This window comes from Anguilla anguilla, chromosome 14 (genome assembly GCF_013347855.1).
Source record: "Anguilla anguilla isolate fAngAng1 chromosome 14, fAngAng1.pri, whole genome shotgun sequence".
NCBI classification, from domain to species: domain Eukaryota; kingdom Metazoa; phylum Chordata; class Actinopteri; order Anguilliformes; family Anguillidae; genus Anguilla; species Anguilla anguilla.
Genome location: NC_049214.1, coordinates 26,968,753 through 27,112,931, shown reverse-complemented (window position 1 = coordinate 27,112,931; position 144,179 = coordinate 26,968,753). Strand labels below are relative to the sequence as shown.

At 40.2% G+C, this 144,179-nt stretch overlaps 1 protein-coding gene across 7 annotated transcripts; it reads left to right on the top strand.

Moving 5' to 3' along the window:
- Nucleotides 1–38,986: 38,986 nt before the first annotated feature.
- Nucleotides 38,987–112,683, top strand: LOC118213133 (ephrin type-A receptor 5). Of its 7 annotated transcripts, none has more exons than XM_035391843.1 (17): nucleotides 38,992–39,307; nucleotides 47,657–47,721; nucleotides 54,119–54,782; nucleotides 76,184–76,339; nucleotides 77,305–77,640; nucleotides 86,377–86,501; nucleotides 87,293–87,452; nucleotides 90,510–90,612; nucleotides 95,501–95,568; nucleotides 95,964–96,089; nucleotides 96,596–96,781; nucleotides 98,346–98,407; nucleotides 99,048–99,257; nucleotides 100,103–100,252; nucleotides 103,874–104,067; nucleotides 104,279–104,434; nucleotides 105,015–112,683. In XM_035391843.1, the coding sequence occupies exons 1-17, from the start codon at nucleotides 39,199–39,201 to the stop codon at nucleotides 105,151–105,153; spliced, it is 3,009 nt and encodes a 1,002-aa protein (XP_035247734.1). In that variant the 5' UTR covers nucleotides 38,992–39,198; the 3' UTR covers nucleotides 105,154–112,683. The 7 variants fall into 7 exon arrangements, 6 of the variants coding, with proteins under 6 accessions (XP_035247737.1, XP_035247734.1, XP_035247735.1 ...); XM_035391844.1 differs by having other exon boundaries at nucleotides 90,507–90,612; nucleotides 105,019–112,683; XM_035391842.1 differs by having other exon boundaries at nucleotides 90,507–90,612.
- Nucleotides 112,684–144,179: the final 31,496 nt, after the last annotated feature.

Here is a 144,179-nt window from a genome sequence, read left to right as displayed (position 1 = left end):
TTTATATTAACCAGTTATTCTTCAAAACTACATTTATTGCATATTGTTTTTTATTAAAACTATTTCCTATGGTGAGTACAGCAGGTGACCACTGTGTTACTTGCACATTTTAAAAACTGATACTTATGTTTATAATAGTGAATGAAAATATACAAATGAATCATACTGTATATGTATTCCCTCTGAAAACATAATACCCATAATGCCATGGTTCAAGCAGCTTTGAAGGCTTTTACTGAAACTCGTATAGTTGCACCTGCTGGCGAGATGTTTCATTAATGGCAGGCCTGTTTGTGGAGCCAAGCAGGAGGCTGATTGGGGAGATGCATGGTATAAACGCACAGATGTGTCCCAAAATTTGTTTAGGTAAATAATAGGGGGACAGAACTGCGTCTTTTGAGCACTACATTTTTGCCGTATTATTGCTAGACCAGCCTCACATTCAAAATAATAAAACAAAATGTTTTGGTGTTAATTCTGGATGGGGGAGTCATCCTGTCACTATGTGCTGTTGCTATGTCCACCTGTGGCTTTGACCCTCCCCCCACCCCCCAACACCAGAAAAGAACAGCATTGTTGTCTGCACTTTCACAAACTATATGGAGTGTAAATGGGTCAGAAAGTGCTAACAGAACTGATTAGTGTAATCATTTCAAAGGTCCGCCCCCCCCCCCCCCCCGCCCCCACCACCCAACTTGGGTGGAGCAAGTACCAATTATGCATAGCCCTGAGAGTCTGCTGCCCACAGTCAGCACTGGCACAGTCTGGACTCCATACCAGTCCAAGGGGTTCATTCACGCTCTGAAACAGTGCCTTAATGGATGAACCCCCCAGTCATCTATTTCTTTCTGACTTAAAATTGAAGCGATATCTATAATTTGGTTATAATATGACAGACAGTAATCTCGCTAAACAGGAAACATAAAGCGTCCACCTTGCTCTCCGATTCTCATATCTTTTTTCAGCAAGAAGAAAACGCGTTGAATAGTCTTTAATTAAAAGAAGAGATGCTTATAGTCCTAATTTATATTATTTAATGTCTCTCTCGGGGACATTTAGCAGACTGGCTGGGACTGACAGGCAAAGAATGAGTCTCTTTGTGCCTCTCCAATCTGTAAACATAATCCTAAATTGATTAAACCCTTATAGAACAGTGACAAATGAAAATTTAATTAGATTAGTTTCAGTTCTGAAGTGCGCTCTGCGCAGTATGTACATTTGATCCCCACTTTCCGCGGAATTAAGGCCAACTAATTGCTTGCTTTTAAAGGGTAGCTGATGTCACAGGATCAGTGAGCGATGCTCAGTCAATGTGGTACTCAATAATGTATGACATTTGTACAGCGTTAAATCAGACAAACTGAGCAAGATGGCTTCTGGGAGACAGAGGTCAAATTAGCCTCTGCAGGGTGGTCCGGGAAATATAGGGTGCTGTCAAAAAATCTGAAGGTTCTGCTAGTAGTTTTGTAGCAGATAAACTAGGGAATAAAACTACACCAGATGAACAATCAAATTTACGTTTTGTTACTTATATAGCACAAATTCTTTGGATATGAACGATAATAGCAATGAACTGGGAACAATTGCTTAAAGTTTTGCTGTACAGTGTTTTTCATGGTATTGCACATTAGTAGTGTGCTGTTACTCAATTTGTACCTGACCCTCATAATAAACTGTAGTGCTTTCTTTTGGGACTCAAAGTGGATAGAACTGGTGTGCTGCTTCGAGCTGCATTGCCAAGCTCTTCCTGTTTTGTTCTAAATTTAGAGTCCAAATTAAATCTTGAGAGTGGCAGGCAGTGCGCGAGTAAAGCCTGACTAGAAGAATTCTGAAGAGATATTATTCCAAAAACTTCATAGACACTGAGCCACACCCTTTTACATTTCTAAATCTGATTGTGATGCTCAAACTATAAAATTATGAAAATAATGAGCCATTTATGTGTGTGGAATTTGCACTTTCAATTGTGTAGCATTTGCATTTGGAGTCTGTTACTGTTATCTTTCAACATGAGGACCACTGAAGTGCCAATGCCAGTAAAGCAGTATATAGCAATTATTTGTCCAATTACTGATTTTTGTATCCCCTTAAAATGGTGTAAAAACTATGTATAAAATGGTTATTAAAACTATGTATGATTAGGGCTGAAATTCCTACAAGGTTCACCCAGAATAGAACACCGACAAATTAAACTTTAGACTATGGTTTAATGTGCTGGAGAACAGACTGAAAACAACAAAAATTGTGTCACTGTCCAAATACTGTACTGTAATACTTTATTTATACATAGAGCAGTACGCAAAACAAAATAACATGGTGATGGTCAAATGCTGAAATACCAGTTACGGCAATTTGAGTCATATCATGCATCATCGCTGCACTGCTGCGTTCACTGATTAAATAGTTGATGGTTCTTCAGTAATGTTATGTGGTTCTAGTGCTTCTGACGCTGTTTTCTGCATCCCCCCCCCCCCCCTCTCTCTCTCTCACTCTCACTCCTCTCTCTCTCTCCCTGCCTGTTCTTCCCTCTGCAGGTCCTCAGTCTTTGGCCAAGGTGCTGATTAGCTGATTGGATGCAGCTGCGTGGCCGAGTTTAAATAGGCCTCTATTTCGGCAGTTTGAGAGAGGCTGTTTTTTTTTTATTCTTGCTCCCGTGCCTCTCACTCGGCACTTTCATTACCTCGGATTTGTTATTTTTATTTTTGTCTGTCCACTCATGTAAAATTGCTCTGGTAGTAGAATCTTCTTTGGGCTTTCACGTTAGTTTGTTTTTTGTTATTGTTTCGAGATGGACGTTGACTGAGAGTGGAAGCTTAGGATCCGGAAAACCTTTTTGTTTTATTTTGGGAAAAAATTTGATCCATTTTTCCCCTTAAGAATAGACGATACCAAGCTTTCAGTGTCCTAGTGTACTTGTTTATTTATTTATTTGCTTGTTTGTGAAAAATAAATGTATTTATTATTTTTCTAAATTCGGCTATCTTTCCTGTAGGGCAGTGGTCGCTGTCAGTCCTGTACGGCTGCCCTCCGAGTCAGTACTGGGCCCAATGGGGTGTGGTGGGATGTAACAGAAAATATTATTTAGTGAAGATGGCTAATGTTAACAAGTAATTGTCATGTTTAAGCTTCCATACATCAACCCAGAAATTTAGAGACTGAGACACTGATCAGAAAGCATTAGTCCTCCAACTGAATCTTGATACCATACCATTTCCCTTCCGAATTCCATGTAATGTATACCTGCAGCCATGGCAGTGATTACATTTGCTAGACTCTGGAGGCCAAAATTAGTTGAGTACTTGTTTTGACTGAACTGTAATTAGAAGTGGGGCCTTGCTCTATTGGGCCGTCACTGCCTTCTGAAATTTTTCTGACTGCAAGTACAGCCTTCATCTAGCTTCCAATAACAACTTTTTATGAATTTTATGACATGATTATATGATCTGAAATGGAAAGGATGCATGTCCATTTAGTTCGTTTTATTTGGCGTTCATTTCCAAGTTAAAAAACTGACTATAAGTAATACCTACGCGAAACTTGGCCAACAGTAAATGGAAATTCAAACCGAGTCTGAGTTATTTTCTTACAAACTATATTGCATATCCAAAGAAGATACAGAGAAAATGCGAGGAAGGAATATACTATAGAAATCTGACACACCACTCTAGTATTCCCCTACAGCAGGCACAGCATTTCAACAATATTTTAAATCTCTCTAGCTGGCTTCTGTGAAGTATTCATTTTCCTTAATTTGCTACATGACTGTAATATGAAATAATTTCACCCCAAATGAAGCTGGCTCTTTTTTTCATTTTATGCTTTGTCTAATTTCGTTGTTGGTTCATTAGCTGATTTTATATTGTATATAAAGAATATCTTGATTTGAAAAATCTGTAAGAATGTTTTTGCTACATAATAAACATACTTGTATTAAAATGACAAAATTTAACAGCAAAAGCAATTACATGAAATAGCTGTTGTGCTCTGCCAAAGATCCCTGGTCTATATATTATTTTTAAACATGATGTGATGAGTTAGATGTTTTACAGTAGACAAAGAGCTTTCATTCTGGACATAAAAACTAAATTATGGTCTACAGCTCAGTGACATTACCGTAGCACCGAAAGACTGAATGAGATGGAATATCTTGCAACAATGCTCTTCTTTGCATTACCAACCTTGTCTGAGGGTGGGATTTCTACAATGCACATTTTGACAGCCCTCGTCATTTGCCTTTGGTGGGAGAGCAGAGCACAGGATATATGTACAAGTGCAGAAATGTGGGATGATAGGCCTGTAGAGCCACTATGGTACTGCTATTACTGAAAGGATGTGAAGAAATTATCTTTTCTCTCAGGTTTTGGTGAATACTAGCGGGGGAAGCGAAAATGAGCGATTGGGACGCAGGCAACATGCGGTATGGTAACACTTCCTCCATTTTGATTCGGTGTGACTAAAGCTAATAAAAATAACTCTGCACATAACACTCAGGTGGAATAATGCAACGGTAATTAGCGTTCACTGTAGATGTCACCTTTCATGTGTTAACACATGTGTTGAAGTTTATGCGTTCCCCGCAAGAATATAAAACGTGAGCTGCTACAGTTATTTCCTGTGTTAGCTTCCACAACTGTTAGTTAAATATGTTATGGAAATCTGGTTTTACGTCTTTTAGCATAAAATACATTTATTTTTTTGAAGAAAAAAAACAAACAACAAATAAAATAAAAACATTCAAAAGTGCATGCTATTTATTATAACAAGCCCAGATACCGTCTTTATGAAATATTAAGAATCTCTGTTTTCCCAATACAAGGCAGATGCCCTCAGCCAGAAAGACTGAGAATGGTGCACACAAAATGAGGCCAATTATAACAACTTGGAAAGCAGTTGTACCCACACACACACGCACACACACACACACACACACACACAGAACCGCAATGCACCCCAGCAGCGTGCAGCCCCTCAGCACTGAATAATGAGTTTCGGAGTCCCTCCTTCACCCAGGGTTTGCGTTTCACGCCTCGTTCATCCCTGTCACGCGTTCTCCTCGTCTAGGGCAAACTCCGGTCGAGGACAAAGTGGCGCTGCTTCAGTGTTTAAACCAAACAGCTTGCGCGGAGGGGTGAGAGCCCCCCCCCCCCCACCACCCCCCTTCTGAGCCCGAATGAATGCACGGTAACTTGTGGGGGGTCAGTAGCGCCGATGAGCCTGATTCCGCCGCTCCTTTTCTCCCGCTGCAGCTGTTTCGGTTCAGCTCATTAGCCAAGGCCTATTGGTCAAGGCTTATGACAGCTATGCATAATGGAGATGTGGGTTGACAGATTGCAACTGGCAAGCATGGTGCCCTAAATTTAACAGATGATGGGGCCTGGGCACCCCGAAGGCAACAGGAGGAACACACCCGTACCACCAAACTTAATCGCGCAGTTTTGAATGGATCATTTTGGAGACACAATCGTGCGGCAGCTTTCATTGAACTCCCAAGAAAGTGTATTAACAAGAGGAGGGAATTGGGCTCGGTTAGCCTCATGAAGAGTAGTCATTTTTAAGCATGGCGTGGTTCGTGTTAAGACTCTGATCTAGAATGCACAATATAGACCCTGTGTCCCATGACCATATTCCTAGTACTTTTTGGTATGGCAGCCCCAGGCTTTGAAGAGGAGAATATCTTTTGGACTGTATTATATTCCCTGTGCTATTGAAATATGAATTTTACTAACAAGCACACTTGTTATATATATAGATGAAATTTATTGTTAACAAAGCTTGGTGGTCAGGTTTGTTTAAAGTAACTTTTTTTCAGACTGACTGAACATCTCCATAGTAAGTCGCTAGCTGACAGAATCATTTACTGTATTACACTGGCTGGCATATCAATCACTTCAGACACAATCCAGGAATTGTTTCCTAAATGCATTGACTTTATTTAGGTTACATAAGTACACTAAATCACAAGCTATGCGATCATTTTAGCTATTCAAAACTGTACAGGTCTGGAAAAACACAAACTATTAATTAATTTTCAAATCAATTGTCTGAATGGGAAGATCTAATGTAGCGGAAACCCTAAGAACCTTGATTTCTCAAACCCTCCAAACTCCTCATGGTACTGTACAAGGCCAATTGTGTTCGATTACTGCACCCAGGCATAATTAGCCAATGGCTGCACTGGCTTGTAGCCTGTAGGCTAGAGGATCAAGCAAGCGCCTTTTATGAAGTGCTAAAAAGTGTACTCACTTTCAATGTATACTTACGCACATTCTAATTATCCTACTTTTTTCCCATGAGTTCATTCGTCATCACTGAACAAACAGTCATTTTTCCCAAAATGCAATGTGTAATATCAGCCCAGATTACATTTCTCTAGTAATGTTTGCATTAATGTTTACACATGTTTCACAGTTACCTACTCTTAATAGATAAAGTCCTTTGAGCAAGCTCAAATTTTGAATGCGAGCACTCTACAACGAGGTGAAACTAATCAAAAATTTAATTCCGCGGGTCGCCTCGGGAGGCTTGGTTCCTTTTACCTGAATGTGCATGACAATTGTTATTCCAGACCTTGCATGCACTTCCACTTAAGTGGGTCTAATCTTGCAGGAGAATGGCATTTTCTCAATGTGAACGATATGGCGAATAGGATCGCTGTACCCTTAATGTGCAAATGGTTTGTTCATTTCATTCAGTTCAGTGATCGTCTACTTTTCCCTGGTTTCATCTTAGTGATTAATTGGCAGCCGCCACCCCAGACAAGGAGGTCAGTAAAGACAGGCATCACCATAAATTACACAGAATTGCTATAAAGTTTTTAATTTCATCCATGTTGGCCCAGCAGTTCTTACCTACGCCCTAGCCAATATATACAGGCAATTTTTTCCTCAAAAGAAATAATTGTTCCCTTAAATATGTCCACAATTATAAAGGCACTATGCTCTTAGAAACCTGAATAACCTTAACATGAATGAATCTTGAGGTTTTTAAGATCAGGCCACAAGATCTCCTTACGTGCTAGTGTACATTTTACATTAAATTAAGCAAAGAACATAGTTTTAAAGTATTCAGTAAAATCAATGCCACCTCTCTGAATAATCAGCATCCATGCTGCATCCCGGGCTGTAGTTGATATTTTTTATAAGTAGTCGTTTTGCCTTTCTAATCAAGCTAATTTAATGTGATCTCTGTCAGGTTTCCTTTGTCACATAGTTAATCCAAGATGTTGCCTGTGCATAATTGCTTAGTTATTGATGCATTTCTGGACTGAAGTCTCGTTGAGAGAGGCATTTTCCTGCTGACAGAAGCGTTTCATTATTGCTGAGCAAGGCTTCATTTTCTGAAGAGGGATTATAATAGTGCTATAAATGCAGACTTAAATTAATCAAATCAGTTAATCTATACATTTGTGGATTTTCATGAAAAACACATTGAAATGCGTGTCTTCTTATTAAACACTTGAATAAATATTTCAAGTCTGGACATCATATTTAAACCGAGTAAACACATTTAAAAATTATTTGTTAATTTATTTCATTCATATATTTAATGAAAAAAAGGTTATCAAACACCCATATCATCGTGTGAAAAGGTAATTGCCATCGTTAATTACTCAATCAACCAATCAAACCAAATTTAACTGATGATTAGATTTGCATTGAACACAGCCAGGCTTGATTGCAGCCAGCCCTGTTGAATCTAAACCTCACCCATATTGAAACTTACCATCAGAGTGAAGTAGTTGCCACAAAGCTTCTGCAAGCACACAGTCAGTGGAAATTCCAGAAGGTAAGGGTGTTTAATAATTTTTAATTAAATAAATGAAATAATATTTTTTTAAGAAAATGTGTTCTGCTTTCACTGTATATATAAAGTATATAGATACATGTATTATATATTAATTTAAGCCAAACTGAAAAAATGTTGTCACACTTATGGTGGTTGTAGAAGTGGCTCAGTGTGACAGATGCCTTCAGGCTCAGGGCTTTATCTGAACTGCCAGTGCGCTTACAGTTTGAAATACCAACAGCGTCCATCTTACTACCTGCCAGACAGTGGAATTCTCAGTTAGAATATCTTCCCTGTTTTTGGTCATTTGTTTCCCTTGCAATACATTTCTATTTCCTTCTGTACTGAAATGCAGAGCATCCATCGATGCCAATTTCTGCTGGCAGTACAATGAGAGGAAATATGTTTATTTATATATTCCTACCGCTCTGAAGGGCTTGCGGGTGGCAAACAATGGGGAACAATATAATGAGGTCCAATATAAACCTCTATTGGAGGAGATTTCTCTACAGATATTTGCTGGGTGGTGAGATGGAGGGCTACAGTACACACACACACACACATACTGTATATATACAGTACAGGCCAAATGTATTAGGCAAAAGAAGAATTAAGTTAATATATGCATAATTGTGGAATAACAAACCAGTTCTAACTACAGTGGAACAGCAACTATGATCTGCAAGTCTAAAATGATGTGCATCTGCCTTTTCCCAATCTTTTCAGTCCAGAGTTGATGGTGCTTGGTCCGCTCTCTCTGTCGCTGCATTGAGTTCTGCAATTGCGGTGTAGTTTTACAATGGTTTCTCTTGCTAGACAACAAAAGATATTTGTCTACTGCCTCTTGGTCTTCCACCCACAAGATGCTGTTTTTTCTGCCAAGATAACTTGAAAGGAACAAAGTTAGTTTTATATTTAGTCTTTATGTAAATAAATTATGCCATCTACCGCAATAGGGAAAAAGATGTATGTTAAAAAAACGATCCATACCGTGTTTTGTTGTTTAATACCTGTGTAATACCATCAATGTCCAAATCAACCTCTCCTGCATGGGTCTATATATAAATCCATCTTTAATGCAATAGCTTGCTAAATGTAGGCTTTGGAGAACTCCTAGACAGCAAAAAAAAAATAAAAATACTGTTTAAAAAAATTAAAATAAAAGATTTAAATTAAAAAAGAATCCAGGTTGCAAAGGCATTACACCAGCCTTTCAGCAGTTATGTGCACTTGAATTGAAGCGTGTGCTGGAACATAGACTGTGTGTGTGTGCGTGCGAGCGCGCGTTCGGAGGGGGGCGGCTGATGGAAATGTACGCCCTTGACACACAGCCCGAGTGTCCTCTGAGATACAGAGTGCGGGGGAAGATCTCCATTAGCTTATTTTGATGTTTTTATCTTTTCGTGATTGGGCCACCGTTCTTGACAACCAAAACAGACACATTTCCGAAGGTGCCGAGCGAGTTTTCAGATCTCCCGCGAGGGGCCGCGTTTCAATAAAACATTAGCCTGCCGTCGCCGAGCGGCCCGAGCGATGTAAGATCTCCAGCGGCTCGCGGCGCTCGCTTCGAGGTTCACGCTCCCGCGAACATCGGCTGCGCAAGCTCAGCGCTGCTCTAAGCGAAGGTTCGCACGCAAACATGGCCTCCTCGAAAGTTACCTCGGGCTGAAGCGGCTTCCTTCCGTCGCGGTCAAAATTAAACATCGCGCCACGTCCCGAGCGCCGAATCCGATTCGACCGCGGCGCGTGTTCTTTTTTTTTTTTTAATGAGGCGAGATCGTCCCTTCATATCCGGACGTCCTCAGCAGGTGGGCCTGTCACATTCACTAAAGACAAATGGGCAAAAAAAAAAAAAACAACAGAAGTGGGCATTGGGAGGATTGTTGCTCTGACTCAATGTTTATGTTAGAGAGTCATGCAAATGAAAAACTCTGCCCTAAAATGTTTGGACATTTGTAAAACATAAATGCTTAATATTTTAAACCACAAAGTTTGAAACTTTTATTCTCTGTGACTCTGTGTTCTTCTGGAATACCAGCCATGTTTGGCTGCAATGACCCTGTCCTTTCTGTTCATTTCAATGATAGATATAATTTGACAGGCGTACACAATTAGAATTGTTTAATATGCTAGTCTGCCTGGTATCAGGGATAATTTCTTCATAGGAAACCACATGGAAGTTCATATGATTGTTGAACACATCACTTGCCATTACTACTATGCAATACAAAACTTTGCCTTTCACACCATAACTATTGAAGGCCTATAATTTACATTGTGTTAATGATTTTTGGATGTACAATATTGATATACAGTACCAGCAAACAATGAGAGGTTTTCAATAGTGGACAAGTGGGAATGACCACTCTACACAAGTTTGTATTACATGCATGCACGCAAGTCAGACTTTGCTTTTGTTATTAAAAACCGTAGATGCATCAGTTACAACATTGTATATAATTAGCCTGCTTTCTTACATTATTAGGCAACAGTGTAGTATAGTTCCCAAGTTGGACACTGCCGCTCTACCCTTGAGCAAGGTACTTAACCTGGATTGCTCCAGTATGCATCCGTTTATACAGCTAGATACAATGTAAATGTGAAAAGTTGTGTAAGTCACTCTGGATAAGAATGTCTGCTAAATGCCTGTAATGTAATGCAACGGTTTGCTTCAGTATATGGACAAAGCCTGATCAGCAGGTAGACTGAACGTCCACCCATGACCTTTTATCAGCTAAACCTGGCTCTCCTGGTTACTTTCATTTCAGGCATTTTATTCATTCAAACAGTCTGCATATGACATAAATTACCTGTCAGTTAGGAAACAGTAAGGCTGCAGATGCAGTTTCCAGAAAATTGATAAGAACAAGAGCCAAGAGAAGGAGCTGTCTACATAACATTTAATCAGATTTTATTCGTTTGTGCTTACTCTGCAGAATGTTAACAACTGGTTACCCCAGTCACGAAGGATCTGCAAGTACACACATTCAGGCTAAATCTGTCAGCCAATGCATTTTAGATTGATGATAAATTAATGTTCATAGACAGATAAAATTGCTATGCAAATGGCTTATTTATGAGGCTTTAGCTTATTCCTTCACAAAGCACAAATAAACTGAAAGACATCAGAAGTAATATTTGTAGGTGCTTTTTTCCGAACTACTCTTACCTAAACCTATTTGTGAATATTTACATTTAAAATATTTTATCAGTTTATTTATTTATTACTATTTTTTTTAACATTTTTAGTTTCAGTTGTAATAATTGATTATTTACATTTAAATAACTGTAAGGCTAACTATTAACATTTAATTAACTATAATTTATGGCAGTAATGAAAAGTATTTGTGTACCTTACATCAATAATGCATACAACTTAATCATGTCAATCGTCAATCATTTCCTGTCAATTGTCCAATGGGGTCATTTGGTGGTTTTGGGAAACAGGCAGTTTAGAGATCTTCAGGAAGTCTCTGAGTATGTATGTTCATACTTATGCTGGATAAAAAATAATAGAAAACCATACAATTTTTACTAAAATTGGGAGCTTTTGTAAAATTGTTTAAATAACGATTGTGAGACTAAAGAAATCGTTATAAAATAATAAATATGACAATACATAACAGGAGAGGATAGGCTGGCTTATTTTCAGTGTGTGAATATAATTTGTATGTGAATATACAACTGTGTTGTTAACTGCTGGGTGAATGAGAATATCAGCCTCATCCCACTGACCTGAATCACAAGTTAACAAACCGCAGAGAAAGAAATAAAAAATAAAAAAGATAAAATGTTGCTGCAGATGTCACATTATATATTCTGCAGTATGTATGAAAAACAATCAAGCAATCACCAACCAACCAGTGCTATACATGGTAAAACATCTACTATTTCTTGATTTAAATAAGGAACAATCATCATCATCACATTTTATGAAAATGAGACCTATTAAAAGCCGATACATTTGATGGAGTGAAATAAATTGCTTTGATTTTGTTGTCACAGAAGTGCTTCAGTATCATTGGTGCCGGTTATATCGGGCTTTGTTTGAGAGCAAACTCTTTCAGTTGATTTAACAATGTTCTTACAGACAATTTATAATCGAGAGCATTCCTGTCAAAACAGATAATGTCATATGTTATACCACTCGAATTCACGTCTTTCGTTTCAATGTCTGTCCCCAACATGCCAGAGATTGTCAGACTGAAAACCTTGTCAGTATGATTTGGCATTTCCTTTAAAAAAATAATAAAATAAAATAGAAAGATGAGAGCCCAACTCAAAAAAAAAAAAAAAAACATGCAAGTATAAGTATAAGCAGTATAAGCAACATCGTTCCTTTACAGCCCTTTATTGTGGGCATACAGTACAAGACAAACAAGTTTCACCCCCATCTTCAGTGTCTCAATGCTCACTGCTGAACCTCTCAGAATTTCTTTTTTTTTTTTTTAATCGTCACAGGACATTTAAAATAAAATGGCAGAACAAAGCAAGCGACATCGTACTGTAAATGATAAATTGGTTTCACAACTCACATTGTCAATTCAACAATTATTCTATTATCAATGTTCACATAATAGCAATTTAACAATTTTGACATTTACAATTTAACAATTATAGACATTCACACAATAGCTTATAGTCAAGCTGTAGTAAGCAGCACCTAAAGTATGTTATTAAAATTAAAAATCTGAACATGTTGTAAATTAAATAAAATATATTTTTTTTAAATATGCAAAAAAAGAAAGATAAAAAATGAAAAAATGACCCGTATGTATTTTAATCAAGGAACTTTTCAAAATTTGCATCAAAATGTACTCATCTTCACTATGTAACTACAGAAATTATGATCATTCAAAATGTTCATTCATTCCCAAAGATTTGGTGTCAAGAGTGAATTGCCTATAGGTTAGTTTGGACTTTATCTATCCATATGCATCTCATTGTTTGTATTGCAAGTCTGATATCATGTGTGCCCAGGTATCAATACTAGCAGCCATTCCGGGGAGCAGATATTCTGTTCAAGGATATCCGTCTTAAGATTGACGGACGGAAATTATTCCTCCTTACAGGAAGATTCATTCAATGGTGCTCCCATGTAATTTCTTTCTCCTATGCTATAAGTAGACAATTTCACTGTCTCGAGACAAATATTTTGACGTATTTTTGGTATTTTAGGTCTATTATTTATGCCAAAGTAAAATTATTCCCTTGCCAAATGGCAATGAAGTTTGCAGGGAATGTTGTTGAGTAAATGCTTGCTCAATTTTAAAATAAGTTTCCCACACCCATGTTTGTTTTTGTGTTGTGTTGTTTTTTATTTATTTTTTATTGTAATTATTTTAATTGTGTTTAGGCAACTGAGGTGAGGCTCCGCCTCTGATGTAAACTTATGTCACAGAGATTAACTGTATGAAGGCAGACCCGATGAACCCGATGTTTCACAACCAAAAATGTAACGTTGTACAGTGCGTTTAGGCTAGTTTCATGCTCCTCTAAGACCTGTTTGTTTTAGTGGGTCAGTTAGCTGCTTCAGCCTTGAATTATGTTCCAAGGTTGTGAAAATTGTTTTTTCCCCTTCCTTTACACGCAAACAGAAATGCAGATATTTTACCCAAATGACGCAAACAGTGGAGAGAATATGTAGAGCACGTAGAAGTAGGTAGAAGCTTTCGCTATTCTATATTGCGATCCTCGGTTTTGCACACAGCTGATCTTCCCCATAAGTACAACACTATGAAATATTCAGGGTTGAGTTATCGCAGCAGATGTTATAAAAGTTTAAACAGCCTTGTCAACTGGAAGTATTAACAGCCTTCCAGAGAAGGAAGACAACCGCCTTTAAACTGCGGAGGAAATTTATGACAACGACATTGTCATTATTATCAACTTCACATATACTGCACCTGGGGGCTTTGTCACCTTCCATGTTTATTTTTAGGTCCCAAGATATTTACAGTGGGGAAAACCTCCGGTATAAATTGTGAGTACAGATAAACAGAGCTTTCTCACTTGGCGTAGGCAACAGAAATGCCAAATTTGGTAACTGCCCGAGACCATCAAAAAGACATTGATATTTAAGCTAAAAATAATAATGTTAATATTTTCAACAATAAGCCATGATGGAAAAGGTAAATAATGGCATCATAATTATTAGAAGCAGTGTTTGAATGGCAAAATGTAAACTTGTACAGTATTGACAGCTGGTCAAATCTATCCTGCTGCTTCCTGTGGTAGCAAATTGGGGGGGGGGGGTAAATGCTGCTGCAACATTTTACACACACCTTACATAAAAACAGGTGCCAGCCAATTTATTGTTCTCTGTGGTTTTTTCACATTCAGGCATTTCATAAGCAATCACTTTGCACTAACTATAAAATCATTACATGTTTTCTTTTTGCAGTTCAAAGGTTGCTCCTCTCTCATTTGATTTGCATTTAGAACACACTTAAACTGTATCTTTAAGGGATTTTTCGAGAGCATCCTAGCTCAAAGAAAATTAAACTCACAATGTCAGGACCCCAAAAAGATAAGACCCGAATAAACCAGGAACACCCACCAATTAGCACAATTACCGTGAACAGGTCATGGTGCTAAACACCATCTCAACTAACCGAAAAATGGGCTTGAGCTTTCTTTTCTCATAACAGTTTTCTGGATGCCCTTGCATATGTATGAATACAAACAAAGGGATTTACATGCGATGAAACACTTCATATAGATTTTGAAGGGTACCATTCAAAGCTAATAAATAGGGAGTGGGTGGGCGAACAGATGCAGTTGTTTTTTTCCAGTTTTGAATCGAATACCACCGTCTGACCGCCGCCCCCCCACCCCCCCCCCCCCCCCCCCCCCCACCAGTCAGCAAAAACATAGAATTTTTGGGTCTGACTGGTACAGTGAGAGAGGGAGAGGGCAGGAGGAGACGATTTGTAATTCCATCCACTCCCCAGTTTGCTAAAATCAGACGCAACATTCAACCGGTGGCATTTAGCGGCTGGAGGCTTGCTATCCGTCAGTCATCCCATACGGTCAGCTCGCCATTGAGCTTTCAGGCTTCGGCTGCCAATCCCACCCGTTCTGTCCTCTCGGACTGCAGCTGTCAATCAAGGTCACGACGGGCAGATGGGAAAGGCAAAATGGCTTCCAAATGGTTTTTTTTCCTTTCTCTCTCTCTCTCTCTTGCCTGTTGGCCTGGCCTCCATTCAGAACGGAGAGGCCAGGCCCACAGGAACGCTGACCCCAATAAGTGAATGTCACCCTCTGCGAAAGCCGCGTTGAGCGAGGCAGCAGAGGAAGCATCGGCGGCTTTACCAGCTGGAGCCAGTCTGCGGCCCAACGCTTCCTTCTATTGTGGGGCTGTGGAGAGAGAGAGAGAGAGAGAAAAAGCCTTGATATAACCCAAAGCCCAGAGGAATGCTTACTTCATTATCAGTCATTCCAAGATGTAGCTGAGATAGAGCAGCGCTGCACAGCTGAGATGGGAGAGAGAGAGAGAGAGAGAGAAAATAATCTTATCTCCCCCGTCTCCCACAAAGAAATGTTTCACAGCTTTGAATGTTGCGGCTACATTTGCCGCTCATTTAAATTTACATGCCATTTTATCTTGGCGGTATCTGAAATTCTATATAGCCTACTGCTGTTTCCCCATTCATAACAATCGCTCTGTTATGTGGACAATAATAAGAATTGCAATTTAAACACTTGTACTGCAATCGAGGGAAGAATCTTGAGTGGACTCTAAATTGCCGTCACTTCTTTATAGCTTATATTATTCCATTTAATTAAGTCTTAGTTACATGTTTTATTTGACGTGAGGAGATGTGAAGGTTATTTCACCAAATTTAAGCGAATCGTATAAAAATACTGATAAAAATACAGGCGTGAAATATAATTGCTTGAGAATGTTCTTTTTTTCTTTACTAGTGGATAGAGTTAACAGCTTATTTTGTAATAAGGTAAATAAATAGTGTTTTTAAATGAAAAAATGAGCTAAGAGTTTGTGGTTTCTTTTTTATACCCTAGTTGTGGAATTGGCAGTGATGTATTACACTAAATTCTGTTTATCACATAACATTGATTTTATTATTCGTAGTCATAAATGCATTTAAAACAAGTTGTTAATGGCTTAAAAAAAGAGGTTAGTGAAGCTTACAGTATAAATTTAAATTAAAGAATTAAAGATAAAATCAGACAAACACGGATCACAAACACAACCGCAAAGTTTAACGTACAGGTTCACCAGATTAAATCACAGGTATGCAAATACTTTTTACAAGAATTAATATCATTTTTAATGGAGTTTCTTACAACAGATACATGGAGTTGCACTGGAGTGGCATTTATGTCTAAACCACATAGGCCACACTTCATCTGGAGTCAAAAGAAATACAGCCAAGTGTACTCTGATGCGTGCACATCAATTGCTAATGCACTGGAGGTGGGAAAGAAGAGAAGAGAGGAGGAACATTTACTGTGTTTACTGTTTTTAAACGTGATCAGTCTGAGAGCTCGAGGGGGCATACGATGGGTTTGGCTGGGAAAGTCTTGATACCTTCGATGTGCACTGTCAAAATAACCGAGGCTTCATCCATCAGCTTATGATCAGTTCATCAAAAGCTGGGTCAACAAGGACATTTTTGGTTGCAACCTAAAATGCATTCCACATGATTTTACGCCTCTAAGAAACGCCTCTTCCACCTACACAGAAAGCTGTGTGTTGCAATAACGCCTTTTGATATTGGAGCTTAGAGTTCGATACAGTCTTGGAAAGAACAATGACTGTGGTCGCCTTTTCACTAACATACTGTATTTCTAAGTGCCTGTACTATAAGCACTGCCTTTGCTGCTGTTTTAATATCATGAATATATCTTGTGCCATATGAACAGTCATATTCCCTTTTAACAATAATTTCTGTGCTCACACATCTCACTGTTGCATTGTGCTGTGCCAGTGCTTTAAAAGCAGAGCTTGATTGTAGAAGTAACTTCAGTGGAGCAGTGCTTTTATTTCTTTGATTAATTTCATGGGTGAATACAGTGCTCACATCACGCACATGGAATCATATCTGCTTGCTTGTAGACTCTACTGTCAAAGTAAGATCTCAACACTACATCTAGACATCATTTGACCATGTTGTGCATTGGTAACTTTATTTTAGAGTTGAAAATGGAGTTAGTCCAGCCTGTCGCAAGGAGGGTTTTTTTTCCATGTATTTTTTATGAAAAAACGCCTCTTCCACCTACAAAATTTTTTTTTTTTAATTCAGTGAGCTGGCAAGTACTGTATGTCTTCCTCACCTAGGAAGGACTAGTTTGACTCATTATTAAAGAGAAAATCCTGTGGGTTTACATTCCTCAGATCTATAATTACCCCAATAATTAGTAATGCCTCACAAAATATACACAGGCATAAAAATTCCTTGTTTGAAGCGCACCCTCAGAATTACCTAATAGGAAATGACAAAAAGGCAATCTGTTCACTCAGAGCACGGGTCCAGCATATTTACCTTCTCAGAGCGGGTGTTCTTTAAAACCGAAGGTCAGCAATTATAGATCACAGCGCAACAGAGCTTCTTCTCAAGCAGCGGAAATTAATAAACCAGAGCGATTAACTTTCTGTGGGTAAACATACTTTGTAACCTACACTTAACATTCCTCTGTAGGATCAATAATTCATCATTGAGAATGATTCATTCATGAGACTGCACATTATTCATGATGGTCTGCGAAAAGTAGGACACGTATAGAGGGCTGCCACAAACGCCTTATGGAGATTGCTTATGATTTGAAGGTTTGTGAGTGGAGAGGGGGCGCGATGTTTGACAGAAATTCAGATTAACATGCACAGCAAGGCGGTTTTTTTCCTTTTTTTCTCCCCCGTAACGGTTAAACAAAGTGCGGCCAGGATGACCCGAAAGCACCTTGATGTCCCAGTTTCGTATTTGAAGGAGAGGGAGAACACAGAGCAGCTCTGGAATTAAGGCATAAGCAGCCATGGATAAGGGTTCAGCAGTCTTTTTGTTCGCTGTTTTTTTTTTTTTTTTTAGCTTGAGGGCAAAATATTTTCTCTACAGTAACAGCTCACTGCGTAGCAGGCGGCTGGGGAACCGCGGAGCTGAGCAAATGCGTGTGATACATTGCGATGCCCGTGGTTTTTTCTTTTTCTTTTTTTTTTTTTCTTTTTGCAGGCGTCGGAAATAATCTCAGTCTGCAGAGCTGGCACAAGCCGTGGCTGCATACAAATGATGAGATGTATATAAAAGTAAAAATAAATCTTAATGTGCACACTTAACGCTCACGGACGGGCTCGTTTAATTAGTGAACCAGGCTTCGGCTGCCTCGTGCCACCAGCGAGATATCGGGACATAATGACCTGGATTCATTCTTCCTCAGCTCTGGCTGGCAAATAAATAGAAATGTGTCTGTTCGTTGCAGACCAAGTTTCTTTTTTTAAATTAAAAATTAATTTGGATGGCTGAACTCACCAAGCTGTGTCTTAAAAAAAGAAGCACTCGCATTTCGTTGTAAGTCAAAGTTAGAGACCGTCGACGTCATTAACGGGGCAATTTACATTTAAAAAATGTTCACCAATCAGTGGTGCTGAAAAACCGGCTCATTACACATTATGCAAATGTGCCTGCTTTTTCAGTTTACCAGCACTGACTGCACCATACCGAACCCAGTTCCCTACCCATAATACTACACTGTCGCCCCACAGCAATGTGCTTTTAATAAGGTTGCTAACAGAACTGTAGGCAGAAGAAGGTATTCCTTCAGGGCGGAAGCTGAAAAAGATAAAAAAACATCCATGGGAGAGCGCAGGCTTCCACTCCTGACAGGAACGATGAATCCACCTCACAGCAAAGTAGCTGGTCTGAGACATCACCGTGGTTACAGTGCTCCAGACTGCAAAAAGTGCATTAGGGGCAATGATGGCAATAATGGCTTAAGCTTGCAGAGCGCTCCTACAGTGTTAGAATGCCAGCAGGTAGTGCATGAATACAGCCGAAAACATAGTTCTACATTGTCAGAATGCTTTTTCCAATTGATGTTTGTGATGCATTTAGCTTGCCCGTGCTTCATTACAGCAAATAAACTGTCTATCATGGGTTCTTATAATGCAATTCCATGCACACTGAACACATCAGCTACTAAAATAAACAAACCATCTATGAAATAATATCTCAGCATATTTTTTGGTTGAAACTTTTGTCAGTAGTTTATAGGGTAAACAATGTTTCCAGAGTTGCTTGGCAGTTCTATTGCATTTATGCCATATTTTTACATTTAGTTGAACAGTAATTTTTAAATAAAATCTGCTCATATTCATTTTTATACAGATTAGGTACAACTATATAGTTATACTTAAGAATTTATCACATAATCACACTATACAACAAGTTAATTTACAGATTTTTTTCAGTAATTTATTTTGTTGGAACAGATCTGAGAAATTATAATTTGCTCTACACTTCTAAGTGTGTTTCTTCTGCTTGAGTCTATTGTGCCTTTACATGTTCTAGGTTTGACTTCAGTGATCTTTCAATGAGTGCAACTGGGGGCATGATGCAGAGGTGAGGCATTAAAATGAACAACTCACACAACCTGCTTCTCATGCAGATCACAAGTGGCAGCACTAAAAAGATTTTAATTACCGGAAGCGGCTCTCCATCCTCTTCCCATCAGAGTTGCATTTTTATGTAAATTACACAAGATCTGCAGTAGTTTAACTTTGATTTGGATTTGGTTTATTGTAATAACAGGGATTAAACTGTTATGTAACAACAATGCATTTAAATGAAACTCTTATAATATTGCTATTAGCTGTTTTAAAGTAGGTCCTTAAATTTTTGTAAAACTAAATTTAAAATGAAAAACGAATATTTTTGAATTGGATCTACAATACAATAGCAGTTTTACTTAATATCCTACATATTCCAGTGCTCAAACTAACTAACTATTTACTACCAGTAAATATGACCTTTAGTTAGAGAGGATAAGTCAAGGATGGTTGTAAACTGAGTGGGTTGTAAAAATCCAAACCTTCAGCAGATAAAAGGACATGCAGAATTTCCCTGAAGAGCAAGGTGACTCTAAATATCCAGACGATAACAGCAAGAGGGCAGCCTATCCCGAACACGGTGAGCAGTTTCTGTCTCTTCCAGCCCCCCCCCCCCCCCCCCCCCCCCCCCAGAGGTTACACAACAGCAGAAGTGCTACGGTCCCAGGGGGGCCACAGCCGGGTCTGCGCGCCAGGAGAAACAAACTGGCGAGCCGGGAGGAGGCGACATGTTTCACAGGTGGGAAAACACAAATGATAAATCTGTTTGCATGTTGGGAATAAACAAGGTTCCCACATTTCCTCCGAAGAGGGTCACAGTGTTATGTGGCAGCTTCTATTCTTAGGACCTGGGACACTGTTCACTTTGCAGTTTTTTTTCCTCCCCTGTCCTGATTCCTAGAGTTCACAGTTAATAGTTTTTCCGGGTCAGGGCCTTCCAACCCACATAGGGGTTTACATCTTTATGGGAGCAGGTTGTTGAGTTGAAATGTACCAAACAGTACTTATCAATATAATACTGCACACACTCACACAGACACACACATGCATGATCAATGCATAAACTTTGGCTGCAAGAAAATCACAATAGTATAAGTTTATTGCTTATTATTATTATTATTACTATTATTATTATTGTTGTTGTTGTTATTACTATTATTGTTATTATTATCATTAATAATAATAATAATAATAATAATAATAATAATAATAATAATAACTAGACAATTCCTGCAGAAATTGTGAAGTGTGATTGCTGCCAATGCAAAGTCGACTTTGTGCTGAACAGAGCATTATACAGTATGTAAACCTTATTCTAGCCTAAGTATTCAGTATTACTATTTTGGAAGAAGACGACGTATTTCAGGTTTCGTATGCTAGGTAGTTGATATGGTGTTCTAGGCAGTTGCAAGGGCATTTTAGGTGGTTGCTAGGGTGTTGATAGGTGGTTGATATGGAGTTCTAGGTGGTTGCTAGGGTGTTGCTAGGTAGTTGATATGGTGTTCTAGGCAGTTGCTAGGGTGTTTTAGGTGGTTGCTAGGGTGTTGCCAGGTGGTTGCTATGAAAATCTAGGTGGTTGCTAGGGTGTTCTAGGTGGTTGCTAGGGTGTTACTAGGTGATTGCTGTGGAGTTCTAGGCAGTCGCAAGGGTGTTGGGTTGTTAGGGTGTCAATGGGTGGTTGCTGTGGTATTCTATGAGGTTGCTATGGTGTTCTATGTGGTTGCTAGAGTGTTGTATGCGGTTGCTAGGGTGTTCTAGGATGTTGCTACAGCTAGAGCTAGGGTTAGGGTTACAGTTAGGGTAAGGGTGAGGGTTAGGGTAACACCTAGGGTTAGGGTAAGGGTTACAGCTAGGGTTAGGGTTAGGGTTACAGCTAGGGTTAGAGTTAGGGTTAGGGTTACAGATAGGGTTAGAGTTAGGGTTACAGCTAGGGTTAAGGTTAGGGTTACAGCTAGGGTTAGAGTTAGGGTTTGGGTTCCAACTAGGGTTAGGGTTAGAACTAGGGTTACAGTTACGGTTTAGGTTTTGGGTTACAGCTAGGGTTAGAGTTAGGGTTACAGCTAGGGTTAGGGTTCCAACTAAGGTTAGGGTTAGGGTTACAGCTAAGGTTAGGGTTTGGGTTACCACTAGGTTTAGGGTTACAGCTAGTGTTAGGGTTAGGGTACAGCTAGGGTTAGTGTTAGGGTTACAGCTAGGATTAGGCTTAGGGTTAGGGTTACAGCTAGGGTTTGGGTTAGGTTTACAGCTATGGTTATGGTTATGCTTACAGCTAAGATTAGGGTTTGGGTTACAGCTAGGGTTAGGGTTAGTGTTTGTATTACAGCTAGGGTTAGGGTTTTAACTAGGCTTAGGGTAAGGGTTAGGGTTACTGCTTGGGTTATGGTTATGGTTTCTGTTCGGGTTAGGGTTAGAGCTAGGGTTTGTTTTTGGTTTCTTCACCAATGAACAAAGGACACTTTACCAAGTCCAATGCAGCATCCCACAACTCTCTATGACAATAATTTCAAAATGAAATAATAAACATTGGAAATTGATATGAATGGCGGAATGTTCACCCTCGTGATGTCACAATGTCTTCAGCTGCTAGTGGGCATTCTCTATGGGGCAAAATTGACCACAAAAAGTTGAATTTTTCAGAAACCGTGCACCGAAACTTTCCACAAAGTAATTGCACACCACTCCCGATGAAGCCACTTGATTTGACATATTGCACATGTATGTGCTGCAAAAACTCTGGGGGGAGTACCGTTCCAAAAAATTGGTGGAATTAAGAAAAATAATATGTGAGATAATAGTAGTGTGATTGCCAAAGGCAACCGCACTAATAATAATGATACTAATAATAATAGCTGTTAAGCAGAAATGATGTGGTTCCAGGCACACATCACAGAAATATGCAGAGAAAACATTACGGAATACATGCAAGATAGACAGGCAGATAAATAAACACATTTCACAAAGACTGGACAGGCAGTTGGTAAGTAATGGCTAACTATGTGTTGGACCATGACCTTTTAACACATTTATGAATTGAGAACATTAGAAATCAACTTTTTTTCCAGAAGCTTTGCTTTGCAATCAGTTATTAATTACTGTATCTAAGATATGTCAAAAAAGGATACCTTCACAATCAACAGGGTATCCTTTTTGTGAACTCTGCTTCATCCAGTGAAAATAAAATAGTGTGAAGCCTCCAGCTTTGCATGGTTAACACAATCATTCTCTCTGAGCAGATTTATATATACAGCCTTTGGGGCATAAAACGACTGGCTCTAAACCTCTGAGACTGATATGAAATATTGTGGTTTTCACTTGACCATGACCAGGAGAGACGATTCAAGATTATGTATAGCCATTTATTATGACTACTCTTTAGACCTCTTAAAATCTGTTGACTTGATATTGTTATTTCTTGATTATTTGGGATGTAACAGAGTTTTGTCTCTGTGGTCCTCGACTGAAAACATGCCCCATATCATATAGTTCACCTCAGACATCAAGGTTAAAAAAATACCATTAGAGTCCAGTAATTTTAAATAGTTTGGATTACACCATAATGGACTTTTCTTGTTCTTCATATATTATTGCTGATGCGTTCTACTTTTTAGTTCGAGCTCTGTCTTGCATAGTGTTGACTGCAGTCATTTTGCAGAATTACAGCGGTGTCTGCTTACAAAACTCTTAATCTGATATTTTTCACATTACAAGGATATGTGGCATTCGTGTGACGTAGATGCACTTAGACTCACGAGATAAAAATGATCACTCGGAAAAGGCAGGCAAAAAGCCGTAATTCGTCATGATCAAATTATTTTGATTGCTATTAACAAATGCTGATAACAATCGTCTCCAGGACTGTGAGCAGAGAGAAGGCCTAGTGGTCTGGAGCGGCTCATTATGGGTAATAATTACCTTCAGTGAGATCATTAGGATCACGCGATACACCGGCTCTCCAGCCGTACTTTGTCCTCAGCGGGTTTTCTGCCAGACACTCGCTGTGTTTTGGTCGTTACTTTCTCCACCGCCACCTGGAAGGGACTTGATCCCATACTCTTCACGTGTTCTGGTCCTTTGTCCTCCATGTCAGCATCTCCCTCTCCACCTGTGATCTACCTGCTCCATCTCTGCTGACTGCTGCAACAGCACGTGCCCACCCCCACCTCCCACCCCGCATGTTCAGTACTACCCCTCTACCATATGTCAGGGTGATTGTCCACCTCAGCACAGTAAAATGTCCAGTGATAACTCAACACTTAGAGTACATCTGAGCCCAACTGGGACCGTATGTGCTCTGTAAGAGTTGAATATTGAATATTTAAAAAATTTTCAAAAACACTGAATATTTTACTGTGCGGGCCCTGTTGTGCTAAAGGCACCTTACAGTTTTCATTCAAACTTCATTCAGTCCAGTTTGTGAGTGCTGTCTTCAAATGGTCACAGTCACTGAAGACGTGCCTGTGCACTTAAGGAGGTATACGGCAGTGGAGGCAGTGTAGCATAGTGGGTAAGGAACTGGGCTTGTAACCGAAAGGCCATAGGTTTGATTCCTGGGTAGGACACTGTACCCTTGAGCAAGGTACTTAACCTGCATTGCTTCAGTATATATCCAGCTGTATTAATGGATGTAATGTAAATGCTGTGTAAAAAGTTGCATAATTCTCTGGATAAGAGCGTCTGCTAAATGCCTGTAATGTAATGTACACGCTCGCACGGCTGATATATCTATTGGGAAATTAACTGGTGTAATGGTTAGGGTGCCGGGCTCCAAGGTTATAGGACTGATTTCCTGGTAGGGCACTGCTGTTGTATCCTTGAGCAACCTACTTAACCTGGATTGCTTCATTAAATGTCCAGCTATATACATGGATTGCATGCTAAAAGGCTGGGTAAATAGCTCTGGCTAAGACCGTCTGCTAAATGGCTAAAATGTTAGCATAAAGGAAGGCGCACATGTTCTCCTGGCCATGCTTGCACCTTCCGTAATGGGATTTATAAATCCTCAATCGACTTGGATAATTAGTTTGTTTTTCAATATATTTCTGCACGAAACACAAATGGATACCCTTCTGTACAAATGCAAGACGCCAAGAATGTTGGCAATGACAAATTATATTTATAGTTGAGGCGAGAAAAAAAAAAACCCAACTCTGAGAAAAGTTTGGCTGAATTAAACGAGTCCCCGGTCCATCATGTTTGCAGCCAACTCGTAGCGTGTTTGCCGATGACTTCGCATTTGCAGATTGGTACAAAGATCCATAAGGAATGGACAATGTCATCTGGATTTGCAAAGAATGATTGAACAGAATTTGTGAGTTGTGTCGCATGTTTGCGTATCTAGGAAATTTTTTGTCAATTGTTACGGCCACAACAAAAAAACATTTGGCTCAACCTTGTGACCAGCAACATGTAAAGAGGACACCACACCAGAGGATTAGTTTCAAAGCAAAAAGGTTTTATTTACAACAAGTTGCCATAAATTAACCAAAACTATGGGAGTCTGGAGGCCTGGCCAAACAAAACAAAAGGATGGGAAAGTCTGGGCCAACCACACAATGGGCTGTCGGACCCAGAACTTCCCCCAGACTGCCACAACAGTGTATAAGTAAACTAGCAAATAAAGCCACGAAACCTGACCTACAAGACCTCCATCCTAAAAAGGAAATAAACACAAAGTAAGGAGTGAAAGAAACAAAAACACTAAGGTTGTCAGGAAGGCTGTTTCGTCTGGGAGAAAGAGCTCCTTCTCCTCCAGCCTCCCTTATATAAGGGGCAGGGCCACTCGCTAATCGCCAGATCAGGAGCACCTGAGAGAAAAGAAGAGAGGAGAGAGAAAAGAACACAAAAGGGGGGAGCGCATAACATGAATCATTAAATTAATTTTCAAATTGTGGCTTACAGTTGCAAAACATTGTTTTTTTGCAAACTGTGCTGCATGCTTTCAAATAATGTTTCATATATTTTCTGATGGTATCTGATGTTTGCAAATAGTGTTTAATATTTCTGAAAGTTTCAGCATGTTTTCACATTTTGTGTGAATTGTTTCTTTTGTGAAATTTACACTGCAGTGCCATCTAAAATTACAGGAAGGACAGAGCAGAGTTAGTTTTGCTCAAGGCATTTCAGTTTGAAATCATGAACATGAGACGAAAGTACAGACGATCAGGTTTTATTTAATGGTGTTCATATGCATATATATGTATTATTGTTTTTCATCATCCATTTTAGTGTTGAACCCTCCCCCCCCCCCCCCCCGCCCATTTTCAGCCGTGTAAAATAAGTTAACAGATGATTGACAGGTGTTAACTGTCGCTCCAGTGTTTTTTTTTTGCGTGGGGTTTTCATACATAGAAGAGCAGTGAGTGTCTAGTCTCTGCTTTAGCCTTTGTTTTCATGTGTGGAGATTACATCTGGAGTCAGAAGGCATACACCATCAAGAAGCCTTGCGGACTAACTATGGCTGAAAAACAACTAATCTGTAAGATGAAAGGCCAGAATAACTCACTACGAAGGATAGCACAGAAACTGAGTAAATAAAGTGTAGCAGTTTGTAAAAGAAAAAAAAAACTCTGGTGGACTTACGGTAGAAATAAACACTGTACCGGTTGGCCAAGGAAGGCAACTGCAGTTGATGACAGACAGATCTTAAGAGCTGTGAAGAAAAATCCTAAAACAACAGTCTGTGACATCACCAGCAGTCTCCAGAGGGCGGGAGTGAAAATATCACAAGCCACTGCATGCAAAAGACTTTGAGAGCGGTATCACAGAGGCTATACTGCAAAATGCAAACCTCTCATCAGCAATAAGAATCGAAAGGACAGATGCCAAATGCCAAAAAAATACAGAGACAAGCCAGAAGAGGTCTGCCACATTTATGGATAGATGTACTGAGAAAAACCTTTCCCAAAGCGATGGAAGGCTGAAAGTGGAGAAAGGAACAGCCCATTACCCACAGCACCCCCCTCCCCCCAACCATCTGGGAGGTGGTATTGTCATGGCTTGGGCATGTACGGCTGCTTCTGGAACTTGCTCAATCATCTTTTTATAACATATCACATAGGATGGAGCAGTAGCATGAATTTGGGAGTGTACAGACAGACCTGGTTGTCTTAGAATTCTTTCAACCTCATCGACCGACACTTAATCCAGACAAGACAGTCGCGTGATTTAAATTCAATCAAGCATGCATTTGACTTGCTGAAGAGGAGACTAGGAACAGAAACCACCTGAACCAAAGAGCAACAAAAAGCAGCTGCAGTGAAGGCCTGGAAAGGCATTTTTGAAAAAGATACCAAATGTTTGCTGAGTCAATGTCTCATAGACTTGATACAGTTATTACATGTAAGGCCTATGTATCCAAATATGAGGCTTATTGCTTTGATTTAGTTTTAAGTTCATCTGCTAACATAATTTTGCACAGGTGAATATAGGGGATGGGCGGCAGTGGCTAGCACTGTCGCCTCACGGTAAGAAGGTCCAGGGTTCAGATCCGGCCTGTGTAGAGTTTGCATGTTCTCCCCGTGTCCAAGTGGGTTTCCTCTGGGTAACTCCAGTTTCCTCCCACAATCCAGAGACATGCAGGTAGGCTAATTGGAAGGCTCTGAATTACCCACAGGTATGAGTGTGTGAGTGAATGGTGTGTGGGCAATAGATTGGCGGCCTGTCCAGGGTGTATTCCTGCCTCTCTCCCCATTCACACTGGAATAGGCTCCAGCACCCCTGCGACCCTGACCAGGATAAACGGGTATAGATAATGCATGGATGAATAGATGGGTAAATATGGGGGGATTCAATGCAAAAACATCAGTTTCTGTAAAATGTTAAAAGATAAACGTATTTTAAAGCTGTCTCATATTCATCTTTTGATCTCAAATCCAATTGCCTTACGTATATTGGGGAAAAAAAGAAAAGAAATTCCTCTACCATTCCAATGCTTTTAACTGGCACTGTATTTATTTGCAAATAATATTGCCACAGTTGTAAGTCGATACATCCCGTAATGGAGAGTGCAGACTATCATGAGTGTGCTCTGGCGCAGATGCAACCAGCTGTCCCTTCCTTGTTTTGCCCTGCAGTCTGTGAGCTGTGCTGCACAGCCATCATTTCTGCACCTAGACAAGTTCCGCACTTTTAGCATTGCCATGTAGGTTCGGTACAGGTGCCTGAGTGGACCCTAAGAGTTACGAGTGCACAGAGAAGTGGGGTACACCTGCTCAGTGGTGGCCGCTGGCTATCCACAAGGTTGATGCACACTGCGTACCTCAAATTCTTAAACATTTCGAAATTCAACTGCTAACAAACATTTTAAAAATTCTGCATAACGGTGTGTAAGAATTGGAATATATTTAATGGGTGAGGCATAATCGATGCTGCATTTATCGTTACTTGATGTTCTGCAAATCCAGCCCCCCCCCCCCCCGTACCGGTTATGCTCTTAAGCTCCACCTCCGTAACCAATGGTGTAGTACAGCCAATGATGCACTGCCCCACAGGGCCACCAACCACAGCTGGTGCTGTCACAGTGAAGATTCGATTCTAGAGTGTGAGGCGACTCGTCGTACTGAGGTCAATTTCACCCCCCAACAGCCCCCATTAAATTATTTTGCTTACTCTTGCTGAAGATGGGTCTTTTTGGGTAAAGAGAGAAAAGGATATATAGGATATGTATATATATATACAGTTTTTCAAATAGTATATAAAATAGTATAATTGTATATCAAATAGTGTTCCAATACTTCTACAAATTAACATTTAGGATTATGTATTGAGATTTTTTTCAATGCCTATATTTCAAAACTATACAAAGTATAACATTATGGAGATATTAATTTTTCTGTGTCAAGATCAAAGACATAGTCACAGGTCACAATAAAGACCATCAATTATCACTTTCTCACTGCTGAAACTTTAGAGGTCTGGGAGCCCTTGAACAGAAGTATGTCCCATTTAAAATCAATATACTGTGTGCTAAATGGATGTGGTAAGGATGAAGTTATCTCCTATTCAGGGGATTTCTAAGATATTCGCCTCACGTCTACGCAAGATAAGAAGTCCTCAGGCTCATTAACACAAATTCTTGAGAAGTATGTAAACTGCTGAGGCGTGTAGACTCAGGTATATCAGCAATGATAGGCAATCACTGGAAAGCAATCCAGTCTTTGCCTTTTTAATTCTGACCTTGTTCTCTGATCTGATCTGAATGTTTAAGAACTCTATTCACAGTTGGAGCATGCACTTTTTAGCATGACACTGACTTATTGTAATATTTAGTCACGAAGTGGGTTCCAAAAAGGGTTTATTTTTGGAATCTGGGACAAATGAACAGACTACTGTGACCAAAAACGCTTTTGGTGTTGTTGTTTAATAACCTTGTACAAAAAAACAGCTTTTTTTCCCCCCTTGATAACAAAATTAATGTTGTTCGGTGCAAAGGCAAAACTTTGCTAGTTTAATTTGTGGAAATTGCAATCACTGAAACAAATCCTTGAGAACCTACAACTGACAATACATTTGTGCACATTGTTTATAGACACCATATAAACAAGAAAACATTTTTTTAAATGGCTAGGTGGGGAACGAACAGACTGCAGACTCTAAACAGCCCCCTGACAGCTTACCCTGCCACAAAACCATCATGGAAAAATAAGATAATACATAATGGAGCCAGGTAGGCAGAAAACAGCACTGTTTTTCAGGACTGAGCCAAACCAAATGGCTTGGATGAAGCCCGAGTCAATCTACCCGGTGGATGTTAGCCTTGGGTGTTAGCCAGGGAAAAGACCTTGGCAATTCTGAGCCAGATTATAATACATTTCTGAACAGCTCTGGATTGGGGATGGGTCTGTAACTAAGTGGGTGTAAGGGGCTTGAAACTGGATATTTCTTTGGTGTTTCATAGTTTGTTTAATGTCTTTGACATGCGTATGCGGTGTCTTGTGCTACTGTTAGCCTAGCTTCCGTAATGATAACTGATCACTTTGCTGGAGAGAATTACAGTGCTAAGGAGGTGTAAACCAAGTGTATGATGCCATTAAAGTCAGTTCAGATGTGTGGGCATTACCAGTTCAGAGTAGATAAAACTCAGTTGGGTATAAAGTCAAATTGTAATTCTGTTCCACAGCGTGAGTTTGTAATGTAAGCTACTGAAGTAAATTAAATTTAGACAAAGAATGTTCCTGTGGGCCTGTACGATCTTGACACTTTCAAATGTTCTGTTGTACAGAGGCTCAAGAATGACAACAACAACAACAACAACAACTGTGTGTTTCCTGAAGCCCTATGTTGAGTGGTCTTTGGCCTGATGACATTACCGTGCAGCATATGGATTTTTATAAGCATAGCATAAGAACAGCAAACAGAAACCCATTTTGAATGCAATTAAAACATGCAGAAAATAGTGCTGCTTTCCTGTATTTAAAAATGCAAAATTTTGATGGTGAAAGAATATCTGGAACTCCCAGATAGATGCTGTCCAATGTGTTATGCTTGGTGGGTAAAGTTGCAGATGAGACTGCAGGGAGGGGGTGCTTGGATAACCTATGCGGCAATGGCAGCACTTAGAAACTCCGTATTTAACTTAGATGTCCTGTATCAAATAAAGCTAAAATACAGAACTTGTTGTCTCCATTTATAGTTTGATTGCAGGAGCACTGAATGTCTGAGTTTAGAAATTTTGTGACACCAGCATTCTGGCTGCTAGGGGTTACATCGCACCACCCCGTATTTGGTGGGTTTATATGGATTAATTCAGTTTTTTTTGGGTGAAATTTCAGTCAATCTGGTCACACGATATACCGATTGAAAGTGTTAAAACTCATGGTTCGTGCCATCTGGGTAGTAGCGGTAAAAGCACTCACCTACCACCGCAGAGACCTGGGTTCAATCCCCAGCAGCAGTACTTCCGGCTTGGTCAGACGTTCCTACGAACACAATTGGCAGTGTTCGCGGGTGGGAAGCCGGTGAGGGTATGAGTCCTAATCGTTGCATTAGCGACTCCTACTGGTTGGTCGGGGCGCCTGTTCAGCAGGGAGGGGATCTGGGGGAGATAGCGTGAACCGCTGCATGCGTTACGCTCTCCTAGTGAAACTCGCTGTCAGGTGAAAATAAGCGGCTGGTGACTCCACATGTATCGGAGAAGACATGTGGTAGTCTACACCCTCCCCAGACCAACAGAAGGATTGCACATCGACCAGGACCGTGACACAGGGGGAATTGGTATAACGACTAAATTTGGGAGAAAATGGAAGAAAAATGGCAAAAAAAATGGTTCAATCTCCATAAACTATTTTATGATGCCATTATTTCAGCAACAGCGGTTCCTTATTTTGTAACGTGGGGTGGCAAAACAAGTTTGGGGGTCCTCACCTTCTAAGTGTTTTGAAAATATACACATGGTACGGTGTGCTTCAAATTATTTGAACTGCTCCCGCTTTTGTTTATACTGTGCAGTATAATCCATCTACAATTGGGGGAAAAAGCTTAAGATTAAGCATTGCAATTACATTAGCAAGATTGACTTGCTACAAAAGCCATTATAAATCTGTCTTTAGCTAACATTCATCAAGAAAATATTTTTCTATATTGCGGTGTCTGAAGATACCAAGTCCAAATGACGACTGTTTTCCTGACCCTGACCCCACCACTGAATAAGAATTGGCTGGCTCAGCTTCTGACCATTTACAATGGTAATCGTCGACGACAACAGTTATTTTTCAAATAATGAGGCCGATAGCATTTAGTAGTAGTTAGTGACTGCTTTCGCCCTAACATTAGCAGTTAAAGAACACCCCACCTCGTTCATCTAATGCATTATTTAGTTTTAATAGGAAATTTGTTCTTAAACCTCCAGCAGCTGCTCGTCATAACCTTTTACGGGCTTAATCAGTGCCCCGCGAGGCGGAACGGGCAGCGGTGGATTGGCTTTGCGCGTCCTTTGTCGCCGAGGCCGGCCGAAATCGCGCCTCCGCAGTTCTACGGGGGGGGGCCCGGTCGGAAAATACGGCGAGCGCGCGGCAACCGAAGCCCTCCCGTTTTAAATAAAGCTGTCAGCGATGACAACCCTGCTCGGGGGCCGGCGGGTACCCCATGCGCGCGCCCCCCCCACCCCCCCCCCCCCCCCCCCCACTTCCCCCGACAGGACGAGCGGGGATTATGCAGATGAAGGCCGGCATTGTGTGGCGCGGGGGAAACATTGTCTTTACCGCATTTAGCGGTCTGCGGCCCCTCCACGGCTTCTGAATGCCCGCGGTGACGAGCTGTCGCGGCAGGATAAACACCTAACTAAGCTGTGCGGCTGAACTGGTAAATAAATGTGGCAGCCTTTTTGCGGAACGTAGAACCCGGCCATCTTTATTTTTCCTTTGAAGTTCAAATTTTCCTTCCTCGCCCCCGCTCCTGCAAAAGGGTCTGTCAAGCAATATGGCTGCATCTTTTATTAAGAGAGTTGTTCAGTGCGCCCGTTCTAAATCTTTATTCGGATTTGGAATAAATTGGCCCGTAAGCTGTTTTATGGCTCAATCGCCCCCGATTTAACTGATTCTGGTTCATATTTTGTGTAGTGGCATGGCAAACAAACACGCAGGTGCATGAAAAATGGATTTTTAATATGGAAACAAGTACCCTGTCCTGCTAAAGTATTCTCAGTGTATTGCCATGCCTCCATGGTACAGAATGTAATCTTGATGAAAGGTTGATGGTAAGGACAATTCATTGCCACTGAGGGGAACTAATTGCGCAAGAACGACAAGTACAACAATTGTGCACGTGTCATCTCCAGCACAATGACTGCACAGCTCAGTTAGTGAACTATGGAGTGAAATATGGCAGCTATATTTCTTGTTATATGGTTCCTAAATTATTGGCTATACTGAGAAATCTGATGTCTTGGAAACCCCATCATGAATAATAAAACCCCAATATAACCCTTAGATATTCAAGATCAGTGCCTCCCCCAAAAACAATTGCACAGCAAAAGAAAAAAAAACCATAGACTTTCCAGGGACAGTGCCATTATTGCTTCTGATGACCACTGGCTTTATTTGGCTGGATTATTCATAACTTAGTCATTCACTCAATCTAAGGTTTATATCTGCCAGAAAAAGAGTGGCCTGGTAGAAATGACTACAGTTGTGGAGGCATAGGATTTCAAAAAAATCATTTCTTGGTGTATCATCTCACTTTCAAAGAAATAGCCTCTACTGTATTACTGCTATTTCCAAAAAAAAAAAAAAAAAAAAGTAATACAGCTGTATTTGGAATTTCTCGGCAAGGATTCTCTCTAGCCATGACTGAGACTCTTACATTTGCATCCATATTGCTTTTCTGATCAATATCGCAGAGTTGAAAGCAGGAGAAAGAATGTCATCTTATAAAATTATGATTCACAAAATTAGATGTACTTAAGAGACTCCATTTGCTTGGCGTCCCTTCATTTCCCATCTAGGCAGGACATTGTTATCCTGCGTTTCATTTGTTTTCTAGTTTCTCCCACGATGGGCTGGTGAGGATTTGGAGTTTGGTTTTAGTCAGACTGCGTGTCTGTGAAGCTCACTCAGGGGGAATCTCAGAGTTGTTTGTTTGTTTTGCTTGTTTCTGCTCTGCTTGAATTGTACCCTCCTGGCTCTGCTGCAGTGGGGAAGGAGGGAGACGGGAGAATAATGTGGGATGTCCTTGCAGGGACGTGTTGTTAATGACAGACACAGATATGCGCAGCGACAGTTGTTTCTGTGTGTGTGTGTGTGTGTGTGTGTGTGTGTGTGTGCGTGTGTCTTTCTGTCAGTGCATGTGTGTGTGTGTGTGTGAGAAAGAGAGAGAGAGAGAGAGACTTTGCTTTATTTATTTATTCGTTTTTTTGTTTGCTTTTTGTGCCTTTCAGTTTTGTTTTATGCTGGGGAGAGTGATGGAGGAAACAATGCTTGAACTGAGAGGTGCTATAGATGCCAACAGTGTGGTAAATAGGCAGACAGATGTGCATGTTTGATTGTTCACATTGTCTGACACCACCATGCATGTGGTAAACTCTCATACAAAATAAGGTCATGAATGTGAGCTGAATGAGTGTACAGTTGTGTAAGTGGTGCAAGGAGATGGGTGATCTCTGGAGATGCATCACCAGGCACTTCTTGCTACATTGACTGGCCAGCCAAGTTAACAATGACTGCTCTTGAAATAACCAAGTTGCTGAAAAAAAAATAAAAATAATGAAATAAAATTTACACACACACATATATATATATATATATATATATATATATATATATATATATATATATATATATATATATATATATATATATAATTGCTCAAGCTGTGAATTGACAAGTTGTGTTGATTGGTACCATTGGGTAGAGGATTAATTATACGGACACCATTTGATAATGATTATTTTTTTATTGGTCTTCTTTTCATGTATGGACAGGTTGGTGAATAAATTATGCAGCAAGTGTGCTCTTTGTAGGAACAAGTCCACAGTTCTTACAGTTGGAAGGTGGGTTGTGTAAGTCCATTAACCACGCAACAGCACCCAACTGTCTCTTCGTCTCTTGTGTTTTAGGTGTCAATTTAATGGTTTAATGGAGTGAAATTGTGTGCATTAGCGCAGGAATTGGGGATCTTTCACCGCTGTTCCACCACCACTACAAAAAAAAAAAAAAAAAAAAAGATATATATATATATATATATATATTATTTGTAATAATTTGGTATCCTTGTGCTTATTAGCTCCTGTTAACTTTTGGATATTTCTAGAGATAAAGTGGTAACATTTAGGCTAAAATTTTCTCCTAAAAGTCCAGTATCTTTAATTAATGGGAATATTGTTATTGTGGAAAATTCACAGGGGAAAGCTTCACTTTTGCATTGACCTGCTACATACAAGCTTTCAATCAAACATCAATATGCAACACATTTATTTTTTTTTATTTTATCAGTTATCATTTTGTCATTTGTCACAATTAATGTTTTGTCCTCCAATATAAGCGAAGACTTTTATCCCATGAAAGTATATAAAATTTTATAAGAAATAGATATCTGTCTGAAAATGGAGGCCCTTTATCACTGAACACTTAGCCTCTCTGATAGCTGTATCAGGAAAGAATAAGCTCATTTAAATGTGCATGGTCTAATGTGAAAATCATTGTAGACAGCAGGTAAATGTAGCTTCCCACTGCAGTTATAACATAATACCGTATCTTGATTTGAATATTTACTTTGAAATTGTTTATTTCCATGCACTGACATTACTAGATGAACAGACGCCTAAATGCGACACAATAAAATCAGCATAAATAAGAAAAATAAACAAGTTTTTTGACAGAAAAATTATGGGATGACAGCTTACATTACCTGCATTGATTTACGCCATTTTCCTCTTGAGTGTGAGGCATGATCATGTGATTTCACAGGCTCACATGATTAATTTGCAAACGGAACTGCGAGTGCGTTGTGTAATGAGGCGTAACCTTGCTGCTCAGCAGCAGAATTCCCTCTCTGTCTGAGTTAACAGGTTGCATGAAACACCGCCAGGGTGGAAAATAGATGGGTCAGAAGCACAGAGCTGGATTAAGTGTTCATATTTTGTTTTGGAAGATTCATCAAAACCTTTGTAGGATGAAATTAACTGAATGGATTCAACATTTTCATTGTCCGTATCCTAAAATGTTGTCTTACTAATGTTTTTTTGGGAGTATAAGTGGCATGGATATATGCAAGTGAAGTCTGTACTAGTGAAGCCTGATATATTAAAACAGGCAATGAAAACAAAGAGTATTTTTTCAGGGAGCCTATGAATGTGTGATTACTGTGTCTGGTGTGCAGATAAATAAATAACAGACACTAGCATTCATAAGCCAAAGACCACCTTCTACCTCTTAATAAAGGGTCCAATACCAAAAATAGATCAGAAAGTAAATAAATAAATACATAAATGTACAACCAAGCTTTGTACATTTCTCACTGTCAGTTCGTTGGTTGGTTCACAAAAGTGTCCGACCCCGTAGCGGCCACAGTTTTCGCCCCAGGAGGCTGAAAATTGGCATGGACGTTGGTCATGACTGAAGGTAGAGCTGAGTGACTTTCAGGCCGATTGACCAAGAGGGGGCGTGGCGATGGGCATGGCCTATCATAAAAAGGCGCATAACTCCCGAATGGATTCACAGATTTGCACAAGATTTTGTGGAAAGGTTGGTCATGAGCCAAAGAAGAGGTCACGTGCTTGTGTGAGGGTGTGTGCGTGGATGCATGCGCATGTGCAGTCACAGCTATTGCGGATTCGCGCTTGTTTGGGCTAAACACCAATAATCCTCAGCTGTGTAGATGTAGGTTAGCAACTGCTGTACGGGGTCCTGAGGCTGTACAGGGTCTCTTGTGTTGTTGATGATGTAAACATCTTACAGCAAGTCTGGATATCATTCAATATTTTTTTATTGTTCTGGTTTCAGTTCCCTACTGTACATTGTTAGCAATGTATTGGCAGAATAAGCAAACCTTTTCACAAGGAATTATTTTTCAGAATAATGAGCGTGTTTGACCTTTCTGCCTTTACCGACAAAGGACTTTTCACACTTGAATTTGTCAACACTTCAAGATGGTCAGTACTCTTAAGAAACTACATTTCAGCACCCAGCCCTTATTTTGAGCTCATGAGAACTACAAGCAAATGTGGAAATACAGGTATACGCACAGCTGAGGCTAAGGCAATTCAGCCAGAAACTGTCCAAAAGTGCTGAGGGACCCGGTTTAGTTCAACCATTGGTTCACGCAGTATAGAAACATGGTAAACCTAGCGCTCTAGATTAAACGTGCGCCCCAAGGTAGACCCACGTTTGTTTTGTTATAGCCCTGGTTTCACATAAAAATGACTCAGGTCCCAAGCTATGGCCATACTATGGCCATAATCAAATAATTTACAATCACCGCCTATGGGAGCACTGTACCACAGCATGCTCACGCATTTTTCTCTCTCTCAGGTGAAGCACCAAACCAATATTCGCTGTCCACACAGTCACTGTCTCCAATCTCTTTTTAAAACAGCCACTTTAAAATTTTAAATAGTTCACCTTTGTTTCTGACTGAATAAAACATTTCTCACTCTGAACCACACTCAGGAAAGTAGCAGATTGTGGTGTCGTTGTCACCTTGAAAATACATTTCTCATTCCACCATGCAATTTTTTAACAAATATTATCAGTTTATTGATCAATGGCTTATTGTTCAGTTTATTGATGATGGTGATGTATTTGATAATGTCTTTTTGGCATAACCTAATGTACTCGTAAAACACCGTAATTCACAAGTGCAACAATAGCATACAGAGTTCCGGTAAGCCTGGTTCACAGCTTCTAGTGCCGTATGACTGAATGATATTTGATGAGATGGTCTCCCATACTCTCAGTGTGCTTGGATCATTCTACTTACTTTTCGCCTTTTAGAGAGATGACAAAGCACCTCAATTTCTGTCTCTGTTTGGGCAGTCCCTGAGTAGTTACCCCAGCTGTGCCCCAAAGATTTTAATCTTATATTTCAATAAGGAGTTTCATTTTTCCCTGCACATGACTGATTCATATCGGAGGCCTCCTGGTGATAATGGCTTCCAAATCGTTTTGGCTGCTTTGTGAAAGTTTTCCCGGAGTTATTTTCCATTCTGCACAATATATTAATTATATGCTTTTCTTCATGCGGCATCTTCAATGGTTTACTAGTTCTGTTCCAGAGGTAGACATAGCATGAAAGTTTGAGGGGCATTTCTTTTGCAGATATATTAGATCTACACTTTAAAGACATTTTGTAATTCTCATTCTGTCATATTTAATCACTGAATTATGGAGCAGGATTGTATAAAGTAGCTTGAAGCTATTATATATAAAATATTTTGGAGAATTTGTTCAGTTGTGGACTCTCTGGCTGGTTCCAACCTTTTGGCCAGGGGTGTCCAATCCTATCTGAAAATGGCCCATATGGGGGCAGGTTTTTGTATTAGCCCAGCACTAAGACACCTGATTCTGCTTATTAAGGTCTTGATTGAAGACCATGATTATTTAAATAGTTAAATCAGGTATTGTAGTGCTGGGCTAAAACAAAAACCTGCACCCATGCTGGCCCTTTTCCGATAAGACCAGACACCCCTGCTCTTGGCACTCTGCGCCAAAGGTGCGGAGTGAAGAATGTTATTGTACTTTAGCAAATGTGATGATCCATATTGATAAAATCTCAGTAGTTATTTTCCTGATTTTTCTTTTTTTTTTTTTACTGTCTTTGTAGTCTTGAATGTTATTTGTGTTTTATGATGAAGTGTGCCGAATATCAAGGAAACTAATTCAAATTGTCAGCTCTGCATCAAATTAACACAGTAATTTAGGGGCTGCTGGGGGACTCATCATGTTAAGGCACTGCACTATTGTGTGGATACATACGCAGATAGCAAGCAACTACGGGCCAGATCTGCGCCAAGTCTGGCTCAACGGCAGCACTGCCTGGTCGAAATCATGCAGATCTAGCTCTGCAACACAGATCTGGCCCGTAATTTCTTGCTATCTGGACCAGTATATTGTGTGTATATAAAAACTGGACAAATGCCTGCTTCCAACAAGCTCTTGGAAAGCCTAATGTAAAATACAACATGACTTGTTTGCCAGTTGAATGATGCAAATGTGGGTGAAGGTTAAGTTGTGTACACAACCATAAATGTGTGAAATAAGAACAATCAATGTTGTGTGGGTTACGTAAGGACGCTAAGGACACTGAGTGTATGACAGTTTATCCAAATACATTTTTGAAATCGAAGACTGTAACTGTAAATATTGATTAAAATATTTACTAAATCAGTTACTTTCATTTTAAACAATAAAAAATGAATTCCTGTAATTCCTAACCATGGAAATATTCATAAATATTATTTTTGTAATTAAAATATTTTAAGCTTTTAGAAAAAAAAGTCAAATGGTGATCAACACATGCCAGTTGGAGCTTTCTTTCAAGTGTGCATTAACATATGCATTATGGGTTTATGAATAGTGCAAAACCTTAGCACTTTAGTATTGTTATAATTAAACATATAACATAATAATAATAATAATAATAATAATAATAATAATTAATAATCTTAATCATAAACACAATAACTGTCATAACCATCACCACATCCACGAACACCACCGCAACCATCATCATCATCATTATCAGCATACTCTTCATGCAAACCACAATATACATGTTCAATTATTGCAATACAATGTTCATTATTGACTTAGTTAATGGGATTTTATGAAATATTATCTAGGCCCATATGTCTGATTTACAAAGGTTTACAAATAATAATAATAATAGAGCCATGAATGCAGTATTTTAGAGCTACTGTAGATTTACTCATTTTAAAATTATGCTGGTTCAGTCCTCACATAGTTTATGGATGTGTAATGGCTAGCCTATAACTAAAACAATGGGTTGAAAAATCATACAAATGCGTCTCATTGACTGAATTACAGTTCCAAAGCGTCTTTGCTGCGTGTTTGACAGCAATACATTAAAAATGTATATATAATCCTAAATCGTAGTTATGACATTAGAGATCATTTCGGGCTATTAGAATCAGTGTCTATTGGAGTGGGCGCTAGTGGTTCACTCCGCCCCTGCGCGCGCCGTGTTGGTGGCGACTGATCTGCTCCTCTAATCCAAGTACATTCCACTCATGCACATTGTGGCTGCACGCGGACAGCGCGTTTCACCGTGCGGGCATACATCCACAAAGCCAAGCCGAGTCACTCATGTCTTCGTTTCCCCTCCCGGAAGGTTTCAGTTTTGAGTTGATCCATTCTGTTATCGTTGCTTGACGGTTAAAGGAGGGCAAAAAATACATCAATATGTTTTCGCAGTGGAGTTATGTAAGACGGCGCCTTTTTTGCACTAACGTGTGGACCTGCTTCCTTTGCCTGGTTATACTCAGGACATTTGGCATTCCCGATAATGAAGGTAAGGCGCATGTTACTTTTAACTACCTGCTTGGCTTCGTCATTTGGAAACGTTGTATAGGACGTGTTGTCAAATGATTTTTACTTGATGCAATGGAGCGCATAATTCAACAGTTTATAAACCTTTGTATTAATCTAGTATAATGTCATTGTCGATAGCGGACTGAGAACACACGTGCGTTAGATAATTTTCACCTTACAAATCTACTGTCTAACATGGACTGTGAAATGTACTTTACGTGAAATACCTCGTATCAGCATTTCCTTTGTTGTAAAACATTAGCAAGTTGCTGTATGTAAGAAATTTTGACAGACCGTATTGGTTCAGTTTGTGACTGTAAGGGCTGGTGCGGCACTACGAGAGACAGTGATATTGATGATGTGTAAACTTTATCCGACAGGACTGTTCATAATTAAAAATCTTAAGCGTTATTATGCGTTTCCAAAAAATATACCCCGAAATTAAATGTCATCGCCATAGTTGTATACGATATTAATCGCCTAATAGTTGGGGGCGTGAGCTGACCAAAAAGACGTTTGTCAGAATAGCAAGCTCCAGATGCACTGTGGAAATGCGACGTTTTCATGATTCATACGATATACTGCTGTACATAGACATGAACTTGGAATAGTCCATGAACGAAAAGTGCCTGTTCAGGTGAGCTTTCTGTTATTTGCACAGCGATGTCTGCAAGCGGACTGTCTGTCCTTGTCTGTGTAGTCAGTATTATTGGGAGAAGAAACTGCATTTTCAAACAAGATAATATTTCCTTTTCAAAGCTGCACCCATGGCAGGGTTCTCACTAGACTTTTTAATCCTTTCGTAAAGTTACATCCTTAATCAGACTGTTTCAGTTTCTCGAATGTGACATACAGTAACAAAGGACTGTCAGGTGGGACAGTGATGCAGAATGCTTGAGAAACTTAACGCTGATTTCCTTTTAAATAATAATAATAGAAATATTATTATTATTATTATTATTATTATTATTATTATTATTATTATGTATTTTAATGTGTAAATACAATATGTTTGAAATAATCTTTGCCATTCTGGATAAGTAGTCTAATGAATCCAACAAGGTAAAAAATAATAATAATAATATTTTGAACAACATTAGCAAAAACACCTTTCAAGTTTAATTTCAAAAGTATCGCTGGTTTTGCTGCGCACATATCAAAGAAACAATGATTTGTGCAATCACATACTGTGTAAGCAAATATGTTTGTGAGCATAACATATACTTGTGTAATCCCTCCAATATATCTGGGCTGCATTTAGTCCAAATCGACATGTCTGAAATGCAATTTGTGAAATATGGATATATAAACACACTATTTTGCCAAGTTAAAATGTTTTTTTTAATTTTTTCAGTTGCATACTCATAGATTCCTAGGGGCTCTCTGGGTCATAGTTTGGGAAACCCAGCCCCTAATTACATACATAGTGTATACTGTATGTATACATATATAGTATACACAGTATGTATATATATATATATATATATATATATACCAAAATGAAATGTAGAAATGTATTTTATGATATGAACATGGCAGAATGACTCCTTTTTACAAACTCATCCATACTAGTCATCATCCATAAAATGAAATGTAATTGACTGAGAAATTTTCACATTCATGATGGCAGATGATATTAACTTTGACAGTGAGTTTCTACGGTACCAGACAACATACAAAAAACATTTCCCGTTGCTACTACATTATGGTGCAGTTTTCTTACAGATGAAAGCAAAGTGCCCATTTTCTGCCATTATCCAAAGCCACTCATTATCAAAGAGTGACAGCTAACTGCTAAAAATCTCTCCTTGACCTGCATATATATATATATATATATATGAACTTGCCTGAATGGCCTGTGTGAATGGCCCAAAGCATTTAAAAAGGCACAACCAAAATCCATCCAATGACTGAATCATTTGTTTCATCATGTTTTCAGTATGTTGCAACATTATTTGACACACTTTCACTCTGCGTTTCTAAAATTTCCTATTTATTCTGGGGTGCCATTTATATCACACAACTGGGAAGGACTCTTAAAATATACCTAAAATTGTCTCATTTCATGTTGGTTTGTATTTATTTTGGACCACTAAAGCTATATGAATGTCTTTCTTATCTATGTGAGCTCTTGTCTCACAGATTTGGTAACACTCAACCACTTTGTCTGTTTTTGCATTGTTTGAAGGACAACGGCTTTCTAGTACATCGGCTCACCGGACCACTATTGCTTTATCTCTATTTTTACCTGAAAAGATATTAATGAGAGTAATATGCGTTGTTAAAATACTCTAAAATACTGCACGGAGAAACACAACCACAACTGGTTCTTGTATGGAACATTTCATTTTGTATAACTATTATTATGTTTTATTTATTCCTTTGCCTAATTGGTGTTTTTATTTTGGACCTGGCTTTGCATCATCACGTCCAATGCGGACACAAAGGAGAAAAGAACAGCACTGCCACAAATATGCTTAAAAAATAATGAAGATATCACCTCATTTTACTTTTACCAGCACTTCTATTGGGATGGGAGGACTGTTTTCCTCTGGTCTCTTTATCTGACCTCTCAGGGTCTGTTATCACAGTGCATGAAGATTACATCATGAACCATACATACGTGGTGCCACCACTGCATATAGGACTCCATGTTAAACGGTGATGTAATTATGCCTTCACCATGATTGGAGCATGTATCTGTCAATCATCTAGCTAACGCAGCCAAAGCAGGGGCTGAGCCCCAATGGAGACGCACTGTACAGGGGAAAAGTATCCATTTTAATTAGTTCCCTTTCAAAGTTCCCAGACTACTCTTGAAAACTGCATTTGTTCCTTGGTACTCCCAGAAAAAAAGATGCTATCGATTTAGCAACAACAGTTAAACATCTCATTTCAGATTCCAATCAGGATTTTGTGTATGTCACTCACAGAAAAAATAAAGCAATGAATGCAAATGGTGTATATAGCAAAGGTGAATACAGCAAATATTTTGCTTCACTTGGGTCACTTTTCAGAAACGTTGAAAACTGCTATTTTCATTTAAAAAGATAATCAAGGAAAGAGGAGAAAGGATTTCCTAAGGTAGCTAGACATGATGAGTCATAAACCCAACCTTGCATATTTTTGTATATGTGCAACATTTGTTTCTGTATCCTAATTTGTAACACCAAATTGCATTTGTAGGCCCATTGCTAGAATATTCTCTTAACTCAGTCCAGTGCAGACAGCACTGCAGTGTGCTGTTGCTGTGTCAGATGAGTACGCTTCATGAGAGGTGATGTTGGCACGCATGCTGCAGGCACGCTGCCTGCATACGGCATCCACAATGCATGCACACTGAAAACATGCTGCATGCTTCCTGCATGCACGCTGCAAACTCTCTGCATGCACACTGCATACTCTCTGCATGCATGCTGCAAGCACGCTGCATGCACACTGAAAACTCTCTCCATGCACGCTGCATACTCACTGCACGCACACTGCATACTCTCTGCATGCATGCTGCAAGCACGCTGCATGCACACTGAAAACTCTCTCCATGCACGCTGCATACTCACTGCACGCACGCTGCATACTCTCTGCATGCATGCTGCTTGCACGCTGTATGCTTCTGAGCCAAGATACACTTGTGTGATGAGAATGGGACAAGCCTGCCTACTGAAACCCTCCCTTCATGGACGACAGTATGGCCATTTGCGCACCAACCTGTACGGTTAACTGTCAGAGCACTGGCATGGATGGGGTTTGATATCAGACTGTGGGGTTTGATCCTACGCTGGCACTGTTTCGCAGGACAAGCCCCCTGATGGCCCCCAGCATGCCTGTTTAAAAACAACAGACGCTGTATTGGACACCCAAACAATTTGTGTACGCTTGATTTTGAATTGACTATGCCCATTTTAAAGAATAGACAAAATAATTATCACTTCCGATATGCTAATGTCATTACAATAGGGATAGAGCAGGATGGCTAATTTTGCATGACTGACTGACAGTTAGTGAACAGAAATGGAAATGCCTGTGCGAACGAGGGACATCCAGTAAATGCTAATTAGCCGCTGCCGCTCAGGTGTGGCTTATCCATTAATTAAGCCAGGAGCATTTAATGCACAGCCCAGCGTGCTCAAGGTCACGTCTAAAAATTCAGGACAAACCTCCGCGCTGGTAATCATGCTCAGCGTCCTGACACTTCCTGCAGTGACTTTGAAAGAGCGCTGATTGATGGGAAAGGCTTTTGGAGTGGCCTTCAGTGACCAGTGCAGTCCAACAACATTCTGCTCTTTTGAAAGCAACAGTGTCTAAGGTGATGCCAACGTGAAACTCTGAGGGAAAGACGACATCTGGAAAGTGCAATGGTGGGGCTGCACTCATCATAAAGGGCAGAGGGGCCGGTGCACTAATTCAAAGAGCGGTGAAAAACAGGCAGAAATGGTGGTGGTCCAGCAGCACCATATAAAATAACTTGGACTAGACTGGACTGCATTTTTTAAATATAGAACTAGAATTTGAGGTGAAACAAAGTTGCTTGTTGCACCAATAGCAAAACATTCTCAGAATGGATGCAAATAAACAAATTTTGACTTTTTTGACATCAAGACATTTGAACATTTTGAGCTACAGACTGCATTAAGTTCTGTATTAATAATCTATTAAAAAAATGAATCTGTGTTTCAAACTACTTATAAAGGGAATGCGGAGAAGGAAAAAGCTATTTTTCCCATTTACAAGAATACAGACTGTGTTATGCTATGCGATTCAAGGATTCTAATGGTTAAGGGCATCAAATCTAGTAGATTATATTGTTTTTCTTAATGGAAAATTTGAACATTGTTGATTAATATTACACTGTCTGGCATACCTGTGACTGATACTGGAGTTTTATTGGATATTATACAGACCTGTGAAGCTGCTTTGCTGAATGTTGGGAATGATGAATAATTAACCACTTAACAAATAATGGTTTGATAGCATATCTGTCCACATGGAATCTTGTGATATCATTTCATAACTCATAATAAATATGTCATTCCATCATAGAAAAGCTCCTATCAACAGTCTGTTTATAGAAAATGCCCGTCAATCGTTATGGTTCACTGGACAGGCATTCCACAAACTGCCAGATGAAATTTAAGATGACATTCAGTTCCTAGGGTTTACAGGTGAACTGGAACATTTAAGGTTTTCAGTTCAAAAGAAGCCAGATGACAAAGTGTACCTGTGTGTTTGTGTGTGTGAGTTGCATGTGTGTGAGCTGTGTGCATGTATGTGTGTGTGTTTATGCGTGTGTGTGTGTGTGTATCTGTGTGCATGTGTGTGTTTGTGTGTGTGAGATGTGTGTGCTCTGCGCGTGTGTGTGCCTATACGTGTACGTGTTTGTGTGTGTGTGTGTGTGTTTGTGTGTGTGAGATGTGTGTGCTCTGTGCGTGTGTGTGCCTATACGTGTGTGTGTGTGTGCGTGCGTGTGTCTGTATGCATGTGTATGTTTGTGTGTGTGCGGGTATGTGTGTGTGTGTGTTTGTGTGTGTGAGATGTGTGTGCTCGGTGCGTGTGTGTGCCTATGTGTGTGTGTGCACAGTGGGGCTATGGGGCCATATTAAAATAGACCGTGACCGGGTGCTGTGATTAGGCCCAAAGGCATAGCCGAGGGGACACTTACAACCCCAAAGTAATTTATTTTCATACAGCGCCACGGGCTGAGTGGTTTATCCCACTTATACCATGGATACATGCCACACAAATAACACAGAAGAGAGGTTTTTACTAGACTCATTTATTGTCTGCTACATTTGATGAAAAACCATTTTAACCCCATTTAATGTACTATTTTTTAAATTAAGTTCATAGTTTTGGGCCTGCCATGTCACTGCCTTGGCAGTAGTGCAGGAGATGCAGGAGGACGCAGACAAGCATGCTAAATGCGCGCATTCCTCGCATGGCTTCTCTTCATCCCGCGGTCCGCCAGCTGAGCTGCGCAGCCATCGTGCTGAGGATCGCGGCGACTGCGTGAGGGGGGGGAGGGCCGTGGCCCACATCGCTATACCCCCCCCCACCCCCCCACTTCAGGTGCTGCGATACCGAAATGGGCGAACAAAAGTCCGCTAAAGGACGTTAGCCGCCGTGCAGCGCGACGCCCAGAAGCGTAGCGTGACGGTCGAAGAGGAGGCTTCGCATCCCGGAGGTCGCGGGGTCGCCTCGCCAGCTGGGGCGCCGCCCGCTCGCCCTTGAGCCGTCGTTTGGAGGGCGCTCGGCCCGTGCTGCCTCGGCGAGACGTCCGGCTGTGTGTGCGCGCCGTGTGTAAAACGAGTGTGAGCTGTGTGAGTCACTCTGGATACGGGCATCCGCTGGCTACCCTCCCTCCCTCCCTCCCTCCCTCCCCATGTGACACTGCAGTGAGGAGCGTATCGCCTCGTGGGGCCCTGACTGCAGTCCGCACCGGCACTGTAAGGCCACACCGAAGCCTGAAACTATTACTAGTAGCAGTTTAAATTTCAGAAACTGGAATTATATGTATGTATGTTTTTTTGTTGTTGACATTTCCTATTGATTACTACTCAGACAATAATATATTGATGTCAGTGTGACATGTTGGCCGAATATGTCACTCCTAATCCTTTCAGATGGCTGTCTACACATCTCCCTTTGCAGGAGTTTGCTAAAGTAGCCTCAGTGTGTTTTGTTTACTGCCTGTGTGTACAATTAAGTCCGTACACAGAAAAATCTTCCGTTTTAATTCAACTCTAACAGTGTTAATTCAACACTAACAGATAACATTTGGACATTTTACTGTGAACCTCTTACCCTTAACCACCCTTAAAAGTCACCTTATTGAACACCCAGTTCAAGTTAAACAAACTCCGTATCTGGTATGAGATCAGATCCACGAGAAACGTCGTATATACAAACTTAAAAAGTGTTCTCGAAATTCAATCCCGCGTCATCTAAGCGCGCCCATTATTCTTTCAGCAGCCGTGTTCACAAACAGACGGACAAGGCAAACACACGGAGGTACGGCTCATTACAAATATGCCACTCCGCTTAGCAGCGATACCGATAACAGTGCTTCTGCAGATCGTACGAGGGACCGCAAACGAAATTGTGCGGTGCCCAGTCGAATGCATTAATCCGAGATCTAATTATTTTCACCTTGTCCCAAAAGCCAATTCTTTCAACTCATCTCATCCAAAGTCTTCCCCAATGTTTTTTCCAGTTAATCTATCCACAAACAATGCCGCATTATTCTCTGTTTGTGTGCAAAACTAATCTCAGGTCTTTGGTTTTGAAGAAAAAAAAATGAGCAAAATGGCCACATGGTGTTTCGAACCTATTATATTTTTCAGAACTGTCACATTAAAAAGGTAGGGTCAGCAACCCAAAAAAAAAAAAACAATTGTTCAATGAAATGTAATTAGAAATTCAATATTCCCCTTCATCATTTGAATTTAGAATACACAGAAGGTTACTTTCCAGACCTGGGTCAAATATGTATTTGTTTTGGATTCAAATACTTTTCTACATATACTGATCTTGTCTGTTGTATAGGAACCAATGAAATACTCTCAGAACCCCACCTTCTGGTCATATTGGTAGGCTCAATTATACCAGGCAAGATCAATAGAGCACAGACAAGTATTTGAATCCAAAACAAATACGTATTTGACCCAGGTCTCTTACTTTCCCAACGCTTATTTGTGACAGCATTTGCTTCATGCCACCATTAAATGTACAGCAGTGAGATACTTCCAAAGTTTACTAACTTTGGTTATCTGACATGCCTGCAAGCATACTGAATTCAAAATAATGTCACTCCTCTCCCGTTTCTTTGCTTCCCTCAAATCTATAATCCACACACTGAGCAATAAGATGGACAGTTTTCTGCAGTATATACATATATACCATCATACTGTATGCTTGGAACAGTTAGTTTTTCAAAGTTTTGTTGTCTTGTTTTAAATTGATTGATTAGCCTTCAATGTACTCCTTGTACGTAGCCAGTCAGTCGTATTGGAAAACAAATGTTGTTACCAAATAAAAATAATAAGATAGAATGTCAAAGACGCTTGTTTCTTCTGCATTTTCCTCAAGGTCAAAATGGCCACACACCCATGATTCAAATAAATGGCCATCTGGCAATAGGTACAACGTCCTTGCAGCTGTACCACTTTTTTGTTGCACTACGTATGTGCATTTTTACCGTTTGTATTTATTAAAACTGCCATCCACAGCACACCAAACGTGGAAGAGCTGCAATTCTGTCTGTTTCAAAGCCACAAAAACAGGCACCCATTGCTAATTGCTAACTGATTGCTTTCACTCTGTGCTCTTACAGTGAATTTATTGGATTCCCGATCAGTAATGGGGGACCTGGGATGGATCGCCTATCCTAAGAACGGGGTAAGTCGTACCGCTCGACCCTAACCGCAAACTACATTAGCCGTCTCTGTTCTCTGAGGTACGTCTCAAGGTCTAATATTCCCAAGAGCAAAGGGGAGACAGAATTAAAGTAAAGAATAATAAAAGCGCTGGTAGACCTCGAGGTTTTTTTTTTTGTTTTTTTTTACTGAAAGGGATACCTTTTGGGAGACCCCGTTCGGCGTTCTAATTACATTGAGAATTTACTCAAATTCGAATCATTGTTAGGTTATAGCACAGTGCAGTCCCCTTGCAGTGTGCTTCATTACAATGGACAAAGTGACTGTGATGTCACCCATTGCCGTTCCAAGTCCCTCCATGCTGTACAATTTGGAGCCAGAGACTGTGCAAAAGGGAATAGGGGGGACCCTTATATGGTCATTAAGTCCGGGACAAGTCCCGGTCATCCACATCCACTATGCGTGTAAGATATAGTGATGTGCAGTGACACAAACTAGGAAAACAGGGAGATATTGCTTGAATGACACAATAACTAAACAAATCAGCACATGGGGTGACCTTAGACAAAGATGAAACACTTACTGCAACTACCTGCTCTTGTGGGAAAAATGATTGACTTTGTATTTTGTTCCATTGACTTGCATTGAAACCGGTGGCTGACCTATACTGGAGCCAATTACACTGGCGCAAGTGAGTAATGTCTCTGAACAAGACAAGGAAGTGAACTTCAAAAATGAAGCCCGGTATTGGCTGCTTGATTTAGATACACTGATAGCTTTAAAAAAAAGAGTATTTCCATAAAACAGGCATTTGTTTTGAATTTTAAATGAGTATTTTACAGTTTGGGAACATGCCTCATAAAACTGAAGCGAACCTAATGGGTGATAAACTTCCATTTAAAGCATACTATCAGAGGCCCTAGATATTTTGAGAAGAGTCACTCTCTTTAGCGTACAGTATAAGAGATCAGGGAATGAAGCGCAGACACATTTATATATTGGTGCAAATGAGTTTTAGATGATACTTGTCATGTTTTTAACTTCTGGTGGAAAATCTTTTGAATTGTCACTGTTGTACAGCCTAAAAATAAGTATTTTTTATAAGAATCAAAACTATTTAACAATCAAAAGTGTGTGGAAATAGTACTGAGATTTTATTCACTTTAATCAATGGCTGTATAAACAATATGCAGCGCTCTGCTCCACGGTTCCAGAATTGATTCTATACTGTACCACAGTTAGCCATAGCACAGACTCTGGCTATGGCATTGACTGGGGAGGAAGGGTTTTAGTTGGCAGCGTGTGTCCTGCCAGTATAGTCCATTAATGACTCATCTAGTCAGTCTGGTTCCTGCAGTCTGCTTGCACCAAAGTGTCTCGATAAAAATGGCTACCAAGCTTAACTGGTGAACTGCAGAGGGAGAAGAACTGGCTAGCTGAAGATGCTGCCATGAATGTTCTATACTAATAAGTGCTTTCTTAAGAGAGTAGAGGGCTTCTCAGAGATATGACTGGCCCTGCCAATTGAGAGAAAAAAGAAAAATGAAGCAGTATTATCACTACTGTAATAATGCTGAAATGCCTCAAATGGGTGCTTCCAGACCGAAGACCCCTCCCTTACCGGTTCAGAAACAGGAGTATATATTATCCCATAGACACAATGTTTTCCTTCAGTATAGCGAAGAAGCAATTCTGGTTATAATAATCACAATTAAGGAGAGAATATCACCCAAAAGATTGGGCCTTGAGGCACCTACTGACCCCACAGAGCGAAAGGCAGAATCCAGTACATATATCATCCCAAACCTCACAATAGCGGCATCGGACAGGTGCATTTGTCTTGCTCCAAACCCCCACCGAACATGATGCAAAAACTTTGGACTGAGCCCAGCTTTTTTTTTTTTTTAATCGCCCGAGTGATTTACAAGAGCTCAGCTAAATCCCAGATTTGCGCTGGCCAGGGGTGCCTTCGGCTAGTTCGCTAGCCGTGTCTGACCCCCCCCCCCCCCACACTCCTCTTCCCTGTCCAAGCGCCGGCCATTTAGTGAACCAGCTTCAAAAAAGAAAAAAAAAAAGTATTTAATGCTTTGAGTCTCTGCTGCAGGTGGTCTGTTTTTCTCATGTTCCGCAGACAGAAATGTGTAGGAGTTTCGCTGCTCTCTGCTAACGGTTAGCTGTGACACATTTATCAATTTTGGACCGGTGGGTCTCCCCGAAAGACCGGGGTGATGGCGGGAAGACCCACCATTGCGGGGTGTAACAGACCCTGTAATGAGAAGAGCGTGCGTGCGTGCGTGCGTGCCGCGGGACGCGTTTCTGCGGGCTGGTGCCGGGGGGGGGGCGACGCCGGTGAAGAGAGGGGAAGGAGCGGGATCGGTACGTGGCGGTGGGTGCAACACCGAAACAGACGCAGGAGACGAGGAGATGAATCGAGGGTCGAGCAGGGAGAGGGAGGGAGAGAAAGAGCAAGAGAGAGAGAGAGAGAGAGAGAGGGACTCAGAGCCGAGAGGAGAAGAGGTGGCCCTCCGAGACGTCTCTGGGTTGAAGGAGAAAAAGATGAGAAGGGAAAGTGCAGGGGAGGGGAAATCACTAGGAGGGAAATGCTCTGTGAAATGCGCTGTGAGGCTGACTGAGATGTTTCTCAATCCGCCATACCGCCAAAAAAAAAGAATCACGTGCTTATCTGCTCTGTACATTTTCATGCAGTCTGAAATCTGTAATTGCAGTATTGGTGTACGGCCATTTTATCACATGGTTTTTTGTTTTATTTTTGACTGGAGAACAAACAGGTTGGGCTTAGCGGATGCTGAACACTTGGCAGTGATCTATGCTTTTGCTTTCATGGCTTTAATTTTCACGCTATTCGAATGAATCCAGTCTTTGGATGTGATATTCATAGTACATATATCCATTCATCAGAAATGGTTTTTCATGTTTAGCATCAAAGTCTGTTGACTGTGTATTCAAGTTTGAATACATCGTTTAAGCTTCATCCAGTCTAAATAGTTTCCTTGTTAAGTCGTTATGTGAGCCAATAGTATAACCTGCATTGGTGGCAATTTAATTGGTAAAGATTCAAAATGACAGCTGAAATCTTTATGTTCACAAAGGCTATGTATACATTTTCTTAAATGATTAATTCCCAAACTTTGTTGCATGCAAATGAAAGTATGAACTGTGATACCCTTGCTGCCATAATTACTCACCATGTGACATCACATGCCAAAGCACAGGGAAGTAATGGAAATTACCCAAACTGCTCCCTTGAATTCATCCCTCATTTTTGATCAACATCTCAGTTCTCTTTCCAAAATCTCACATATGTCACATATGTCTGAAACAATTTTTTTAGCTGAAGCCATTTAGAATAGAATCCATAGTTTCCTGAAAATAAAATGTCAACCAAGGCTTTCTTTGGACATATCAGAGTAGCATTTGTAAAATATCCAATAGCCCACAAGTCTCCAAAACAGTTAGGCTAGGAATAATGTTTCACATCGCGGTACATCTTTAGGCCAGAGCTTCTCTCTGGTGTCTGTCTGTTAAAGCCCTTGCTGAACTTAAGCTGCCTTAAAGCCAGAACCAGCCTGTTACTTCCGTAATGATTTATCATCAGTAATTGGATTAGTCTCCTCGCCCTCTGTGCTTGGTCCATTTCAAAGGTGCAGTTGGGCCTTAAGACAGAAACTGTGTTTTGAAAATGTTTTGGTAACAGCAATCAATATCCTTCTTATACACAGTAGGATGGCCTCGAATTTCTCATTTTATTAGAAAATGGTATGTTTCAGCTATTGTGCCTGTTTTTAATATTCTGACCCAAGCCCAGTTTAGTTGTATGTGCTAGCTCAGAGGATTTACAGGTACCATCTGTATTGTGATATAATTTGTATTGATCTTGAGTCACTTGGGCATTCCTTATTAACTACCATTGCTGTTTTATTACTTCTTAATTTCATTTGTATCCGTATGTGGGAGTTAACTAGTTATTGCACATCTGGAGTCAAAATAATTGATTACTGTATGTAAAAATGAGGTTTAAAAAACATTTACAGTGTTTAATGAAATCACAGAGGAAAAATAAAATTGGAAGAAGTGAACGAAATGCAATATGTTACCTTATACTTTGAAATCTATCCAGAAAATTCATTGATTAATAGCCAACCAGGTCCTAGTTACATGAACAATTGTAGTTATTTCAGCAATTATTTAATTTGTCACATGCTATTTCTTTGAACTTGGAGATACTTGTACTATATTTTCTTCCATTTTCTAGTGTATACAGAAAGACAATACATTTGGGGTGTGAGCTACAGCTAGATATAGTACTATTTACTGTTGTCAATGTTATCTATCTACTATTATCTGCTGAACATGTGTTTTGAATATCAACACCACCAATATTCTTCAGTAAATACAATAGGCCCGGATTATGGAATAAATTTGTCTAACCCTTGTAACGTTTTAAAAATGCCACAGTTAATTTCACACTCATAAGTGAAGGAAAGACATGTTGGGTGTTTTTTGCAATAATCTTTAATGCATAATTTTGACTTCAGCTTAATACTCCCAATTAAGCCAAATTCAAAGAAGTGTCAGATTTCAGGTAAAATCTGTGGCCAATTAAGCTTTCAGAGTTGTGAGTATTCAAAGATGTGAGCAATTACTTATTTTAAATCTTTGAACATTCGCCATGTCCTCATTTGCAGACAAGTCAATATTTCACACATTCAGAATATTTAATCTTTTCTCTCATTGATTGTCTTGACCTTTGTTAAAATGTTTGGTGCCCTTTTGCTTTCTATATCTAAGGTTTTCACAGAATTAATAAAAAATCCAGTTAATAATCCATGCACGAAATTGTCTTTTTGTCTAGAGGATTTGAATTCCGGTCATTTGGATAATGTCCCATATATTCTGCTTATCTGTTCCAGATTTATTTGCCTTGAAGCCAAAACTTTTTTCTGTTCAAATTGAACTTTCCCAAAAACTTATAGCTGGACTGTATGTATGCTAAACTTCATGGTCCATGTTTTAGTGAATTATACAATGTTAATGTACGCATGTATATTAAATATATTTAACAAGCCATTTGGTAGTGTACAAATGTGGACAATTACAAAAGGTCTTAAGATTGTGTGCTACAGTACGTTAGGGAATTAAAGCAGAATACTAGCACCTGTGATTCTTTACTGAAATATAAATAAAAGATTTTGCTGGCCTATTGTTTGAGAATAGAAATAAATATATGTTTGAATCAATATTGAATCTATTTTTAAATATTTGCAGTGTTCACTCAAATGATGTCTACTAATGTGGATTTTAATGGAAAGTGCTGAAGTCAAACATTTTATAGTGTACATACTGCAGTGGTTTAACTCTGTTGCTGGAATTTAATATATGATTGCACAAGGCTATATATTTGGACTGGTACAACGTTAAATTTTTTAGGTCAATACATTGACAACATACTGCATTCACTACTTGTCAACTGCATGTCTGTGCCTTCACCTATTCTGTCAGATGCTTTAGAGAGGGGATATAAATCATATATATGTTCTTCTGCATTCCTTTTTAAATACAAACGCCCTTTTAAGAGCTTCCCTTATACAATCTGCAGCATGGAACATTTTTGGACTTCTAAGGAAAAGCTTCCCATATAGTGGAGAGGATGACATGAGCAGCATTTCCTGAGGGATCGGCTCTACAATTTCCTATGCTGCAGGCAATTTTTTTTTTTTAAAAGGACGTGCCTCTAGCTTCTGTATAGAAATTGCATTAAGGAGGTGATAAACACAGTCTTTTCATGATATTTATGGTAGACAGAGCAGGGTAACCACAGTGTCTGTCCAAGCTGTATGTATTATCTTCCTCCGTGTATGTGTGGGGTTAACCGGTGGACTGGTGGTCCGGTGAATAGAAGCAATGGTGGAAATAGACTGTTTTGTCTCTTTTCTCCCTAAATGGCTGATTTTATATGGGTCATAAACTCCGTAATTAGTTCAAAAGGTTCCAAGGTTTTTTTTTTTTTTTGCTATAGTCATGTCTTTATTTACAAAACCATCTTAATATATTTTGTTAGAAATACTCAGTATTTATTGAGTGATGGTTATAAAGCGAATTGGATGATATACAAAGTATTTTTAATAGATATTTATGGACATTTAAATCATCCTTTAACTATTATTTTATTATCTAAATGCTTCTCACTATGTGTATAGATGAACACATTCGATTTTAATTCTTGATGATATAGTATTCCCACCATTCAGCACAAACTAACCAAACTCATAAATAACGCTGTGACACCTTGCTTATATTTTAGCTGAACATTCAATGAATCTCCCTGAAACGGTCACACATATTTCAAGTCTGTCCTTATTTTTTCTCGATTGGGATGTGTCTTTTTGCTTGTCCTTCAGTGGGAAGAGATCGGGGAAGTTGACGAAAACTACGCTCCCATTCACACGTACCAAGTGTGCAAGGTGATGGAGCACAACCAGAACAACTGGCTCCAGACCAACTGGATCCTCAACGAAGGGGCGCAGCGGGTCTTCGTGGAGCTCAAGTTCACCCTGCGGGACTGCAACAGCCTGCCCGGGGGCCTGGGGACCTGCAAGGAGACCTTCAACGTCCACTACTACGAATCGGACGACGAGGAAGGCCGGAACGTCCGGGAGAGCCAGTACACCAAGATCGACACCATAGCGGCGGACGAGAGCTTCACCGAGCTGGACCTGGGGGACAGGGTGATGAAGCTCAACACTGAGGTGAGGGACGTGGGCCCCCTGACCAAGAAGGGCTTCTACCTGGCCTTCCAGGACGTGGGCGCCTGCATCGCCCTGGTGTCCGTGCGGGTGTTTTACAAGAAGTGCCCCGCGGCTGTCAGGAACCTGGCCCTTTTCCCGGATACCGTAACCGGGGCCGACTCCTCCCAGCTGCTGGAGGTCTCGGGCACCTGCGTCAACAGCTCCGTGGCGGAAGACCTTCCCAGGATGCATTGCAGTGCAGAAGGGGAGTGGCTGGTTCCCATTGGGAAGTGCATGTGTCAGGCGGGCTACGAGGAAGTGAACGACACCTGTCAGGGTAAGTCTTTTGCTCTTCATTGTAGGAGGGACACCTAACCTAAGGCATAGAAATGAGGAAATGAGGCGCATATCTATTGAGAATAGAGGTCTATGTGTATCTGCTCTTCTCTTGCAAATTGTTAATGTGATACTGTAAGCATTGAAAATCAAACTCTGCATAAACAAGTGAAATTTGAGCATTAATCTTAGGACAAAAGTGGTATTCATTTCTCCACTGTATTGATGGAGCATCAGATCATGCAGCTTTAATAACTTTTTTGTTGTTGCTGTGGATCATAGTAACATTCATCACCTCTAATTAGATTTATGTCCACATGCCTCATTAAAAAAAAGGAAATTCAGAATGGTTATGATTTATCTTACAAGATGTATGCTTCAAATACTATTAGTGTTATAATAATTAAAAATTGCTTTATAATAAATTTAAGAACCAAAAAATGTGAAAAAACCTCTTCTATGAAGTATTTTAGAACAGTTTTGCATTACAGGCATTTAGCAGATGCTCTTATCCAGAGCAACGTTTTACATTTTATCCATGTATACAGCTGGATATATTCTGAAGCAATGCAGGTTAGGTACCTTGCTGAAGGGTACAGTGTCCCACCAGGGAATCAAACCTCTGACCTTTAGGTTACAAGACCAGTTCCTTACCCATTATACTGCACTGCCGCCCCACCCTGTTTCTTTAGCACAAAGTATCTCACCGAGGGGAATGTCGAAGTTCTGGCAGAACTTAACTAGAGGTCTGGTATATACTGTCATACAGCCTTAAGCAGATGTGACTTTACAATCTCTTTTCATGCAAAATTCTGAAAAAAGAACTGAAAGGGAAACTGAAAAAGCAAAAGACTTTTCCCCCTTCTTCAAGGTCAGTCTCCCAGCAGTACAAACCCTGTTCCAGCCACTGTAACTGATAAATGGTTTAAAATTTCACACGGCTGCTTTTCTCTGAAACTCAAAACTGGTCACTCTGAAGACACAGTTATTCATTATTGTTGTTAAGGTGCTGTACGTATAAGACAGGGCTGGTTCTATACGTAGGTGACGAGGGCGGATGACTAGGGTGCTGTCTGTCTGTTTGGGGGTGGAGGGGGAGTGGGGGGGGGGGCGCTTTGCCTTCCTGACTTTTGCAAGTTCAGTTTGGACCTCATGACAGGTTTCAATTAATGTCTGACAAATTGAATAAATGTGCAGTTGACCTTTATCACGCTTCTAAGTATAAAAATAAATGAATGGCAAATTTTCTTTTATTTCAGAGAACTTGATAATGCTCATTTTTTGAGTGTGTGTGTGTGTGTTTGTATGCGGGTCTATGTGTGTCTGTCTGTGTGTGTGTCTCTGTTTTTCTTGTCTGTGTGTGTCTGTATGTATGTGTGTGTGTGTGTGTGTGTGTCTGTATGCAGATCTATGTGTGTCTGTATGTGTGTGTGTGTGTGTGTGTGCGTGTGCGTGCGTGTGTGTGTGTGTGTGTGTGTGTGTGTGCGTGTGTGTGTCTGTATGTGGGTCTATGTGTGTCTGTATGTGTGTGTGTGCGTGCGTGCGTGCGTGCGTGCGTGCGTGCGTGCGTGCGTGTGTGTGTGTGTGCGTGTGTGTGTGTGTGTGTGTAAAGGGACATTGGCAGATGCATCACTTAGCTGTGATTTGCCTTTTCAGACAGTCAGACAGATGGTAAACACACAGGAAGAAGAACTTCAAACACGTGAACGTTCTCTTGGCTGTACTGTGTATTAATCAAAGCTGTATTCACTCCGCGGACTGCCTGCTAAATGCTAAACGCACACACTCCTCTTCAATATTTTCCTTCTGCGTGGCTGGTAACGAAGCAGGAGGTATCAATCACGTAAACACAAGCTCTCGCGCAGAATTTTCAGTCTTTTCATCGCTAAATACGCTTTTTTTCCCTACTTCACGCATTTCTAGCGCCTCGCACAGGAAGCGATGTTTCTGTAACCTCGTTAGCAGTGATGTTTATTTAGTCACAAAGAAGCGATAATGAGGACGCGCCGCGGCGGCGAAACCGTAAACACATCGGTGTGCGGCTCCCTGGAATCGGCCGTAATGAAAAGGAAGGGGAGTGATAGGACTGGGTGGTGGGACTGAAGCGACAAAGCAGCAGCTGTTGCCGGATGGCTGTTGCGCTGATTAACTGCGAGGACGAACAAACGACGGAGCGGCCTTGTAACTGTCAAAGTGTTCGCTTGAAAACCTGGACCGGACTTCATTAATTCTGCTTTTAAGATGCTCGATGTAGACCGGTGGTAACCAGTCGTGGTCCTAGAGATCTACCGTCCTGTAGGTTTTCATTTCAACCCTAATCTGGCACACCTGATTCTGCTAATGAGTCAAAGCCTACAGGACGGTAGATCTTCAGGAGCAGGGTTGGTTACCATTGATATAGACTAAAAAAAAATCATAGTGTGATATGGCTAGACCCTTGCATTGGTAGCGGTAAGCATTTTTAAACTTTCTTTAAACTACAATTCCACATCAGCAGGAAGTGGGGTAGTTCAAACATTGAGCACAACATTAACCGTAGGAATATTAAATAAAATAATATCTGGGGCTGCTGGCTGGCTCGATCAGTTAAAGCACAACAGTAGTGCATGGATGAGCCCCAAGGCTACTGCACCACCCAGGGAATGGGAAGGTTCAGTCAGATAGGGTTCCGCGTTCTATTGTTCCCTGCTGGTCAATTGGGTGCCCACAGATTGCAGTCAAAGTCGCATATAAAATGGCTTCCACAGACTCTGCATTATGCGAGCTTTGCAGTGGACTGCAGTGTGAAAAGAAGCAACTGGCGACAACATCTTGGAGGAGAACTGAATGTCTACACCCCCCCCCCCCCCCCAAAACAGTAGTGAGTTTCTCGCACGTATGTGTTATCTCCGATTGCTGATGATTGGCTATTCCAAATCGGGGTGTGCACTGCTCAGCCCCCACACTGGATGCCAAATATATTTTAAAAATTAAATAAAATACAGCATTTAGGGATGCATGTTAATATTGGGATTATGTTGGCATTGGCCAATAATGGATGAAGATTACAGTCTATATGATCACACAACACACATTAATCAGAGAGGCGATCCATTTGATGCGCAACCGATGCTGTACTGAAACACAAGGAAAATTGAATGCTGAAGGAGTAGCCTAGTCATTAGTCATCTGAAGTTCTTTCATTTGCTTTTATTTATAATTATTACCAGCTAAACTCACAAGCAAAGCTATGAGCAAAGCTGAAGCTACTTGTCTGGAGCTTCTGCAGTGTTTAAACACAAAGCTGAACTCTCTGTTTTCCCGTGCATGTGTCTGTAGCCTACAGTACAGTAAATCTTTACTTTGGTTTCCATGGTAACAAAAGAACCCCCCCGCCCCTTTTTTTTTGAATTTGAAAATGTTCCTCAGTTAATTAGTTATATGCCAAATAATGTACATACAGTGTATACAGTTAAATGGCAAAGTATTCTGACAGTGGCACAATTTTTGTTCTACCCCAGCACATTGGATTTGAAATGAAACAATGGATATGAGGTTAAAGTGCAGACTGTCATCTTTAATTTGAGAGTATTTACATCCATATCAGGAGATTTGTGCAGTCATTACAGCCCATTTAATACATTCGAGCTCCCCCATTTTAGGGTAGCAAAAGCAATTGGACAGATTAACATAATCTGAAATAAAGTCATCATATTTAGCACTTGGTAGCAAATCATTTGCATTCGAGGGCTGCCTGAAGCCAGCAATCCATAGACACTGGGTATCTTTCCTGGTGATGTTCTGACAGGGCTGTACTGCAACCGTCTTCAGTTCCTGTTCGTTTCTGCGGTGTTTTGCCTTCAGGTTTGTCTTCGGCAAGTGAAGAGCATGTTCGGTTGGATTCAGGACGGTTGACTGAACTTGGCCAGAGAAGAGCATGCCACATTTGGCCCTGAAATATTTTTTTTGCTTTAAGCAGTATGATTTGGGGACGGTGCAAGATAAAGCACCATCCAAAGAGTTTTGGGGCATGTGGCTGGATCAGAGCAGATGAGATGTTTCTGTACACTTCAGAATTCATCCATCTGCTGCTGCTGTCAGCAGTCTCATCATCACTAAAGACAAGTGAACCAGTTCCAGTGGCAGCCTTGTATGCCTAAGCCAAAGCACTACCTCCACCATGTTTCTCAGATGGGGGGGGGTGGGGGGGGGGTGCTTTGGAGCATGAACTGTACAGTTTTTTAACATACTTTTTTGCGAACTCTAATCCTGCCATTCTTTCGGGAGGACTATACAAAAGGCTGTAATTGCTTCATGTGTCACCCAATATGAATGCAAATACCTTCAAATTTAAGCAGACTGTCTGCACTTCAACCTCATCCATCGTTTCATTTGAAATCCAGTCTGCTGGAGTACAGAGCCAAAACCCCAGAAAAATGTGTCCTTGTCCAAACACTTCTCCATTTATCTGTATATATACGGAATATCTTCTGTTTTGGTTGCGTGTCATCGTGACAGATGCGCTGATACTGAATTTTGACATCCTGCTTTGTTGATGCCACATTAAAGGGTGAGGTTTCAGCATGGAGCAGCAGTCCTGTGTTCATACGCGTGCTAGCCCTCTGTAACGCGTATCTCCCGCCAGCGACGCGGGCGGCGCCCTGGCCTGATTCGGGCAGCCGTGCCCCTGGCTGAGCGCCCGGCGCAGCGTTCGGCGGCAGCGGCGGGCACCAACAATTCACCCCCGCAGTCTGTCGCGCTCCAGAGTCCCGCGTTCACAGAGCGCGCTCAGACGAGCCTCCGCCACCATTTAATCATTTACCCCCCCCCACGCTGCTGCGTCGGACTCGGCTCTCCCCACCCCCACCCCCCGGCAGCCACGGCCAGGCCCCTCTCCCAAGGGCGGGGGCGGCACTGACGGCAGAAGCGGAGGGAAAAGGAGACTGGAGCGCGTCGCGTAGCGCCGTGCGCGAAAGCGGCCGCTGGCGGCCTCTCGTGCCTGCGGCGCGCGGTCGTCCGGCTCCTTCGTTCGTAATTAGGGTCCCTAACACAGGTCAGCCTGCCCCACACAGCTAACGGAAAACTAGCCATCTGCACGGGCTGGGCAGGGCTGGACGCCTGCATCGGACCTCGGCCAAAGGGCTCTCAGACAAGGCGCCAGTGAAGCGAAGCACCGAGACGAAGCACCGGGAGACGAAGCGGGGAATTGGTGTCATTCACAGTGAATGCAACATTAGGCTGTTACAATTCCCGAATTAATGAAGCGTGGCAGCCGCAGCTGTATATTATATTTATGCTAATTTTCATCTAGAAAATTACCGCGAGCATGTTACTCCAAAGCACCTGAGATAAATAAATGAAGGAGCTGTTAAGTCATTATGCACACTGTGTAAAGTGTGTCACAGGAGGTGTAAAACTAGATGGTTTTTAACAGGAATTTGATTGGATGAATGAAGCTACTTAGAAGCCAGTTACATAAGCAGTTTCATATTTTGAATAGTAAAGGTTCATTTTATATGCATTTGTTAAACAGTTGTTCATACCTAAAATGATTTTATTTTTAAAAAATATATATTTCCTTACACTCTGTATTACATAAACTGGCAAAAAGCCAAATATAGGCCAATATTTAGCTAAAGGGAATCACAAATTGCATTTGTCAATTCATGTTGAAATTTTAAAATATTTTGATTGTCATATTGTCCACCCATTATAAATAAATTCACAATTTTGGTTGAAATTCCGTTTACAGTTTTTTACAGTGTGTGAAGGGTGAGTCTTGACTGTTATAAAATGTATAACTTCTGTTACCACTTCACAACTTAACTTACATGTTACTTTAGTAAGGGTGCGTGAGTGCTTCTCCTGAGGATCTTCAGTTCCAAGATAATTATGAGCTTGTCAATATCTGATCACAGCCTATCAGTCAGATTGTATGTCATGTGATTGACGTGAATTTCAGAACCTACCTGCATAACAAGTTCACCTGTGCCAATTAAGGCAATTGACGTGCAGGTGTGTGGCTGAAAATCATGGCAGTGTAAGAGTCTTGGGTTGTAGGGGACAGCGTTCTGGTTCGGGATTCTTCTAGGTTATACGTTTTAGTTAAAAGGCTCCTGTTTCATATGTATTGGCCACCAACATTGTGCACAGTGATTGAAGTTTCTTCAGGTAGCCATATTGTTTTTTGTTTAGTTTTGTTTAGTTTTTTTGCTGGTTTAATTATCCTTATGGGACCTACACTGTCCTCAAACAATTTGAGCTTATAGTTAAGCTTTGCCTGCGAGCGATCCTCTGTTGCTGCTGCTGCTGCTTGTTTTCTGGTAAGAGACTGCAGGGAAAATGATATGATTCACTGAACCATGGAGATAAATTGATGTTTTGGCTGGCTTACTTGACCTTTCCCGACCAAAGACGTTATTAACCGAGACAGCGCCAAGCTGTGAACTGCAGTGTTTCTCTTTTCTTTTTTTTAATTTAATTGTAATTTTACTTAATCAGCGACGCTGGCTGTGTCGGAACCGGCCCAAGCCTCGCCCAGGGAGGGGAGTTAAGCCGTCACCTGCCCTGTCCCGCTATTGTGACTCAACGGAGGTCAGTCAGACGCCTGCGGTTTTCTGGATAAGTGTGGGCTTACGGATGAATGGCTGCGAAGCAAAGCAGGGATTCTGGATGCGCTACACAAGCCTTAGTCCTGAAAAAAAAGAAACCAAAAAAAAACAAAAACTAAAGGAATAATTGAGCGTTTTGATCTAAGAAAATCAAAGCGTGTTCGAACTGCATTCTCCTTTTTTAAATTCTGCTTGTTTATCTTTTTTTATTTTTTATTTTGAAACTGGGCGCTAACGGAGCGTGCGTTATCCGCGCTTCGCAAATGTAGGTCAAGCACAAGCGAGCGGCCCGCACTCCAGCGTTTCTGAAGGGCCGCGTTTGACGCGGATGTCGGCGGAATATCTTTTATTTAATCTCTGCTGCTGCTGACGGTTCATTCACCTTCGAGCAGTGCCTTTGCTGGTAACGATTTGACGTCCACGTCGATAATTGCACTTAGCGCTTCGCGCTCCGGATCGGTGCGCGTTGAATCGAGCTCATCGTTGCTCTGCTTCTTAGTGTCAAGCAGGTAAAATGGCCAATTCATCTTCCTGTTTCATGTGAACCATGCTGCCAAGCGGTCCCAGGATTCAAATAAATGTACAGATCAAATAAGCGTGAGCCCTATGTCCTCTCTTTACCCATAGGTCTGTTTGGCCTTCATTGAATGTTTAATGGTGCCTTATGGTCAAATATTATTTCACCTGAAACCAGACGAATGTAATACATATGAGATGCTATTTGAGAACCTATTTTACAACCTGTTTAAACTGGCAGTAGCTGGTACACATGTTAGCTCAAAGCATGCTTATCGGATACTCTCACAATGGAAGTGTTTGCATTATGTTGCTTTTACAAACATACTCCATTTTTAGTGCCGTTCATACAGGGAAAATAACGGCTGTGACTGTGCGGTTTTAAAAATGCAGAATGAAGGTAATAAGCATGTGACTCAAATTAAACGGCGGCGGTTCTGCGTAGCGATGAGGCCACGCTGCGCTTCACGCGGAGGGACGGGGCCGGGTTTAGCTAATTGGCAGCGGCACCCGATTCGAACGGGGGCTGCGGGAACCACGGCGACCAGTTTTTTTTTTTTTTTTTTCCTGCTGTGAATTAAATGGACGGAATGCCGCACTTGTCTCTGAGGAATTCGGGCGGGGGGGGGGGGGGGCCTCGATGAACACTTTCTGAAAGCGCTTGATCTCCCGTGATCTCCCCTCTATTTTCATTCCTGTCATCCATTACTGCAGGAGATGTCAAACTCGATCTGGTCAGTCGCAGGCTGGCACGGGGAGACACGGAGACTCGTGGCTGAATGGGGCCAGAGGCTCAAAGATGTCAGAAAGCTTCCCGCCATGCGAATCCTAGAGTAACTGCAGGGTTTTTCATTCAGGGATTTACGATGTTTTCGTATTTCAGGTCCAGATCTGTGCATTTATTTATTTATTTTATTTTTTTGCAGCAGATTTGGGCTACATTGCGTCATTATGCTCCATTTTCTCAGACACATTAATTATATATCAAAACATGAGCAATATAGCATTGCTAGATATTAAATATCTAGGTTAGTGTAATAGTTATTCCTCTTTAAAAGAAAGAACACTTCTGGCAGATTCATCCATATCATTCGGTATTCTAGAAGCTTCCATTTTGGGCCACATTTTTATGAGGGTTGCAAGCTCAGTGTGTCCCGGGGGTTAGCTTGATGAAGATGTTTTTTCTCAAAGACGGTTAAACAGAAGAAAATCAAGCAGGGCTAAACGGCGGGGCATTTAATTCTCTGCGCTTGTGCGTGATGCTTGCCTGGATGTGAGTGAGGGTAAGCGCTACTCACAGGAGGTTTATATCTGCAAGTTGTTCACGAGAGGTTTGTATCTGCAATATCAGACTTACCCACACTAACAGTGACATAGTTACTAGGCAGTTTATGCCGGTGGTTCCCGACCCTGTTCCTGGAGATCTATTGTCCAGTAGTTTTCCATTTAAACCCTAATTTTACACACCTGATTCTCTAGCTGTTGAGGTGAGCTTTGTTATGTTTGGAGTGAAAACCTACAGGACGGAAGGTTTTGGGACCATTGGTTTATGCCATAAATTTGAACAGTATTTTTTATTTATTTGTTTATTTTTTTTGTTGACCAGTATGTCACATTTTACTTTCAGAATATTTGATGGCTTCCTGATTACTAACCAAGGGAAAGAAGAAAAGAAAAAAAAGCTCTTGAGGGACATATTTCAGCTTTTTTAACAACTGACACTTCACTTTAACGCCAAAGCTAAAGTACTGAAAAATAAACACAGCCGTATTTTTCCGAATTTTGACTCTTTGAAATCACTTTTTTTTTAAAAGAAACATAAGCGGTACAGTAAACGGCAGTTAAATGGTGTCATTTTCAAAGCATTTCCACCAAGGTGCACATTACCAACAATTTAAAAAGGGTATATTTATTGTATACACAATGCTCACTGAGAAATTGATTTGGTCGCAATCCAAATTAATGCAGTGGATTGTTATATACAACAATGTTTGTGTATGTGTTTTACAGAGCCAGGTTCGGTAAGCTGTGATGTGCCTTTCCTTTTTAACCTACCCAGTTGTTGGTAAAATATTCATATTCAGCTTTTTTTCTTCCATCAAAGCAGCTTTGTTTAAGTGTCTAATGCTACTGTGCTGGGAGCCAGGTGTTAGGACTAGGTTTGAACTGAACACATTTTATCTGTTTTAAAGTTGATCATTCATCTGAGATTTCTTGGATAATTTTGTGACATGAAACCCAGCAACAAAAATGCCAATAAACAGAAGCCCACTGTATATTCATGGGTGTAAAATATTGGCCGACCAGTGTTGGATTTTAAGAGCCTGTTGATATTTAGAGTGCTGTTGATGTAATTCTGATATGTGACTCTAAAACATTAAACAATTTAATAGTATTAGAAAATACTAGACAGGTATTATAAAAAATGTTGTTTTAAAATAGCAAAATTATTTCATTAAATGTATTAAATGTACACCTAAGGCCTTTCTAAGTTAGAAAATGCATGAAATACAAGCAAACAATAATAATAAACAATGCAAAAAAAGAATAACTTTGCATTTAGCTACTAAAACAACAGGGGATTAAATAAAATTCAGCAGCCATTTATCTAACAGTTTCCTTTACAAAACCTCTCTCAGTGGGGCTCTTGTGTAGCCCGTCCTGTTGAGGCTCTATTCCAGTGTATGTACAGCATGTTCCAGAGGCCTGGTGTGAAGCAGGTTGGCAAATACATTTTGCTGTAGGATTCTCAGGGAAGGGTGAGTTTCATCATGGACCAGCGGCCTCCTTCGCCTCCCTCCTTCATTCACCTCCAGCTCCATGGCTACTGTGGGTGTTTTGCTTGTCAGGGTGTTACTGTTTTGACAGCAGTGTTACTTCCCTCTAAAACACTGTTGACACCGGTATTACCAACCTTCGCCACTAGGGGACTGATGGATTCCCTCGTGAGGCATGGCTCAAGTTTAACATTCAAATTTTAATAATTCACAAAATGCATTGCAAAAAGCAACCGGAATTCTTACAAATAAAAAATGCAAAGTATAATAAATACAAGACAAAATAACTTTTGTATTAAATAGCCTAAAGTTAAATTGCCCTGATAAGGACCTAAAACAAATGGCCTAAATAAAGTGGCATCAGCATTGCAAAAATGTAACATAAACATAAAATAATCAAATGAAATGCTAATATAAAAGAAACAAAAGAAAAGAACAAGTTACCGAACAGAACTACACCATAGGCCTAATTTACAACTCTGCTAGGCAACTGCTTGTGTGACCTACCCGTAACAACAGCGTTATTTTAATGAATAAAATACTGGTATTGATGATGGGCTCGTGCTTCGTGTGCCACCAGTTAAACCGACCACTGTGCCAAGTCTAGTCGGTGTACTGCGGCGTGGCCTCAGACCTTTGGAGGAGTGTGTGTGTGTGTGTGTGTGTGTGTGTGTGTGTGTTCGTCTTCACTAATTGCTCTATGCAGAATGTATGGTGGAGGCTGCAGACACCGGGTCTGCCCTGCCTTAGAGACCCCGCTGGACATTCCAAACCGGGAGAGGAAATAAAATACCAGATAAAGATAAATTCGCTCGGCGGTAATGGGGGCGCCCTTTATAAAAAGCGGAAAATAAATCCTTCCAGCACCGCCGGAGTTCTGGAGTTTTAAGTGAGCTTTCGGAAGTCATTAGGAGTCTGTCAGGAAATTTGTCAACCAGATGAATGCAACGTTACGTTATTGAATTGCGGGCGTGGAGAACCTGCGATTTCTCCATATTTACTCGGGTGCTCTAGATGAAGCGGTGTGGCTCAGTGACCTGCGGCCCGGAGTGGAAAGTGCCGCTTTTATTTCAGGGATCTTTCCAGCTATGAGAAGCGCTCCTGCAGAGGAAGCAGATCTGATTACCAGGAGCTGCTGCACATATCTTACTCCGGAACTTCATTTCTTTACAAACTGGTCTTGTTCAGCCAAGGCATTGATTATTAAAAAACTTTTAAGGTTGTGTGCGTACAATGTAACAGCCTGAATTTGTGTAACTTCTTGGGTGGTCCTCACGTCATACTATTTATTTGAAAACTTTGGTTGTTATTTGTATGACAAGGCAAGCATCCCTTCTGTGTATCTGTCTATCTGAAGTTTTTGTCTTTTTTAAAAATAAATGCCAAGCCGAATACCGTTGGTTATGAAATCTGTTACAGTTCAGAGCAATAATTTGAAAGTTCTCTGCCTCCTCCTTAATCGCCAAGCCTAACTCTGCCTGGACCGGATTAATTACCTATTAGCCTTTATGCAACAAATTAAGAGTCTCCTTTTCTGCCTTGTCATTGGAACGACACCCTGTCTGAAATTTCTGAGGGGGGGGGGGCCGTGGGGGGGGGTCACAGCCGCCAACCCAGCCTGCATCACAAATGAGCCCCGCCAGTCAAGCATGACAAAATCTAATCTCATCTTGAGAGGGGGGGTGAAGGGGGGGGCGCCCATAAAACAGTCTGATCCCGCAATTTCATGCCCTGCGTTTCACCGGGAAGTGTTCTGAGTAGCAATTAAATCTGTACGGTTAGCAGAGCTAAGATGCTATGGAAGGAGGCCGTTTGAAATGTGGGAAATCATTGTAGAAATGCTGTAATGGTACGGCTCGGTTCGAGTGGTTGCAGGAAATCGGATGCGCCTGTCTCGCATCGGAAAGTGGCAGGAATTCAGCTCCAGACAGATTTAGTTTTCGGGAATCAGGGCCGTGCCTGGCCAGTCATTTTTGTCTCATAACTTAAAGAAAAGTACAGTTACGTTCACTTAAAGATCACTTTCAGTGCTCCACTGAGCTCCATTTAGCCTCACACAAGTGAATGAATGAATGAATGAATGAATTAATTAATTAATTAATGAGTGAATGAATGAATGAATGAATGTTCAAGAAACTGTCATTTTTAAGTGAAAGCTCATCTGGATTCCTTGTTGCAATGTACTTTAAATCTGATTTATAAGGAACATCAGGTAATATATATATATTATGTTTATTATGTATGATTGTCTGGCTCTCCTTTGAGCGGGTGTAGATTCAGCAAAGCTTTGTGTACTGGAAGACAAAAGTATTCCAGGGCATGATACTGTGAGAATTATGAACAACGAGTGGCTGATTTTGAGGCCCGGGAACTGATGCATGGAATTTTATTTTAAATTAATATCCAATAATCACACGAGGAAAGCATACGATTATTATCATTAGAACATAAACTCACCTTCCTGATTACTCATGGATTTGTATAATATGCAGTTTTGAAGCTGCCTCTCAATTTATTGAGATGTTCCAATACTGTGGAGTGTGTGAGTGATTTAATTAACATATAGACAGAGCGTAGCTTGGTGGCTCATTAAGTTAAGGCGCCATGCTGCAGTGAATGGATGAGCCCCACGGTCTCGGATCGACTCCGGACCGTGCCAGTGCCAATTGTGGCCGGTAGCTTTGCAGGGTGATGTACAGTTGCCAATTGCGTAGACCAGGGTGTGGGAGAGTTCCGTTCTTTAGGGTACTGTGTTTCATCGCTATCTAATGACCCCCTCTGTCCATGGACTGCACGTTAAAGCTGCATATGAAAGGTCTTCCTCTGACTCCACTCTGTGTGAGCTTAGCTGTAGTCTGTGGTGTGAAAAGAAGCAGCTGGTGACCCCACGTGGCCCAGAGGAGGACCGTGGATGTCGACGCTCTCCCGAATCGGCAGCCAGGCTCGCACATGAACACAGCTGCAGTTTCAGATAGGGTGGTTGCATTCTAAATTAGGGTGGGAATTGGATATGTACAGCCCCACATTGGGTGCCAAGTTTATAAATCTAAATAAATAAATAAATAAATAAATAAACTATCTGCCTTTCACTGTCAAAAGTGAAAACGCTACAGACTGCTCAGTTGAATGTGTGTGAGTGTGTGTGTGTGTGTGTGTGTGTGTGTGTGTATTATATAAATTACAAACTGAAAGTTACAGACCAAGAAAAGACCAAGGTTGGACGATGAGTTCACAGCAGGCTAGTACGCTAGGGAACATTGAAGGGGCTGCAGAGGTCTGCAGATGAGCAGGTGTTTCCTCTATTCAGATCAACCTAGTGCTTCTGGCACTATTTATAAGTGCAGATATCAGTGTGTCAGAAATCGCATTACGACCTGTGTGTTATTGTATACAAGTAAGTATTATTTTTCAATATGCCGCTCCCTTGGACATTATGCAATGGGGGGTGTATGTCTGTTTCATGCTGCCCATTTAGCATCTGTAGCTATGAGAGAGTATGCATATTACATGCCCTCTTTTCAACAAACACAGCCCTCACCGCCGTCAATATGACAATATGAAAATCTCCACTTCAACGTGAATTCAGCTTTATCTGTGATATTAGCTTTTCTGTGTTACTATATACAATACGTCTGGGCCCCTGCGAAACAAGATAACCCCGTACAGATGTAGGCATTATTTGCAGGCAAACAATAATATTGTTACCCATATTGTGTGCCCTATATGTAACCTCAGTAGACAGACCTTGCAGATAGGCTACTATACAGAAGACAGTGAATACACATTTTCTGAGAATGTCTAATATTCATAGACATTTTCAGGGTAATACTCACGAGTGATTATTTGATATCATTCCTTGGTCATATATTCAGTCATTTTTATGTCTGACAGTACTTGATTGAGCTGCCACCCAAAACTGGTCTGATGAAAAGAGGTTGCTATAGAGTGTGTTTCTGTACATGGTGTTGGTTGGGCAGATGGGAGACAGTGATGAATTGGTACATGTTGAGATTTTCCCAAAGCTTGCTGGAAAGGAGTATGATCAAGAGCGCAATGGGGGATCAGGTGTGTTCTACAGCTCAAATGTTCCAATTCCCCGTAAATCATTTGCAGTGCAGGCCGAGAGAAGAGAATTATCATCAGAAATAAACAATGTACTGCAAGACATTTTACTTTCATCAAACAGTTTGTTTCTGTGTATGTGCTATATACACACTGGATGCAGAAATATATATTTTAATATATAATATAAAACATATATTTAAACATATTTAATTATACGTTTATTTATTACAAATAAAAAATAAAAAAAAAAGTTTTATTTTTCATTTGACCTGCCATTCTGATCATTGTGTGAGCTGTGGGCCTTGGTAAAATGGCTACAAGCCATACTTCCAAGTTTTGGCAATCTTTGTATGAATAATCAACAAGTCATGTCTGGTTATTATAAATAATTAATGGTATAATTTAAATACACAGACAGTTTCACTCTCTGAGTAATCTGCATCCGAATAACCATGAGGGAAATGAGTGGAGGAATAATTCCGGTGTTTATCATTTCTGATGATCTGCGGGTCGAGCGTTTGCCTCCCCGCATTAAAATGCACGCACTGCAAACGTGCAACAAAAGAGGAACACGGTGCGAAATAAGATGTAAATTAAATCATTTCGAGGTCGCTCAAATTTAATGCGATTTTAATTTATTTGTTTTTTTGCGGGGAAAGCTTCCATATGCACCGCTGTGTTCGATTAAAGTGTGGCATGTCAGGTTCCGCGCGGAGTACAATATTCACGGCAGCGGGAGACGCGAGGCGACAGTTCTGGGAACCCGTCTGCAAAAAAGAGAGAGCGGCGCAAAGCGAATCAATCCATCTCTGAATAAGCAGCATGCGACGCGTCTTAATGACGGCAACATAGCTGCTAACCTGCTGGGCTGGAATTTACAGCGTTTACAGTATTTCGGCTCTAATGTCTCATGACGAGAAACCGAGGTTCTGTCGAGGTGAATCAGTCACCACCTCTCTTTGAAGACCCTCCTCGAACAGATTATTTGCGCCGGCTTAAATATTTTAAAGCAAGAATAAAGTTCCAGCAAGAATAGGTTTAATGTGCCGGTGTTCATGCCGAACTGTGGACCGTTGAAAATATACTTGACGCAGGATTCATTTGTACCTCCTAATCTACAAAAATATGTTTTCTGTAAAAATGAAAGTAAAATAATTAGACGAGTACAAACATTAGGCTATTTAAACAACACCAGCAGAAACACATTCTACAGGGTTCCTTACAGTGAAATGGGCTTGTAAGTGAAAATAGAATCTTGAGTTACAGAAGCACTGAGAATTAGATTAAGTATCAATAAGCCACTTGGCAATGTGCAGCCCCGTCGTAATCCAATAAACTGCCTGCAACTCCTTTATCGCATTCTAACACAGGCTGTAATGCAATTTCATATTGCCGTGTTTCTGCTAGAAAGTGCTTTCATATTGCAGCATTGCATCACTGCCTGAGGAATATGGCATTTGGAGTGATTCAGTGTTATGATCTGAGATTTAAATGCGCTGAAAATATACCGCACTGAGCGGTTTAATTGTTTAAATGAAGTGCTTGCATAAGCAATGTGCCATATATTAAATTATATAAAGTTAATGACACTTCAGAGGACCTCAGTCATTTTACTGATAGATGTCCTGTGTTACCACAGTGATAATTTCAAAAACCTCAATGTATGGGCCAGCTATTGGGTGTTCATTCGTCGGCTTTGCTAATAGCTTTCGTATCTGGAGAAATATGAGTTTTGTACTTCATATGATGGGAGTATTCAGTGACACAAACATTCCATCCTCTCAGTCACCGTCTCCATCTTAGCAGTGGCGGTGGAATAATTCAGATGAACATGCTAGCTAGCTAGCTAGCTTAAAGGGCAAAGAGAAAATGAAGTCATGACACAGACTGGGTTAATAGCAGCAAGCTGGGTACTCTGTTCAAAGTGGCTTGAAAACTGTTTGTGGCCACTATGTCTGTGTAGTGTACTGGTTCATTTTGAGTGTGGCATTTATTCATAAGCATCTACCAAGCTGTGGAATGTTTTCAAGGGTGGTGTTTATTTGATTTAAAATGTAATACTGCATTCCGTGCTTATGCAAGGCATTTTGTTTCCGGAAAGATCCTGAAGTGGTATTACTTCAAGCAGTACAGAGCCATGAAAATCAAATCTGGCTTTTCAAGGAGACACCATCTGTTCCAGTTTCATGGTATGCAGCTTAGCACGATATTCAGGTCATTTATAAATGCAGCCAATATTTCAAAACAATTAATTAATTAATTTGTTCTCCCATATATGAACAGTTTGATTATAATACACTGGGATGGGATTTAATATACATTAATATACTACTGCAAGGAATGTCCAAGAAAGCAAACAAAAAAAATGCCTTGCTTTAACGGGCTTATTACGCAATATCTGTAAAACAGTTTGGAGATGATGCGCATCACCAATACTTCCCTAATGCTTCCCGAAGAGCTACTCAAATGAAAAGCATCATGGGACTGTGCGGTATCTAATGGCGAATCATCATTTGTCATTTGACGCAGCAGGAGGTTGGTTGATGATAATTACAAGGTCACTGTAAGCACCGTACTGCGTGAAGTGGGTTCTTGTCATGAAGTATGACTTTCACAACGCATCAACACATGACCATCTGCAGCGGAGAGGGGGAAAAGTGTGATGGAGGGGAGTCCCATTAGCGGCTGACGGGACCTGGAAACGATCACGGAGAAAAAGAATGGGCCCATTTGCCAAATGCAAAAAGGTGCACATCTGCCAAAATCCATATTACCTTTTCATGGCACCTAGTTAGTTCACTGTTTTAGTACTTCATGCATTTTGTAAGTGTCTGTTCCTACATTGTTTATGGTTCCAGAACCAAACCTGTCTTGTTTTGTTTGTGAAGGAAGACCTGCATACATGCATACATATGTACACACCCACATACACACACACACACACACACACACACCCACACACGCACACACACACACACGCACACACACGCACCCCCCATATGCCCCATGTGTGATTCAGTCCTTTGATAACAGGCCCCGGTCCCTACTACCTGCGTCTTACACGGCATTTGACTCTTGAATGGGAGTGTGATGGTGTCCCAGGCTTGACACTGGACACAGACACATCAGCTTCAGGATTTAGCTTTGAGCATGAACGGACAATGTTTGTACGAACGGAAGATTATGGGTTCTGTCCTGTTGCCACTGGTTTTTATTTTTACTTGTTGGAATTCAGCGGATGTCTTTGGCTCTTGAGAACTCGCATAGATTGCAAATACGGTGACGTGGTTCGGTACGCGCTTAAAATGTATGTCATGTAACCCCAGGAGGAGGGTACGTGCCGTACATATCAAGGAGGAGTAAGTCATCTTCTGGCAGCCGAAGACAGCTCGAATGCATGGATAATATAATGCCAAGGTGCTGTTGGTGTTACCATTATTTGCTCCCTTGATTGAAAATAAATACAGTTCTTTTATGTGACGGTATACAGAGGCATTTTTCTGGGTGTCTGTGACTAATATTTATTTCAAATGATTTGCTGTTCTGTTTATGGAATTTGTAGTATACATCTTGCATAAATGTGCATTTATTTCAGTGGTGTACATTCGATTTGAATATAATTAACTTTTCCACATGCCGTTTTTAAAAAAAATTTTTTATTGTGTACACGTGCCTGTAAAAAGATAACTGTTATGTAAGGACAACCTGATGAATATTTTTTCTGTTTATCAGACATCCATACAATCCACTAGCCATAGTACATTGATATTGTGATTATGATATGGACCAACACAGTTCTCAGGAATACTCATTGCAGAGTAACTGAAAGGTTGACCGGGATCTCAGCTAACACAGCAACAGATGTGCATAAACACGAAAAGGTTTGGGTTCAACAGCTCCGTGCATGCCCCTCTTTCAATAAAAAAAACATTTTATCCATCTTACATTTTCCCTTGATCTCACTGCCTGTGTTAAACATAACTCATCAAAATATGTAGTGATCTTAGACCGCATTGTAATCACATTAACTACACTGTGACCACCATTATGACCTCATTCAATCAAGTGCAGGATCCATTTCTAATCAGTTTTTAAAAAAAAAACAAAAAACAAAAAACAAACAATCAAATCACTTTCTAATTACATTTGCAAAAATAAATAAATAAATGTTGCGTGCTTGTGCATTATAATTACACCCCCCCCACCCACCCTAAGGATTCAAAGAATCTGACTGCAGTGTGGATTTATTAGAGTTTCCCTTTGTGTTATACCTTTGTAGGGTATAGTCTCTTTTTAATCTGTGTGATTCTCTGTTCTTTATATGGTTGATTGTTTCTATGTAGGACTGTTCGCTCTTCCTTGTCAAATGCAAACACGTGGTTTTAATGTCCAGCATTTTGCTGTGGATATAGAGGGCTGAAGAAGGCCTATATATCACCTGGCGTCCATTCGGTGTTTATATTCACAATCGAGGTACTCATTTGGAAACGTCATCAGCGGTCATGCATAGCTGTATGTTGTGGTGCAGTCGGAACCCTGTAATTTCACTCAGCTGTTCTGCTTTGCACATCTACGTCATGAGCAGCGCTGTGTAAAAAACGCATCCTCCCCCGGGATGTATACAGCACTTCCACACTTCCCCCAGAACAATCTGGAACAATAAGAGCAATCCCTGCACCACCATCGCCATCAATGTCATCCAATCGCATCCCTGCGAATATCGGCATTGAACCGATTCTCATTTCTAAGGCTGAAGTGTGAATTCACCGTTCGCTGCTGATTTCCATTGCATTGACGTGGACTGAAGCCACACGGCACCTTTGCTGTCAAGCCTGTAATGTGTGCCAACGGAGCTTTAATTAATGTCTTTGTCTGCACATTTGACTGCGGAGCGCATTGATAATCTTCTTCTCTCCGCGGTAATAAACGATCTAAATTTATTTCAGTGCGGAGATGAGCGGAATACATAAGTATCTGCTGTCTAAAACAGACCTAGTTTAAATCAGTACTGCTCATGCGGCAGGGGAAGATCGTTCCTTCATTTCTCCTGTTAACTCTTTCTATGGCTGGGATACTCAGAACATAGATGTCTACGGCTGGCTCCTGGGTTAATCACTGATGGCGTAATGGCATTTGAAATAAATGTATGTTTTTAAGCTGGTCTTTAAACCTAAAAGGTCACAGGTTCGATTTCCTGGTAGGGCACTGCAGTTGTACCCTTGAGCAAGGTTTTTTACCTGCATTGCTTCAGTATATATCCAGCGGTATAAATGGGTGCAATGTAAATGCTATGTAAAAAGTTGTGTAAGTCGCTCTGGATAAGAGCGTCTGCTAATTGCCTGTAATGTAATGTCAATAAAATGTTAGCAAGATGGAAGTTTTCAGCCAGCACCTGTTGGGGACCATCATCGGTGACAGCTGTTGGTCTGCTAGGATTGAGTAAATTGTCGTTACAATGGTATGTTCGTGGTAGGACCATTGACCAGCTATTTTGCATTGTTTTTGACAGCTGAACCTAACCTCAACTGCCTTGGTTCAGCTGTTTGTTAACGGACTGCTGGAGTGCCCATTTGCAGAACTCCACCTGTGCCGATGCCTGCGGACAGCCAGGGGGAGCTGTACTGTATGTTGGCTTGGCTGGGTTGAATCTTGTACTTTTGAATGTTAAATGAAGGTGTCCATTCTATAGTTACAACCTGGATTAGTCAGAAGGGTTTGCATTTCAGCAGTGAGCACTACCAGTAATGTGGGCAGCCACCAGTGGAGAGTAGTCAAGTGTTGTGGTGTTGAGAGATTGTATTCTAGTTGAAGGCCAATCAGGCAACAGCATTCTGGACTAGTTGCCATGGCCTGATGACACAGGACTGTACTGTGGCTAGAAAGGTATTCCAGAGAATAAGTTATGACAGTTTGGATGAGCAAATGTGTAGCCTCTTGGGTGAGGAAAAAGTGGATTCCCCTGATGTTATCAAGGGTGAACCTGCAGAACCAGGTGGTTGCTGCAGTGTGCACCAGGAAGCTCAGCTAGTCATCCAGGGTCACACCAAGGTCCTTAGCTGAGAGGGAGGGGAATGCTGAGGAGCTGCCAACAGTGATTGAAGCATCGATCCGTGGGGAATCAGTTGGAGTTCTGCCTTCCCCAGGTTGAGCTTCAGGTGGCGGGTGGACATCCATGCCTCAAACATGGGTGCTGGATGGGGAAAAACAAGAAGAGCTCAGTGTCATTAGCCACTGCTATGTTAAGTCTCATTAGCATACCAGTGGCATGCCATGACTTGAGATAAGCTGGGGCATGTGATTTGGAGTAAGGAGAAAGGAGAAAAGGACCAGGACTCCTGAGGGAGCAGGAAATGGTTCCCCTGCAGATAACCTGGTAGTACTGGTCAAAAGGATATAAATTAAAAAGCAATAATACATCTTGGATAATGGGCATTTACATTTTCTTTGCTTTTTAGCAGAGTGACTTACACAGCTTACAGTTGTTGTTGGTTCTTTCAGTTTTACAGCTGCAAGTTTACTGGAGCACTTCTGGATAAGTGCCTCGCTCAAGGCAATGCCTGGGAATTGTAGTTCCAAGACCCTTCCTCTAACCATTATGCAGCACTGCCGCGCGGATTCAGTAATCACTTGGCAATAAGCATAGGCACATGACTAATTATGCAGTTATGGACTTACGATGTGCTCATCAGCGCAAAAAGAAAATTAAGCTGTTGCAAAGAAGCTTGGGGGAAGCAAAGCATGGACACAAACAACCTCAAAACTGATGACAGAGTAAAACAATATCCTACTGGTACGTTGCGTGCTGATGGATTGAATTTGTTTTGTCTATCTTGCAACTTTTCTTTTAGACCGCACACCACAGCGCTTTAAAAAGATTTAAATAGAACTAAATCAAAACTTTTTGCGTGTAGGTTCAAAAAATGATTCATAGGCCTAATCGATGAGTATTGAAGACTAAAAAGATTGTTCAATGCTGCAGATGGTTCTTTAAATGGCTCTTTAAAGTCAACCAATCACTGAGACAACAGATCTATTTTTGGGTTGAATGTTAACTAGTGTGGTAGTTGCTAGCCAGCTCACATGGGCACCGATTATCATATTGCCATTCAGAATTTCTGGTTATGGATATTCCAAAAACTCCATATTGCCTAATACATTGCAGTGAGACCAACACATTCAAAGTGTTAACCAATGCTGTAATTGCAATGTTGTCATTCTTCTCACATGCCTGAGCTAGTGGTAATTGAATCTTCATCTGAGATGATTGCCAGAATCAACTGAAAGATTGTTGATGACATTTCACATATTAAGTGACCCACTGTCCATATGTGTGCAAAACGGTATTCTGTCTTATTTTAATTGTTTTGTGGAGAGTGCAAATTTTATTCATTAAATCATAAATTATTTTTAATATACCTTTTAATGTAATCTGTTTCAAATTTCTTTCTCTACAGTGTGCAAACCTGGATTCTTCAGATCATCTATTCAGAGTCTAAGCTGCAGCAAGTGCCCTCCGTACAGCTACACCAAACTAGAAGCCTCAACGTCCTGCCAGTGTGAGGACAGCTACTATCGGAGGGACACGGATCCACCCAACATGGCATGCACAAGTAAAAAAAAAAACATTAATGCACTGGTGGTTTCTGCAACAATGATATGTAATGCCTCCTTAATTGTTATGCTTTCTGAAAACTCAAGACCCTGTTCAGGAAGGATTTGGGAAGGGTTCTTTGGGGTGTACCCAGCTAAAGCATGCCTTGGCAAAGTATGTCAAGAAATTAATTGGTTCTTAGGGTAGCGATGTGCCACACGGTCCAGATCGGAATCCTGACCATACCAGTCCCAGCAGTAGTGGGCCATGCTGACTACTGCGACTGGAAATTCCAAATTAGGAGAGCAAGAAAAAAAAAAGCGTTTTAAAAAATGCATTAGGAATACGTACCTCGTGTGAACCCAAAAGCGTGACCCAGTTCTCTAATGTGACTTGAACAAAAGGAAATTGTTACCAAGAGAGGCACTGCAAAGAGTAAGGGAATTACTTGCATGTGGGGGTATATGATTCAACTTAGTCGGCATGCTTGTTAAAAAATAAAAAAGGTTGAAGGCACTAACCTTTTTAAAGTTGACATTTCACTGCTGTTCTAGATTGCAAATTCAGCACAACTGCGTAAATATTAGTTTTTTTATATCTTGGTAGGGATGTCTCATAAATGCATGTATAACCCAAGGAGTTTGTGTTGTATAATAGCTGACCCTAGATTGAACTCCTGAACTTGGTTCTGTTCTGCATATAACCCAAGTGTAACACATGGACTTTTTAGTGTGTATAATAAGTGTGTATAATAACTGACCCTAGACTGAATCCTGAACTTGGTTCTGTTCTGCATATAACCCAAGTGTAACACATGGACTTTTTAGTGTGTATAATAAGTGTGTATAATAGCTGACACTAGACTGAACTCCTGAACTTATTTGTGTTCTACATACAGTATAACCCAAGTGTAACACATGGAGTTTTTAGAGTGTATAATAACTGACCCTAGAGTGAAGCCCTAAACTTGGTTCTGTCCTCCAGAGCCTCCCTCCGCCCCGCGGAACGCCATCTCCAACGTGAACGAGACCAGCGTGCTCCTGGAGTGGGCGGCGCCCGAGGAGACGGGCGGCAGGAAGGACGTGAGCTACAACATCCTGTGCAGGAAGGTGGCGGCGGACTCCGGGCGGTACGAGGAGTGCGGGGGCCAGGTGCGCTACCTGCCCCGGCAGAGGGGCCTCCGCAACAGCACCGTCATGGTGGCCGACCTCCTGGCCCACACCAACTACACCTTTGTGGTGGAGGCCGTCAATGGCGTCTCTGACCTCGCCGCCCTCCTGCGCCCGTCCGTTTCTCTCAATGTCACCACTAACCAGGCCGGTGAGTACAACTGGACACGTTTTGTTGTTCCTTATGATGGTTCGAAAATTTCTTTCCGGGAATACGGACTGCCTGATTGTGTTGCAATATCCATAAGTTCCTCCACAGATGATAGAGGCTTTTCCTGGTGTCAAAATCTTTTTTTTGAAAGGAGAGCAAACACTCCACCCTCCTTTTATATTTATTTTTTGCTTTATTGAGACTAGTAGAAAGCAGAGAGAGTAACAGATAGAGAAGGAATTACAAGAAGTTTCATGCCAGGGGATCAAACCCGAAACCACACAGGGGGGACTCATATGGCTTTAAGGTCAGGTGCACTATGGATTGCACCACATAGTAGTGCTAAAATATGAATATGCATTATTATTATTATGATTAATGTATATTTTCCCAATCTCACCACTTGCATTGTAATAATAATAATTTGTGAGAGTCCTTGGGAACATATATAACTAGTCTCTGTTAGTGTAGAATCTGTGCGGCTAATCTAGGATGGCTGGCTGAGTATGCCAAGCTGTAATCTTACTGGCATGCCCAAATCTGGTATATGAATATTCAGCTACTTTGCAGCAGTGAAATCTTGTTTGGCGGAAGCATGCTATGGAGCCGTTTCCTGTCTATCTCACTGTTAGTATTTGCTGCGTATGTGGTGTTGGCACGGCACATACGCAGTCAAGCAACTTTGCCAAAAGCTGATCTTTGGAACTCTGTAACTTTGCCAAAGTTGTAGAGTGACTATGTTTATTGTTGCAGAGGTACATAATTCATTCCAGTCTGTCAATGCGGTTTGAGTAGAACGCTATAGTGTTGATTGCTAACAGTTCTCCATATGACATAGACTAATTGGGCTGTATCGTTGAACTAGTCTTTCATGTTCAGGTCTACTTCACGTTTTCTGTTCCAGAGTTTCTTTTGGCTATATAGTTCACAGAATTAGATTTGTAACATGGCAATTACGTGATGATAATTTTTAAAAGAGCTGAATAATTGGCGCTGGGAAGTTTTGAGTTTTATTAGTAAGCTTTTGAACATTATACAGGCTGTTCAGAGGTTTTAAAAGAAAAAAGATGAGCGTCTGATTGGTCCGTTTTGAGGAACTCCAAGTTTATTTTCCAATTTAATATTCCGCCTTTCTTCCAAGGCCTGTCTCGAGGAACTTGTGATTCATTAATCTAAACTGTGAGCTGTTTCTTGGATCAGCAATCCCCCTCATCAAATATGGGTGGTGCTCTCCCATTAAGGCGATATTTCTTCGACCGACTGACAGTGAAGATCTAGAGACCTGCAATGGGAGGGCGTAATGCATACCAATCCTAAAAGAAAAATCCCATAATTCACCTGGAAACAGTGTTCCTTCGATCTGATCCAGCTGATGATTTGTTGTCCTTGGATCAAAAACTGTCCCAGTGTTTCAGCTCAGGCCACCATAACACACTGTCTGTCTGTTCTCAGGTTTAGCCTTGGAACACACACAGGTGTCGGCGATGATTATAGTAGGAAGCCCTCCTAAGAAAAATCCATATTTTTCTTTACATTATTCAGTCATTTCAGCGGTGATACACATCAGAAATTCATAATCAGTTTTAACCGTTTAATTTTTTAGCAGTGATAGAAACACATAATGCCACGTATCGTCTGTGATCTTTTTGTGTTTTATTACCAGTTAATAACTTTTCAAATTAACTGAATATCCATCGTGAAAATAAAGATTAAAAAATTTCTTGTTTTTCTTTACTTCAATGAAAGTGAGTTGTAAAAAGTAATGCATTGACAGTGCATTTATGTGCATGTCAATAGGAAAATTGATAGAATCGAGGCTGGTGTTTCAGAATTTCCCAAATGTATCTTGTAAGGCCATTACATTTTCTTTCAAAACATTTACACTTTTAGTATATCAGGTCAATTTCATGGGTCTACCTCCTGTTGTTTCTCTGACCGTGTGTTAGAAGAAATTTTGGGTTTATCCTCAAAGTATCATGCTGCTATCTGTCCAAACATCATCCTGAACCCGCAGTTCATTAAAGAGGAGAAATGTGGTTCCTGTGGAACTGGTTCAATTGCTGTGCACTGTTGGAGAATAAATGGGTTTAGCTGAGAGCTATGAGTCAAAGCTAAGCATTGTTCGCCAAGCACAAAGCGCTGTACAATTTCACTTTCCCTCATATTGGAAGCCTTTTCTGTAGATATAGCATTAATGGAAGGGCCCTGGTTATGAGAACTTTTTATTTTTCTTGAAATTCACACTTTCAGGCAAGTTGATGTTAGTGCTGAATTTGTAAATTGGAAGCAAAAGGTGCTCATGTGAGGGTGGTGATTCATTTCAGAGGAAGCGATTGCGAATGTGGAGGTGGAGGGTGGTGGGATACAAACCAGGGAGGTTTGGTTATGAAGCAATTGTAAACCTTAATTGCAAAATTGAATGATATTGAATGACTTCGCAAGATCTACTAATTTACTGGGTGTGTGTGTCTGCGCGTGCGTGAATGTGCGTGTGTGTGAAGTAATGTTTTATCTCAGATTTATTTCTGCAATTTTCCAAGTTCATAATAGATTTGTGAAACAGTATACTGTATGCATGGTTATATTTATTTAATGCATACCGCTTCCATAGAAACTTGCTCCACTCAAATGCTCAGTTGTAGGTGGGCGTCAATTCACAGCTACAGACGGTAGGTGTATTGCCAGTTATTGCATCAGTTGGAAAGTGACTTGCTTCTATTATTGATCAGAAAGAATCTATAAGAAGGAGCTTTATAATTGCATATAGTTCTTCTGGGCTTATGTCCTGTTTTGATTGACAGGGTCAGTCCGTCACTCGTAGGTTTGAGATACTCGAGGTTGGTACCTCTGAAGTTCCTCATGTGTATGTTTGTTTCAGAGCACTCACAACCAGTTAATGTACCAGATCTATAAGATACAGAAATTGGTGCTAATGCAGGTAGGGAAATCTGTCCGGATGGTTTTCCAATAATTACAAACAAGTGTCAGGCTGCTCAACCCACAGTCTTCCTTAATTATAGTCATCTACACAGCTTCCAGTGATCTATTTATAGATTGTGTTTAAATTATTTTAATCACAGGTTAAGTTGTCAGCTGGTGATGGGCTCTTCATCCAAAAGCAGATTTTGTTTGAATTCATGTGCTGACTAATCTATCTGCTCTGACATATGAATGATTGCAAGAATAGACTGTTAAGCTCTGTGGAAACTGAATTGCTATTGGCCTCATGGTAGAGATTCAACTGATCAGAATTCTGACTGTGCCAGTGGTGACTGTGTCCAATAGACCTATAAGCTTGGAGCATCACTGTGGGAGAGAGGGGTTTCAGTGCTGACTGTGTCCAGAGACCCATAGAGAGAGGTTTCAGTGCTGACTGTGTCCAGAGACCCATAGTCTCAGAGCATCACTGTGGGAGAGAGAGGTTTCAGTGCTGACTGTGTCCAGAGATCCACAGTCTCAGAGCATCACTGTGAGAGAGGGGTTTCAGTGCTCAGGCTCAGTGTGGTTGTCAGGGTGTCCTGTCTTATTACACATTAGCGCCTCCTCTGGCCAAAGAGGCCCCTGCACTGCAAGTAATGCAGTCCTCCAATATGGCTGACTGCCGCAGAACCTATTTATTCATTAATTGTATTCAGAAGTAAAATACAGGATTCCTTCTCCTTTCCCCAATACAATGTTGCCTCAACAATTTCCAAAAAGATGGCTGTGTCCAGGAAGTGCCTTTCTGCCAGTGGCCAAGTCATGATTTTAGGGGAGAGTACCGAGTAAAACTTACATTTTGCTACTGTTCAGCCCAGCTGTAATCTTATAGCTGTAGATTAAAGTTTTCACATGTTCAGAAATAGACATGGTGCAAATGAAGACTTGTGATGGCTGTCTTCACCTGCACTGGAGCAAGAGGAAGTTTGTTCAGCAGTGAGACTAGCACCCATTTTCAATTCAGCCACAGTATGCAGAAACCGTGAACGTGTTTTAATGTGTGTACAGTGACCTAAGGTTGTTGCTGTTGGTGTTAATCATCCATTTCTAGCGTTCCTCTTCGTGGATTTCTGTGAAGGCCAACCCTCCCCTCCCCCCTTCTCTTGCTGAGCGCTGTGCAGGCCCGATCTTTCTGCTCCATTTGGCTGCTGATATGTGCAGCTATGCCAGTGGACCTCAGCTTGAGGCATCCCCAGGATTCCCCAAACGAAAAGTGTGTACAAACATGTATCCCGTCGAAACACGTCTGCAGCCGCATGAGCGAAAACAGTATTTACAGCGTGTTTCTGAAGTCCCATCTAGGGCACTGTCCAGACAAAAAGCGAGGTTGGCATGGACTGGTTAATAGAAATAAATAAAGTGAATAAAGCACATAATGGGTGTGAAGTGCACTGTGAAGTACTTTGCAGGTCGAGGCAGGGTTGGCGGTTCTAGAAAGGTCTGGAACATAGGGAGTAGATCTGGAGTAGCACTGCAGTCTGTTCAATCTGACTGCAAACTGATAAAGAAGATTGGCAGGTCTGTAACCAAACTAAGGTTGATTTCTAAAAATTCATACATGCATACATACATACCTGCACACATACATAAATACACATATACCTACATGCATGCATGCATATATGCATACATACATAAATACAAACATATATACATGCATACATGCGTGGATACATAGATACATACATACATAGTGTATCAGTGTTTTATTACGAAACCTCCTAAAATGCACACGCTGTGCTCTTCCATGATGCTGTGAGTTATTTGCAGTCCCTGCACATGCGATGCATAAAGAATGCCTCTGTTCTGCCTCTCACTGTGTCTGCTAGTTCTCAGGCCGTCTGTGACATAGCGCTGCAGAGCTAGAGGATATTTTTGGAAAAACTCCAAACACATTTTAATCAAAGCCATTAATTAGTGTTATCACACTCTGTGAAATGTTTCCTGTTGAGTTCAAGTGTTCTATCTGTTAATTGACTGAGTGCTAAAATTTGGACTTGGAATTAATTGAAACCTTATCACTTTCAATTTAGAACAGGCCGGCATGAATCAGAATACAGTAAAGATTTATCACGATGGGCACGTAAAAAATAAAAGAAAAAGGTGTTAAAATGTGCAACCTTGGAGTTAACTTCTTTTTCCTGACAAGCTGCCGCAAACCTCAGGTAAATTGCTACTGAACAAATACTGTTCCAAAAATAACTGTTGTTGGGTTTGAACACTGGCTGATATTTTATCTGCATCTGAAACATACCGATACTATTGTTACCTATCAGGATTATTCATTGTTATGATCGCAGTTATTCTTTCATACAAACAAGTTCAACACTGCCCTTCCTCTTTCCCCTGGAAACTACAGTGCAAGTGCAGGGCCAAGTTTTGGTATTGTGTGGGCGACGTTAGCTTGATTGCATTGTTCTCTTTAACAATTCTGTACTTTGTTTCATTTAAAATCATTTTAAAATGTATTCTAAAAGCCAGCATCTACGTTAACATTGGTAGAATCCTGAAATAAGATTGCCATCCACTTGCGATGCCTTGTTAATCAAATTGGTGCTGATTCTGATGTGTCTCCTGTAGTCCACCCTAATTCAGTCAGCTACTCTGTCTAGTTATTTAAAAAATGATAAGCTCTTTTTGCTTTTTGCTGCTCAGAATCAATCTTATTTGATGTCATTCAATATATAGTTCTTCTTTTTATTTTAAAAGAGGCAAATGGTCAGCGTGTGGATAGCCAGTCACAATCAAATAAGGAAACTGTTGTCCTCAATTAAAAACTTGACTGTCTTGTTAACAAAGACAAGTGGCTTTATACAACTGACATTATACAAGAACTTCTGGCTGGCTAGCAGTTTGTCTTGCTAGCTGAACAAACAGCATAATCTATACAGCCCTCTAATTTGGTGGTGAAACCAACTGACACCGGAACTGGGGCAGATGCAGGCTGTCTCACATTGAGCAGACTGGGGAGAAAGGCACTGAACGCAGCCCCAGCTCTCCTCCTGCTGTAGCATCTGTCTGTGGTAGCGGCTGACAGACAGTGATGTACACGTGGCGTCAGGCGCAGGCTCCCATAATCCTCTGCTGCACTGCGTCGAGCTGGCTGAAGCAAGAGGATACGCTGGTAAACAATGGACTCCAGTTAAGTGCCTTTTCCAGTGCAGCCCTAATTTTGTGCGCTAACGATTCTCATCTTGAAGCAAGTCTGACTTGTCTCTGTGCTGTCCGTCTGTGGCCAAAATGTGTGGGATCCAACACCCTACCGAGTCCAAGGGTCACATATCATTGCCCTGTTCTCTTGGGGAACATTGGCACTTTGGATCACATTTCCAACAGCTTCCAGGTTTTCCACCCATTTCTGTCATTAGCGAAAAGCGTATGAGCTCTAGTACAGTGACATACACTGCAGTGTTCTAGCATAATGAAAAGAAAGAGGTATTTAGTGAGCGAACGGGAGTGTACAGGTGGCATGTCCAGCTAATTTGTCCATTTTTGGTGCAGCAAATAGTGCCTAGCCCGTGCCAATGAACAGCTGCACCCGAGAGTCCCACAGAGCAGTGCTCAGATATTCATTAGTCAGCAGAGCTTGCCTTGCCTCATCGCACAACACTGACTCCTATGACCCCCTACGGCTAGCAGCACATGCTTTGGAGGACAAAGACATTCATCTGTGTTGCCCAAAATGGTTGGGCGTTGATCCATGTTAACATAACTTTTCTTTTAGGAAATTATTCCTTGAAACAACTGCTTTTCACCCACTGTAGTACAGACTGCTGGCTGACCTGTTTGGATATCTATGAAACTTTAGTGGATACAAAAAATATAAATAAAAAACATTTTCCAGATCAGATTACGTTTGGTCGGCTAGCTAGCTATGATTAACAGGAAGCTGGCTAGACTTTTGTGTACTGTACTGTATGCAGGTATATTTAGGGGAGAGTGGGGCCAATTATAACATGGGGCAAAATGTAACACAGACTTTTTAGGTGGTTGCATCAGGCTTGAACAAAGTATTTCAGGTTGAACATGCAGAATCACCCTCTCTTTGTCTCCTACAAACAATGGGAGATTTTGATAAATATTTTGGGAGATATTGCCAAAAGTCTGTTTTGGCTATATGCAATTAGAATTTCTTACCAGAAGTATTTTTTTGGCAAATATTTGGCTATCCAAAAAACTGCTGTCCCCTACATAGCTCCATAACAAACAATGTTAAAATACTGCTTGGATGTCACAATGTTGAATGATAAGCAAAAAAATAAAAATAAATAAATAAATAAATTATAAGCAATAATTTCACTGGCTTGATATAATTTGTTTCATTGTTACAGAAGGCACTGAAATCGGCTGTTTATTGCATGGGATGCTTATCCATAACATTAGCTATGAAATGCTGCATGAAATGTTCTCACTCTTGCGAAGATGGTTTCCTGTTAGAAAACTTTTGTACTTTTGTTTTCACTAATTTTTATTTTTATTTGTAAACCATGATTCAGATGAATCACTGCCTGCACGCTTAGAGGCTATTAAAAATAAATATCTCAAAACCAGTGTCTCCCGGTTGACTGAGAAACTCAAAACAGGCTGCCAAACCATTTAAGTTGCTTATCCAGCCTCAACAAAAAGGCTTTTTCCCCAATATCTCTTTCCTCCTTGACTCTATATCAAGTTGCCAAGTATTCTGTTTCAGGCTTTTAAGATCAGAACGATTGTAGCTTTGTCCAGGGTCGGGAGATACGGTTACTCTTTGTTTGGAAGCGGGGGGGGGGGGGGGGGGGGGGAATCGCAATATTTTCTCTCCTCCTGCACAGTGCCGTATTGTAACACGAATGCAAGCCGAGATGCGGAGGAGCTCTCGAATGCTGACCCCGGGGATCACTTGAATGTACTTAAGTTTTCTTTATCTCACGGTTACAGTCTAACACTTCCACCGAGGTACATAGAATGCTATCGAGTTTCAGCGTTCCAGATTGCAGTGAAAGGCGAGCGTGGTGGGTCTTTTTTTGTGTTCTTTTTGTGCGTCTGGACCACGGGCGGTCGGCCACACAATGGAAATGCAATAGGAAAAGGATGGAGCTGTACGTTTACACGCATTGTTCCATAACGTTATTAGTTTGGGGGAATTTTAAAATCCAAAACTCGACGTTAATGTCACCACCGCGCTATAGACGATTCGTTTATCATCATTCGTTGAGCTATGTGTCCCTGTCAATGAGGGCACCTTTAATGTTCTCCTCACCTAACGAGCAGTGGTGAGTCTTAAAAAAAAGAAAAGATAAACAAGGAAAAAGAATAGACTAAAAATAATGAAGAAGTGAATACCCTGGCATACTAACACAGTGCATAATGGAGATTATTTTTGCATATGATCTAATGACTGTATCTTTTATAACATAACGTAACGTAACATAATGACGAGAACAGGCCATTCAGCCTCACAATGCTTGCCATTTTCCCCTGGAGACTTAATTGAGTGAAAAGTATTTGCATTTGTTGGGGAAAAAAGCTCTGCATACATTTTTCAAACTGCAAACTCATTTCCTGCAGCGTGGAGAATTTCTTACCCCACAATCTCCGCAGTGAGTCTGGATAAGGATGTTTGCCGATGGAATGGATGACATTTCCGAATGTAAATATGTTTAAGAGACGGCCAAAGCCGACAGGAACTCTCGTTAAATCAAGAAAAGCAAACCGGGAGTGTTTGGTTAATGAGGAAAACCTGGAAACCTTTTTTTGTGTTTTTTTTTCCCCTTCCAGCTCCGTCACCAATCAGTGTTGTTAGGAAAGGGAAGACGGCAAAAAACAGCATCAATGTGTCATGGCAAGAACCAGACCGGCCGAACGGCATCATACTGGAATACGAGATTAAATATTTTGAAAAGGTAAAAATAATTACAGACACCCTTTTGGATTCTGTCACCTTTAAACTTTCCCTTTAATTTCTCAAGTTATTTAGTTTACGTTTCATGTTTTTTATATATATTGCATTGTGTCATGCTGCTAATTAATTAGTGTGTGCTTTGTTCGGCCTGTGAATTCACTCCATTCAAATACAGGCTGGGTCACCCATGGTTTCTGGATTCAGTGATTGCATACACACTGCCTGGCTACTCTCCAGGCTTCCACACGCTACTAGCTGTGCCCATTGTCATTAGCTGCACCGACTGTACCAGCTATGCCAGTCGCCATTGAATTTGCTGTAGAACATTGTTTGTCTCGTAATGAGTAAAATCGTTATTGGCTCATGGGTGAGAGTATGCTCCCACTTAGAAAAACGACTTCAGCTGATCGAGTTAATAATTACATATCACTCACTGTCTTTGTAAAAATGTATCCGTTTGATCCCATTTATAATGACTTATAACCCTGTAATGTAACCCTGCAACCCTGTCATGCAGACCAAAGGAAATCTGCCCATTGAAAAAGACACAAAAAGAGAAGTTAAATATGGTAAACCAGCTGTCATAAGGTTTCTCTTACACACAAAAGAAAAAAGATGGGGAAACACCCTCCGTTGCTTAGCAGCTTGAGTATGTGGGCCACTTAACACGATTGTTAGCGATTGAAGTTTCATCTCGAAAAGCAAGACTGGATTTTGTTATGGACCCACGGAGCACCCTTTCAAACGGTTTCAAACAGTTTTGTTTTTGTTCTCTGTTGGTGGGAACGGCAGGACCAGGAGACGAGCTACACCATTATCAAGTCAAAGGAGACGCGGATCGTCGCCGACGGCCTGAAGCCGTCCTCCGTGTACGTGTTTCAGATCAGGGCCCGCACCTCCGCGGGCTACGGGGGCTTCAGTCGCCGCTTTGAGTTTGAAACCGGCCCCTTCTGTAAGTAAAACCGCACCGCGCCGTCGTGCGTGCGTCTGCGCGCGCACTCTGGTGGCGTTAGCGAGGGCGCGCGCGAAAAAAATAAAGTACCCGATCCCAGGAGACGGGAACGGCGAGAGTGCAGCCGCAGCCGTTTCCAGGGAAACGCCCCGCGGAGCACGCGTTTAGAACGTCCGTAGTTTCGCATTGCAAGAGCTTACTGTAGCCATCTAGAAATTCGGTAGGCTTCACTGTTGTCCTGTTTTCCAACATTCACCATTCAATACTACTACGATTTAAGATCATTTGTGGCAACACAATTCAAACAATGCAATCAGCTGTACAGTATGTAAGATTCTTTAGATCCCTTTCATGGCTATGATATACAATGAGCTTCATAATGTTTGGGACAAAGACATAATTTTTCTTGATCTGGCTCTGTACTTAACAATTTTACATTTTGGAACAATTTCATTACATTACATTACAGGCATTTAGCAGACGCTCTTATCCAGAGCGACTTACACAACTTTTTACATAGCATTTTACATTGTATCCATTTATACAGCTGGATATATACTGAAGCAATTTTGGTTAAGTACCTTGCTCAAGGGTACAACGGAAGTGTCCTACCTGGGAATCAAACCTGCGACCTTTCGGTTACAAGCCCAGTTCCTTACCCACTGTGCTACACTCTGTCCTTTCAGATTCTCAGCTTTTATTAAAGGTTATGTTTATACATTTTAGTTTCACCATGTACGAAGTACCGCAGTTTTTATACATACACAACCCCTCCCCTACCCCCATTTCAGGGCACCATTATGTTTGGGACATACAGCAGTAGTGTTATGTAAATGAAAGTAGCCATGTTTAGTACTTTGTCTTATATGGCTCACAAGTTGTCTATTTACATGACCTAAACACAGATAACTTGACAGCACAGCCTGTTAGCTATAAGAAATTGTAGCCATCTTTAACTCTTGCTTGTTTTGGCAGCTTGTTTTTAGTTGCCATAAGTTTTCTCTTCAGAATATGCAACGCATGTTCAGTTGGATATAGAGTGGATTATTGACTTTGCCAGTCAAGGATTTTCCAGTTTTCTGCTTTGAAAAACTCCTTTGTTGCTTTAGCAGTATGTTTGGGACCATTGTCTTGCTGTAGGATGAAGCATTGTCCAATGAATTTGAAGGCTTTTGCTTGAAATTGAGCTGATAAGATGCTTCTGTGCACTTCAGAATTCATTCTGCTGCTTCTAGCAGTTACATCATCAATGAAGACAAGGTAGCCAGTACCTGTGGCAGTAATACATGCCCAAACCATAGCACCCTTACCATCATGTTTCACAGATGCGATGCTTTGGATCTTGGGCAGCTCTTTTTGCCCAAGTGTTTCTTGGTCTCATCTGTCCATAGGACCTTTTCCCAGAGTTCTGCATGCTCTTCTAGGTACTGCTTGGCAAACTGTAACCTCACCATCCTGCTTTTGTGGCCAAATAGCGGTTCACATCTTGCAGTGTAGCCTCTGTATTCTGATGCCTCCTGATGAGCGTTTCTGATTTGTCAGACAGGGGGTCTTTCTTCATTACGTGTCATGTTTGGGGGTCTTCATTATGATGCACATTCTTTGGTCATCAATTGTAGGTCTTCCTTGGCCCATCATGCCCTTTGCAATTACTGAGCTCACGGGTGCTCTTCTTCTTAATTGTGTTCCAAAAAAGCTGATTTTGGCAAGCTTAATGCTTGGCCTTTGTCTCTGACTGTTTTTCTTTTTTCTTATTTCTCAGCCTAATAATGGCTTCCTTGACTGTCATTGGCACAACTCTGCTCCTCGCATTGATAAATGTCAATAACAGACTCCAAAATGAATCAAAAGCCTAGAATGAAGGCTAAAAACTGAAAGCTCTCATCACTGCACCATGGGAGCAATGGAACACACCTGGCTAATCAGAAACACCTGTGAAGCCATTTGTCCCAAATATTATAGTGACCTGAAATGGGAAGGGGGGGGGGGGGGGGCTATGTATAAAACGTGCTATAATTTCTACGTGGTGAAGCTGTATGAAAATACAAAGGATTTAAAGGATATTTCTATCCAAAAATGTATAAAAACATCATTTAGTAAATTCTGAGAATCTGCATTTTGAATTGTCTGATTGCAAATAAAAAATTATGTATTTATCCCAAACATTATGGAGCTCACTGTATGTAAATTTGGGGCTGTACAGTGTGAGTTGTAGCACGTATTATTACCAAGTAGAGCACAAAGCAACAAAGGGGTAATTCACATATAGGAATACAGCTGCCAGCAGTTGTATGAAAGTGAAATAAATTAACGCGAGCATTTACCTAAGTGTGTTGTGAATAGTCTGCTGAATGAAGCGTGTCTGTGTTCCACTTATGTATGCTGGAACAGATACAGTGGGAATCGTGCCTCAGCAGGTGATGAAATCCAGAAACTTCCGTAGTTAACGCAGATGCTCTGAGCAGAATGCAATATTTTACATTTTTTTATAAAACTTTTTTATTCATGAAACTCTTAAGTCTAAACCTCTCTACACCAGGTCTCAAGACTTATCTGGTCTTATGTGCGTACTGTTCAAAGATCAAAGGATTAATTGTAGCCGATGAGATAATGGATTTTAATTGTAATTGTCTTGTACTGCACCCTGAAATGTGTCTGTGAAGAGCACCACAAGAGCGCATTGTATTGTATTAACATTGTATTGTATTGTATTGTGCTGTCCTGTATTCCATAACCCGTCACTTAAATTAAGCTTAAGCAATATGTGTAAAAAGGAGGAAACTAACTCTGGTGTGAACTCTTTATTCAGTAAAATTGCTGAAATAAAACAAAGTGTAATCTGTATGGCTAAACAAAACCCCAATTCAAACATTTTATGTTTTGTGAGAACACTTGTTCTATATTAAATGCGCACTGAATAAATGAATAATATATGATCGGTGTTGTGGCGTAGTTAATGTATTGACTTGATCCTGCTTTTTGTGAAATGTAGATGTATAGTGGGCACCAGGGAGTCTGTTCGCTCCTCATGGCCTTTTCCTCTCTTTGTTTCAGTAGTAGCTGCATCCAGTGACCAGAGCCAGGTCCCCATCGTTGCTGTGTCCATCATTGTGGGAGTCATCCTGCTGGCCCTCGTCACTGGGTTCCTGCTCAGCGGACGGTAACAGTCCCCTCCCCCCCCTCCCCCATTCTCCTGCCTTTTCACTTGATGACAAATTCACCCACCCTTTATATCCAGAGCACCTTGTTTAGGCTTTACCTGCCACTGTCTGTGGGCCTTTCCACAGTACATTTCTATGGAGAGAGTGAATTTAATAGTTTTTGAACTCTAGGTTTTTTTTTTCATAGCTTTCCATATCCAGTTTGTTTTCCACACAGTTCCCAAAAGGGATGGGCATCCTAACCCTCAACATCTGTTGTGTCCTGCCACTGTCCCTGCTCTGCATAGATAATTGCCAATTCACAAATAACAAAGAAGGTCAGAGGCAAACTAAAATCAATTTTGGGACTGCATCTATGTTACTGCAGAATGTTCTGAATTGAAATGGACAGCTATTGTATTGTTTGCTGTGTACTATTAGTCTGGATACGTGTGTCACTCACACACACGCACACACACAAACGTACACACACATGTATGCACACATCCACATGCACACACACATGTATGCACACACACACACACACACACACACACACACACACACACACACGCACACTGTTCTTGATCAGTGCCATAATTTTTCTTTTTACAATTTCTCCCATAGCAAAATTTCCAATCCATGGTTCAGTACAACTTGTAATACACTATTGTTTGAGTGAAAGCAGGGGCTGTGTGTTTGTTTAATATTCTATGCATGAATCACCAGAAGGAACAATCAGCCAGAATATCCGTCATTGCCTTGTGTTTGTTGTCCTGACTGCCCCGGGTAATGAAAAGCTGCAGCCTTGTAACATAAACACTATTGAACGGTTTTGCACATGCTTATGTACACTGCCCAGACAGGAAGTATAAAGTTAGCATTGCGATGTCACGATTTTAAGCCCATTGCACATAGTGTCTTAATTAGCATTGCTATACCATTGTCGTAAATCACACAATACCATAATCTGTAACCATTATTATGTGTTTAACATCATTGCAGTCAAGGTTACAAATGGGGGATTCGTAAATGATATGTTTAGCTCTTCCCTGAAGTGATCAGATGTAAAAAGACATTTATGCTGCATTTTAACTGTACTGTGATTCACAATGAACTTAAATTGTGTGTTACAGTACGCCCCTGAAAGGAAATAGTTTACTTGCAAAAAATATAAACTAATGGGGCTCACAAATTTTTTGAAAACCGAACATATTAGGAAAAATTGGGTTTTAAAATGCTATCCATATTTAAGTGCCTTTATTTATGGCTAGCTGTTACACAGGTGTTCAGACCTGTGATGTCACGGTTTCTGTGCAGGTAGATCATTTTTCTGTGCCTGCACCGGCTCAGTGGTTAGCATTCCGATTAGCCACTCGGCTAATCGTTATTTTTGGTTCCTGTGGGAGGATTGTTCCTGCTTGAACATTCCATGCATTCCTGCAGGGTTACCTCTGATCGGTTTCACCTGTGGGTTGCTCACATCTTCCGCTGATTACCAGCCACACCTGTGGCTGGGTATTTAAAGCGTCAGTAGGCAGTGGAACGGTGCTTGAGTGTAACGTGTTTTGCTCTAGCCAGTTCCCTGTCGTATTTCTGAGGAAGGTGTAAGGATTTTAAGAACAAAGAAATTTAAAAGAATTCTGACTTCAGTTTGTTTGTTTTTTTTGGAGAAAGGTATTAGGACGGTATATGTCCAGATTCTGAGGCTGGTGGTTTTAAGGGGTTATTGTGTTGCCGTTGGGGCACAAACCTTTCTGCCTCTTACTAACCAGTTTCCCCCCTGGTTTTAGTTGGCCTCAGAACTTCTTCTGTTTGTTTTTTGAAAAGACATTTTCTTTCTCTGCTTCGGGTCGAAGTCGTTTTTTCTTTTCTTTTCCCTGTTCCTTTATTTTCTTTATATACTCCTTCTTCCTCAGTTACCCGTTTAGGGGTTTATTCATTTTTTGGGATACGTCCCTTAGGAGTATAGCACCCCCTTCTTATTTCGTCTCTCACGAGACTCAGTGGTTACTGAAGTGCCCCTTTGGTAACTTATAGATCCCCTGTTTGGTCGCGTCTGGTCTTCATACTTCCCCTCCCTCACAGTGATCATTAAATTTAATTTATTTCTTATAGCTAACAGGCTGTGCTGTCAAGTTATCTGTGTTTAGGTCATGTAAATAGACAACTTGTGAGCCATATAATACAAAATGTCCTCTCACAAATTCACTGTGGTGAAACACAGCTACCTTGCTATCTACCTAGCTAATTCGATTTGAGAATTGTAGCCCCTTCGTGTAACAGACTAACAACATTAGCTATAATCTTCAGCTAGCATCTCTAAACAGCGCTATACTCCTGTTATGGTAGTCATTTCATCCCATTAAGCTTTAATCCTACGGAAGGAAATATTAGAAAATGACCAGGAGTCATTTATGACACCTGACAGTGGATTCCATTTTAGAAAAATTTGATCTCAACATTTCAATAATCCACAAAGTTTAAGTGGAACACATTCTCACATTCCGAGCTACATTCTTAAATTTGTTTGCAGAAAGAAACACATTCTTCCAGAAAAGGTTTTCCCCAAAATTTAAATCAGATGCACGAGACACCTAGTGTAATTAAAATCCTCCCTTGTATTGTTATGAAGTTCTGTTCCATGCTTGTAGCGCGTAATTAGAATAGACTCCTCTGGCAGCCCATATACAGTGCGTATACCCTGGTGACCATGACACTGTCTGAACTGCGATCCCATCTCCATCTGTTACCCTCTATGCTTCCCCCCCATTCCCCCCTCCCCACCTCACCCGTCAAGTGAAAACATGCATAAGGAGTTTGGACTGTCAGCTCTCTATTTAGAAAAAAAGGTTTGTCACTGTGGAAACAGTAAAAGACCACAAAAAACAAGGGGAGGAAGCATGTTCATTATAGCAGTTTCAACTTTGCACTGGAATAGGGTAACATTTGTGTGTAACTTAGATGTGCATGTGCAAGGCGTTAGATCTGTGGGTGTTTTCATTGAATTAATTTATAGGAAAGCTACTGTTTTCCAGCAGTTAAATTCAAAGATCATATGTGTGGATAAATATTGACAAAATGTTGCCTACTGATTTGCCCTTGTCAATTACTGCCCATTTATAGAATGATTTTTTCTCTCTTGTTGTTGGATTCATTGCATTAGCTACATTGTGTATATTATTTTGTTGTTGTTGTATGAAGTACAGTCAGCTTGATTTATGTATTTTTACCATTGTAACTACAGATTATGATTATACCATATTTTTGTGCATTATTATGCACTGTAGTTTGTCAGAATTCATTCTGATCAGTTGCTTAATTATCAAAATGTTAATTTAAATTACCATATTAATCAAAATTCTGTGGTCTGGAACCATGTAGAAAGCACTATATCAAGGTAGCAGCAGGGAAAAGATTTAAATAAGATTTCAACAAAATCATTACTAATGGAATTAATTTTGGAACACAATTATAGTTGCATTATTTTTGTTCCCTGTCATCTGCCTGAATCATAGATTATGTAAATATTGCCAAAATTAGCTCAACAGGCTTGCCAGCAGAATTGAGGCCTACATAAAGTCTGTGCATGTGCACGTCTCGATTTGTATTTTGGGACTGTAGTTTAAACCGATCTCTCTTCCTGGCAGTCTTCCTGGCCGTGTGTGTGTGACCTCCTGCGTTCGTCCTTGTGCCGCTGCACTGTACTTAATTTGATGCTGTCATGTTCTCGGAGAGAGAAAACAAGGAGAAAAAAAAAAGATAAAAAACGTGTGCCATAAAAAAAAAAAACGCCCAGGAAACCGTGTAGCTACCATCCCGGCAGCTGCAGGAGAGGCTTTAAATAAGACCCTCTCACCGCTCAAGAACAGCGTGTCTTTGAAAGAACTGTTCAGAGGCAGAAAATACAGTTTTTGTATAAATTCTCTGAAAGTTTGTTTCTTGACAAGATCATTCCAAAATGTGTTTAACTTTAGCAAAATATCATGTTTGAGAAGTATTGTATGATTATATAAATAATTACGTAATGACTGCAATGTTATACACACGTGTAAGTTTAAATAGTTTTATACGTATTATGTTTGTAGCAGCAATACCATTTAAAACTCATTTGAATGCTAGCAAGCCTACAGGAAATGGAATTGTCTGGAAGTAACAGGTTAGCATAAGGTCAGCTAAATCTGTAAATCTGTTTTGCATAAAAGAAGTTTAAATAATTGTGACATTGATTGACAGCTTCAGCCCAGTGCTGTCTGAATTGAGAAATGAAGGTTAGAAAAATAAGATTTTGTGGGTCTTGTGGGTACTGAGCTAGAAGTCACCAGTAGGCTTGGTCTGGTTTATTGAATGCTTGTTCTTAGTCCAGGGACATTTATAGACCCATAAACCCCTTTGAGTACAAATACAAAGTTATAGATGAAATTCTTGATGAAATAATATGGAGTTTGAAATTCTTCAAACCCCATATTATTGGTAGAATTACAACACACTATAACTTAGCCAGTTTCATTCAGAGAAGCTTCAGTGTTGCGGTACATAGGGCGATACACACAGTGGGAATAGAAAATAGTGGTAAAACTAAGTTATGAAACTAGAAATGTGCTTTCGTGTAAGTGACATGGAGTGAAATTCAAATGCCAGTTGGCGTTCCAATTACATTAGAACATTCTAGACACGATAGTAGCATATTCTCTGCCTATATGTTATATGATGTTATATGACATCAGTAGCCACTGAGCTTGCCACTGTGCTAGAAGAGAGACAAGGCCATTATTTGCCCATCTCTCCGATGTATTGCGTGTGGACAGTTTATCGATTCATCACCAAACTTCAGTCTCTGTCTGAAGCAGCATGGGTCCTTTGAACAAGATCTAAAGGGAAGTGATGCAGTATTTGTTTGTGTTCCAGGCGCTGTGGCTACAGCAAGGCTAAGCAGGATCCTGATGAGGAAAAGATGCACTTTCACAACGGGCACAGTACGTCACTCGTGAGGAATTTGCACATAGTCTCACATAAAGTTTGTAGTTAAATCCAGGAAGTCCTTTCAGTGTCTATGGTTAGCCCCATGGGCGAACATAACTGCTTATCGAATGGTCATATTTGGTACCAGTCACATGCATAAATTGTGTAACATAATGAGAGTAAATAGTACACGTCTCATGAATTTATCACAATTTATACAAGAACACGTTCAGTACAAAGTAATGAGTATAATGAGAGTTAAATGCAGTGTTCATAAAGCACACACGCACACACACACACACACCATTCATCCTGACCTTGACTTCAGGGTTCGCTTCATGTGTGATTATATGTTGTACGTTTAAAAGCAATGAAGAGAATACTGAAATACTGTCTCTTCCCTCCACAGTAAAATTCTCGGGGATACGCACGTACATTGACCCTCACACCTATGAAGACCCAAACCAAGCCGTGCACGAGTTTGCGAAGGAGATCGACGTGTCCTGCATCTCGATCGAGAGGGTGATAGGAGCTGGTGCGTGAGGTTTTCAGAGCTCTTAATAAATCTGAATAGTCCGGCAGTTCTTTGCTTCTCTTCACAAGGACAGTTTTTAATCCTGTCACTGTCCTAGATAGCATCTGAGCACACAGGACATCTGGCACACATTCCATGTTGCCATTATATTTGGAGAAGCTAAATCTCGATTTAATGCCAGTCGCATTTAAAAGTGGACATTGTACAAGTATGCTTAAAAAAAAAACGGTGTCAAAGTACTAATAAATGTTGTTTGTACAGATTGTTGATTATTGAAAATAGCACAACGGCAACCTCTTTATAATTAATCATGAATTTAAGACATCTTCCTAAATATGATTTATGGCTTCTGAGATTCGTGTGTGTCTCATTAAACTGTCTGAAAAGCCTTTTCTTAGTCTCACTGCATGTAATTAATGCCCCGTATAATGGCAGTTTATACATTTAAAGGTAGAAACCAGTGATGGTTCTAGTTTATGCCATGGACTTGTTGGTTGGGGCCACAGGTGAGTTTGGAGAGGTATGCAGCGGGCCTCTTAAACTGCCAGGCAAGAGGGAGATCTTGGTGGCCATTAAGACTCTGAAAGCGGGCTACACGGAGAAGCAGAGGCGGGAGTTCCTCGGGGAGGCCAGCATCATGGGTCAGTTCGATCACCCCAACATCATCCACCTGGAAGGCGTGGTGACTAAAAGTAAGTAGTCGTCGGCCTGGCGTGGAAGGCCCGAAACCCGTGACATCATGCAACGCAGTAATGCACTTCCAGGTTTCCTGTCTGCTCTGGCCCCAGGTGGGGGAGTGAGCTTCCCGCTGTGGTCAGAACAGCTGAAACACTACCCGTCTTTTAGACTGGTAGACCACCTCTTCAGATTGCACTATGGGTCCCCTGACCCTCTTTAGCTATTGTATTTCTTTCTTTATGGATTTCCTTTTGGTATAGTGTTACAGGCCTAGCTGTGTAATACTAGCGTATCTGTATAGTGGCTTTTACTTCTGTTTGCTGTGCTAATCGTTAGCATGTTTGGTTAACTTATTGATTGTAAATGGGCCTTCTGTGCCATCTTGGTGATATGCCGATTTGGTATTTCAGGGACACTGATGTAGTCCGTGTCTGTAAGCCACTCTGGATGAGACTGTCTGCTTTGTTTTTGATTGTAATGCGATGTAATGTGAGGAATTTTAATTTGACTCATTTAATTAGATTGATTTGAATGAGAGGGACAGGGGAAACTGAAGAAATGAAAATTAGTGCATGTAAAATAATTGGAATTAATTTGCAAATACACCTTTAACTCTGCTGAAAATAAACAAGCTTACTTTCACTGTAGGCCACCTTCAACATAACTTCCAACTAATAGTTGTTTTATAACTGAAAGGATGCATTTCCTTCCAGGTGATTCCCTGTCGTGTTACCTGCTTTTTGTAACAGAGAATGTAAACTTAGAAACTTAAACTTAAAATTGGCAATATTTCACATACAAGAATTAAAATTTCATGTGTGACAGTATGTCCTCGAAAAATAACCTGGTCCCCCAGTAAAACTTTGTTATTTATAAAGGTATACTTTGTGAGGAGTTGTATACTGTATGTTGCTTATGATAAAGGGAGATGTAAACCAGACAAAGAACATTCCTGGTGTCCTGGTTCTTGTGTGCATATTAAATAGCAGTGTAGCTGTCAATCATGGCTTGTCATACCATGTGTCATGTGAGATTCTGTCAGATTTTTTTGGAAGTATATATTTTAGCATGGGTTTAGTTTTTACATTTGTTTTGGCCTATTTTTTAAAAATGTTTTTTAGTTTGCTTTCTCCCCCATACTGACCCACTTTTCTCTACACTGTAGGTATGGTTCACTCAGGCACTCCTGAATGTTTTGTATTATGGTCACATATTCACAAGTTTTATTAGATTGCTGTGAATATCATAATATAATGATGTCATCTTTTTCTTGTATAACACATTGATTTATTGCAATCATTGATATATTCTCCAAATAACAAGATTTGATTTATAACACAATTACATGGTTATTTAGAGCTTTCAGAAGTGAGAAAAAAACCATTGGAGATCACTGTGTTAATTAAGTCTTATAGCATGTGGCAAACAAGTGAAAAATCAGCTTTGAAAACCATTTGTGACGCTTCTGTGACTATGATGCATATTCAAGCTTGTGAGTGATAATTAAGAGCAAATGATGTAAAGCTGATATTCCAGATGAAAATGTTTGAAAAAACCATGTTTTTTTAATCCCTCCAGGTAAACCTGTGATGATAATAACAGAATATATGGAAAATGGATCTCTTGACACGTTTTTGAAGGTATGATTTATTTAAAGGTGTATTGTAAAATCTGAAATCACAGTAAAATGGCTATAGACCTTGGTTCTCAGACAACAACAATGAGAGAGCAAGAGTCATATTTGTTGCTGGGATGATTTTGCCAACAATATGATTCTGATCTATGCCTCAGTCAAGCAACTGAATTTCCCCCCTGGCATCAGAACTGGCTTATATAGGGTTTTTAATCAAACATGGTTTATTCATATTAATATCATTAACATACTTTATGTACATATCCACTGTACTTTATGTATTCACTTCTTCCCAGTTAGCTAACAAGCTCCTTCAGAATAGTTTAACCACTTTATAATAATTTGCAACACAAATAGCTAGGCTAACTGAATTTATTTCTGTAGAGATATTTTAATCTCTTAGTTTTATGTACCTATGTAATCCTATATGCCATTTTATATCATATTTATTTTATATTTTTCTTATTAATTTATTTATTTAATATTAAGAGAAATTTAAAAAGCACACAATTCAGGATTTGTGAGGAAACCCCGGACAGCATAACATAACAAGTAAAAAGTAAATTAGGAAACCACATAGAAAAGAGCGAGCCCAAGCGTACGGCATCATCTCATTGTCTGCGGTGGTTTTTTTCTTTCCCCTGCAGAAGAATGACGGGCAGTTCACGGTGATCCAGCTGGTGGGCATGTTGAGGGGCATCGCCTCTGGAATGCGCTACCTCTCAGACATGGGCTACGTGCACCGCGACCTCGCCGCCCGAAACATTTTGGTCAACAGCAACCTGGTTTGCAAGGTGTCGGACTTTGGCCTGTCCAGAGTCCTGGAGGATGACCCGGAGGCCGCCTATACTACAAGGGTATGTTTGTTAGATTAGATTGATGACCTGTTGGTGACCTCCTGATCCATCTCTATTATCCATTAGGCGGCCACTGTGTCTCCTGTTCTAAAACCCCTGTTACCTGCACCGCCTTGTAATTGCTTTGTCACAATGCAGGCAGCAGGGACCGCATTGCACATTTTGTTCTCTAGATCTTTCTCATGTCCCTTGCAGCTTGTTTGTTTTGCTGATAGGAGGCCCTGAAAGGATTAATGGGAGTGTTTATAAGCGCATACATTTACTCAGAATCTAAGCAGGCTATTTATACTATGTTCGCTCTGAAACCGAATATCAATATTCAGTTGATATCTGGAGCGAAGAAACCTGACAGAGTGGTATTAATTGACGCAATGTGAAATTTTCGTCGGAAACCTCAAAAGAGAAGATAATTATACTGTTGGGTTTAAAAAAAAAAAAAAAACTGTGATTATCACCTGATTATTTTTGCTTCATCCACACTTCCACATCAACACCTCAGCCAGATACAGTATAAGCTGACAGCGAGCCGCCTTGCCCTAGTTATCTCCCAGTCTCGGCTCCCGAGCTCGCAAATTAAGATGTGGCTCTACGAGGTAATGCTAGCGCTGTCAGTCTGCGAAAGCAGAAACTCCGGGATATCCAATTAGCCGCGCCGCTGCCAGAACCTTTATCCTCGGATATGACGTCTCCTGTCACTCACACCCACTTCAATACAGACCCCCCTTTTCCGATGGCAGCCGCCAGGCAGTGAGAACAAAGGGAAGGCATATTTAACTGTAATAATTCTGGATTCTGTTTTCATTTTTAAATACGTTTTTTTATTATTATTATATGGAACAACGAAGGGGGGGAAGATCCCGATCAGGTGGACCGCGCCCGAGGCCATCTCCTTCCGGAAGTTTACGTCCGCCAGCGACGTGTGGAGCTACGGCATCGTCATGTGGGAAGTGATGTCGTACGGCGAGAGGCCGTACTGGGAAATGAGCAATCAGGACGTAAGTAACCCGGGATTTCGCAGGTTATCGCGTTCCCGCAACCCGTCCGTCGTTAGCAAGGCTAACGTTTTTCTTTTCGCGATGTGTTCATCGTTAGCAAACCAGAGAGTTTTTCTGTTACATTTTACGCTGTTTGAATCATGTTTCCGATGCAATGGGGCGTTATGCCTTGGCTTTGTTTGTGACGTTTGGCTTTGTCCTGTACGCATGCTTGTAAAGGGCGTTCGCACCCTGATTGCTCTTAGAGCAGCTGACGCAGGTTCCGCGACCGAACACGTCATTGAACAGGCAGTGTCTCTTTGAGCCTCGCCTTTGAAGTCTGTAACCATTTAGTGAGATCCGGATTGCCGGGAGGGGGAATAATCGAGAGAAGTGGCTGTTCTCTATTAATAGAAATGAGGGATGAGACACTTTCTTTCGCCGTATTGGCATTATCGAACACGGCCAGTGGGGATTTGTGGGACTGCCTCGAGACCCTGATGTAAAAAAGGAGTGAAGAAACTGTCTGATTCTTTTGGAAGGAGACCCAGTGGGTGGGTCACAGGGTCTGGGCATGTGAAAAGAGGAATCAAAGCACACGGGATTCTTAGAGAATGCAGATTTTGACTAGGCCAGAGACGGATATGGATTTGCACATTGTCCAAGTCCAGACACTGCAGTAAAACGAATGCATTGTTGTGCACACAATCAGGAAACCAGTGCAGATATAGAAATAGATTATATTGAGTCAGCTATCACTTATGTGTCAGGCTTTTCTTTCTGGGATCTCCTTAATCCTTTTTAGAGACAGAACAGTACAGAAACACAAAATAATGCATCTGTCTGGAAAAAGACTAGTTTGGGTTTTTTTTTTTTTGGTGGGGGGAGGGTTATTTATGTTTGTAGTTCATTTTATATCATGAACTACATTACAAATGTAATTATACCTTTTTTCTAATTATTATGATATTAATATAATATGGTAATTATTATCATTAAAATATTGAATCTTATATAAAGTTAGGCTCAGTTAGCGCTCAAATGGGAAAACAAGGTTGCCACTAGATGTTGGGGTGCTGGTGGGCCACAGTGGGGAAGAAAGACTAGACCCCAACGCAGTCATGGTGGCACTGTGCTGCTACGAAAGCCGTCTTTCTGATCAGGCTCAAAAACAAGGTCCTTATTTACCGCGGTTGTTAAACACACTTGTGGTGAATGGAAGGCTCCCTGTTAAATTCCCAATCTGTCCCCATTTTATTATCTCCCCGTTTAATTGGTGAAAATATATTGCTTGTCTCCGCTGCAGCTGTTGTGTGAAGAGCGGGTGCGCGGCAGAGGCCATGCTTGTTTTCAGTGCGCTGAGCCGGTCGCTACCCAGTAACTGTGAGCGTGCGTTAGCCGAAAATGCGGCGATATTCAAATGAGTGCGGGCGGCTCTGCTCTTTTAACTGACCTTACATTACGTCACGTTACGGGCATTTAGCAGACGCTCTTATCCAGAGCGACTTACACAACTTCTACGCATAGCATTTACATTGTATGCATTTAAACAGCTGGATATGTACTAAAGCAATACAGGTTAAGTACCTTGCTCAAGGATACAATGGCAGTGTCCAACCTGGGAGTCGAACCTGTGACCTTTAGGGTACGAGACCAGTTCCCTACCCGTTATACTACACTGCTGCCCACTGACTGACCTGTGGTGTGACAGTTTTTTTTTGTTTTATTTGTGTGTTTTTCCCCAACATACATCTTTTCAAAATGGCTCTGTGGTCCATTGGGCTTCATTTCAGATTAAATGTTCCCAGCTGCGGTTGGGAGGCCAATGAGGTTGATTCCGGATCATTCTTCAGTGTAGTCTGGTGTAGCACTGCTGTGTGTCCCTGCCTGTCGTACCCTTTCACATTTGTCTTTACTTGCCTAATTTGTCTCTCTGAGTGAGGTGTAAATTCCAGCTGTGTTTTTTACAATCAAACTGGTTGACCTCTTTTTTCCCTTATTTCTGAATTCCCAGCATATGATGGCTTTATCTAAGCCTCTGATCATTAATTCCACTGCATCATTAATCTTTTTTCTGGTACACACGGGAAAGGAGAAGTGTTTGATATTTTATTTAAAGCTTTCAAGAGTATTTTTTTTTTCAGATGTCTTTGGTATATGAACCACAGTCTTTCCTTTGTGATTTACTGAGAGTTATTTGTTCCTGGATTTTATTGTGTATTTTTTTCTGAAATGGGGTTCAAAAGAGAATAAAGGAACGAACGCATGCAGATACGCATTGTGCTCATGGCAACATTAAATAATCGATGATGAAAATGAGGCCGTTCAGCCAATCAGGGCTTAAAACCATCATGTGTGCATCCAGCAAAGGTCAAAAATGGGCCAATATGCATAAACATAAAGAGCACTTAAAGGGCTAGTTCACATTTTTAGAAACTAACTAATAATACTGTTTTTTGGCTATATTGGCACATTTTGATTAAAAGTTACATATTTTTGCAAGTAAATACACATATGATTAACCATTTTAATTAACCAGTCTCATACTATCTCCTAAATGTCTAGGTTGGTGTATTCTTCTATCTGAAAAACATATTTTAAAAAATATTACTGTTATACTTTGCTGCCGCTTAGACAAATTTGCCACCACCTCGTAGCAAAAGTTTTTTCCACACTGGAGACTATTTTTCACTTTTATCAGTCTTATGTTTGCCACCACTGATTCTTAACACTCCCCAGTTCCCTGCTTATGTGTAGAGCCCCATAGCTAGCTGGCGTACGCATTAATAACTCTCTGTGTGAAAAAGCGCTTACCTGTATCAGTGCGAAATGAATGAACTCATTTCCCCCTTCTTCTTCTTCTCCTCGTTCTGCCGCCAGAACTCTCTTAATCCCTTTCAGATTCGTAAAAAAACCGTAATGATTTCACCCCTTAGCGCCGCGGCAACGCTACGCACCTCGCGGCTGCGCGTGAGTGATGCGTGTGCCGCGCTCGTCGGCCGGGCTCAGCCAGAGCACTCGCATCGTTAGCACGGAATGAATCTAAATCTGAAGGGAATTCAGTGTGGACTGAATGTGGACCTGTTGCAGCTCGGGCTAACAGAATACTTGTTTCTTGTCTATTTTTGGTCTATTTTTATTTATTTATTACTATTTTTTTCAAATTGCGGCATAGCACTAGGAAATTGTTACGTTTATGCACAGAAATTTGTTCTGAAATGCTGGGTTATGTTACTATGTGTATGTCCACAGTTCCCTCCTGCACTAGTGGCGAATTAACAACATTACATTACAGGTATTTAGCAGACGCTCTTATCCAGAGCAACTTACACAACGCTTTACATACTGTGCAGTAGCATTCATATTGCATCAGTTTATACAGCTGGATATACACTGAAGCAATTCAGGTTAAGTACCTTGCTCAAGGGTGCAACAGCAGTGTCCAACCCGGGAATCAAACCTTTAGGTTACAAGACCAACTCCTTACCAATTATACTACACTACAGATATATTAAGCAGCTAAAATACTGACGGATAAGCCTTTTTCAATTTTTGTGTCGCCCGGGCAGAAAATAAACATAAGCCTGAAAGCGAGTGTGTCACGGTGCCCCTCGCGCTGACCGTGACGTAACGTCTCCCCAGGTGATCAAGGCGGTGGAGGACAGCTACCGCCTGCCCGGGCCAATGGACTGCCCCTCCGCTCTCTACCAGCTCATGACCGACTGCTGGCAGAAGGACCGCAACAGCAGGCCCAAGTTTGAGGAGATCGTCTGCCTGCTCGACAAGCTCATCCGGAACCCCAGCAGCTTGAAAACCCTCATAAACTCCTCCAAAAGGTGAGGGGGGGGGGGGGGGGGTTGTCTTATTCTTCATTTTACTCTCTTTGCGCTTCTTTGAGGACTGTACATATATCATTTCCTACCTGATGGCCTACAAAATGCAAAATGGCGGCTTCGCCTGTCTGTCTTTGACTGCCGTGGTAACTCCCGCGCGGCCGCCGTTTGATTTACGCGGCGGTTTTATCGCCGGCATATGTCTTCCCCGCAGGGTCTCCAATTTATTAGTGGAGTACGGGGCCATAGAAAGCACCGTCTACCGATCCGTGGGAGAGTGGCTGGAAGCCATAAAGATGGGCCGATACACAGAGCTGTTCACGGACAGCGGGTACACTACTCTGGAAGTGGTGACTCAGATGACCTCGGAGTAAGTTTATTTAGTTAACCCCAGAAAAACCTTCCCCAGTGTATGGTTTCCTCAAAAAATCAGGTAGGAGTTTACATCCACCTTAACTGAAACAATGCTGGTGTGAGTGACTGAACTACTTTCAGACTAAAAGGAATTTGATATCGGTAATTATTTGTAAAAGCTGAATTTCTCATTTATTAGTGTGATTTATGAAATCCCCCATTTGATAATTTACCAAATATCCTGTTCATTTTTCCAAGTAGTGGTGGCAAGTCTCCAGATGTAAGTAACTTCGTAAGTAACAAAAGTTTGTGGGTGAAACAACCTTTGGAGAGAAAAAAATAGCTTATCTGGTGAATCTGGAAATGATTAAATCAACTGAACAGTGACCAATTTGTTATCAAAAATTAATTTCAATACAGAATAGTGATAAGCCGCATATTGTGCTTGTGGTGTTTTCAAGGCAGTGAAACAATTACATTTTTTAAATAGCTAACTAATAAATAAATATGTCACTGCTTCGTAATTGTATATTTTGTAGGTTTTGTCTTCAATGGAGTGTCACGTTGGTTTACCATATTTTAACTAATCTTTTTTGGCAGGGATCTGAGGAGGGTCGGGGTGACCCTTGCTGGGCACCAGAAAAAGATCATCAACAGTATCCAGGAGATGCGGGTTCAGATGATGAATGGTCAAGTGCAAATCTGACCCAGCGGTCAGACCTGCGGTACCAGTAACCCAGCACTTTTTTTATGAACATGAACTGCATTTATTGTACGGGAATATTTAACAAAGGGAAATGACTTCATGCGTGCCGAGGAGAAAAAAAGGACTATGTGTTCGTCTCTAACTCCTCCTACATTTCTGACGTTCAGGAAGAGCAAGCAGTGTGTAGTATGTAGCCATTTTACAAGTGTGGCACACTCCTGGACCTGAAAGTATTGCCACTTCATCAGTCCTGACCGAATGTACACTTGCTGATCTCCTAGCTCAGTCACAGGTACTGTTGACAAGCATTCACCAACCATTTTTAGTGATCAACCCCAACTTTGTAGAAGGGTCACTTAAAATGAAAACTGAGGTGAACTTTAAGACTACCCTGTATCATGTAGCTAAAGCAAATAACTACTGAGTTATAGATGCTTACAAGACTTCTATGTAAGCAGATACGATCACAAAAGCAATGGACAAGTCCTGTTGTATACAGGGATGTTAAGGTCATTGCGCACTTCCACACATTTAACCAAAATAAGACAAGAAGCAGTTTCTGTTAACAGCAGAAATTAAGAGAACACTCTTTATTTGTTCTTCCCATTTGTGTGTGTGTGTGTCTGTGAGGGAGAGAGAGAGAGAGCCATAGAGAGGTACTAAACATTCAATAAATTATTGTGGCTTTACAAAAGAAGAACAAAAATATATTTTGATGAATTTCTCAGGCAGGTGGAGCTACCTGCACAGCACATTTCCCTTCATTAGCACCAAGTTCTAACCCCGTATTCAAATCACAGGGGTTGAAAAACCTTTCTCAGCGAACCAGGTGAATATATCTGTGTCCATTTTCCTTGCAGTGCTTTCACCCAGCTTATCATGGATACTAAAAGGGTGCTTATGTTTCTCTGGAGAATCATAGTCCACTTAGTAAGAACTACTGCACACGGGTGCAGCAAACATATGTAGCTGTAGTAATGACGTGATCATGTCAATGGCTCACACCAATGCAGGGCACTCTGTGGAGTTTATATTGTGTGAATAGGTCAGCCACACCCTTACACACATTATTCCATCCCAGAACAGCGTAGCAACTGCAATCTGCACGCACCTGTGTGTTGTCACACATAAATGTAACTGCATTGTAGAAGTGAGTGTGTTGCATGGGGGTAAGACCGTTGTTTCTACAGCATGATGTGGAGGGGAAAAGAGGGATGTAGAAAATGCAGATCAGAGACACCCAAATCACATATAATGTAGTGGGCTGGTGGCTGGTGTGTGGCCTCGCTGGCTGTGGTCAGTCAAGAGTGAATATGGTACACATGCAATTTGGCCGGTGTACCTGCCATGTCCCTTAGAATCCAGTTGGTCTTCTCTCTTTTACTGTAGTCATGGCACCTAGATTTCATCATAATTGGCATTGTAATATATTTTTTTAAATTTGAAATTATTATTATTATTTATTTTGTACCCATTACAGGTGCTGAAAAATGTCCCTTGGCCCAATTATACTTCTGAAAAGCATCAAGAAAGTGACATTTGCTTTTGTACTTCGGTTAATTGATTATTAGGCAATGCATCATTGTGGAAATTTTGAAGCCAAACTCATTTTCTGAATTTTAATGCCTCTCAAATATGACTGTATGGGTATATAGAGGCACAGTGTGATGTATTATTTAGCTTCTTCTCCAATATCAAACATTTTATATGTAAATAATGTAAAATTTGCTATGTGAACATTTTTCTCCTGGTTTTTGAGGGGGATTTCTTGGTTACTGAATAATGTGTGGTTGAACTACATTATGGTGTACATACAAGATGGTTAACGGATGCCTAATTAGCTTTTCGGATTAAAATGAAGAATTTTACAGTCTGGTATATATAAATTCTGATTGGTATTCTGCTTTGAACAGGATTCAATTATTTGTTCTGTAGTGTATATGATTTGCACACTGTTGTAATTGCTAGCTCTCAATAGTATATCAATGTGTATTTTTAATTAATTGTCCCCATTATTGAACTGAAATTAATTTCCTCTTTTAATTACTACCTGGAGATTGTTGATAGGGTAGGTTTTGTATAGCTTATTAACTGCAGGTGATATTTTGGTGTCCAATTTTGGCAAAGCAGGGTATTGTATTTGGTCTTAAATACGTGTCAAATAATTATATTGCTCTGAAAATGTGGGTTTGGTTACCATGTGCACCTAAAAAATTTACTAGACTGATTACGTTGTTAGGGTTAGGGTACTGGTGTACTGTTGACAAGAACAAGGACAAATTTGCACTGAAAAGTACAGTACCAATATAGTTACTAGAATTTTTTGTGCAAGACAAACTTGAATTGTTATTATTTCATAATTTATTGAACTTCAACTGGCATCTTCAGACAGCAATTGTCTTTTTTATTTTTTATTTTTATCTGAATTAAGTGATTCACTTTTGAATCAGAATGTATGTTTTCTTCAAAGAGCAGAACAGCTATTTTTTTTTTTTTTGCATGAACAACAGTGAATCAATATGCACATTTCTGACTTCAGTAACAAGATGTATCTAACATGCATTTAAATGTTGAATTATTTTAAGCATAATTCAAAATATCCATTTATCTGTACTGTAGTACTGCCACCACACAAATATTTCTATTTGACAACAGATTTTGATGACATAAAACTATATAGTATGGGATGGCTAAACAGTTATCTGTATGTAGAGCATTTATTTTATCATCAGGGAAAACTAAATAATAATAATAATAATAGTAATAGTAATAATATACCTCTACTTGTGTTTATGATCCCAGCTATAGATTATAAAATGAAGTTCAGTACGTTACACTTTAAGATAAATTCAATCAGGCATTCTATCCTTCAGTACTCAACTTGGACTAACAAATAAATGCACGTTTCTTTTTCACATTACTTGTAAGCTCATATCATGGCAATTATTGGTGCAATGTTGGCCAATATCCAAGGCAGTAAATATTTCAGCAGAAATAGCAGTTAAGGTAATGTCTTGATATCTGAAACATTCAGCCGTTAAAATATTGGAGCCGTGACGTTTCTTCATAGTTCCTTTTACTGCATGTTTAACACTTATCTGCATAAGTGCTTGTATCTTTCACCTTTGTCTTATTTACTTGTACGTTTGTTATCATCTGAAGTCATAATATGTATGTGCACCGTGCATAGACTATTTCATGATAACAAATTTATCCATAAATTATTTTCAGACGCCACTGTGCACTTCCATTCATTGGGTATTTAAGGATTTATTACTTTTTTTTTTTTGCATGTACTCAGTTTTTTAAAAGTGCCTCATTTATATTAGTCTGAAATTTAAGTTGCACTTAATCAAATTACCCTCTTCAGCTTTTATGTGTAATGAGTCAGAAAAAAAAAGATTTGGAGGGAAATCCATTCAAAACTGGAAGAAAATCAAAACGTCAGTAGTTTTCAAAAGGATCACTGCCTTCATTTAGGTTCAAATTACTTTTGAAGGCATTATCCGTAATCCTATTTTAGAATTTTAAATGCCTTGATAGCCTCACAGAAAATGATATTTTAGCACACTTCATGAGTAAAAGAATAGTAAAGCTTTTGCATACACGTTGAGTAACATAATACTACTGCTTTTGTAAAAGAAACTGTTAAATACTTACATTTCTATTACATAACACAAACCTTTTAAGTTGCACTTTACAGGTTGTACTTACTGTATATTTTATTTCATATTTAATAATTTGGTTGTTTAATTGTTGGTTTGATTTAATACTGTGAGTTGATTGTTGTTGTGTCCTGTTAATACTGTACATTTCCCAGCCAGGAAAATGTTCAATTAAAGAAATTATCTAAGTGTGGTCATTTGAGGTCAATAATGTTACGATAATGCAGTAATGTATGTTTACTAGACATCAAATAAACGTTCAAAAAATGTATAAAAGAGGAAGAAATTGTGATTAAGACCTATTTATGCAACTCCAAGTAAAGAGTTGCATAAATAACAGTTTTTATTTTAACTAAATGAGTCTTGCATTCAGATATAGCTTAATTTTAGCCACCTTTGTGAACCAGGGAAGTTTTTGCTCTTGTTGTGCAGTTACTTCGGATATTTGCAGCCAAAGCTGCCACATAAATTTGAGGAAAATATATAATTGGTGAATGTACCGGTTGTGAACAAAGATAAATGGAAATAAACGTAAACATAAGTATTCTGATACAGGAGGGTTCCCTTGGCTCCGTAAAGGGGTGGAGTACATTTTCCTGGCTTGGTTGTGGTGCATTCATAAAAACAATGTACATTTGATAATAGTACTGAGCGGTCATTTTTTCCCATGTTGGAGCATGCATTTCCTGTAGATAATGATAACAATGCCTCAGGCTACAGAGCACAAGTACAGAGCACAAGCAGTCACCCAGTGACTTGAGGCGCATGATACTGATGCCATTCATATATCACGGCCTTTTCAGTCACCAGATCTGAACCCAAATGAACATGCGGTATTATGGGATATTCTGAATGAAAGCATATTATACAGGATATTATTACATTTGTAATTTGCCTGATTGACAGACAAGTCGTGTCATAATCCTCATTCAGAATTCCAGACACTTGTTACAATGTTACAATGCATAGAGTCCTATTAAGACAATAATATGAATAATAATCTCGATAAACCTCAAAGACTTTTCTTATAATCACAGTTACATTTTTTTTTTTATGTATGTAAATTACTAATCTCTGGCTAAAAGTATATAATAATCACTTATCACATGTCCCACCATCACATATTGATTTTTTTTTTTCCAGATGAACAAATTACTTTTGTTCATTTGGAACAATTAAAGTTAACATTGCTGGCCTGGTGCAAATAATAAAAATAATAAAGAAGTTTCAAGAAAATTGAGAGTCATATTTGTTTCTGGAAAAGGGAATGAAGGCTGGCAGTGTATGGTTTCTCATGGTTTTGGTTTAGGAAATAGCACCGTATCAAATAAAATGCTACAGATTACTGTTAAAGGAAAATTCCAGGCTAAACGTGTAGCAGTGATGTGCATTCATTCCAGGGTTTATTATTTTTGTGTGATATATTTTACTTTATCGCTATTCACAATTTTTCACTTCCAATCCTGTCAGTCTTCTCCTGGATCTGCTCCAGTGTGTAATTTTCCTACATTACCCAGAACTACTTTTCCCACCCCACGTTGTCCTCCAGCCTGCTGTGCTTATTCATCTCCTCCTTTGCAAACAAATAAGGCTCCAGCTCTATCTCTTCAAAAAAAATGCCATGGCTAGCGAGCTAGTAGTAGTTAGCCAAAAGACTAGAAGCAATGTCAAAGATAGTGGCTACTCCCCCAATCACCCCGTGAAGCTACAGTGTTGCATTCTGGGCTATTGAGGCTGCTAACACAGCAAAAATCAGTTTGTCCTCTTGATAAATTATTGATTTGTCTTAGTAGAAGTATTCGAGAAAGTTGATTAGTGAGGATTCAAGGCAAAAAAACCCAAGGTATTGTCCCTAAGTTGTGAAACGAATATCTGATCCTTATAGTTGGTGCTATTGTGGGTAAAAGACATACTGTCATATTAAACTGCCCTGTGGATGCTGTGGCAATATCACCGTGTGATGTCACATCGTCTACAGAACTTGAGTTTAGCTGTGGAAAGTACTACACAAAACAGAACAATAGAACCTGGGGTGCGTTTTATAGCACCAATATGAAAATTCTAACAAGTGTTTTAGCCTGGAATTTTCCTTGAATGTTTGTTATACTTATGTATAAAAAGCCATCATATATGTAACATTATGCACACATGAAAGCATGTAAATCTGTACGGAAATCAGTACTGAATGATGCTAATTATTTACACTGTTTTCGGAATGGTTTGCCTGTTTTTTTCCCTACCTCGAGTCCCAGCGGAATCTGATATGTGATGGTTTCGGATGAGTGTACAAGCATTACTCATCCATAGGAAGCACATTGGTGGTCAGACCCTCCTGAATGTTTAAATGTAGGGATTAGTTTTCACAGTCTAAACGCTGCTGGTTAAGGTGTGTAGCAACTTGGCTTGTAACATTTAAGAACTCAATAATATAAAGTTGCATCGGCAAACGTATTATTGTTATTGCAAATTATTAATGTCAAATTCGGAATAAGCACACAGGTAAGCCCTTCAGTTTAATGTTAGTTTATATTTCTTTTCTTCTTTTTTTGTCAAGTAATCCTATTAGAGAAAGATTATAAGTTTCATTTTATCCAAATTTATTCTTTTTTTTTATTTAGGTTTCCTCACTCTTCTGCAGAAGACATTTTCCTAGATTCAGTCAAATGCATTTAGCTACTTAAAGGGCATCCAGTTCAACCAAAATGTGACTTAAAAGGCAGAGGACTCTATTTTCTTGCCGGTACATGTCATGTGGCAGGTGGTCGCATTGGCTAAGTCGCATTTTCATCATAGATTTTCACTACAGCACTACAATATCTTACAACGTAGCAAGGTTGTTAGATGTTGGTATAGCATCCATGGTAGGTCATCAATAACACTGTGCACTTGAATGAGTTACCAGTATAGATTAAATGCAGAAGTATATTTACAGTTTCCAAAAATGATGCTCACTAGCTACAGTTTATTTACTAATTAGTTATATTTTGTGTTGATAAACTGATTTCTATCTTGTGATTAAATACAGCTAATATTATGAAAGGCATTTGATTCCTACTCTGTATTGTGTTTTCTTCAAGGTCATAATATATTTAATTGGTCATTTTAAAGTCAAATACAATTGACACAAACAAATAAGTATTATATGAACAATGCTGTCAGTGAATTATACTAATATTGCTGCTGCCTTCATTGAATCTTTCATTTTCTTATCACCCACTGTCATTTTCTTCTGGATTTAATGACACAAATCGCACCACCAATTATTCCCGTTAGAATTTGAATTTAATTTCTAATTAGAATTGAGCTGCACCATAACACATCATAACCCCCATAAAAGCAATCCAACCATTCTCTCCCTTTCACACCCAAGTGCTAGGAAATGTATGAATGGAATATCAATTGCGGGAGTTTTTTTTTTTTTTTTCTTCTCTTTCTCTTTCCTCTCTGTCTTTTCTTTGGAACAAAACACCTATTTTGCCTGAATTACTTTTTCAGTGGACAATTGAAACATGTTCACATAGGTCCATAGAGTCCAATACGATCTGGTCCATAGAGTTAAGCAAAGGGTACATGTGTATTACATTTGTGCTCATTGCAAAGATTGCTAACAGTCTAAAGAACGCTGAAGTGAGATTGTTTTTGATGGTGAACTGAACTCGCTGTATTATATACACCATAACAAGTACATTCGTTTTTGATAGGCCACAACAATTCTTTCTGAAATGTTTTGCATCTTAAAATAAGACAAATTGTAAGAGCATAGAAGTGTATAGCTGTTGTATTTGTTTGTCTACTTCCTGATACTGTATGTGTATTTTGGTTGTGTACATGTTTTTTGTAGTGTAAGATAAAAAAATTTATTTTTGTAAAAAAAATAAAAATTAAAAACAATCATCTTTGAACTGTGGTAATTTGAAACATTTCAAGTCTGTTCCATTCTGGATAATAAATTAATGCAGACGCCCTTTATTTCAGGAGACCAGTCAAAAATTATTTTCATTTTGTGTTCTTGCATGAGACCAGACTTTGCTTTTGTCTAACTGTTTACTGATCATTAATGTTTAATGGAGTGTATTGTCAAACCATTGCTGAGGTAAAATTAGGAAATAATAAATCACTTCTCTTATTTATGGCTGGGAGTTTGTTATGGAAGTTACGGGTGTCACAGATTCTGTGATTTTTGGCATTTTGGCCATGACTTTCCCTGTTTTTTACCATTTCCACGATTTCTCTCGTTTTTAGTGCATTCTGTGATTTTTTTGGCAGTTTTTGGATGCTAACTGTCCACCTTGATATAGCCTGCTATTTCTTTAGACCTGGATATTATAACCATACTGCTAAATTCTGAGAGAGACAAAGTGCACAATGTAGGCCTATGGCATATACTGTACATTCAGGAATACACTGGGATCAAGATGGCTGTCCTTGTCAGTTGTTACAATCAGATATTTGACGGCTCCTGTCAACAGTGTTGATGCTGAGTCCTCCTTTCCTCCGTTAGGGTAACATTGTCAGTGACAATAGGCACTCCATCAAAGACTTAAACCTTACATTGTAGGCTACAACATGTGCCAAAACAAACTATAAAAATGGACACAAGGTAACCCTGTTATTATTTCAGGAATGCAATTCCAGCATGCTGTTTGTAACAATGCTTTGTTAAATTATAGGCAAAAAATTATGTTCTTTCCATGACGGAATGAAGTGATCCACTAGCCTATCAATGCATTTTGCATTCATTTGTTCCTAGTGGTGCCTGCCTGCTGATTTCTTTAAACTTCAAGTTTGTTGCTGTTGCTACAGTTGGGTATGTTATTTCAATCATTTCCTACTGCCGAACAAAAGATCTATTACTTAATTTAATAAATTCATGTTTTTCAAAAGTAGTGTCTGCCACTTTTTTCAGTTTTCCATGATTTTCAACAACTTTGCGATGTCTGCTCTGTGACTTTAGCAAATATTTTCCATGACACCCAGCCTTGTTCATAGACTATCAACAAATTGAGCACAGTATTGTCAGGAATAAATAAATTAAAAATAAAAATAAATAAATAAATTAAAAAAAAACTGTTTTTCCCTATGCATGATTGAGCGTGTGTGTTCAGCAGAAAACAGAGTTATAGATAGAGATGGGATCACAGTGCAGATAATGCCATGGCTGAGATGCAAATCCCTGACTGAATGAGAGGATTCGTATACGGGCTGTGAGTCAGTCACCATACTGCGCCACATGCTCTGTTCTACTTTAGAAATGAATGACTGATGACAACGGTATACTCAGTGTTTGCATGTAACCTGTAATTATCCAGCTTGTAGGAAGGCTTGGGAGGCAGGAATTCAGTAGAACTGATATATATTTTTTACAATTTTTCCTCTAGCAGCTGGTGTTATAGTGACAAAATATTTACTGTGAAATAAAGACTTTGGCAAAACAAAATAAAAATATATTTACGAAGTGTTCAGACTTGACTTAGTCTATCTCCAACTTGCACTCACTGGACAACATGTAACTCACTGACAGCAATAACTTACCGCAGACCAGTCCCCTGCAGTCCCGCACAAGCTGGCTTTTATACTCTTCAGCCTACCGCTAAAGTGGAGGGAGAACCCACGTTCAAATTCCTACAGGGCAATTAGTTAAACAATAAAATGAATAAAATACATTAGTATAAAACCGGAAAATTTTCACAGTTCAGTACCGTGAACACCAAGCATAGATCGCCAGTACAACATTGCAAAATACACAAACATTCTTGTTGCGAAGTTTACACCCCCGGTAAACACAATAGGTGCGCTTTTTCCTTTAACAATGCGCGTGCCCTGTGCGCCGTTTGCGAGTTGGAAACCAGATTCGGAGATGAATCGACAAACAGAGTTGTGCGTGAGTAATGAATGAAAAGCAGTTCACATTTAAACTGCGTTTATACCATTCTCTCAGCTGATCCATGGCATGCGAATTAATTCTGCACTTATAATTTACATATCCATGCAACAGTCATGTGAGAAAAGATGCACAGTGAATTATGAGAGTTCGTCAAAGTTTATTTTTAAGGTGGGAAATTGTCCGGGAGTGAAAAATGCGGAAATGGCGGGTTTGAGCGCTTCAGTGCCTTAAAGGCGCGCTCACGATAATATGCCCTTCAGCACATAAAGGCGCGCTGGTGATAATATGCTCCCGCTTCATTATCACAACGTTGCTTATAAAATACACATTTAAGAAGTAGATGTGCACGAAACCAACCTTTTTCATTATTCCCAAAATCTAGTAAAAACCAAACCAGCTATGTGCATATGACAGTGTTTGTTCAATGTTCCCTAACTGAGCATGGGACAGACAACCTTAAGCTGACCTCTGCCAGCCGTGGTGGAGTATATTGTGAAAGATTGATTGAAGCGATACGGGGACAGTACCTTAGGGAGAAAGGCCAAGATTGGGCATAATTTCACGCCGATGCCCTCAGGTAAAAATCTGTTGTAGCCCTCATGAATAGAGAGTGCCTGAAATTGTTACGGTCAAAGGAAAAGCAGTCAAGTTACGGTCTTTTCTGTGGCCCACTAGAGAGAGTACTGGGCTCTAATAGGGCACTGAATAGCCTTTCAGGTCCCATGTAGAATTGTGCATTTGCACTGATCTTTGCCTCTTTGAACAGCATGTTTCTGTTAGTGACACTTTGTATTATTTTTCTGGAGCTCTTTGATCATGATCACAAGCCAGACGTGACACACACAGCGTAAGTATCGTGGCCACACAAGGGTGACATGTTCAGTGAATACGGTAGGCACACAGTGGCCATTTTATGAAGACCTCAGATTGCCATTTTCCAGATCAGGTATCAAGTTCAGATCAAATGTTTACAGTTAGTTTTAGGCTTTTTTTCTCACTATTTTTCTGTCCACAGAATATGTATCAGATCATACACTGGTTTGGCAACTTTGATAATAAAACTTCTTGCAATATTTTTTTGTGCATTGTGCTCAAATCACTTTACAAAAGGCACCATAGTAAACACAATTAAAGGCATTGTAATGTCTATGACATCATATAAAGGCATGAAATAAAGGTGAAAGTAACAGTTAATATAAGGTAAAATAGACAATGCTAAAAAAAAAGAACAAGATAGAATAAAAAGTAAAACAGGGATAGAAAAATGTCTTTATTTTTTATACAGCCAGTCTGAAATAATGTGTCTTTGAAAGGAACATGAAGCTTCTGAGTGGCTGTGGTTTTAATCTTGCAGAAGGAGCATGTAGGAGGCCCTTCTGAGCTGTTTCTCTGGTTTGTAGGGCACTAAGTTAATTTATATAGTCAGGGGATTTGCCATGTAAAGCTTTACAAGTGATCATTAATAACGTGAAATCAGTTCTAAATACTGTACTACTTAAAGCCAGTACAGTACACGGAGACAAGACTGCATTTATATGAGAACTTACTTTTACATAACCGCTTAGCTGCTGAATTGTTTTTGGTTATGTTGTTTATGGTTTTATGTCTGTCTTCATAAAAGAGAGACTTGTTATGGATGCAGTGTGCGTGTGTGTGTATTTGGAATCCCTACTGTGCTTCTTGACTAGCACAGTTAACTTACGCTAATGCTTTAGCGATGTTGTATCTTCACTTCCTTGTCTGGGAATGCTCTTAGTCAAGTCTGGCATTATCGGTCACTGCTGCCTGCTCCTCTGTTTCTCCTGCATTGTGAGTTGCTGTGGACAAGCGCGTCTGCTCAATGAATGTAATGAATGCGTCGGAAGTGCCACTAAGGTCTGAAAGAACTACATTTGAACAATCCCCCAGAGTCAGAACTCATTAGCGGGTTATTTGCTACTCGAACAAGTACTGGGTCTGTGTGATGTGACCTGAAGCCAAACTGCCATTTTAAAAATAAGCTACTAATAAAAGCGTGCTTACTGGACGCTGCAACCCCTGGAGTTTTTTTTTTTTTTTTTTTTTTTTTGAAGTTTAAGAAAGGTTTGCATCAATACTTCATTAAATTAATGCATAAAATTCAGGTATAAAATGTTTTACAAAATTTGGTAAGGCTCCTTTTTTGTTTGTTCTAAGAATGTCAGGAGCTATATTTATTTTTAATTTGTTTTACGCTAGAATTCCAGCTTGAAGCCTTTTATGTGTTAATTTGAACAAATTATGAAGATTTTACTCATGAATCCTCCACATTTATTCTTTGAACATCTGCGAGCACCACCAAGTCCTTAAATGGGTGCCTGTTGTTGAATCATTTGTGGTGAATTTTTACAACTTCTGTGGAAAAAGTAGTAGGTAACCCCAAAGTGACATGCTGTGCAAGTGAAAGAGTTCTTGTATGAATCCAGGCCTCACAGGAAGAAAACAGGAGAACTACTTTGTATTCTAGTCCGCTGCTCCGTATAATTGTGGGTCCGGGAATCTGCCAGAGATGGATCCGTCGCCACATTTAAGGGTAAAGGTGGCAAGAGGAGATAAAATCTGAACATCAGAATGAGATTTCCAACACAGCTGCTGTCAAAGGCCCTTTCTGTCACACCTCTCTAATCTTTATGGAAATGACCGGGATCATTTATATACGGACCCGAGCACCCATACACATCAAATTCATGACAAAAGCTTAGAGGAATTAATTTCTTGCAAATTATTCCAAACTGCCAACAGTTTGTGTGATTAATTATCTATACCAAGCTGTGTGTAGTGTATTTAAATGTCACATCACAGGTTCTTTCGTCATAATGTCAGTATTAGGTATGTTTAAATTCTCTGAGAAAGTAACTAAGCGACTGTCACTGTCACTAAATGCACCACAAATTACTCCCCGAATATTGAAGAAGGCTCCCGGCTAGGACACTTAGCAGTTTATATGGTTTATCTTGGTAACTGAAATTATGAAAATATTTGATATTAGGATATAGTAAGTCACTAAGATAAATACTGACACAAAAACACACCACACACACACACACACACACACACACACATATATATATATACTACTTGTATATTTCAGAGCACTGCAACTCAAATGCAGTCAGTTCATCTCTTTACTCTCCAGTGGAAAATCCTTGTAGGTGATGGGGATGAATTCATCATGCATTCCAGAGAAAACATACCTGACTTGTAATTTGTCCGGAAGGTCATGGTGCTCTGTCCTTGTAGTTTATGAAATGTCAGCTGACTTTCTAATGAAATGGAAAGAGCTTTGTCAGAGGTACCTGGAAGTGTTTTTGTAAACATGTATTTACCATTTCACCGTTTCCATGACATTCAGCAAGGTTTGACATTGAGTTATTGACAATGCAGAAAAAAATACTCAGGACAGTAAATACTAAATATATTTTTAACACTGGAAAATCAAGTGGGGGTCAGCCTGAAATGCAAATTAAGTCTATTAATTATTTATGGGCAGCATATTCATGAATATTCAGCATTTCTTGCTATTAAAAGGTGGGATGGATAGAATTTTCAAAATGGAAATTATCAAATGAAGAGCTCTAATTGGCTTATCTCTTCTGTTTTCCTGTAAAAGCTACTCGTAGGAAATGATAAACTGTCATATTTTGAGTAAAATAAAAAATGAATTTAATGTATGGGTTCCCATGTGGAGGGTGTCACTACAGTGCAATGCAAGGATGTGCCCTTCAGATCAAATCAAATCCATACCATGATTACTGTCTGAGACCAACACACTATTACCCGATGGGCTGCCCATTGAAGAAAGGTTTCGGACAGCAGGGAAGCCCCTGACTTTGACGTTCAGTATTGACTCCTCTGGTCAGTTGGGTGTCTGTGATTTTGGGGAATATATATATATATATATATTCCCTTTTTACTGCTTCTGTGAGCTTTTGAATTGAAATGTATGACATGCTATTGCTATAGAGCTTTGTTTTTTGTGTTCTGTTAAAATGACTGAGCTACATGCTTAAGAGTTTTTTCTTTGAAGTGCTTCATGTCCTGTTGCCCACTAATCAAGCGATTCAATTCACTGGTGACTTGGAATTTAGCTTCATGTAAAGTGTACATAAAGAACGTTAATCACGCAGATAAAAACACAATTTCTGGACTCAGTCAGTAAAGATGTTCATCACAAGGTCATGCTGGGCCTTTGAGTTGAGTGTTTCAGGCTCATTATCATGAAGGCACAATGGGCCACTTCTCCCCAGGGGTGTAGCATGTTTAAGTCAGCCAGTGTTCCCATAGGTTACTGCTGAATTGGCCCTCTTAATCATGTGGCCACTGGATACTAGTTTTTGTCCGTAGTGGAATACCTAAAGCTGTGAACAAATGTGCTTCAGTCATGGGTGGCACAGTGGTAATAATAATAATAATAATAATAATAATAATAAACAAATTGGAATTTACAAATAAAGGCATGGCATAAAGGTAAATGTGGCAGTTAAAGCACACTGAATATAAAAATGCCAATAAAGCTACCTTTTGTGTAAAAGATTTCTGTTTGGGTTGTACATTTCCAGCATGGTATATTCAGCTGTTCAACTGTTTATGTTCATTGCACATCACACCATGGGAAAATATATTGTTGAGCAGAAAATAAAATACTTTTCTTTTTTTTTAATTGACAAAATTTTTTAATATAAACGATCCCATTATATGTACATTATTTACATCATGTAAATTGTTGAACAATGTTTTATTTTTTTTTACTTTGCAAGAAGAATAGCCTTTGCTAACTTGTTCTCATTGTGTTGGAAAAAAAGAGCATGCTGTACCCGTCATTTCATGTCAGTGAAAAACTCCAGACAGGTTGTGAAAAACCCTGCGAATAACAGATTGCACTGTGTGTCAGAGGCACGTCAAAGCCATGCTGGGCGAACTGTAAACACCTCTGGAGAACTTGGTACAGTATAATACAATTTTACAACATTATTGTTTATTCTTCCACACTCTGTTACATTTGCAACTATAAACATTGATGTGGGTGTTAATTAGGATTGATCTGAGTTTCCCCCACACACACCCCCACCCCTCCCCCACCCCACACTGAGTGTGAAATAATTCCTTTTCCCAAAGATGTCATATCAGCCATATGAAACACCTGACCACTACTGCTTTGCTTTCTTCAATACTTGATTGTTCTTTTGAAGGATTTTTGCCGGCGGCATGAACTGGGTGTGTGAAGGGAAGGAATTGACTGATAATTTTCTTCCTCCTACCAATGCCGCAAAGCTCCCGTGGGTTATAGAGAAATCACTGCAGTCTGATTTTAATCAATGCGACTGACATTCATCAAGACCCTCCCTGCTCTTTGCCTCTCTTACAAAACTGTTGGAATTTTCTAGTCTTTGTATGGCAGCAGTAATAAGGCAATCCTTATGTTCACCACTGTTAACTGGATTTTGTTCCGCTGTTTTTTTTTTTTCCATTGTTATATTTATTTTTCATGTTTCATGGTTCATAAAATAGAAAAAAACTGAAGGTAAAACACATGGAGAGTGCTATTCACTTCCATTAAGTACTTTGTCATGAAACACATTTGGCAAATTAAAATAAAGTGACGCAAAAATCATTATGTTCCTACATGTTTTAACATGGATACATCGATGTTACTGTGGATATAAGTGGTAATGAAAAGGCGATGTAGTACTGTGACAATGACCATGTCATTTTTTACCTGAAACATTTGGAACACTGGAACATATTTCCAAACACAATTGGATGGCTGGGAGAGAATTAGACACATTAGACTTTTGTTAACTAGCTGGAATGTAAAGAACTACCAAAAACTACTACTATCAAAAACGCCACTGACATCGATGACACCTGACTGTGTGTGTATCCGTGTGTGTGTGTGTGTGTTACAGATTTCCTTGTATAATTTCAGTATGACGAAAGCAAATAATTGATTCTTAGACATTTGGCTAAATAGCCTCTAAATGCTCTTTTTAAACCTGAAATCACAGCACTTCCACAAATCAAAATGGCTGTGTCACTGTCCTCCGTTTAGCACCGTAATCTGGCCTTAACAGATAGCACCTCTCCGGGTTATATAGGCATTACAATTATGAGGCAGAATCCTCCCGGAGGCCCCGTTTATTGGCCCATTATTTACCGTTCCTGCGTCCGCTATTGATCTCGGGCGAGACGTTTGATCTCAATAACGCGGCGTGTATCGGAGGGGGGGGGTTGGCGGGAGGAGGGGCAGGATTCACCGGCAGTCTTTCCTGCGCGTTTGAAGATAACTCCGGACCGCCAGCGCCGGATTGCTCAAACAAACAAGCGAGGTTGCGGTGCGACCTTATATTCATCACTCGAAGAAAACTCTCTCAAGGTCTCTGCCGTCCGCTTCCCCCCCGCGTGAGCCCGGGAAAGGCAAATAGCTACTGTCAGCAGGAAGGCTTGACAGCGTTATTAGGTATGTTTTCTAGAGGTCACGCAAGGTGAAATGAAATAGCAGTTAACCCGCGACCCCAGAAGCGGAGGCATATTAATAAGAGCTACTTCGCTTCGGAGTTTCCATTACTTCCGTCTAATGAGGACTGTCATCGCCGTCCGAAGCGTAAAGCGAATGTGTTTATTCACCCCTCTTCTGACTCCGCACCTTCGTCTCCGACTGTAGCGGCTCGGCTCTCCACTGCATTTCATTACCACGCGGGGGAATATCTGCTGGCTCTATTATTTTCCAGGTGCATGCCACAGAACGCAGCTTAGTTTAAAATGAGGTTAAAGTGATTTCATTTATTTTGTAGCCGTATTGCAAAGAAAATTGATTCGGGAAAGAATGTACCGTTGATGTACCGAAGGACTGTACATGAATGCTTACAGTATCTTTTGCCAAAACAGCGTAGCTGAGATTCAATCAACATTTTGACATTTTGATTTTGACTTGTAAGTAAATGTGGGTGATGTTTTTCTGTTCTATTTCAGTGACGTGTGACATAAAAGCGCGCATTCATTTCATTTCAAACCAAAATATTTAATAAATTAACATACATTAGAAAAAATGCACACATTTCAATACAATTCTTTTTTAAATTTCTTTAAGTTTCAGCTGTCCTTCAAACAGTGGTGTCATTTCAGTGAAACCTGGGGCACACCCAGCATGATGAGAGCACACACACCCTCAAATTGCATGATGGCTGCGTACAGTGTATCCACTGCACTCCTTCAGAAAACAAGCATTACTGAGCTTCAAAATGCAAAGAGCACAGGCTGTAAGTTACCCATATTACCTCCCTATGATACGCATTTCAGCTTGTGTATATACTTCAAGCATACTGAATGGTAAATTATTTTCACTTTCACTTTCTGCGGCAGAACTTCTGATCTGACAAAACATTCATGTGGCAGCTCATCTTTTGATCATTTCACTGTTGCGTTACAGGTGTTCATACCATTGATCAGAAATACTGTACGGGAGTTTGAAATAACCCCTTTTATAATTTACATTCCAAGAGTGGAACTGGTTTCTAGTGCTATTGACATATAAAAACCTAGTCCTCAAACCGCCATTCTTTGTAGTTTAGTGTGATAGTTTTCTTGTTTATTTATTTTGGTACTACATTGGTTAGATAGCAAGCAAATTAGATGTTTTGAGTACCGATTAGCCAGATGAGTTAACAAGCTGTGTAATAGTAGCTGGTGCTAAACAGCGCAAGTCATCTAGAGCCAACCTCCTTTACTACAGTATGTACACACAAGGCATATGTGAGTAGGTTTGTTATTGTTTTGTTGACAAATTCTACACCCATCTAGTTTAGCAAAATTGGCCCCTAATAATTCATTTGGGCAACTGAAAGCCTTTCAATAGGGCACCACTTGACCCACCATTGAAAGAGAGCAGAGATTGTACTGAATTGACCTGAAGAGGCCAGCAATGTTCGCACACACTATAACACATTTACCTGCTATGACACCTGCACATTTTGTAAAATGAATGAAGGAATTTATTTTCACTGAGCGAAACGCATGAAAAGGAAGTGTGTTCTCTCTGTTCTCACTTCAAACCGTTCAAGATGATGCACAATGGTCAAGGACGTTTGAAGGTCACCATAAAGAATACTGTCACACAGAGGGTTATTGATGTAGAAACCTCCAAATGGCAATTTGCTGAATTATTCATAAGATATTGAGATATTCCGACAATTATAGATAATGTTAATGTTAATTAACACAACGGCAGAGGGCCGCGGTGTCGTTCGCCATCTGATTCCCTCTCCGTGACGGCATCAAAAAGACGTACGCATGCGAGTCCTATCTGTTAACATGACCGTGTGTGTCAGCAGCGGCCGACGTGATTTGTGGGATGCCGTGGAAACGATACAAACTGGAACGCTGGCGCGAGGACCCTCGGACGAGGGGGAGGGCTGTAATGTATGGGTCCCTCGCTAAATCAACCGCGAGCACATACTTTATCCATGGGCTTCCGCCAAACTCACCTTGAGTCGCCTTGACAGTGAAAAACGGGCCCCATGCATTGCATTACCCTGGACCGGAAGGTTAACCTTTCATTACTCTTTGTGTACGGCGTTTCTACAGAGGTACTTATAATGACCGCAATCTATCAGCCGAAATTGGTACAGCCGGCGGAGAATAGGTAGTGACTTTTACTCTCCGAGCAAAAAAAAAAAGATATTAATTATGTCTCTTTCTTCCGGTACAGATTTTGAAGCAGTTTTGTAATAGTTTTAATGAGCCTCTGTAGACTAAAAAGACTAAGATATAGTGACTATGCTAAAATGTTTCAGGATAGGATGCAAAGGAAAAAAAAACATTTAATGTGCATTCGTTTAAAGTTTTATACTATATGTACCTAAGTTTACCTTAAAAAAAAGTTTTAGTATTTTTTGGATCTGTTCTTTTCAGTATTTATTCCTTCATGAAATGATATCAACTTACAAATGGTCCCCACTGTAGATGGCTAGATACTAACTTGATAACCACATGTCTAGCTGTAAATTTCATTGGATGGACCTCATTGGTCCTTTCGTTTCTTGTCGGGAGATTTCATGACTCATTTTAGATCAGTTCCTGCTGCCCGAGCTTTGCCTGCAGTGCAGGTGTACTTTGAGCAGCCAGGTTACCGCCTCATAAAGACGGCTGGGATTGATTGCATGCATCCTCCATTCGGCCCTATTCAGGAAGTACGCACGACTAGCGCTTTTTTGAGAAGAACGAGTTATCCAGAAAGTGATATCAAGCATTTACTAAGAGTATAATGAACAAATAGAGAAGCGGTCATAAAGAACACATGATAAAATGTAACATTAAACAAAATACATATACATCATTGGAAAAATCTTTGAAAGCAATTCAACCATGAATCTAATTCTAAATTATGTACTTTTTTTTACTGATTACTAACATATTAATCATGTCAATCACAATGCCATTAGCACAGGCTATGATTACACAAGTGCTTGTTTATACTGTATCTCAACAATTAGAAGCTGATTGTGTAAAGGCTGGTGAAATCAGATTTATTTTATGTATTGCCATAGTACAACATGGAGAGCTGGTCCTGGACCACTTCTTTGGGAGTGAGTCTCTACAAAATGCATGTTAATGAATCTCCCAAGCTAGGTGGTGACACCGTTTATTTTAGACACATTCCCTCTCTCATCTTCCTCTCTTTGTATCCAGTTTGCACCTGCTGTCACACTTTTATCAGTAAATGTTATGACAGATGTTGCCGTCATAACATTTACCAATAAATGTGATAACAGTTTTATGTCATTTGACATAAACTGACATCACCTGTTATGCCATCTTGTGACAGCTGGTATGACGTGTGTATGGCAGTGTTATGTCAACCTGATGTCAAAGGGTTCAAGTGAAATGTTCTACACATCCACATACTGTATATAATCTCAAAGTCCAATGAGGCCATGTTTATAATGAAGGCATATAATGTATCTTATAACATTGTGATCTAACAGTTTTTCACATTCATAATGTGCTGAATATAATGGAATTTTAGGCAGTAAAAAGGGACTCAAAATTCTATTATTTGAACACTGGTTTGTGCATCTCATGAAACTTGAACGAGTGTTTAGCCATAAACAACTGCATTGCCCTTTGATAGAAGCAATATGAAAAAGTTAGTTCAGATTTTGAATATTTTAATTCATCTTAGATTAATATCCTTATATCTGAAAACTTTTCAGTTCATTCAGGCTTCCTATAATGATCACAGATCTTCTAGGACTTATCCGCATAGCCATATATATCTGTACCTGAAAACTCAGAGACATACATACCTGTTATACCATATGCTGAGGTAATGGGACAGGCCTACATATTCAATTTGGAGAAAAATAACATTAAAAAAATAATATTTTAATAGGTTTCTCCCAAGCAATAGACTTAAAAGGGAAGTTTGCTTGCATGACTCAAAAGGCTGTGGTAATGAAAGTAAAGATTTCCTTATCTAATAAAGGATTTAAATGACTAAAATTGCTGTATTTTGATGAGTTGAGAATGGCCTCCATCCCTGTTGCATTCATGTCGATCGATAGCAGTACGCTTAAGAATCCCTGGCTCATAACTCTCAAATCTGCAGTCTTTACATGACCTACAAATGGCCATAATCATACATCCTAAGAAAGGAGATCATCCCTTGTCACTGAGAGATTGCAGATGATAATGACATTTAAAAAATTAATTTAAAAAAATATATATATATCATATCACTGTATCATTTGTATATGGTGAAGATTTTTCTTTAAAATGGAGTAAAATCCACAAATCCTGTCATGCAGGATCATTGCATGTCGTTTGTATTTGTAACTACGAAATCAGCACTATGTTAAAAAATGTAGTTTCTTCGTTGATTGTGGACATATTTTTCACACACACAAAAAAAATATGTTCTGGCCTACGAGGCTTTACATTTGGCTGTTGGCCTTTCTTCTCTTCTCTTTTTTTCTTTCTGTCAGCGATGGGAATACCCACAGCTCAGTAGCACTTAAGTAGCCCTTCAATTACCCTGCACTCTCTTAACAAAAAACCCGTCCTTGTCTTCTCGCAGGTAATTTTCTTCCCTTTTTTTCCCCCTCAGCCCTGTGAGAACCCCGGGCCTTTCCGCGGCTGTGCGCAGGGGTGATAATGACCTGTCTGAGAGAGCGAACGTCAGATCTCTCCTTCTCGCAGGAGGACGCGAATCCCGCTCTTCACCGATAGCCCGCCGCCGCTCTGCTGTTAATGCGGTCCGGGGCGCTACCAAACCGGGCGAAACGGAACGAGCCGACTCCGGCGGAAACTACAAGGCAAAGTCAGCATTCCTTGTCGAGCGCCTGACAACTCTATTTTGGATTTTTTCTTCCCCCCCCCCCCCGCACCTGCGCTCTGCGTTTCTGGCTTTCTTTGCCGAGACGGAGAATTAAGGCGCAGATGCACTGCCAACAGAAATATCAGAATCTTATGAAACGGAATTCCAGTCATGTTTTTTTTTTTTTTTTTTGGACAAATGAAAATGTAATATGCATGTCCTTAGCGAACGGCACATTATGTCTGTAGACCCAGAACGGCATAATTAGCCACAAGAGACATTTTTTGGTTGGATGGGGGAATGGGGTGGGGGGGAGTATTCAGTTTTTTTTTTTTTTTCAGTTGTGGCAGCAAGCTTCTAATGAACTTCACTAAATTTTTTGTGTATACCGAAAATGCATATATTTTATTGCTAAGACTCAATTCTTCAAGTCATTGCTGGGCGAATCTGCATACTACTACATATCTGAGACTACAGATCTACAAAGATGAGTAAAACTGTAATTTGAAGTTTTTTGAAGATTTACTTGAAACATTTTTCCTGTGCATTTTGACACAATGTTTAGATGTTTTATTCAAATGTTTTGATACATTCCCTTCTTCATAACAGCATTCCACAGAAGAAGGCAATGTGTTGAAGCATATGAATCTTATTAGACTCCAAAAAATTGTCAAGTGTAGATATTTTTGGAATGTATTTGTTTTGTATAATTCCTTAGATATGCATATCTGCGCAACCAAAATAATGCTGTATTACATCTCTAAAATGAGCAGGTCATTTTAGGTCAGGAAACTTTTGGTTGGCCTCAGCAACCACAAGTCCTCATACTCAACCAATCACACATACTGTACACATCATTACAGTACATGCTCTTATACTCAACAAATCATATGCACACATCACTACATGTTCTCATTCTCAACCAATCACACACACACATGATTATATGTTCTCATTCTCAACCAATCACATACACACATCACTACATGTTCTCATACTCAACCACATATACACATCACTACATGTTCTCATATGCAACCAATCACATACACACATGACTACATGGTCTCATGCTCAACCAATCACATAAACACGTCATTACATGTTCTCATTCTCAACCAATCACATATACACATCACTACATGTTCTCATACTCAGCCAATTACATGCACACATCACTACATGTTCTCATACTCAACCAATCACATACACACATCACTACATGGTCTCATACTCAACCAATCACATACACACATCACTACATGTACTCATATGCAACCAATTACATGCACACATCACTACATGCTCTCATACTCAACCAATCACATACACACATCACTACATGTCCTCATACTCAACCAATCACATGCACACATCACTAATGGAGTGCTTCTTTAAAACCGACAGTCCTCTCCAGTGCTGCTTTTCCCATGGTGCTCCCTGCATGCAACACTTGCTGCAGCTCACAGAATTGTGTGCACCCCACACCACCCCAGCTTCCACCTGTTGTTTGGATCCGCTTCAGGGCACTGGGGGGGTTTCTGGTATGTCTCCCGTTTAGTAGGGGAGAGATGTATCATGCTCCCTGTTCAATAGGTTGTGCACAATGATGCGTGCACAAAAGTACCTACAGTAAAGCAGATCTATTCAGCACCAAACCAAAATAATTGCATACCATATGCAATAATATATTTAATCAAAATACATGAGTTGTCCTGGCTGAAATGCACATTTCATTTTTTTATTTTTTTTTTATTTTAAGTGTTATTTGACAACCTACCTGAAAATAGAAGCTGTGATTGGTCTTTTCTATCATAATTACCTTGTAGCCTACAGCAGCTCAGCACAAAACACCATTTCACATTTTAAGCCAACATTTGAAACTTTTAAGCCTCTACAACTGAACAAAACTGTTTAACTTTTCCAAATGCAGTTACTGAATTCCTTGATGCTCCTCTGTTTTAACCCACGCGACTGAAATGGGATAGGGCAATCCTGCTATTCATTGTAAATAAATGGCAAAGATCAAACCAGCGGAGATTTAATTACTACATTGCAATCTTTGTATTCATAATGTTCTATTCCCCTAATGCAATTTTTCCCCCTGCAAAATGCTCGGTAAACATTGAAATAGATATTCATTTACTTTTGTATGCTAAGAAACAATTAAATCATCTGTTATTGACATGTGTTTTACCAAAATTTCTATAATTTTTTATTTTGATATTTGCCGTGTAGGATCAAAGAGAAATAATTAACTTTGTATTCCTCCTCCTTCCCTGCAGTGCCATCATTCAACCGCAGTAAATGTTTATAAAACAGGAGTCATGAGTATCGGGGAGACTCAGGGTCTCTGTACAACCGTATATCTTGATAAACTGTATTTTCTGTGAAAATGCGCATATTAACATAATTTGTTTTGAAAGCGCATTTAATAAATGAGGCCACTGGTGTTTTAGTCACAGCCGTGTGACAGCGACGCGGTGCTAATTTCAATTCAGCGCAAAACTTTAGAAGTTCATTCATGCCGTTCTGTTCCTTTCACTGTATTTACTGTCTATTCTAAACTTGCATCTAACCACGCCAGTAGTTTAAAAATTCACACCGTGGGACTCTTTGTTCCTTTCCCGAACAGCTCCAGTAATTGAGACCGAGGTGCTTCGCTGATGAATATGTATGCGAGTTCTCATACCTGCCATATTAAATTGCCTTTGCGCATTTAGCGTGCAAATCTTCGTTTGTCACCACCCTCATTAACGTATCAAGCATCATCTCAAGGGCCTCTAAAAAACAGGTCCTGTAGAGTTACCCACTCCGTTTCTTTTTCATATTATTGTTATGGCGATTAGATGGATAACTAAAGCCCCCTTTCTGGTGTCTAGCAGGGAAAACGCCAACCACTTGTCTACAGAGCTCAGATCTCCCAGCAAACCCAGGACTCTTAGCATTAGCTTCCCTTCATTGACATGCAGGAAGTGAGTCAGCCTCAGCTGTTGCCAACAGCGAGCAGGTGGGGAGATGGCTGGCTGTAAATGAATTGTTTCACACACAATGAAGAGATTGATATGATTAATTTTTCATAAAACAGCATCACAGTGGGTCTTAATCAGAAGAGATCGCATGGTCGCACCAGCAAAAGTTGCAAAAATGGAACATGCGCTGGCCAACAACTGAAGCCTTCTCCAGCCAAGGAATATGTTTTTAATTTAATGAATTTATCTGAGCTAGGATGAATGAGTACTCTGTCCAGCTCTCTGAGAAAAACTTCTCAATAAACAATTAAGAGGTTAAAACACTGGCAAATTTATAGAAAGTGATTGTTGAAATCTCAAGCTTTAAAATAAATACAAGTGGTAGATGTTTTAATAAAAAAGCTAAATCAAGGAATGCATATTTGACATTTCTATATTGGGTGGCACGGGGGTGCAGTGGGTAGCACTGTCGCTTCACAGCAAGAAGGTTGAATCCTGGCCTGGGCCTTTGCGTGTCCTCCCCGTGTCCGCTTTGGTTTCCACCGGGTACTACGGTTTTCTCCCACAATTCATAGGCATGCAGGTAGGCTAATTGGAGACTCTAAATTGCCCACAGGTATGAGTGTGTGAGTGAATGGTGTGTGTGCCCTGTGATAGATTGGCGATCTGTCCAGGGTGTATTCCTGCCTCTTGCCTAATGCACGCTGGGATAGGCTCCAGCTCCCCCCGCGACCCTGAGCAGGTATAAGCAGGTATAGAGAATGGATGGATGGATGGCTGGATGGACATTTGTATATTTATTGAATATGGTTTTGCAGTATGTGGATACCTAGCTGGAAGGCATCACTGATTTTTGTCACTCGTAATGCTGATAAAATGTTTTGTGAGAGAGCAGGACAGCTCCATAAACTTCAGACCCATTAAATCTGTTGAAATGCTGCTGCCCCACTCATTTGCATAACAGTGGGTCTTAAACGACAAAGTTATGGTCTTATCAGTAGCCAGTGGTTTTCGTTTTATACCGTTTTCCCTGATATTCAACTACTAGAAACTGGAGTCATCGCCTTGATTATAACTATTTATGACCAGAACAGTGCTTTGTGTCAGTCGGCACTGGTGGTGCGATGTCAGTTTTCATTTTTACCCCAGGTATTCATTGCTCCAGCATTCATTATCTTATCTATTACCACAATTTGTTACTTGGCCAATCAGAATGCAGCGTTCAATAAATCCAATTTCATATTCGTATTCAGTCTCTTCCAGCAGTCCTGCCAGTTTAGTGGCACTGCTGAATAACGATGCCCACTTTCATATATTACTGCACCATCCAGGCTGATGAACATCGCATTATAATTAATTTGCAATCAAGGTACGTAATCAGAGCAGATTCTTATGCGCTAACGCGTCGCTGCTTATGTCAGTTCTCGGCACAGGTGCACGGCAATAAGCAGTACAATAAGAATACGAGTGACAGTTCTCCGTTGGGCAAAGCTGATTCTTTCACGCATTGTGTTTGCTCGTCTGTCTGGCCGGCCGGATCTCCTTCTCCCTGGGTGCCCACCAATTACACATGGCCCTGTAGGGCTGCCTGGCACGGCCCAGCATGGGCACGGCCAGCACGGGCACAGCCTGCGTTCGATGCCAGACCGCGGGGCCCGTCCATGCACTGGCACAGTGCCTTAATAGGGATAGCCGTCCAGCAACCCATTTGTCTGCATTTTAATAATGTGTTTTAAAGCCTGTATTGATTTTTTAAATAATAATTCTTGGTGCTAGTCAGTTATGTCATGCAACTGTGCTTCAAATGTGTCTCACATAAAATGGCAGTAGTAGTTAGTAGTAGTAGTTATAATTTCAATGGTTGTTCACAAAAGAGAAGGTAGGTTGTGCTGTACATAGAGCATACATCATACAAAAGAGCACCAATTCAATGTCAGGCATAAAACCCTTTTTAAAATGGTGAGAAACTGTACATGAAGCCAAAGTTTTAGCTTTTCTGTCTGCCCCAGAAACAGTGCTCAATATGCTCAATTTCGCAGTCCCAGCTGACTTAATTAGAAGCTTAAGCTGCGCATTGAATGGCGTGAATTTCAAATAATTTTTCCCCAAAAAAAGAGTGTTTCAGATTTTTCCCCTCATCCTTTCCCTCTCTTCTGTCATAGAGAACTGACTCGTCTCATGGCGGTGTAGTGGTGAAATAACTTAATTGAGTCGGGTTCAACTAAAGTGAGAATGGCGTACGTGCCCAGACGTGAGGTGTGAGAACAGCCAATTAACAGACAGCAAGTCAGTGCTTAAGGGAATTGCATGGTGATAGGCTGCATTCCATAATTTATTCAAAAAATTCTGATGTCTATTTTATATGTTTAAAAAAAAGTGAAGTATCATTTTTTGTGATGAGGGTTTCATTTATTTGGATGATGAGTACAGAATGGAGCAATTCTTGCAGCTCAAGGCATAAACAGTGTCCCTTAACCTTTGAGTTTAGTATGGTGTGAATTTCTGAGATAAAAAGTCATAACTGGACTTTTAACTGAAACTGATTTTATCTGTGGGAGTTGTGGACTATTTTAACTGTTCATTTCTTTTACAACTGAAGTAAATGGTTCTGCACTTAAACTTTTACTAAAATAAAGTTCATATTGGGTTTTTGTGAGGAAGTACACAATCATAAATGTATAATACGGCGAAAGGTCTTCATTTATTCTGGTATCTATGTCACTAATGTTGTTTAATCTTCCACAATCCACATATTGTTCAGCTTGTGTGCTGCCCAAACAGACATGCCATGGAAAGGTTTATTTTTTAAATCGAATATAAAGAGAACATGTATATTTGTAGGAAGTTATACTTATTTTGGACACTGAGGTCTAGATTCAATCAATATTTGTCCTTAGATTTGACTTTAAATTAAATGGAAATCTCCACTAATGAGTTGAGTGATTGGTAAAATTAACTCACCAAATGGAGTTTGTGTAGAAAAAGTGTAAGGCTTGCATTTCCTTGTGCTGTAAGTCAGCATTAAGGACAGATGTTGATTGAATACAGGCTCGAATGTTTGATGCCAGTTCCACTCGTTGGGCATTGATGACAGACTGTATGACTTTGTGCGTTGTAATAACAGTAAATCATCTAATTAAACACCTCGTTAGTATTTGCTACAGAATTCACTTTTGCTGTGATTGATGGCTACCTACAGCACAGAGCTACGTTGATGAAGTGCTGGTTCTCCTGTCAGCTGTTAACCTGAGAGTGGAGCCTGTTTCCGCTTTTGTGGGATGAGTGAGAATGATGTGTGGGGTCTTGGTAACGAAGACCAGCGAACTGTGCAGCTGTGACAATTAGAATAACTGATGCATAAAGCCTATTAAATATCAATCTAAAGCATATTACGATGCCAAATAATCGTGGCTCGATTATTAATGGACAAAAACTAGTCCGTTTATTAGCCATTAACGAGCTAATGGGTGATAATGAGTTGTTGTGTAAAAATCTTCCTCGTGCGTCTCATCTAGGTTCTAATGCCATTGCGTGACATTAGCCTCATATTTGGGTAAGGAAGACTAAAGCATTAGCCATTGGTGTAGTGGTGCTTATGCATCTCACGATCTGAAATGTACCTCATGACCCCTGAATCTAGTGCAGCTTTTGGACCGGATAGTACCTCCTGGCTACGCGAGTTTTAGAGGATGCCCATGTCTTGTCTGTACTCTCCAAGCTGGAGAAGGGGGCAGATGTGGTGGGACAGGTCTGGAAACACGTTTGTGAAATAGCAATTAGATAAAGTAACAAAACAACTAAACATGTGACCGCAACTGGAAATCTGGTGGAAATATACCGGTTGAATTAGCATTGCCTTTGAATATACTTGTTATGGCTGAAAGACAAAACGTTTTGCATACTGTATCAGCAATAAAATTAATAAGCAAAGTGTTCCTTACATAGCGAAGGTAACATAGCAAGCATTTCAAGCACATTTTCTTGAAAAAAATATATAGTGGAATTATAAGATACTATATTTACTTTTAAAGAAATATTCAATATTTTAATTCATGTACAAAAAATATTAATTATAACAATTATGATTATCACTGTGATATGCTTATACAGCACCATGACACAGATAAATAATTTGTAAGCCAGTCTATTAACTGAAAAGAAGCAGTGTAATTTGACCAATACAGAGAACATTTTAATTTATACATTAATTGATTAATAATATGTGTAGTGGGGCAGCTAGTGTGATTTAATAATGTTCAATCAAATCCTGTTATGAAGGTTTCCAACCACTCTTGAGTAAATGCATATTACAGCATGTAATTGATTCTCCACACCTGCAAGTTCATTTGTTACAACCTTGTGAATCCCATGTCATACACATTTAGAAGCCTATGATCAATTCAATATAACAATATGCTTCGGTATATGGTGTTGTCAGAGGAATTTCTTATATCCTGAGGGGTACAATATTTTGTATTTTTTTATTGCATTTCTGGCTGTGTTGTACTTACGCCACAGCAGATGTCTAAATTTATTATGGCAAGAAGATATCTCAAAATAAGGGAATCACAACTGCCAATGAGGCAGTCACATTCTGTAACTGTGCGGTATCATTTGTTTTTGACATTTTATAATGCTAAAGACAATATCTTTACCTTTAATTATATTATTATAAAATGTATAAAACTGTTTGTATTGTGTTTCATTGGCCTTGTTTCCTTGCTGATTTTTGTGAACTTGTTATTAATAGTTATTAATCTGTGTATGTGTGTGCATATATGTGTGTGTGTGTGTGTGTGTGTGTGTGTGTGTGTGTGTGAATTCATGCCTCCGTGGTTGAGTTGGAAATGTAGGATGATGATTAGACCTTTGAGCAACTATATTTCAATTTATGGTGCGATAATTCAAATGTAATATTTAATTCTGACACTAGGTGGAGTACACATACTATACATGGAGCGTATTGAATTTTGATATTGAATTACTGTATGACTGTTTTGACTTAAAGTTCAAGCCTACTGTACTTATTTTTGCATACAATACTTCTAGCAGTTACTGAAGACAAATTTTGGCTTCAAAGAGCGTTTTGAGATTTCGTAGACAAATGAAACAGAGAATGTTTACATATTTTTTACATATGAAGGACGTTTTTACAAACATTTACATGGGTAATCTTCCGTTTCTTCACCTGAGAGTTGCACTCGATTAGAGTGAATGTGGCAGCACTAACGAAACCCCAGGAATAATCCAAACTGGTTGTGTTCTGCTTCTATTTATGGACCCCTGCTTTGTTTGACATGGCGTTGGCTGTCGGGGCAGTTGAATAGTTTTTTCCCTGCAACTTTAAATATCTAAAGGTCAGATCCCCACCAATGAAAAACACAATCACACCCTCTGAGTTTAAAATCATTCTTTGTCAGAAAGTGATTACAATACATCTGCAATTTAGAGCCAAAATGTAGTACCAATTAGATTTTCTGTTATACAGGTTATTCAGATTGTTTTGTATATTTATTAAGGGAAATTCTGTTTCTAAGTGCTATTTATCCAATTTATCCTTTATTTTTCTCCACATTTATCCTCAACTACATTTTGTTGTTGTGCATCAAATAATTTGAGTGGCAATAATATGTAGAATTTCCATAAATAGTATTAAGTTATGCATCAAACACAGATTTGAATGGAATGTTATGGCATATATTTGGGTTTATCCTTAAGAGAAGCAGGAATTGTGAAGGGTTAACAAAAGAAGCACAGTGGGATTGAATTTCACATCTTTAAATGATCCATCTGTATAACTGCCCTGACGGCTCCTGCCATTTTGACGCAATGGCTTCAAGGCATTGTATTTTATTTGCCAGAACCATTATACGACAGACCCCACACAAACCTCATTGAACATGATCCATGTATTTTTTGCTTTTGAGAATTATGATGGGACAAAGAGGGAAAGAGGGAAGAATCGAAGTATAATCCAACAACAAAAGACCATTGATAGTCAAGTCTCTCGATTGCCAGAAAAACAAATGTGTGCATCACAGCTCATCTGACAACATGTGTTGTCAAGCTCTCATGCCCTCCAGCACCACAGCTTTGTAAGTGTTACAGGGCACGTGCAGTACAGCTTTCCAGCGTGTGTTGTGGGGCTATATCGTGCGCTTAAAGTTGCAGCTCAAACGCTCGTGCCCTGGATCTAAGCCATAAAGACAGTTGGCCACTCTGTGGATAAACAAGGCAGCGGAAGCGGGAGCCTCACGCGAGCCGAGGGCCCCGGTCGCGTCCAGCGAATCGGCGGCCTTGTTCTCCCTCCGCGCGCTTCGGCTCCGCCCAGCTCTGGGGCGGCACCAGCTGTTATTCATCACGCCCAAAAACGGCCCGGCGCTCCCAATCAAAAAACCCTCCGGCCTCCACGTTCCCCGTTCGGGCTCCCCCCCCCCCGCCCTTCTGAGATAATTCGGACGGCCTGACAAGACTCCACGCTTTAAGGTAAAATAAGGGGTTTCTTGGGCCGACCCCGAGCCACCGTAACGACACAGGGAGAGGTTTAGACCGCGGCTGTGACGCCGCAGGTGATGTAATGATTATCAGAGCGCACGCGTGATTTTCGTGGACAGTTTTTGACGGGGACGGCTGATTACCGGTTCCGTTTGTGACTGTGCCCCAGAGGGTGCTTCTATTCACCTGAATATAAATGGCGGTACGCGAGAGCACGCATCCTGAGTCATGGGTATGCGTTCAAACATGGGATTCTCACTCAGCACTGGTGACACACACAGACTCTCTCCCATCTGAGGCTGGCTAAGGGCGTCCTAAAAAGGTCTGAGGCTGAAAACACTGAAATTCAGAGAGGACAGTTCAGGGCCTGATTTACTAAAACCATATGCACGTGCAAAACCTTTTAGCACATGCAAAGCCAATAACACGACAAATGACTGGTCATGGTATTTGTTTTGCAACAATCATTCGGTTATGATAATGTGTTTAGTTTTGTGGGTGCTAAAAGGTTTTATATGTGCTAAAGGTCTTCGTAAATCAGGCCCTCACTGTATTATCTGACACCATCTGAGCTCGCCAAATAATTTGAGTGGGTTTTTGGGATGGGATTATTTCAGTTGCATTTGGGAAAACAGACTGACATGTTCGATTCTCAGGGGTTGGAAAGTATAGAGGTGCTAATTTATATCTCCTCCAGTGACACTAATACAGTGCAAAGGGTACTTAAGGGTAGGGGTGTAGATGAAAATTCGGGGCCCCCTGAAAAAATTATTGCTCTGGGTCCCCTTTTTGTAATTAAACAAACAAAACAAATTTTTTAAACTGTGGGCCCATAGAATTGTCACCAACTTTCACTCCACTAGCGACGGTCCATCTTAAGGGTAATTATTATTACCTATCGTTAAATCTTTTTATTTTATTAAAAAGATGAGTCAACAGTTTGAAGACTAAAATATATGTATCTCATGTGTTAGCGTATGTGTATAGGGTGAAATTATGTGCATATTCTGGAAGGCAGTGCAACTTGGTGGTGGTGAGTGGCAGAGCCGGACAATTTACGGCAGTGCTGTAAGGGAGGTCAAGACGAGTAAAGTTAACTAAAACCCAGCTCCGGGTCTGGTCACCGTCTGAACACAATAAAAAGCACAGTATGGGCGTCTTTTGCACCATGGCTGTCATTTGAGCAGCATAGCCCTTAAAGGGTTAACACTAATATCATTGTGCGTTCGTTCAAATGCAGATTTCTGGTCAGAGGAAGCGACTTAAAATGCGTAGACCATTTGACTTCCCATGCAAGTAACCCCACGTTCTGCAAAATGTGGTTATAGAGTGGTGAACAGCCAATTGCTAAATTTGTTTTCTATACCATATGCTATTTTATTTTACCATAAAATTCTTCTTCTTTTTTTTTACAGTGTACTTGAATAAGTCAAGGCAGGACTTTACTATATCCAACTGGCCTGGGGCATACTGGTTTTAATGAACCTAAATTCATTAAGTCATTTTCTTTCTTTTCATTTTGTCTTCATCTGTACCTGCTAATCTAGCTAGATTGCCCACTGGTTTTAGTTTTAGTTTAATCGTTAGCTATAGCCTAGCTCAGTAGCTTAAAGTATCTTTTTTTCTGGCTTGAGATATTAAAGTTAAACTGCAAGTTAAAGTTAAACATGATCACTTGAAATTGAATAAACTTTGTGTTTCTTTATTTTGAGAGGATAATATAAGACTGGCTACAACGGAATGATAGCTTTGATAATGTATTCCTGACTTATTAGTTCATGCTGATTTAACTCAATTCAGTTCAATCTTATTTAAGTAAATAGAAATATATTGTTAAATGTTACCCATTTTTTGTTGTCAATGGACAAAAATACCTTTGTTTTCAACCTTCCTTTTATTTTATGTTGCCATTTTACTTACTGGCCTAATAGCAAATATTTTTACCTTGTTGTCAGGTTGTTTTGATGCATTGCCATTTGTGCTATTCTTGGAAATAATGTCAAGTAAAATGGAATGGCTGCTGAATAGACTTTGTCTATCCTTTCAAAGTCTACAGGCTTTATGTGAACAGATGGGCGAGGACTTTGAGGCCATCGTTCTCTAGTAACCCTAACGTTCACTTCCTCTCAGCGAAGCCAGTATCCAAGGCCTGAACAATCATGCTTTGTACCCACCATTCAAAATAAGTTTTACAAGGACAAAAGTGGTGTGAATATGTCAGTTATTCGTTGATAAAATGTGTTGCATATTGACATTGATCTGAGTTTTATATAATCAGCATATTTTATATAATTGGCAGATAAGGGTGGATGAATTTCTTTGTACTTAGCCAGACAAAATCTGTTTGTACACTTCTTACTGCTGCCACCCTTCATTACATCATCAATAAAGATGAGGGGTCCTCTTTCAGAAGCAGCCATACATGCCCAAGCCATGATCCAAAGCACCCCTCATCCATATTTCACAGATGAAACAGGGCTGTGCCTTCCTGTTTCCACACGTTCAGATTCCTGTCGTTTTGGTAAAGGTTTATTTTGGTCTCGTCTCTCCATAAAACCTCGTTCCAAAACTCTTTTGGCACATCTCTGTATTTTTTGGCAAATTCTAATCGCCCTTTTGATTCTTGCTGTGGATGAAAGGTTCACATCTTGCAGTGTAGCCTGCGTACAGTGGCTTGTGATGTTTTCACCCCTGCCCTCTGTGGACTACTGGTGATGTCACTGAACGTTGCTTTTAATTTTTTCTTCACATCTCTTTGGATTCTGTTATCAACTGCAGTTGTCTTCCTTGGCCTGACCTGTATTGAGTTCATTTCTCCGTCCACCAGTAGTTTCTCTCTTTCTCAAGACTATCCACATTGCCATAATTGATGTACCCAATTTCTGCACTATCCTTCTTAATGAGTTCTTATGTCCTCTCTGCTTACAGCTTAGTTCTTTTTTAGCCATAGTTAGTCCTCTGGTCTTCATGATGGTGCATGCCTTCTAACTGCAATTGCAATCTCCATTGATGAAAACAAGGCTAAAACCAAGACTAGACGCTCACTGCTCTTTTATGTGTAAACAATCCATGCAAATGGAAACAACTGAGCAACCGATAACACCTGTCTGTCATCTGTTAACTTACTTTTGCACAGCCGAAAATGGGGGACTGAACAGAAAGCAGCTATTCCTGTAAAATTGTAAAACATATACAGTACTATGAAAAAGTATTTGCCCCATTCTAATTCCTCTATTATTGCATACTTTGCATACTGCATACTGTTTTCAGATCTTTAGACAAAATGTAATATTAGACAAAGGGAACCTGAGTAAACACAAATGCATTTTTAAGATTATTATTATTTAATTTGTTATCATGTCACATATGAATTTCATTTTTTCTCCATGTCTTTCTTACTGTGGACTCATGATCTAAATCTAAATGCCTTAAGTGTATAGAAAAAATGACAAATCAGATCATTTGCCACTCCAACCACTGCTCCAATACTTTTGGAGCAAACTAGCAATAAAATATATTGAGTGGTAGAATGTATATGAGCAATTTAAAAAACAAAACAGTTTTAAAATGCATATGTTTTCCAGAGAACATACTTTGTGATTGCTTAAACCTCCTGATAGTTTGGGAAAGTGTGAAAACAAATTCTTTCTCACTTATTGTTCAGTTCAAATTGCAGCCATGACACAAAAATGGGAAGCGTAAAAAGAGATCATAGAGAATGGAAAACACTATGCATATATGGAGGGGTATTATCAGAATCATAATATACATAATTAAAAATTATGTATAATCCATTAAGACAGTACATTAAGCATAACTGTATTTTTAAAGGGTCATGTATTTATTCCACCAGTATATGACCTGAATTATATTGCATCATTTTCAATGTGTGTCTCTTCCTGCACAAATAGAGAACTGCCAACGTCTGGTATGTCATTAGACGGGTATAAATACCAAAGCACATATTCATGCACTGGGTATTGCATTTCTGCTTGTCTGTTCTTGACACCATCCCTGCTGTGGTGTTATCAGGATTCCTAAATGTTTAGATTAGAGGTTGGAAAACAGGGAGGTGCTTTTCCTCGAAAGTAGAATTCCTGGGAATAGTTTTGTTGGTGATGGTGCCAGCTGCCAGTGCCATCTTGTCTGCAGTAGTAATGTGTAGTTCATTGCATTGAAAATGGTAACTGGCTTGTGGCAGTGTAAGGGGGGGGGGGGGGGGGGGGGGGCACACAATCCTTTTCTTTTGGGAGTGGATGGACCAAAGCACATATTCATGCACAGGGTATTGCATTTCTGCTTGTCTGTTCTTGACACCATCCCTGCTGTGGTGTTATCAGGATTCTTTCTGCTATGTGCTCATAGCAGAAAGACACAACTATTAATACAAAATCGGGCAGAAAGAAAGACACGATTTACTCCTTTAAAGCCAGATAACATAGCAACTGCTACTATGTTGATTGAACAAAAGCATTAACTGAATCTATAGTTTTTGTCAAATTATGTCAGCTGCTCAAATAATTGACACCATAATCAATAAACCCACGGCTTATAAAAAGCAATGTTTACAAAATGAAAATTACAACTGTACGCAGCATGCTGATTGGCTAACAATGTTAACTATTCCCTGTTTCCACAATCCAGGCAGTATAGTTATCAGAAGATAAGCGAGGCCTACAAGCAAACATCACCGGGCTAGCATAATCATAGCTAAACACAGCCATATGTTCCTGTTTACAGCCCCATCACGCATATGCATATTGCTCACTCTTTGATCTGCGCTGGAGCTGATTCCCTGCTGAGCAAACGCAATGGGAAAGTAGAGAAACCAGGCTGACGGAGGCTGGTTTTTTTAAAGGTGCATGCAGACTATGGGGGGGGGGTGAAAGCCCTACCTCACCGGATTTGAGCTGACTCACAGCTCCTGAGTGCGAGCGTGAGGCGGACTCACACGGGACGCTGAAATCTGGCACAGACTCCAGCCTGCCTCCTATAGCGATCTGACAGACATCATCATCTTCACGCAGCGAAAAGCGTGGGGGGGGGGGGGGGGGAGCGGGCCCGTCTCACAATCTGATGATTTAACCAACTGGCATGGCTCTTCTTCAGTTGTGATACAGTACACGCTCGCTGACTTACAGTACATTCTTTTACAGCAGAGTGAACAAAGGGAGTCGTGGTCAGAGGGTGAGATAATCCTCTTCATTTAGGATAGCAGGGAAACTGTTACAATGGATCGTTGTGCCTGCTTTATTTATTAATTTACAGTAACACAACTCCCTTAGCATTCAGTATGGAATGTACGTTCAGCAGACTGAACTGCAACACTGGGGGGAAAAAAAGAGGATTAAGAAAAAAAAAAACATTGCAGATATGCTACTCTAAACAGTCGGTATATATCAGTAGTGGGAAGATTTGCATGTTATAAATGTGCATGGTGTTCAGACCTGTCCCATGCAGTGTCAAGGTCATTAGTATAGGCAAACTGGCCACACTTGAGCTTCTGTGGTCTGATGTTTATGACTTTCCCACAGCACTCAGCAGTGTTGTTCGATCTGACGCAGAGCAAAAACTGCGTATAAAGCACATTTCAGGTAGTGTGTCATTTCCTGTATTTATTTGAGCTCTCTTTCATTTGTTTCGTTTTTGCCAAAAGTGGACTTAACAGTGCTTCAGTTAGACCAATCAACCGTGCCATGCAACAATTCGACCTTGTGAGACCTAATTTATTTCATTTCCTGATAAATTCTCCCAAGTATGCCTATTTACAATCTTAATTTTTCCCTTGACTGACAAACCTCTCCATGGAAATCCATATCTTGTTGCTAGGATTTTAGAGGGTCAGCAAAATGCCCTCTAATGTAGGCTGTGCTGTTTGTATATGTAGAGACAATCCAGCTATGCTCCTCTGGTTCAAGTCTAAGCCAAATCCACTTGTGTACGATCTCTCCTGTTCCCAAAGAATCCCCATAAACTATTCCTTCCTATAGCTGGTCTGTAGCTATGTGTTAAATCTTCGTATAATCTCCAGGTAATGACTCATTTTCAGTATTTATTTGCACCACCTTTCATTCTCTTCACTTTTTTGGAGGTGGACTAAACTTCACTGGCACTGTGGACACTGTGGCCAACTACTCCCAAGGTTCTCAGTGACATGGCGAGAAGCTTTTTGGCTTTTGGTTCAATTACAACAGGCGCTCCCATGGGGAACTGTAAAGTTCCCTATTGCAAAACCTCTTTTGGACAGACAGCCTTCTCCGTAGAGGGGTTTAGTTCATGGAATTCTTTACCTACACACCTCAAAAATGACCCATAACTGAGACCTTTTGTAAACACAAACTGAAACAGTTTTTGTAGAACAACCAGCTATGTAGTCATGTGATCTTTTCTTTTTTTTATTTCCCTCTGTCTTTTCCTCTCACTCTTTTATTTTCTAATTGTACTGCACTTCGTAAATATTTCATGTAGCAATGACAACAGCATGGTTTGCATGGTTTACATGGCAATTGGCGTCAGATGCGCAACAAGTGCGCTCCACCAACGCAGCAACCGCACAGCTCAGACCGTGGAGTGAAACGTCGCTGGCAAGCATATGTTCATGTGCCCTTTCCCAAATTTACAAAGAACATTGTGATGGGACAGGCCTACAAATTCTACGAGCCATTCCAAACTCAGAGAAAAAGAAAACAGCACAGTCTAAAATACAAACTGCAGCCTTCAATTGATGACAAGCACTCCTGCCGATATGCTTTAGATCGTGTAATGACCTTGGGGGCGGGGGGGGCACAAAACAAAAACCTTGAAGCAGACCCTGTAGAGTGATTTTGGAAAGCACGCTTTAAAAGGTTAAAGTAAGAAAAATGAAGCATGGGAAACACGCGCGTGACGACGCTCCCCACACCCAGATGTCGTTTCGTTTCCCCCCGGCGCTAGGAGTTTCCCCCACGTCTGCTGTTATTTTTCCACGCGGTTTTCTTTTCTGGCGGCGGCGCTGCACGCCAGCCGCTGGCCAGGCGTCTCTCCGTCCGCGCGGTGGGCGGAGCTGTTCGACTCACCGCCGTCGACGCTGCGGCGCTCGCACAGCTCGCGCTCGTCCTTTTGTCAGAGGCATTATCACTCGCTCTCTCCGGAGCGTTGTTCAACGGGGTCGTGTGATGATGCGTCAGAAGCAAACCAAACCCCACGGCCAAACGCTAGGGTTCTTCCTGAACCAATAATCCTACGTACCGTAAACCAGAAGTGACTGCTCTCTGTTGTAATGCAATGCAAACGGAAACACACACGTTTTCATACTTTAATTTCTGAGGTAAAAAGGACAACAAACTAAAGGCACCATGGAAGTTAAACTCTCAAAGACTGATGGGTAAAGTGCCCAGGAAAACTGCTGTAATTAACCTGCTTCCCTGGAATCTTTGCGATCGTTTAAAACTGCCTTACATTGGATCAGATGCCGGGTTAGGAAACTTTAAGAGTTCATTCTTCTGCTATAATTGAATTTCAGTCAGGGAAAGCACGAGTGATGCTAAATTATTGGTAGAAACTATTACATTTCTGAATTAATTTAGTAGGCACTTTCTGTGCGAACGTGCATGAGTTGTGCTAGAATTTTTTTTTTTTAATCACATTACAGTGTGAATTTACGTTAGTACTCTAAAGTGTGACGTCTGACGACTTACTCATAAAAACATTTTGTCCTTTTATCTGACAAACTGCATCTTATTTATAACACGTTACATATTTGGCAGAGCCTGAAATTAAATAAAAAAACATAAGAAATGAAAAACACTGCTTCCTTACATGGCTGGATCAGTCTGAGGTAAGAACCATATGAAAGACTGTGGTGCATTATATCAGATAAGCCTATTGAGGCAGCGAGCTCTTACAGAGAACATGGTGTTCGCTGGGAGGTGGAGTGGAAATTAGGTATTCAAAATAATGGTGGCTATTCATGGAATACCCCTCCCTGCAAAGCTTCAGAGTGAATTATAGCAACAGATGTTGTGTTTGACCCTTTCATTGCTTCCCATTAGAAAGTTGGTGCTAAATGGGGTTCTTTGAATTCAGCACAGCACCTCTGGTGTTACAGGACGCACTACCAACGAACCATATTATTCACAACCACCAGGAACTTCAGCTTGAGTGATTTAATGGCGAGCATTATATGCTGAACTCATGTTCAGTCTTTATAGTGGTTTGGAGCACTATTAAAACACTGCTAGGATGCATCACAGAACTTTAGAAAATGAAATGAAGCCTAATGAACCATGGTAATGGAACCTCCTGGTATTGCTTTTTTGCATAGTGAGGATACAGACAAACAAAAGAAGCGTCAGTGCCAGTGATACAGGTCGTCATGAGGCTGGAAAATCTGAATAAGTCGATCAGAGACATGCCCAAAACATTGGGCGTATCAAAGTCAACCGGTTGGTACATTGTTAAGAAGCAAGAACGCGCTGGTGAGCTCAGAAATAGCAAACGACATGGTAGACCACAGAAAACCACTGTAGTGCATGACAGAAGAATACTTTTTATATTTTCATACCCCTTTTAAACCGCTGAACAGATCAAAAGCAACTCTCCAGGATGTAGGCATAGATGTGTCAATGACTACCATAAAGAGAGGATTACACCAGCATAACCTCAGAGGGTTCACCCTAAGATGCAAACCTCTGGTAAGCCTCAAGAACAGAATGGCCAGATTAGAACTGGC

Coding starts and splice junctions, on each gene's coding strand:
- LOC118213133 (XM_035391842.1), top strand. CDS start 39,199: ATGTTTTCGCAGTGGAGTTATGTAAGACGGCGCCTTTTTTGCACTAAC. Junction 87,453..90,506: donor GTTTGAAACCGGCCCCTTCT/GTAAGTAAAACC, acceptor TCTTTGTTTCAG/TAGTAGCTGCATCCAGTGAC. Junction 95,569..95,963: donor GCACTTTCACAACGGGCACA/GTACGTCACTCG, acceptor TTCCCTCCACAG/TAAAATTCTCGGGGATACGC.